Source organism: Seriola dumerili, unplaced genomic scaffold (assembly GCF_002260705.1).
Source record: "Seriola dumerili isolate Sdu_G_001 unplaced genomic scaffold, Sdu_1.0 BDQW01000138.1, whole genome shotgun sequence".
Lineage (NCBI taxonomy): Eukaryota > Metazoa > Chordata > Actinopteri > Carangiformes > Carangidae > Seriola > Seriola dumerili.
The window spans coordinates 3,802,932-3,931,232 of record NW_019174393.1 but is presented as its reverse complement, the minus strand read 5'-3'; the positions used below and the strand labels follow the sequence as shown (position 1 = coordinate 3,931,232).

The 128,301-nt window shown below is 41.9% G+C and overlaps 2 protein-coding genes across 3 annotated transcripts in view; both read left to right on the top strand.

Moving 5' to 3' along the window:
• Positions 1–8,118: 8,118 nt before the first annotated feature.
• Positions 8,119–70,313, top strand: pawr (pro-apoptotic WT1 regulator). Its single transcript, XM_022749097.1, is given in 7 exon segments — positions 8,119–8,238; positions 8,531–9,231; positions 50,439–50,564; positions 57,610–57,644; positions 62,770–62,881; positions 66,269–66,373; positions 70,083–70,313. Coding segments are annotated over 6 exon segments (1,176 nt in total). The 5' UTR covers positions 8,119–8,238; positions 8,531–8,664.
• A 26,280-nt stretch (positions 70,314–96,593) lies between these two features.
• Positions 96,594–128,301, top strand: part of syt1 (synaptotagmin 1) — a 161,051-nt gene continuing 129,343 nt past the window's right edge. For both annotated transcript variants that reach the window (XM_022749480.1, XM_022749477.1), the window contains exon 1: positions 96,594–96,656. The gene's annotated coding sequence lies outside the window, so the exon portion shown is untranslated. The remainder of the gene's footprint in view (positions 96,657–128,301) is intronic.

The following is a 128,301-nucleotide window of genomic DNA, read 5'->3' as shown; positions in this document are numbered from 1 at the left end:
GATTAATGACCATCTTCTCTGGTTAAGACTTTTTTGTTTTTTGTTTTGTTTTTTGTTTTTTTTTTCCTTTTTTGTTTTTTGTTTTTTTTTGTTTTTTCCCATCATCTTGTAAAATAGGTGTGTGGCTTAATACATGCAAGCTGTGCTGTGACTACCAACCACTGAAGAGTTCATTAAAAATAAACTTGTACATTGTAAAGTTCCAATTGTCTCATTATTTTTTTTTTCTTTCTTCTGTTTTTTTTTTTTTTTGTTTAGATGGTTGAAGTGGTTTTGACATAGACTGAAACGGCTGCCCCAGCTCCAACACTGGGTGAAAGAAAAATCACATTCACATCACATTTATTCTTTCCAGATATGATTGTTCCTGTTGATGGGAGAGACGTGTGCTGTTTTTAATGCTGTTTCTTACATAAGGTGCATCGGCCTGAGCACGAGGACCTGCCGTTGCTACACCCAGTCATACCAGTAGATGGTGCACAGCTTTGCAGACTGTCAGCCAGGTGCACTCAACATCATTTTTTTTTTTTACTGTGTTCAATACAAATGTGACGCACGACAGTGAAACACACGGATCCTAGAGATGTAGAGATACTGGAGGAGTCTTCATTTTATTCTGTTTATCAGTTGCAAAATACAGTGTTGAATCTCTTGCCCTTAAAGCATAGACTGTATATAAAAACCAGTTGGACTGTGTCTTGACATAAAGATTTAAAGTTCTACATCGGTAGCAAAAAAGCCGACTGTCCTCCCTTTGTCTTCTCCTCAGGCTCCTGAATCTGCACTGCCTCACTTCTTCTTTATTCTAATTCCAGACGGCTGTGGATTTGCAGCAAATCAAGCGCAGCCAAGAGTTGGATAACATGTACACACAATCATAAAGGGAGTGAGACGGATTCCTCTCTGTGTGATTTATAGGACGGAGATAGTTTGACTACCTTCCCTGCGTTGTGTTGTCAATAACAGCCACGCTGGGTGTGACGTGCTTTCTTTCTCTTAAGATGAAGAGCTCCAATCTTGAGATAAAGCTTTAGGGATAAGCTGTGGTATCTGCTGTAATTGCCCAGAGTCATGCGAAAGTGTCTGGCTTTTCTAGTTTCCATTGCCTAAGCGTGTGGTTAAGAAAGTCTGGTTTGTGTCTTCGCTGTGACATGGACATGCTTCCTCAACCATCGCAGGCAGAATGTCTTCATCAGGACGCTGACACCGGGGGAGGGGGGTTGTTTTAGACAGATTCCTGGCCTTTAAAAGTGACCCCATGTAATTATAGTGACAAATGGTTTGAATTAATGCTGCTTTTTCACGTGGTTTCCCCATCTCTGGGGCAGTGAAGGCAACATGAGGCTGTATAGGTTCTGTTATTATTATATAAGTTTCACCTCAGTGCATGTATCCTGATGGTTAACCTGCATGTTTATTACACATCTGTTGTAGATAATAAACGCTCCTCAGAGGCCTCACTCGCCCGCTGGCATGTGTGAGGACTAAACTTAATAACTTGCAGGATTTTTTTTTTTTTTTTTAATGCATAGCTGTGATTGTACAGACATGCTAGCACCTCTCTGAGCATTAGGCAGAGTGGATGGTCCTTTGATCTGCTGAAGTGCTAGCATCAGTATGCTAACATGCTCGTCATGACTGATAATTATGCCAATGTTTAACAGATCTATACCATCCTAGTTTAGTGTGTTGGCATGCTAACGTGCTAGCGCTCAAGTGCAACTGAAAATATTGAAAGGATGATGGCGCTGGATAATAATTAAGGGGAGGGTGGCGATCCATGCAACGATTGTGGGACAAAAGAAATGACATTTCCCCCCGCCATTTTTTATTTATTTATTTATTTATTTGTATGTTGCAGTGTTTTTGTTTTTTTTTTTACTACAAATTATATGATGTCACACAATGACTTTGTGATTCTCCCGCCTTGTAGTTTAAATACCTTTTTCTTTACGTTATGATCATCAAACAGCAAAGAGCTGAAAAGCTTTGGAGAACGGTGGATCATCACATATCTGTTTCCCATCACAGTGGATCATCACGTCTTATTGTAGCAATGCAATGGACTGTTTTAATAAAAAAAGGGGGGTTACCACACAATGAAACCATGCAACTATATGGCCAAAAGTATGCAGACACATCTCTCCACATGCATGCTTTTGGTCTGAGGCAGTTTTTCATGGTTGAGTTTGGCCTCTTTATTCATTCTAGACGAGCATGTGCTTCCAACTTTGTGGCAACAGTTGCACAAAAGCCAGGTCCAGTAACAAATGGTTTTCTCCAGCTTCTTCCCATGTGGAAGAACTTGACTGGCCTGCGCAAGAGCTCTGACCTCCACACCTTTTAGGATGATTGTTACCGTTACCTGTGACCCCTGACCTCATCACTCGTGTTCTCGAAAGCCCTGCAGGCAGGTTGCAAAATCAGATGTAAGAGTGGAGGCAGCAGATTAATGCCCAGAAATGTGAAGTAAACATGAATTTGAGTAAAAGAAATATTTGAAAAGAAAAGTGCCGGTGTGCTCCTCTAAGTGCTGCGGTCAGAGCTTGTTAGCAGCTCGCTGAGGAACAAGAAATGTGACCAATAATAATTCTCAGCAGGAGCTTCGGAGACCTAAAAAATTCTCATGATTGCTGCCTGCTCTCTTTGATTCCTGACAGCAGCTCCACCAGTGGATGACATGCTGTGCTTTTCTAGGTTGGAAATCATCCATAAAGAAGGAATTAGATCTTGGCAACTGCTGTCACACCCAGAGACACTCACACTCATCCTCTCCACTCATTTTTTATTTCCTCCATGGCCTAATCTCCCTGTCTCTTCTCTACCGTAAAGTGCAGCAACCCAAACAAACCTCCTCCCAACTGCAATTTTAAAACCCCCAGCACACACTAGACTTAGACACACTAGATGAGCAAAAAAAAAAAGAAAAAACCCCCTTCAGTGCCGAGGACAAACAGCAGCGGGGGTTTCTCTCCGATGACAAACAATGACAAATCGAGGTGTCTCGATGAAGTGACAGCTCGAGTCTGTCTCTGAAACGAAAGCAAACACACTCACTTAGAAAAATGTGAGGTGGCTGCTTCTAGAAAAGAGCGTATAGAGACGTCTCTCGCCATTATACCGCATTTGTTCTTTACAGCTGCACTGTCAGGAGAATTGGAAGGCGTCAGCGTGGGCTCTGGGAACCTACAAGGGGTCTTTTTCATTGGGTTTTGTAATGTAATTGACTAATCAACCAAATAATCAGTAATGAAAATAATTGTTAGTTGCAAAAACTCCATTAGGAGAAGACCCCAGAGTCAAGGAAAGTGTTTTTAAAAACTGAAAATTACAGTGGAGACAACAAGCGACTTGATTTATTTAATTGATTAATATAAAAGAATAGCTGGATGAGAACGTTTAAAGCTGTGTCTAATTACCCTCATGATTAATGAACTATTGTCCGACGGATGAACTATTTGTTCTTTATTTCTATCTGGTGTTTTTACTGCAAGAAAAGAGAAGAGCTCAGGACATAAACCTCATACACCAGACGTCACATGAATCTGTCTTGAATTCTGTCTTTAATTATTGCACCATAAGTTTACATAAGTGATTTTTCTAAACACAGAAGTTAAACAGCTTTATATTCTCAACTATAATGAGTTGAGTAGCACAGAAATGCTACAGTATAAGTTATATGTCAAATACTACAATTAGCTAAAATAAGGAATGGGCCTTTAATGAGTTTGAATTCAGATGATGTGAAGTGGCTACAGCCGACTCAGCAACACAGAACGGAGGAAGAAGAGGTCGGCACGTCGACCCACCCAGTCACCCACCATCACCCCCATCATCATCAGCAGCAGCAGCAGCAGCAGATGGCACCCTGCAGATGGCACCGGGAGCCATTAACCGGCACATAGGGGACGTTTGGGGGGGGGGGGGGCATCGGTTGGGCATCGGTTGGGCTTTTTTGTGCAAGTAATGTGTCAGCTCAGCAAATCCACATACTGAGAGTGTGGAATCAGTGAAAGCTTCACGGCAGCATTTTCCCAATGATCTCAGACCCTGAGAACCTTCCGACGACCTCGCGCCGACACTCACTCTCTCCGTATTTTACAGGAAGTGTGTCACCGAAAAACTTTCTGTTGTCCCTCTCTTTCACTTCCTTCCTGCTGTTGACCATGTAGTTTTCTGCAGAGCTCCACAAACGGAGGGTTACACCACAGCGGGCCAGTGACGGGAAGATCAGCAGTTCAAATCCAGGATCATCTGGGAAGAAGCAGGACAGGGGAAGCGAACAAAGTAAACGCACCTACACATCCATGAGCAAGGCACTTAAACCTACATTCCTTTTAAAAGTGAGCTGCTCCCAGAGAGTGATGTGAACGTACAGGTGGTTTCAGAGGATGATAACAGTGATTTTAGCCTGAGAATCACATACTGTATAATTTACAGTTTGGCCAGTGTTTCTGCAAACCACATCCTCTCTATTCATTTCCATATAAAAAAATTGATTGGCAGACTCACGGTGATCAATCTTGATATTTGTGGACCTCTACGAGCAGGGGCCGGCTTCACAAAGATATTTTAGACTGGTCTGCTGTGTTAATTTGGCCTAACTGACTCATTCTAAACCAAAAACATTAGGTTCCTTACCCCCAGGGCTAACTCAGGCCTAAGACCAATGTTACCATGGTAACAATCAATGACACCTGCGTTGACCAGCGGCAGCCAACAACAAAAAAACAGGAAAACCCGGCTCGTAGTCTGTGATTTGCTATGTGGAGAGAGTGATGAGAGGAGAAAGAGTTTTTAGAGATTTTTTGTTTTTGGTTGTTTCACTCTTTGCTGAATTTCCTGTTGTTTTTCTTTTTGTAAGTGTTGAATTCTTCCAAGAGACAAACATTTTCCTGCTGCTGGGGTAAACAGAGCTGAGAGGTTGGGTGCGGTTCCTCAGGCGGCCCTAAGTTTTGTACCATTTAAGACGGACAAGGATGAATCTGCTCTGTGCAACGGATGAATTTATACGTCTGACTGTTTGTTTCATCTAATCCTCAGTCAAACCGGCTCCTGTAAAAGTGGCAGTGTACTTTTCGAACCAAATGGTCACATAAACTGCCTTGCTGTGTCACAATAATAGTTTGCAGAGGTAAACATGAAAAATTAAGGTGATAAAATTAATCAATTAACAAAATGCTTTGCTGCTCGGAGTCCCTCCCCTTCATAGATAAAAGGCAAAAGTAAATTAAGAGGCGACACCCGTGAAGAAAGATAATCATGTTATCTACCTGCATAAATTCAGACTGACTAACAGTTAAAACATCATACGCCAGTCTGTCCCTGTCTCTGTCTCTGTCTCTCTCTCTCTCTCTCTCTGTTGCAGAACTTGACTCCATGTCTGTGCGTAAGCTCAACATCTGGGAGGCTCGGGAGAAACATTTCTTGAATACTTACTTACTCTTGGATAAACAATTTCATGGGGGAGTGAGCTCGGTGTGGGCTCTCCCGCTACAAAAAATTACCCACCTAATAGCTTCTGACTGAAACATTACTGTCAAATAAATGAAAACGTGTGAACGCAAGAGTGGCCATTACACAGTGTTATGTTTAATATGAATTTCAGGTTACGAGCGATGCTCATTTTACAGCTGTGCAAGCAATGCATTTATACTCTTTACCACAAACGTGTTCTGGGTTACAAAGCGCCTTATTCATTAAACTATAAAGCTTTCAGAGAGGGTGCAGGAAACTTTGAACACATCTAAACACTCAACTGGGAGTCTAAGCACATTTGTTTTGGGAGTAAATCACTGGATATATTCAAAAGGAGCGCAGCAGCATTTGTGTTGGCATGGAAGGAAACACTCAGCGACAACCCTTGTGCCCCCTCATTCTTTTTTCTTTTTCTTCCTCCTCAAGACCAGACAGAAATATGCTAAATATGCAGCACTGCGACCTGAGTCCATAGTTCAGGGTTTATTTTTAGGAGAGGCGCCTCACTCTCTTGCTCCACCCCAAGTTTTCTCATTATCTGTAACAGGACTGGCACATGCAGCGATAATGACTGAAAGCCTGGTGTCCCATTAACCAACCGGATGTGGATGGCATTTTTTTTATTTTTATTTTTTTGCCCTTTATGGCAAAAAAATAAAAGAGTAGATTCATGTGGCGAAATTTACATATCACGCAACTATGATTTCAATCTGTTATTTGTCTGCACCACGTGTGTTGAGGAGGGAACACTATATTATAATCTTCTTTAAATTTGTGCATTTAAAGAAGAACCCAACCGTTTTTAAGAATTCACATTTCTTATTCTGGTGCCCCAGAAAACTTTGGTCAACATGAACATGAAGCACTCTCCCCCAAAGTGCAATGTCACCTTAGTTTACTCTGCAACAACGAATAATTGTAATTTCTTATACCAAAATCTTACTTTTTTTTTCCGGAAGTCGGGTGAGCAGGAAACGGGGTGTGGAGGGAAGAACCGGAGCAGAACACAGATACGGGGATTGGGCAGAAAACGCGCCATTTCTTCTTTAAATACGGACGACAACAGACAACAACATGATGGCGGCAGTGAGCAGTGAGCAGTCAGCGGTCAGTATGTAAATACACTCGGATCTCCAAACACAACCAGACCTCAGCAAAGGGGTGTCAACCACATCCTGAAAGGCCCGGGCTGCAAAGGTTTCATGAATGAATAAAAAAAGGTATCAATGTGTGCAGGAGGTGTCAATATTCTGTGACTGTTCGCATTTCTCTTCAACCACGGCATGATGACGGGAAGGAAATAAACTTGTCAATCTTCTTTAGATTGTTCTCGACCTGCCCTTCAGCCGGAATGAAGCGACTGCATCAGCATGGAGAGACGAACAAGGAGGCGGTCCTCTGATCAGAGATGGTTGGATGAGTCATCCAGCGCCTTAGGGAGTCGGTCTGTGGGATCTGCGTGGGAGAGCTCAGTCGCCAATGAACGCGCTCCTGCAGAAATGTTGCACTCAAACAGTGCAATTATCAAAGGCCTCTTGAAGTCTAGAAACAAGTGACATTGTGCCGTCAGTGTAAGTCAGAGTCGTGGATGTGAACAGAGGCTCTTGTAGACACTCACCTGTGGCTGATCTGATGGAATAAATTTACTGCTGAAATGCTGCTTTCAAGGTCCTCAACTTTTCTACCATTCAGTTACAAAACTTAGGAGGTAGAAAACAGTCAATTTCAATGTCATTCTGAACATTTTTTTTTAAAGGATTCAATCTGGAGAAAGATGATATATTTCACCTTCCCAAAAGAAAGATTACTACCACTAATGTACATTTTAAAAAGGCACCTCTTCAATTTACCATTATTTTCATAATCTATATGGTATTTTATTACTTGGTTATTCATGTATAGCCTAAATAAAATAACAAACAAATTTTGACCCACTCACACTCACTGATAATTCATTACAAGTAAATGTTCTGTATCCCAAATGTCACTTAACTATACTTAAAAGATCAAATGTAAAAGTATTAATCACACTCCTTTCTGAATGTTATATTATTAATAATACAGTGTAGTTTAGGACATTGTTCATTAATGTATTTTATATTTTTATACCAATTATAGGTACTTTATATATTACTGGTTAGAGTAAGAGTAAAGCACTGCATCATGTTTTATAAGCTCCTTATACGTTTTGCATTTAAAATCTTAATCTGGAAAGTAATTAGTAACTAAAGCTGTCAAAGAAATGTAATGGAGTAAAAATGAAACAATTTCTCTTTGAAAATGAAAATGCTAAAGTAAAGTAAATGTATCTCAGAATATTCTAATGTTCACAAATATTATTAAATAATATTCTAATATTTTATACTATGACACCATGGAATAAATTAATTCGTTCTATAAGATATATATACTATGAAATCGCAGAATATGTTATATATTATGATGAAAACAAAAGTATGATAATAATTGTTGCCATAAAATAACGTGAATACCTTTAAAGAGTAACATAATTCACCTGACACGAACCGCAAACCCCCCTGTAGGAACATTAAAGCACTATAATGTTTGGACTGAGCGCCATCTTTTGCTTCGGCTTCACTCGGAAGTAGTCGTGTGTTGTCGGACCAAGCCGGTGTGCCAGAGGGCAGTGCGAGCGCAGCGGCTCTCAGCGCTCGAGACAAGCACCATTCATCTGACCGCGGGCACACACCTGGTCGGGACCGAGGAGAACAGTTTAACCACGGAAACAGCTCCGCACAGGTGAGTTTCCACCTGAATTTAAACTTCTACTTTCCTCTCGTCAACTTTTGCAAACCCTGAGTTTCTTGTATTGGAGAAAAAGTCCCCAGACGTTACCAGAAAGTTGCAAGTTTTGCGCATTGAAGTAACAAACATTAAGGACCCGGTACTTTTTATTTATTGACGTCATGTACGTAAACAACTACGACATGAAAAAAGTCTCTAGGTTTTGAAAAAAAAAAGAGCAAGAAAAGACAGTTTAAAGTTTTATTTGTCGTGAGGCTGACTTTATTTTCCTCATACCTGTCAACAGCACCCGGGTTAATCACTTAAGGAATGTGGTGCCATTAGGACGGGAGCCGAGAGCTGAAAGTTCATATCAACTTCAACTTTTAACTTAATTTTCACCAACTTGGCGTGAAAGGAGGGACTTATCAAGAAGGGATCATGGCCACAGGCGGATTTAAGTCAAACGCTACGACAGACTTTCTGGAGGAATGGAAGGCAAAACGGGAGAAAATGAGAGCCAAAATGCTGGGGGACATTGCCGCAGCGACCGGTGCTCCCTTGGGCTCCAGTAACACAAACAGCAGCAGCCGCCACGCCGCTCCGCCGGGCACCGAGCTCACCAACAACGGAAACCCGGAGCGAAGCGCCTCCTCTGGGAACTGCCTCCCCTCCTCCTACTCGGTGGCTCGGTCCTCCTCCGGCACGGTTCTAAAGAGACCCGAGGAGGAAACGCACCACCCTGCCGCTCACCCTCCTGCACCCACTTCCACCCCGGTGAGCAACCTGAAGAAGGCCCCGCCTCAGACGGAGAAGGCTCAGTGCGCTTCCCCGGACTCCAGCCCCATGGCTTGCAATGACAGCGACAAGGAAAGTCCATCACCCAGCAAGGGCAAGGAGAAGAAGAGCACCGGCCCCAGCGCCAGGAAGGGGAAAGGACAGATAGAGAAGAGGAAGTTGAGGGAAAAGAGGAGATCAACAGGTGTTGTCAGCATACCATCCAATGAGGTGAGTGAGTCCATGCTTTATGTTTAACGCGATGTGATGGCATGTTAAGTGAATCCCCTGCAGGGAAAGCGCTTCTTCTCTTAGCTGTCACCTCCACGGGGGAAGTCAGAGGTCACTTTAGATACAGAACCGGATTCACCTCATGAGGGAAAGTGGCTGTTTATGCTGCTTAGGGGTTTGGAGTCGGGGCTCGTTCATCCTGCTGCTACAAAGTGGGACAATATGGAGGTCCATGCTGGGATGGAGGAGGCTGTCAAAGCTTGTGTAAAGAGCAAGAGTTTTCTACCTTTGCTGCTTGTAAAGTCTCAACACACCTCAGAGGCTGCAACCAGAACATGGCCAGACCGATTCTGAGTTTTTCAGGCCAATATTGATACTGATATTTGAGATTTCAACCAACAGTCATTTTCATTATCAACCTTTCTATAGTTTTTTTTAATTAATAATTAAGTTGTTTAGTCTGTATATTGTCACAGGAATGGGACAAAGGTTTGTGATAAACTTCCAGATCCCATTGTGACGTCTTCAAGCTGCTTGTTTTGTCCAACCAACAGTCCATAATCCAAATGTTTTAACTTTAAAACAGTTTAAAACGTAGAAAAACACATTTAGGAAGCTGAAACTAGTGAGTCTTTGAATTTTTTAACTTAATAAATGACTTAAATTACTAATCGAATCAAATATCAAAACTGTAAACACCAAATGTAACACCAACAAAAGCTATAATAGTTACAGTTGGAACGAGAAGAATCCAAAATAAACAAAACTGAACTAGGGAAAACATTAAAAGAAGTAGTATGTGGTTTGGACGAGCCTGTATTAAGAACAATGAATTTGTTTGTTTGTTTGTTTGTTTTTTTAGTTAAAATAGTCAAATAGTCTCCTGGCATGTCTGTCCTGCAACTTCCTGTTCCTTATCAGCTGACGTTTACATATCAGCAATACATTTTGTGATAAGCTGACTTCAGCTTATAAAGCTGGTCAGAACAGAATTAGTTGGCATGCTGCTGAATAGTTGTGGTCGCAGAAAACTATGATCCACATTCAGCAGGGTTATAAAACCACAGCCAGTGTGCATTCATTTAAAACAAAGTGAAGTAAACTTTTATCGTGTCGCCCCCCCCCCCCCCCCCCCCCAGTGGACCAGTTTTCTATTAAATACCAAATCCAGAAGGAGTTGAAGAGGTTAGGTCAGTTGTTATTGTGCAAAGTGACAGGTTATTTGTACAGGGCTTCCTTGAATTAGTTATTGTTGTACTTCAGTGTCATATCTGATATGAATGTCTGTTTACTGATGTCATTTGGAAGTTTTTCTCCTTTTTATATTTTACATTTTCCCTGGTTTTATTGCTTTTTAACATCTTTTGTCCATGTTCTCACTTTAACACATTGTCTCTTGGTTTCCGTGTGTGTGTGTGTGTGTGTGTTGTAGGTCCATAAAGTGTTGTGGGTCCATGAATAATTCAAATCAAACAACAGCACTTGTTTTCCAAAAGTCTCCAAATTCCTCCCATACATGTGTCTGGTTTAATCGACCCTCTGGAGCGATAGAAATGAAAGCAGCTCTCAGATGTTGGAGAGAAAAAGGGAAGGGGGGGGGGGGGGGGGGGTGGTAGCGGCTGGTGGTGGAGAGTGTGTGTGTGTGTGTGTGTGTGTGTGTGTGTGTATTGGACAGCGGTGTTGGGGCATTCATTGTTATTGAATTTAAATCATGTCAGACTCTTGCCTAATTCCTGTGGTGCAGACACATGCAGGAACTCTGATACGAAGCCGTGCCAGCCGAGTGCTGTGAGTGTGTGCACTCACTTACACACTTTCAAAACCACACGATTTATCCAAAAATACTTGGAATACGTGTTCTTTTCATTAAGGTGATAGTGTAAGTGGTAGTGAGATATGCCTTTAGTAGTGGTCCATAACCACCCTGTTTCCCGTACACACACACACACACACACACACACACACACACACACACACACACACACACACACACACACCACATTTGAGCTCTGTGCCCTCGGGGCAGCACAACTTGGAGTTTGACCAGTTTGTCAGTTGGTGCTCCACATCCTGTTATTAGGTGCTCAGCAGTGCTGAGCAAAGCCGTTTGAAAACTGGTCACAAGCCAGGCGGTAATGCGGGGCTTCAGCACTCTGGGCTGTGCCAGATATGTTAGATCGAGCCCATAGGCGGCTGATTGTGTTGTAAAGTGGGCGAACGCACTATTACTGGGGGGGAGGGGGGTTAGGGTGGGAGGTGGATGTGAATGAGGTGTAAGCTGAGGCCAGACAGAAGAACTGGAGGTCTCTGATCCCAACTGGAGTTAGTACAGTTTGTAGAAAACCACCCCCCCCACCCCCCCGCAGTCAGAGTGTTATCTGTGAGACACACTGAGTATGTTTACATGCCCACCAGTTTCCTGAGCTCATTTGTCTCTCAGTCGTGTGTTTGTTCCTGTAAACATTTCAGCAACTAAACCTGGTTTTAAGAAACCTGAATCTGCCAGTTAAGAGTCTCCTGAGAGGTAGCTGTCCTACATTATTGACAATCGGAGGCACAAGCTTGATCCTGAAAGCCAGAAACTAAATCAAGTTTATCTTCAGCTACAGATGTTACTCAGTTGCTACAGATGTGACAGAACTCACATAATAATAACGACCAGGTTTCTTCATGTTTTTATTTATCAAAACCAGGACAAGACTGTGAACATAGTCGGGGACAGAATTCATAAATAACATCTTGGAGTTTGCTGTCTGAACACTTTGACGCTTTGATAGTTCCCTGGGTGTCATGCTTGATGTCAGCGAGGTCATACAGTTACTAGCTAATGCGGTCTTTCATGACCTCCGTTTGGCAGCGTCATCACAATTATGCAAATGCCTCAATGGAAAAGTGAAAGTTTTTAGTATTTTGGCCACGACTTCTGTTGGAAGAAGACGTGGTATTTTATGTCACTCGCTCTCCTTTACAGCCTGTTTTATTTGCAGTTGTATTTTATGATGTACATCATTTTTTTCTCTTTTTGTTTGTTGAAATTCAGCGCTAACAAAAGCTCATTTACAGCTCCATTAAATCAATGTGAAGCCGCGGCCAGTAAAATGTCAGAAATGGTGGAAAGTGGCCATCACTTTCCAGCCCATATTATTTTCAAATAGTTTGTTTTGCCTGACCGACAACAGCACCCCCAGACATCATGATTCACTGATCGTGTCATGATATCCTTTTGTGATATTTTCAGAATGAAGCTGTTTCTCAGAAGGACTTTGAACTTTCCCCTTTGACAAGAAATGTTAATCACTCTATCACAGCCGAGGCTCTGGCGGCTCAATGGCCACTCGACCCCTGTGGTTGTTGGGCCTGCGCCCAGTTTGTTCATGGTAAATTACATATATTTAATATACAGCGATTTTAAATCTGACCTAAAATAGATAATAAATATTTCAGTTGTTGTATTGATGCACTATTCCCCCCATAGACAAAATTTAGAGCTATGAAAAACAGTTTCATGCTTTTACTGAATTAATGTGATATTTATTCTTCCTCCCTTTTCTGACACATGCTATCTGTAACTGCTGATGTGTCCAAGCCTCAAGATACTTTATTGTTTTTACACCTCACACTTGAACATTTAAAACTAGCCACCAGCAGCAACTAACACTAAATAACATCTCACGGTTTCTAATCCGACTTTAATGATGGAGGCTTTATCTCTCAGATCTCATGGGCCCGGAGATCCTGCAAGGAATCAAAGAGAGACATAAAAATCCCAGAACTGGCAACGCAGCAGATATACTCATATATTCCTTTTTTGTCAGATGTTTCCCTTTCTCCTCCTGGTGCATATATATAAAGGCCCAAACTATGCAAATGAAGACTCGCTCACACAAGCTCCCTTTGTGACGTGAATATGAGTGGACAGGTGTGAATAGAGATGCCTGGGATTATCTCCCCGCTCGTTCTGTGCAGAATAATAGCTGCTGAGCGGGATTTCAGAGCATCTGGGGAACCCAATCTTCTGCCTGTTGAGGTTATAATGGCCTGATAAAAGCTCCCTGCTTTACTGGAGAAAAGACACTTTTTTTTTGCGCAGCATCAATCAGTGTGACCTCCTGCGTTCCAGGAAGGTGTCTCCTTTCTCTCGCCCTGCTCGCCGCCTCAGACTGGAGGGCATTGTTGTTGATGCTGACCTTTGACCTGCTCACGACATGCTTATGCAACAGAGGAATGTGGAAACTAGTGTGTGTGTGTGTGTGTGTGTGTGTGTGTGTGTGTTGAGCATCTCTGTGAGGGTCATTTTCTCTCAAAGGTTTCAGGGTTGTGATGTAAGTGTGTTTCCTGTTGGTCACGCCGCACGCGGTCCGATGGTGATTCATGTCGTTCATTGTGTAGCTTTTTATGACCTCAGTGAGTTATGAGGCTGTAGCCAGACACTCACACTGCCAGGGGAGTGTGAACTTTGTTTCATGTGGATGGCTGGATCTACCCCACAGAGGCTGCTGCTGCTGCTGAGTGTGGACCCAACCAGCACCCCCTACCCCCACCCCCACCCCACCCCGCAACAGCTATTTGCCCGCAGCGTCACCGAAGAGGTCAACGGGTTCAACCTGTGATACTGTGCCGAGCGCTAACACGCCGTTGACAGGAGAACATGGCAGACAAGAGGGTCCTTGTTTAACCCGATCCTTTGTGAATCCAGGTGGTTGTTAATGTGTTTTATGTTTTATACAAACACATCTCAACCTCTTAAACACCACTGTCCCCACTGGTAAAGCACTTGGCACAAACTCTTGTTTTACAGCCAGACTTTGCTCAAACCCACAGAACTTTATTTTGAAAATTGTAGTTAAGATCACAGAGTTTCCAAAGTGCGTCAGCAATATAAAACTGTATGAAATTATTTATTGGACTGGTGTCGCCATGAAGAAGCTTGAAAGAGTCTTGCATTTAGATATTTCACTTAGTTTAAAATTCATGTACTGTAGCTTCAAAGAAGAGCTGGAACAAGCTGATAAAGTTAAATGTCAGAAAGTGTGAAAAATGATTATTTTAACAACTTTTGAGGGAGCAAAACAAGGGGAAACAAGTTGTTTTTTTCATCTTGCACTTAAATTTCACACTTTTTCTGCCTTTATTTGTTACATGAGGACAAAAATGTTTATTTATTTTTTTATGCTCTGCTACATTAAAGCTTAATTTTCATTTTGGACATTTCACATACACATTGCCCTTTTCCAGGGGCAAAGGATGTACTGTAAATGTGTGTGTAGTGCAATCTGTCTCATATCAAATGAGACTATGCATCATTGAGTTGTGGAGTCAACTCTTTCATCTGAACGACATTAATCAGCAAATGCCTTAAATTCAAACGCCCCTGCCTTGTTTATGCCCCAGATTTGTTTCTGCTCCATTTTATTCCGTGCTGAAGTTCAGTGGAGGGTGAAGTTGTATGTTTGGATGCTGAGAGCAGCTGGAGAGAGAGATGGCACGGTATGATACTGGTTTTAATGAAATTGAGACTAATGTGTCTTTTTGTTGCTTCTCCAACACTGAGACATTGGGTTGATATTACAGCAGTCCTTCAAGGCCATTCTTGAATATGCAGTAGATTAGTGGCGTATTTATTATCTTTTGCGTCTTCAGTTCTCATAATATCTGGAGTTGATGTGTTTTTTCTGTCAATTGTCTTAAGGTGGATGCCGCTTTTACTGTTTTCTTAGCTTATTTAAGGTATCCATTTGCTGATGCTACATAGCTAACATTAGCATTGACAGCTGTTTATTTACCAGTCTAGAAGAAACGTTGCGAGTTCAGCACTAAACGTCATTCCTTTACTCGCCAAGAGCTGTCTCCAGCGGTGGAAAGCAACCCTTTTGTTTTTCTTTTATTTCTATCACTTCTTTTCTTCTGCTGAAGTTCGCATGCTAACCAGCTAGCCCCGGCTCATCTGGGACCATATTGTCACTTTCCGATACCGAGTCACTGTAGCCTCCAGGCTGCCCTGAAGAAGTGGCGCCGTTCAGACGACGTAGTCTAACCTCTTGTCTTGTAAATACAACGATGGCTGAAGCTCTTGCCAAGACTGATAAGTAAAACAGCTGTTAATGATAACTCTGGCGTCGTAGCGATAGCAAAACTTATAAATAGCTCTTTTTAAAAAATTGTATGAAACCAGCTGGGAACCCTCTAAATTGTGAATTTTATGAATCACTACACTTAGAAATCCTACAGTAGTTTGATTGTCATAGACGCTCAATTCACAGCTGTGCACAAGAATGCAAGAATGTTAATTTGCATGGGGTGGAGCGTGTTTCACTTTCTGTTGAAACCTTCTCCAAACAAGGTCACATCATCACAGTAAATACCACAGGGGTTTTATCATGGACTTAGGTAAGAAAGGAGCTATTTAGGCAGGGTGTTTTGTTACCTTCTTTTCACTTGTTGGTTGAACAACAGGAATGCTAAACTCTTTAATTAAAACATGTGTTTCTCCAAGTGAAGTTTCCCAAGCCAGAAGTACCAGCAGTGTTCCCAAGAACATTTTTGTTTGGGTGACTTATTGGAATGAACTCTGGATTGTTTACGAGGGCCGCTGTCACTGGAAATGTTTCAGAGGGGTGACTAATAGAAAAAAGAAAAGAAAAAAGTCCCAGAAGAGCTGTTCTGTGAGATTTAAGGGAATTCCAAAGGAGGAGGAAGAGGAGGGAAAGAAAGAGGAAGTGTTGCTTGTCTGCTTCTGCGATGAAGTCGTTACCAGCCTGACCCCCCCCCTCCACTGGGGCACCTGGGGGGTCTCTCGGCACCTCATAAAATACACAGCACACTCGTAATGGGCCGTGGCACGTGGTTTTGTTCAGTTTGTAGGATTGTTACGTAAACTTTGGTTCTCATTAAAGTGACCTCTGACGAGCTGAGCGTCCATTATGCTGTCAGACGGCATCAGATCACCTGATTAGAGCTGAAGAGGCTGTGAGAGGGTGTTGTCAAGGGCTGGGTGTCGAACCTCCGCACCTTTATTTTTTTTTGTATGAATTAAAATGTGTCCATGACATCGAGTGTCAAGACATGTCACAATGTGGAACTGATCAGATTTCGTTGACAGCGTTGTTGTTGGAGTTAAACCAAGAAAAACTGTCAAGAGCAAACTGTCACTAAAAATGTCGACAGTCACAGACACTAAAACATTTGTGGAAAAGTTATTCTGATGTTTGTTTGATTTGGTATCGTAGTACTACTGAATGCTTAGGTATTAGAGTTTCTGTATTGCGGCACCACTTGTTCTGTTTGACATTTACTGTGGGGATTCTTCAAAGTTCAAAGTCTTTTCTGGGTCACTGCTCTTTAGTTATGTCTGTTCAGGAGCAGACTGTAGATTATTACTGAAGAACGACACACAGCAGAACGCAACGTTGTGCAAAACCTGCGCTGTCCCCCGAGCGCCGGCGCTGGATGAACACATCTCGTGAACATGTGAGGCCTGCAGGCTGAACTTGCTCCGTCCGCTCTCCTGCCTCAACAGTTAGGAGCTAGGTTAGCTAGTTAGTTAGGAGTAATATAGTCAACAGCCACTGAAAACTCAACTGTTTGTAGAGGCGGTTTCCTGACAGAGAAGCATCTGTCCTTCACCTGAGACATTACTCACTTCCCTGCTACTGCCTGAGTGACACAATTGCTGTCATCGTGGCTAATCTTTAACTCCTGAGTGTGTGCAGACCCAAGTTTGGCATCAGTAAACTCTCATTGTATGGATGTCAACTTAAAATTAAAAAGAAAAAAAAAGGGTCCTAAGTAGAGCAGAAAGGATCGATCATGGGGAATTTGCAGCAGTCACACATTGTGAGGCCTCGTTGAATAAACTGGTTAAACCCAGTGTGCAACGTAACCCATGTAAATATTTAACTAAATCCACTTTGACTGTTTTCTCTGCAGGCGCAAAACAATGTCAGAGTGAATAGCCTCGTCCTTGTCTGACCCTGGACTCAGGCTATTGTTTTGCCCTGAAAATCCACGTCAAATTTTACACCTTTTTTTTGTTTTGTTTTTTAATTTAAGTTCATTTACACATTTTCTGTCATAATTCCCTCTCTGGTTATTACCTTCCTCATTAACAGCATTCACACTGAGAACATTAACACGCTCTTGTGTGTGTGTTGTGATAACTGACGTGCAGTAGATATAAATTTACAGTTTGAGATTTTAATCCTTATAGTTTACAGAGCCACTCAGAGATAAGTGATGATCGGTTTCGTGGAAATAAATCTCCCACAGTTGTGTGGTTTTTTGTTTTTTTTTTGGGGGAGACTTTCTGTGCCCAGCCGCTGGGCGTCCTGCGAGTGTGACAGCACACAGACGTACACAAACACACTCAGCAGGGAGGGTGTTAAGTAAGAGAGTTGTGGATTAGACGGGTGGGCGAGTGTGTGTTGCGATTTTGTGCGTCTCTAACGTGTAACCTATTTGTCGGACATTCCTGTGTGTTTGCTGACGACCGAGGGGGAATTTGTGAGTCAGCCCTAATCAGGCCACTCTGCATGATTAGGCATTTGGGAGCCTGTCTGTTTGTATTCATTAAAGCAGAATTACTGAGAGACCCCAGCCTCCCTTCTCCCATTCTATTTTAGATTCTGGTACACATTTGGTTTGCCTGTTTCTGGCGTCTCTGCTCTGCATCCGGTGCGAGAATTCAGATCTTGTAGAAACTTTAAAGAATAAGAAATAACAAAAATCTTCCTCGTACAAATGAAAAGTTGAATTCTCAGGCAACAAAATCCACTCTTTCTCAATTCTTTTTTTTTTTTGCGAGGTCCGGTATGGTCGCTAATGTTAGCTAATGTCAAGTTTTGTGCTACTGTTACACCACTTTTCAAGTATGTCACAAATAAACATGAAGAGGTCTTTGAAGTGACTGACTCAAAGGAATCTTGGGAAATAAAGTCAAGTTTACCAGATATCGTCACAGTGGCCGTTGCTCAGTCAAAGTTACGTCATCTGGTTTTAAGAAGAAAGTCAAAGGATGAGTCAAGTATAACCCCTGCATTATAAAGTATATAAGTATATAAGTATTAGCACTAAAATATACTTCAAAAAACTTTATTTATAGACTCTTTTTCAAAAGATTGTTCCATAGTGCTGCACATCGGAAAACATTCAACAAAACAAATCATAAAAATGAAGTAGATAAAGTATGAAAATGAAAGATGGCTCCATTCAGAGTTAAGATATTGATTAATGACTGGGTGCTTTAATGCCAGGTGGTCTAGCCGGTGCCTTAATCTAAAGCAATAAATCCTAATTTATGAGGTTACCTTATTTGTAAGTTTTTTTTTTGTAAAGTTACTAGTCACCACATCTGCTGCATCTGCAAATTCCCATCAGCAAACTTAATCATAAATGTCATATCAGGAATTCAGTAACAAGATCTACTAACTTCAAAGGTTCCATAAAAAGAGCTGCTGATGTTGCTTTAAAAGGTTTGAAAATATGACCTTTGATAAAAGTGTCCAGACTGAGCCAGAAGGTATATATCAATTCAGTTCAATGTTGATTTTTCCCAGCTGGGAATTCAGGTGTGCAGGCAGGTTTATAAAAAAAACAAAACAAAAAAGCACAGACACATAATAAAAACAAAGAGCCACATAAAACATCAAATGTCCAACATGCTAAATTGTTACACGTTTAATAAACGAGTAAACTGGACGATGCACCAGAGTGACACAAGATCAAATGTAAGGATATAGTAGCACCTCCAGCAGGCAAGCTGTTTTTCAATGCCAGGACACAGAAAAATAAGGCATCAACTCTGTAGGTTTAGTCGAAATCTGACAACTGTGCCTCAAATATCAATTTACATTTAAACCATTTTGAGCATTTGATCCAAATCGGACTCGTTCTGTCTGAGATACAACCTGATATTTCATGTCTGATGCAGTTTGCCGTCGCAGCTCTGCTCACTCTGCCGTTTTATTGCGTGAGGGACAATAAGCCTCAGTTATATTTGTATGAGTGAATGCACACTAACAGACTGATTTTTGTCTGCAGTCTAACAGGTTTCACGCACCCGCTTCTGTGTGTTATGTCACCGGGGATCGGGCTCAGGACTATATTCTCTCCGATAAGCATCGCTGCTATCGGGCGAGCTGGGTTTACACATGTAGCCCGACCTGCACTTGAGGAATGATGAACAAACACAATTTCCTCCTGTTTCAGTCGGGAGGGAAAGGGAAAGACTCAGACGGAGGAATGTTGGCTTCACAGGATGATGTTTTTGAGTCTCGCCAGTGTTTTGTTTGGCGATTTCACTTCTCATTTCTTACTTAATTTTCACAAACACAAACTAAACTTATAAAAAATTTCAATACTTACTCTTGGCACGTGTGTTGCCCCTTAACAAAAACAAATAGGGTTTATTAGAACAAGGTATATCAGGATTTATGTGGTAATTTAGGTTGAAGTGAAAGTATTTTCAACACCAGCGGATTGATTTAATTTTCCACTTTAGACAGACTCTCCTGAATATTTGATAGATACGGAGGATTTTTTTTTTTTTTTTTTCCCCATGGCTGTTTGAAAAATTGTACATGGGCCACAAAAAAAAAGTCGTACATCAAAAGGACACAGTATTGAAAACACAGCTCAGTGAAACAGCCCAGGAATGCAGCTGAACCCCTGAAATCGAATAAATATGTGGCTCTGAACTGCCAAACGCACAAAGCCTTGATCTTTAAGCCTTTCTCCCCAACAAAGGAGAAAGGAGAAACCTGCTTCGGTCGTGAGAAGGGCCTACCTGTTTGAAAGCTCATTCCTTGAAGCTCGAGTGTCTTTCTGTTTGTGCATGTACTCGTATACGTGTGTGTGTGTGTGTGTGTGTGTGTGTGTGTGTGTTGTCTTTACCACTTGTGCCACTTTTACACCACAACACTGGAGGGAGTGATCTTACACTGTGCCACCCACAAAGTCCCTTGTTTTCTCATTCCAGCTCCGTCTTGCTGGACTTTGCTGGAAATTACATCTGGCGCTTTGTTTTGAGGCGCTGTTGTGTAATACAAGTGTGTGTCGTACATGTGTGCGTTAATTTCCATTCTGCGATACCATCTCCGCAGTTTTCAGTACATCTTTATTTATCCCTATGAGGGCAAATGTGCGTGGCAGATGGCAGTAAACAACGGAACAAAACAAAAATACAACCAAATAAGACATTTAAAAAGTGTATTTGGTTTTTCCAGTGAGTACTGTTGAGATGCTTCTCTGTTTTCCCACAGCGGAACACGTCACCTGAAGTAAACACGCCTCCGCTAACCTTCAGGAAACGTATAACAAACCTTTCTGAACTTTCTGAATAAGTGAGGCTCCTGTTTACACCATCATCTCATTTAATTAAATTGATCAGAAAAATGAAATGTCATTATAATCTGTCATACTCAGGAGATAGCAGTAATTGACCGCTCACGTCGAACCTTTGCTTTAGCGGTAATTAATCAAAACAGCACATCAGGAAATGTCAGGAAAAACAGAACCACAAACTTACTTCATTTTACATGACTCACCACTTCTGCTAATTAATGTCTTGGGTGAAACCTGCATGTATAAAAAAATAAAATAATAAATAAGGGTTTTTAAAGGCATTAAAAACTGTGAAATAAAAGCTTTGAATTTACATTTACTTTTATATAAAATTAAATACTGGCAATTTCTAGAAACACCTGCATTTTATAGTATTACATCATTTATATGGAGAAAACCTGACAACTGCTAATTGTTCGGGGAAGTCCAAGTATAGTTATAAATAGTTTTAGTATAGTTTCTGCCAAAGCATTTCCTTTGCCAGCTGGTGGTTAGAAACACATGTGGTAGAACCTGTTGCACCTGTCGCTCCTTCCAGTTCTTCTCATCATGATTGAGACTGACACATCGTCACTGTTTTATCGATTTATTTTGGATAGATGAACTGAACACAGCTCCACTGACACGGGTTTGATCACTATCAGGCAGCCCGTGTCAATGTGGATGTTGTCTTAAAACAGCGGCCTGTAACTTGGTGAATTACTACATTTAAACCAACCTTCACATGAGTTTCCAGACTTTTTTTGCCAGCATATAATTATCACTCAAAAAGTTGATTTCTTGCATCGTATTTGGATTAAAAACCAAGCTGTATAAAAATCTGAAACGCCACAGATTGACGAACTGAAATGTCTTGAACACGTTTGTTGGCAAAAGCTGCACAAAAGCAATTAAAAGGTCAAATCTTTTACATATACCAGTGTTTCTGGGCAGGATTTAAAGTGAGATAGAGTCATTTTTATCTCCGTCTAATTGTTAAATAATATGAACTTTATAGTTTCCTCAAAAAATACCACAGTGCAGTGAAGCATTTAAGATGTATTGGCCACAGATTGGAAACTTGATTGTGACCCTTGAGCTCTGCCCTCATCACACCTGTTAGCTCTGATGCTAAATGACGAGTCATAAGTGTCTGAAATCTTAATTAACTTGGACCGGTGCAGTGTGTGATTTCAGACCCAGCTTATCAGTGAACTATAGCCACAGGAGTGAGACTGACGTGTCACATGGAGATATGAACATGTAGAGCAAACACTGTTCTTTAGCAACATGTACACAAATACAACAATAACCGGAGCCAAGATGTCAAGTCATGATGTTGTTGACAGGCACACCCTGTTAGTGGACACCTGCACTGTACAGTGCAAACAGTATCAGGACAATGGTTTGGTTTCGCTTGTATGCTCCTATACATCAGCACGCTGGAATTCAAACAACACAATAATAGTTGCAGGGCGGTTCACATCCATGTTAGGTCGACAGTGACCTTTAGTCGCTAAATTTAGACCTTTTAGTCACAAAATTTTAGGACATTATCTCTCAGTCAGGTTTTCATTTTCATTTTTTTGGGACAAACAGCTGAATCTCGTTGACCTTCCACATCCGTCACCTGACCGAAATCCAATTAATTATGTGTTTTCCCTGCAAAAAAACAACCAAAATGATAAAGAAGTGAATTTTGCTGCAGTGTTTTCATGGCAGAGCGGCAGCAGGGAGGCTGCAGAGTGTCTGCTGAAGTCTGTGGGTCAGACTCTTCAGCCAGATGTTGACATCAAATACAAAATCGGCTTTATTCAAGTTCATGTCAACATGACACATGTAGACTGTCAGATTCATTAACCTCTGTTGTGTTTTTCTTTTCGTTTTGCTGCACATGTTGTTGTGAATAACGTCTCTGATCTGATGGGTGTTAACCCAGCATCACCTTCACAATGAGGTCATCGGAGGTTATTGTCCCAGAACGCCTTTCATGTTGTCGGCAACTCGCAGTTTCAAACAAACTTGTGGTGTTTAGGAATGCAGACAGACAGACTGAGAATAAATAATAAATCCTGTTTGTTTGTTTTTCTTTTTTTTGAAAGTGGAACGTGTTTCAAATCGCATGGCTGAAAACATCTATCGCCACTACATCGCACGAGCTCGCGCTCCGCCCTCCGCGCTGATGGCTTCTGACGCCAGTAGATTCATTTAAGATGCTTCTCGTGATCAGAGGAGGAAGGTCAAGGCACCGAGCAGAAACTAGACGCTGATTTGTGTTTACTCTGATCTCTGACCTTCACACCTTCACCTTCGCACAGCCGTGACCAATTCTTTTGCTCTGACTAATTGTCGTGATGATTTGAAGACTTCGGCTTTTCTGGTACTTTCTTGGAGATGACACGAGCATGAGGAGCTCTCAGGGTTTGCATGTTTGTCTCCTCGGGGTCTCATCACTCCACACTATAAACTGTAGCTCCTCACAGCAATATGGGGTTTTATATACTTTTTATTTATTCTCTGTGTGTGCTGTTTTTCTTTTTTTCTTTCTACCTGTTGCCGTCTGGCCACAAAACTGTGTCCAAACCAGCGAGAGAGAGAGTTGAACAGACAGATGTAGAGGAGTTTCAGTCATGCCTTCGTGTTCAGAGAAAGAGAAGCCGAGCGGTAATTTTTAGCGTAGCCCTCTCTCCTCAGCGGGTATTAACCTTTGCCTGTGGCGCTGACGGCCTCCTAAAAGATTCATAGCTACCGAAACTTCTCAGTTCAGCGTGACAGATTGGATTTTCATCACAAGCCACCCTTGGTTGATTGTATGCTTTGCTTTCTGCCGTACGTCATGAATCCCTCTCTTCCACCTCCAGCTCCTTGTTTGTATTTTTGTCTGGTTCCTTTCTTTCTGAATTTCATCTTTCATCTGGTATTTGGCCTGTGGCCTGTGGAGGCATGTAGTTTATTTTCCCTTTTTCCATTTGTTCTCTCCTTCCCCAGATATCTGCTCAAACAGCTCATTAGTAAATCAGTCCTCAAGCCTGCATGCATGCATGGTCGTTTGTTTGCATCCTGAGATTCCAGGCTGCAAACTCATAAGTAAACATGAGGTATAGCTGTGTGTGTGTGTGTGTGTGTGTGTGTGTGTGTGTGTGTGTGTGTGTGTGTGTGTGTGTGTGTGTGTGTGTGTGTGTGTGTGTGTGGCCTTTGTGCCCTCTCCTCTCTTCTTTCCTCTCATCTCTGTTTTTCCTCCATCCTCCCCTTTTCACCGTCGGTCCAGTAGCCAAATGTGGAGCTGTCCAGGGCACGATGAATGGGCCGGTGTCACCGGCTCTATCTGTCCACGGGGCTGGATTTATCTTCCTGGTGTCAGCCCGAAAGGTCACACAATCAAGTGCAAACAGTCGTCGCCACACCATTATCTAGAGGACGGAGAGGGAGTGTTGCGCGTCCTCCAGGGATTTCCTTTTTTTTTTTTTTTTGAGATGTTACCGAGCGAAAACGGGGTGCTGCCGTCACAGTGGACAACAGGCATGACGGCTCCGCTAGGCGCCGTGTCTACATCCATATTCACCTGCCTTTATCATAAAGTGGAGCTGCAGTGGAGAGAATCACGTAGCGGAGGCACTACAGACTGGGCTCAGTCTATTCATGATATTTCTGTGATTACTGTGACTCAAACACAACTTTTTTTTTTTGTTGGACAAATCTGTTCTAACTGCAGCTTGGCACATGAAATATTTCAGTCCCTGTCTGCCATGTGGATTGTATTTATTTTTATGTTTATTATGAATATCATTATTATTATTATAACAGGTTTGCTTGTACTGGTATTACTTGTTACTACTACTTATTGCTTGTTTGTGCGTATGCATGAAAGAAGTATGGCTTCGTCCTCACGGCCAGCGGCCCCTTGCAGTGACATGAGCAACTCTTCGCTTTAAACTTTCCTGTCTCTCTCTCTCTCACTGTCACTGTAATAAAGACAAAATGTCCAAAAAATAACTAATAATAAAAAAAAAAAAAAAGAAATGGTGGCTTGGTCAGAGCGATTTGAGAGTTTCATCAGAGTTTTGTCTATGGTGAGAGAGAGAGTGTGTGTGTGTGTGTGTGTGTATAGTCCCTGTAAGATATTGCCTTTTTAAAGAGCGAGTACGTCACCGAGAGAAATCTGGACTTAAAAGCATATGATCTGTTCTCTCTTATTTCTTTGGTGTCATTTTGTATAAAACATCAAACACAGAGGCTCTTTGTGCGTCTCTGGCTCAGGGTAACATTTTCAGCTGACACTTTATTCCATTTAAAGTTTCTACTGTGCAAAATTGCCCAGTACAGCATTAAATAATGCCTTTCTGTGGATGACTGTCATATGACTAACACACTAGGTTCTTATTGAAAAGGACAAAAGGGCAGGAGGTGGTTATACTGGAAGAAATAACCTCGGGTTTCTGTTGACTGGATCCATCTGATGTAGCCGGTGCAACATGTGAAATTGAATTTCTTATATTCAGCGCTGTTTTTCTCACAGTTGCGTGATCGTGGCAGGAATAGTTTTTACATACTGCACGCTGTTGTACTCTAAAACCGGTCTTTCATTTCCAGACTCGTGTACTTGTGTCGTGTCTCGTCTGCGTCTTCGGTGACGCCGGTCAGGTGTAGAGCTGAACCAGGCTTTGACTTTTGAGACGAAACAAAGTGTTGTGTGGTGAACACAGGCTGTAATGTTTCCCAGCCTGTGCTGTTCGCTGCCGGTGGGGGACTTCAGGCTGAGCTTAGCTTGACTCATGGTCTGGTTTGGTGTCTGCCAGCAGTCCAACACAATGGCCTCTGTACACAATAGTCCTGCCTCTGTCCTGCTGGAATGCAAAACATGCTTTAACAGTTTCCGATACTGTATATGTGAGTATTGTGTTACGCGACAGGCAGGCAAGGTGCACTCGACAACACGACCTCCAGCGTACAAACAAACACGGAGCCGGTATGACCCCGTCATGGCACAGAATTCAAGATTATAGTGATTAATCTGGAAATTATGGACGGTATCAGTCAGCTGATGTTCACGTTTGGTTGTTAAGTTGTTTTGTTTAGTAGTTAAGTCATTTTTGCACAGTTTCATATATTTATAAATAGGTCTCACATGCTAATGAGGCCCTCTTTATTAATGACTTTATTAGTGGTTAATAAATCATTTACGACCAGCATGACGGCATGTTCTGCAGCTGGTGTTTATCGTCTTTGTAGCTCTTCAGTTCATCAGGTAGACTCCTCCAATCCACCATTTGACCTCTGACCCCACTGGACCAAATTCCATGTATCCAACAGACTTTTGATATTAACGATGTGTGTTTTTATTATTCACGTCTTGTCAACATGCTGGTTGCTCATTACAAAGTGAGAAACCTATGGTCCTTATTGTTAATGACATAACATTTATAAATTCAAAGCTCTTTCCAGAACCTGGCAACCTAAAAGTCTTATTAACAACTCGTCTATAAATGATATAATAACCACAAGAGTAAATGAATTAGTTACAACTTATAATCCCTTTATAACAGGTTATTAGTAGTAGCATAATAGGACCGTAACATGTTGTAAATGTTCCTGATTTGTATCATTGAATATTGATTAAGCCAGTTCTTGATATTCGCTTCCTCTGTAGGTTTGTAATAAATGGTATTAATAAGGCTGGGTAATTAGTCTGATCAGTTATGGCCCAAGGCTGAACAAGAAGAGAAGAGTGCTAAAAAAGTTACAGAAAGGCCAAAGCAATTAGCATCAAGAACGAACTAAAAATTAATGAATCAAAGAAGTAGAATGTCCCTTACAACTTTTTCTGTAAGAGACCTTATTAAAATATCAGTTTTCATTAGTTTTAGGTCGAAAGGGGGAAAAAAAAAAAAAAAAGTCTTTAAACAGGAAGTGTTATCATGAGCGAGCAGTGCCTCTAAACTCGGTGCCTGGAAGCGGAGCTCCTCCGGGACCTGTGGCACATTCATGAACATTATAGAGTGATTACTGCAGTGGTCCTGAGAAACGACCACTCACATGCTGACTCTCAGGCTTATCCCCAGACTGTCTGTTCTCTCCATCTCTCCCAGAGGAAGAAAAAGGGAGGATCTGAAGTTGAGTATTGCTGCTGCTGAGTAACAAGCTCCTCTGAAATACCACGAGAACTAATCAGTTGTCACATGGCGGTCAGTTTCCTTAGCCGTCTTTGTCACCTGTCCACCCTCCTCCCATTCACTCAGGGTTAATGAGAGGCCTGTCGTCGCTCAGAGAAGTGTCCACCCTCCGCTTTGATGTTTCTCCTCCCTCCTCAAAGCGCCGTTTTCAGCGGGGATCCAGCATGTTCTTGCACGCAGGAGGGAGGAGGATGAAACTGCGAGGGAGGTTACGCAGCGGCATGCATCCCCGTCGTGTATCTGTGACGCTGCTGCCTGCCTCGAAATCCTGGAGAATGATTTATAATGCCCTCAAGATCAGTTACATAATGTTACAGTGCTTGTGCTGTTGTGCAACTTCTTCCTTGCACAGTAGCCGTTTTTGATACACCTCTGCCAGTCTTGCATCAGAGGGACGATTTATGGTTTTCACGCAGAAGTGTGAGTCACTGTCTGGATTATTATTTCCAGCAGGAATCAGAAATGTTGATGGACGTGTCTCGAGCGTTCGTCCAGGACCTGCTGTGTGCTTTTCTGGAGCGAGGGGCTTTCCATTAATCTGGCCGTGTTTTCCAGCCGGCTTCCTCATTTGCATGCAAAGCTCTGCCACTCTCTCTCCCTCTCTCTCTCTCTCTCTCTCTCTCTCTCTCTCTTCAAGCTCACAGCTCTCTTCTCAAGTGACGCTTCAAAGAACAGATAAAGAGCTTTACTGTTGAAAAATTAAGAGGGTACAATCAGCTGTCTGTGGTTGTATGTTACGTGGCAGGCGTCGTAACCGAATATCTCTGTTGTGTCACCAAGAAGGAGTCGCCTGTCACTGTTCAGACTGCAGTGAGAAAGTTCTGTGATAATGCAGCAGCTCTGTAACGTCACGAGCAACGGCTCAGTGTATATGAAGGGAAATATAGTTCTTTCAGGATCTGTTTTTGCAATTAAGTTTAGGCTCAACCAGCTTGGGTTTGGCCTCAGGACATGCCTGAATGCACATTCTTTTGCTTTGCACTCTTTGTCTTCATCCCTTTCTCTTCCTCCCGGCACACCCCCCCCCTCCCCCCTCCCCCTCCGTGCCCTGATGAGCGGTTGGGCTTCTTCCAAGGATATCCATTATCGAAATACTGAACTAATTCCCCCACTCAATCTCTTGTTTTCCCTCTTTTTTCCCCTCTCTCTCTCTATCTCTCTCTCTCTCTCCTCTCACATACTCACCAAATCCAACCCTGTTCTTTTTTCTCTCTCTCTCTCTCTCTCTCTCTCTCTCTCTCTCTCTCTCTCTCTCTTTACTCTGCTGAGCAAGATAAGCCTCAGAGGGGCGCAGGGTCGTGGAAGACTGTGGATTGACGGCGGTCGTTTCTGTCCAGTGCTGGAGAGAAACAGTTCATTTGTCCAGACCTGCGGTATAATTTTCCCAGAGTCTCACGAGGAGAGTCCGCGTTCTCATGAGTAAGGAACAGAGCTTTGCTCAGGGGAGGGGAGTTCACACTGACTCTCTCCCTCTCTGTTTTCTCACCTTAGACCTCCGGGCTGCTCCTGAAAGCCCCACAGAGTTTATTGCAAATTTCTGGGGTGATCCCCTCTGTGGGCTAGACTTAAGCAAAAGGAGCAGCGGGGAGGGGGGAACGTGCAGCTACAATAGAGCAACAAACACAACAGAGATGGGGGATTTTTGCTAAGGGGCTGTGTAGATCAGTCCAGATTTATGATAAGCCGATGTAGCATATACAAACCTTTATTTACAAGACTGTTATCCCCCTGCTGCTGTCATCACACACCTGTATGCTCCAGAGCAGTCGTTCGTTTCCTCCTTGTGCTCCTTTCCTCCAGATTAAAGGAGGATCCAGAGCTTGAATAGCTCTTGGCGAACCCGGTAGCTTCTCTAATCTCACACCCACGCTGCTGGGTTTTTTTTTTTTTTTTTTTCTAAGGAAAAGGGGAAAAACCTGGCAAATAACCACAGACACGCAGACACACAGAGGGGGGCAGGCAGTGATAACCATCCACATCCTCTCTCTTATTTGAATGTAAATACGGCGATGCAGCGATGCGTTGAAATGGCTATTTAGAGAGAGCTGGATGGGAATGGAAAAGGGAAATTTTATTGTTGCTCCAGGCTTGTCCACTGACTTTGTCTGTGCTGTTGCACCGGGTGGGGTGGAGTGGTGAGGAATGCACTAATCATGCAACTGTGCTGCCCTGCCCTGCCTTTGCCAGCTGCCCTGCCCTTTTGTCTGCACTTGGAAACCAAAACAAAAAAGGAAAAAAACTTACCAGGGTTTTGACCATTTCTCTCTTTCTATATACACAGTCGCACAGTGACATAAAGGTGGAAAAGAGGCTGTGGGAGTGGGAAATGCTTATTGTCTTGGTCTTCCAGGAAGAGCTGAAGCGCGCCCCCCCCCCCCAACTTCCCATTCCTGTCTTCTTCTCTCACTATGACGGGAATGTTGTGACACAATCAGTAATCCAGGCCGAGCTGTACCCCAGAGAACAATAGCTTGTATTCACAGTGTCCCTCAAACGCATCACCTGTCCTAAATTTTGTAGAACATCCTCAGATATCAGCATTGTTTAGTTTTGGCTGAGCTATGACATAAAGCTTTTCCTCCTGCATTATGCAAACAGAAGCTGGGTGTTTTGTAAGTCCTCTGTGTTTACTTAAAAAAGGTATTTTAAGAGACAATAAATTCTACAGTTAAACTGTCTGCACAGGAGCTGCGTGCTTCACATAGCAGCAGAGATTTATTCTGAGCTGAAGCATTAAAACTTATTGTTTCCTAGAGCATGCTGTGCTCTACTTTCCTGCAGTAAAACTATACTGCTGCTCTGCTGTTCTGATGTAATATAGAAACCAGTCGCATTTTATAAGAAGAAAAAATAAATCTTGGACTGCACACGGTTTGATGATTTGGCCCGAAGCTCAGTACATTTTTCATTAGGCTTATGTTATTTCCCTCCAGTGTATTTTTCAGATTATTTTCCATTTGGAAATCAGTGATTGACAGCAAAAAGGCAGACAGCAGAGTTTTGAGACAATTTCTGAATTTCTTGCTCAAGGCACTGTCATCAAAATGAATTTGGCTTTTATTCATTTAATTGATTTCTTGCAATAAGTTAATTATGTTTACTTTGTTTTGCGTATTTTTTTCATTAAGAAGTGATGAATTTTACATATTCATTCTCATCACTGCGTCTGGCTCAACTTCGAATTCTCCAACCTGTCGTAGAGTTTCTGGGTCTGATGAAAATAGACTTTAAAGGCACAATTCATCTTTTCTGATTAGTTATTCCGAAATGAACGTACGTTGTGATCCATCAATCAGTTGCCTGCTGAGCTGATGCATTTAATCTTGTTATAATTGTAGCTTAGACAGTTCCTTTTTAATGTGTGATGCAGCGCCTCTGCTTGTGTCAGGCAGTGTGGGGCCACAACTTGTAATTTATATGATTAAAACGTCAAAGATTGGCCCTTACACTGGATCTGGAGATGAAGCAGAAAGTGAAATTCAAAATTCACATCTGTTGTGTTTTCATAAGAGCTGTTCTTTAGTAAGCTAACAACTCATGTGGGTCAAACAACCAATCATCCCTGTCATCAAAGACTTAGAGAAGAAGAAACACCATTGAGTCAGTGTGTCAACTGGATAAGGAGATGTCATGTTTGGAGAAAACACCAGTCAAAACACAAAAGCCCCTCAGATTGTTCCAGATGTCAAAGCAAACTGACAGCAGCCTCTGCATGACGATCAAAGCTCGGTGCGTCACATGCTGCGCCGGGTCCAGTTCCCCGTCCTCCCTTTCAACACAACGTTACCAGCGTGTGTTGTGTTACAGCTCGGAAAGCGTCGGGTAACTGAGACCTCACTTCTGCCTCGGCCCCCGACTTGATGCACTGAGGTGATTAAAAGATCCGCAGCCCTCGAGATGATTAAGATCATTCCACAGTTTTTGGAGTGAAACTGCGTTTAGCGTCTGTATCTCGACCGTTTTGAAGGTTCTGGAGTTGAAGACATAATTTGAATAATCTATTGGCTGCACAAATGTTCTAGTTATTATGATTTTATAGTTGTTCTGGTGTGTAATCAGCAGCTCATTTGTTTTCTCTCTCTAAATTTATCTCTTTTTCTATTAGTGGAATATTTTCTCAAGTGTCTTTGGCACAAAAACGACCTGATTTATTATTGTGTTTTTTACTTTTGTTGCACTGGGAAAAATCCATGTTAAAGACATTTTGAATGCATCCTTGCTTGAAATTTGATCAGCACTATACCTGTTTTTAAGTTTCGTTTTAAGACAACCACTCAGCTCAAAGTCACTAAACTTTACAATGCAGTAAATACGTCATTAAAGTGCTTCATCCAATAGGGCGAGCTCTCTTTAAAAAGAAAGTATGTCTACCTCTGATGTTTCCATATAGTCTATAATGTATTTAATGAAACAGCTGGCTTCCCAGTGCTGTGTTCACAGGGGTGTTGGCTGCATGTAGTGCAACATGTCCTGACAGGATGTGTGTGTGTGTGTGTGTGTGTGTGTGTTTGTTTTATAAGCAATAAAACACATCTAAACCGTCTTGCACTCCTTTTGTGTCTTAAACAAAAGGCCTCCACTAACTCCACAGCGGCAAACACCATAAAAGTATCAAATAACGTCTGATAACTCTGAGATGAGTTTAGTTTTAAAGTGCACTGAGGATCTAAGCTGCCTGTGTCTCACCTTCAAATTAAATCAGTAGGTTTAAGCAGCAACTTCATTTCAAGCTTCAAATCAAAGCACTTACTTTAATTTCAGGTTAATGTGAGTTAAGTGGCTGGTGGTGCTAAAAGACAACAAATCACGACATGATAAGCATGGTTTCAAATTAAGAGGAATTACTTAACATATCAGGCGGTAGATGTCTTATTATTGTGTCTCTCTCACCAACAAATGTCACTTCTTTTTGTTTCAACCTTCGCTAGAGAGCAACCGCAGGAAAGTAACCGGGAAGTGCATGTTGAAGCAACACAAACTTCTCTGCACCGCCGTTATGTTGATTGCTACAGAAGTAAGTGACCAAAGCACAAAATATCAAACAGAAAGTAAAGTAAAGGTTATTAAATGCAATTTTTGGCAATTGTGATCATTTTCAAAGTACAAAGTGTACAATTCAAATCTTTAAAAAATATGGTGCGTTCCTGCCGTCAACGCAGTTGGGTAGTCCAACAATGTAGGATTTAAAAAGTTCATCCCAAGGGTCTAATTATCAAAAAAATAATCAATTTCTTTTATTATTTTTGGTTTTATTTTGGTTTTATTAGGCAGCCAGTTTACAGCAGTGGCTCCGCTCCCAGCAGCGGACAGGAGAGGGTTAACAGGTATTTAGAAGGAGGTCTACAACATTCATATGTTAGTGCAAATGTTTGTCTTTCCTCTTCCCTGCAGAGCTTACCATTATGGCCAGTTACAGGACCAATTTCATCTGTTTTATTTTTTTTACAGCCTCTATAAATACATGAAGCCGGTCTCAGAGCATAATTATGTAATACAGAATGCAACCACATAAAACACAAAGGAACGGAGTACAAGACGCAGAAACAGCATGTTAGAGGAACAAAACCCAATGTTACCTACCAAACTTTGCCCAGTTTATTCAGCACCATAAACTTTAGACCATCAGTCCACAAATCTGACTCCAAAGACAAACTCATTAGGAAAGAAAAGGTGAAAAGTTGTGGCAGGACAACTGCAACTGGGATCTCGCTGCTGCAGTAAAAGAATTAAAAGGACAGTAAATATACGATGCAGAGAGAGAAACAGTGCGGTGGTTTTATGTAACACCAGTAACTGACTTTGCATGACTATTCTAATTATAGTTTTTACTTGTACTTACTTGTCATTCATTAATCTTTATAATCTCTGTGACGAAATCGAAATCGAATCCGAATCGCTCACCTGGAAAAGATCAAAGCCTCTTGAATGAGTGACCCTCTCTTCCGTGAATATTTATTACTAAAGACACATGAACATAAAGAGCAACTACCTTTTCCGGCACACGATGGTCGACTCACAGCAAGTCGGCGGGATTCTGGGAAAGTCCTACGTGCTTTGCTGCATGTGAACACACATTATCAGATCGCTTTATTGTGCAACAAATTCATTTTGGAGTTTTGATTAGAAAGTAATTCATTTGAAATTACTGTAGCAAGTTATTATTTCCACATTCACCGATTCATTTGCTTGTTTTTGCACCGATCGCGCCGGGATATGCAGTCGACTTAAACCGAGACCCGAGGCTCGTTTTCAGTTTTTACAGTCCGGATTCCATTTTGTCCGCAGGGAAATCCATTTAACCACTGTTTTATGGTTGAAATTGCAGTGTTGATTGCTCCGGAGAGTTTGCCCTGAGGAGAGCAGATGGCAGCTTGTAGTTTCCTCAGTGTGCTCTTGCCCTTGAGGGGGTGAGGAAAGAGGGCATGTGCGGAGTCACCCTGCATGGAAAAATAGACCTCTGCCCCAAAAAGATAAGGGTCTGTTTTGACCCCATTAATGCCTGGAAGGATGTAATCGGTGTGGAAAGAGCGAAAGAGCCGCTGGCACGCAGCAGTAAGAGGCAAACCTTTGTTACCTCAAGTGGAAATTACATAACATAATCACAGGCTGCAGCCACACACACACACACACACACACACACACACACACACATAACGTAGGCTTCCCCATCTTGCTTCTTCTGCCTTTATCAAATCCCCCCACTCATTGTTGAAGAGCTTCCAGTAAAGCTGTGCCACATGTTTATTTTGGGCAGGAAGCTTTCTCTCTGTCCCAGTTTCCAGACTACACACGAATCCTAAGCAGGTTTCAGTCGACAAAATTAAATTTACTCTAAGATTACAAGATGTCAGTGCTCGTACTGAAGTCACTACATTTTTCTGCAACAGGAGGAGCTACTGCTGGACAAACAAATTGTGGGGAATGGTGAGAAGCTTCAGGAACATTTCAGGGAGTAAAAAATAAATAACAAAATCTTTGGAATAACATTTAGCCTTCTCCCTTTTGTGTTTAATTGGATGTTGCTTTCCAAAGTCACCAATAAATCAATCTGGCACATGTTGAAAACTGGAAAATGCACAAACCCCTTCATACTTTTTTTTCAAAACCTTTATTTTAGTTTCTCAGTTAAAATAAATAAAAACAGAAATGTGCTCAGGTGTCGAATAATGAATCGATGTAAAAACAAGATTATAGCAATGAGTGAAAGGTTGTGGTCTGAAGCTGTAGCCTGACCCTCACACAATACCAATGTGATTATTAAACCCAAATCCTTATAAAGGTCTTTATTGAATCTTTTCCCACAGTTTGAACCAAACATTTCAGAACTAAAGCTCAACATTGACGGTCTAAGCAGATGACCAGTTGAATGTTCTGTTGCTCATAACAAACTGAGAGAGGAGGTTATGAAATTTAACATTAGTCTTAGTGCTTAATGAATCACTATCAGTCTGCAATCAATCTGCTGTCAAGTCGGTTTTATTCATATATCCTCAAACTACAAACCACAAGTCTGTGAAGAAGGACTTTACAATCTGCACAGCACATACGATCCTTTTTCCTCAGACAGATCAATAGAGGGTTTCCTCTTCCCGGACAGACACACATGTAATAGATAGATAGTCGTACGTATGGAGTAGACAGAACAGCACTGAGAAACAGAATAACAATATCGGCTACATAAAGTGCAAACCTATGAGAGGGACGTGGAATCAGAGAAGACGAAGAGCACCTCCCAGGTAGGACCTGGACTACAAAACCACCTCTGTACCACAAAACCCCTTGGAACCCAGTCCTAAAAAAACCCAGTCAAACCTAGTCAAATCTACTGTACCTACTTTATTAGTATGAGTCCGCTTGGAATTTAGACAGATTCTTTATAGACCCCATCTGCGCCACTTCAGGGCCATTTTTTATCATCCATTTTATCACCCGTAAATACCAAGAGAGCATCAAAACACAGCGAGCGGACAACAGGAGGAGAAGAGGAGGAAGAAGAGGAGGTTGTTTCTTGCGCTTATATCTGGAGCTGCTGGAACGGCAGTCTTTGGCTGAAGCCATCCTGTGTTTGTCCTCAGCCTGAGGGTATGGCACCACCACCAGAGCACAAGCAAAGCAGCTCACTTTCATCAGCTCTGCTGTGTCCCTGTTGTCTCGTGTTTTGATATGTTGCCTGTTGAAGTGAGATAAGACTGTACCTGCCAGTGGAAGGAGGCTGGTGTCTGAGTCTGTTTATTGTGAGGCCTTAGATAATATCTCTTCACTTATTGAACACCGGTTGTGTTCAGGGACCGGCAGCCTGTCTTGTCGTATTAATCTCACCCCGTGCGTTCCTCTTCAAAGTCAACACTACAGTATCTCCTCAGTTTGGATCTCTTGGCCCTGGAAGCAGCCCCCCCCCCCCTTTTTTTTTTTTTCACTCTACTGCACACACCGACATCTGCAATGGGATAGCAAGTCTGCGTTGGCCGGAGTGGTCAATGGCCACACAGGTTTAATCGTCCCACCAGATGTAATTTCCATGTTCGGCAGCTGCGCAGGAGGGAAGAGAGGTTATTTTCCTAAGTGTCTACTACTCATCTCTGCTGGCGAGAGGAGCCGGCTCTGGAGAGAATGTGGCGTAACTCGCCAAAGCAAACCCACAGAAACTTGATGAGTGTCCCACTGCCACGGCTCTGGGGATCAACTCGCAGTTGATTGAAATTCCTCCGATACTGGAACCTTGCTAACTGCTCGGCCTTTTTCCAGACTGATTACTCTTTCTCGTACTCGCATATGCACTGTCGCTACCGTGGCTCCGATTTCATATTGATTCGTATAGGAAAAAAAACAAACTTCTGCCATCCTCCTTGGTACTTACTTCATTTCTTCTTCCTTTTTTTCTCCTGCAAACTCTTCACTCGCAGAAATACTCAGCCCTGTGGCTCTGAGTGCTGGTTATTGAGCTGTCAAGGCTTATTCTACTGCCTCACTAAGACTTGAACTCTAGTGACCTTGTTTTTCTCAGCTCTCTGCACTAATCTTTCTGATGTAAATGAGGATGAGGTTCTTTCTTTATCAGGTAGGAGAAGGGAGGGGGGGGGTAGTTGTCAGAGAAACCTGATCTCTTGACCAAGTGGGGGCATAACTGGGTTTGGAAAAGGGTTTTTTTTTTTTTTTTGATCAGAGCTCATAAGCTCGACAAAGACCGAGGACAAGGGGAAGTTTCCAGAGTTCTGTTCCAACGTTTTATCAAGTTTAAGTAGAGAAGTATCTGCGGCAAAATGTGCTTGTACGTATAAAAAGTAAAAGGTCAGGCTGTAACTTTTACTGTCAGCCGGCATTTGTTTGGAAGCTCATCCAGTGAAGTGGGGTACTGGGGTGGTGTGTATTATAACAGCACTTACATCAGCCTGTTTGCAGAACATGTTTTTACAGGCTGTTACTCTGTTTAGTCTGAATACAGACACAAAAAACAAAAAAAAATGCATGTTTTTTTTGACACAGTTTACACTAAGTACAACATTCCACTGTGCACTCGTTAAATTCTTTACTTTTATATATTTCACTATCAATGTTGAACCAGGTGAAGCTATTTCATTTTCCCAGTATGCTTGAGTCAGACACCTGGCACCTGCCTGCAGCCCATGTTGACACCTCACTTTTACAAACAGGGTAAATTAGCCAAGTCTTTGTGAAGACTCTGTAATTGGTCTTGGTTTACAAAGCGAAGACAGACAAGCACAAGAGCAAACAGTGCATACTTTTGGTTTTAAATGTTACCAAATGGCCGGGTAATGTGTTGACAAAGTGACGTTATTGCCGGTCTTGTGAGCTCACAACATGTGTGCAGCTATCCAACATGGACGCTGACGTCCCTCTTTAACATTCACCACCATTCATGAATAAGAAACTCTTTTTTTATTTTGATTGTAAATGATTTTTGTTTAGTTTTTTTTGTTTTTTTTGGTGTATCCATCATCCAGCTTCCCTCTCTTTTATCTGGAACGGTGCCTCTCTCAACAGGAGTCATCATGAATAGAGATGAAAACGGGTGGAAATGGTACTGCATGGAGAACAGGCTGGCAGAAGTGGGCTTTAAATAGAAGAGTTCCCTGTGTTTTCCACTCATTGTTTTTCTTTCTAAGCTGCGTCAATCATAGCTACAGTTGTCCCAGAGGCCGCTCTCCTACTGTGCCGTGCTGTGCGGTAGGTAGATGGCACTCAGTCTGATGCTGTTTGTTTGGAGGAGCGGCTCCTACGGGCTACAGCTGGGCTCAGCTGTGAGTTCCACATATGGGTTCAAGCAGGAAGGTTGTCATGCAATAGGAGGCACAAATACGAGCTGGTAGAGAGACCTGATATTAAGATCCACTTAAAATTTGGCCTCATTTTTATTCCACATTTTTCACGTGATTTGATAGCAAGAAATCTTTGGGTTTCATTATCAGTGTATGAGGGTTTATGGCGTGAGGACAGGGTGACAGTTCTCTTACCACAGTTAGTGATGAAGTAATGGCGTGTACATACCTCAAGAAACAGATGAGATACCTGCGTCGAAGCGCCAGCAAAACAATGCAAGTACAGCTGACAAGAAAGTTCAACCTGGCTGGTCAAACAAGATAGAAACAAAACAATCATGTTGTTAACCTCTCCATTGTCGAGACAGCAGATTAAGGTGTTGTTGGTGTGTTTTGGCATCTGATAAGCCGGTAAACTCCCTGATAAATTTCCTTCTGGTTTTGTTTTTCATCTCACAACCTGTACATGTAGCAACACAACAAATCCAGCAGGGGCCCCCTTTGTTTTTGGGTTTTTTTTTTGTCTGTTGTTTTATGCAGAATCTCTTTTCAGTTCGAACACCTGCTGATTGGCAACAGTCTTTCAACAGGTTAAAAAGCCGAATCATCTGTGCATTTGTCTCTGCATTTGCTCGTGTGCAATTAGAACATCTTTTTGTACTTGATCTTCAAATTGTGAGACGTGGACGTATTCACTCTTACTGTAAAATAATATCATCAAATAGTAATGAGTAAATGCCATATCCTGTGATCGATTGGGTTTTGTCTGCGCTGAGATTTTCCTCCCACAATAAAAGATCTATAAACGAACAATAGGAAGTACGTTAAGAAGTAGAACAGATGGATTCAGTTGTTTAATACTGTGGGTCGTAGGGTTGTTTTGCAGATGTTGTTAATTATAAAGAGCTTGCAAAATCATAGACTATATTTTAGAGTGTGTGAGGTCTTTGCAAACTCTTGGCGTACTTCAGTCAAAATTATTAGTCCACTTTTTGACAACAGGGGAATTTGTGAGCTTTCCCTTTTTGCCTTTTTTTAAAAAATAAAGGAAAACCTAAAATGAGCCAGACCTAAGAAGACAAAGAAGACAATTTATTTCCTACAAAGCAGGCTAATCCCATTGGTAGATTTGATTTTTAAGAGACAGTCGTTGCCTAGCGAGACGCTGCGCCTCAAATAATTGAATTGTGACCTGCTCGGAGGCTGCGGGGTGTGCTGCTTGCCAGAGGTATTTGTTTTGTTTCTACAAGACATTATCTCCTTAATTAGGCTGTGATTTAGGTTTATAAAATTCCTCTCCAACAGGCCAGACCCTTTAAAATGACAAAGAAGAAATAATCTCAGGAGGAAATCTTTGCTTCCCGAGCCATTCTTCACTAATGACTGGACCAAGGCTACGAGAGGCCTCCAATACCCAAGTGCTCTGGCATCTTGAGCGGACCACAGTGTTTTTTAATGTGGTATTTGATCTGAATGCTAAATTTGTCCGGCCTCTGTTTTGACAATATTCCCCTGTGGCCCAAGTATGTACCTCTATAGGAATGTTTTTACCAGCAAATTTGTTCTAAATTGGTGCCAGACATTTCCTGGACATGAGAATTAAATTAAAAATAACAGAAACAACACTGGAAATGATCAGTTTAATGTTCGGGAGAATAAAAGTCCGAACTCAAAGAGACTTATCCCATTATTGTTCATTTAACTGCCTCATAAATTTAGTCATGAAAGTTAATTTCGGGTTGATCCTGTACAGCTACACCATCAAATCTTGTATTAACACTCAGGATTGAGCCTGCTAGGAGAAGGGTGCACAGGTGACTGTATTTTTCATATTGTTTTGCTAAAGTAGGCTAGGCTAAATTTATCTCATTAGCTAGCTGAAACAGCAAAAATGAAGGCTCTTACTATGTGGGAGGGGACGATGACTTTTATAAAATAAAAGAGCAAGAAATAAAATTACAAATAAGATCATCCGAGTTAATTTTGGCACAGAAATCATACGATGACACAGGCATAACTGCACACACTGACCACACGTCCACGCCAAGTTTTTTTCCAGGGCAGTTGTTGATCTTTCTCCTGTGAGACACCGTGATGGCAGCAGCTGTGTTTGCCAGGAGACGTGACCCAGCCACAAAACCTTTTATTGCCAGGTGTGTTGTTCAGGTGCAGGGTTGTTCAGACAGCATGGTTGAGCACTGCCATCAGGTGCCCTCAGGCTGCTACTGCTCTCCAGCTGCCCAGCAGTCACTCAGCAAACGCACACGTGCACATGACACACACACACACACACACACACTGAGGGGTGATGCTGACTTTTTGTTCTTTCATCAGCTGTCGTCATAATCAATCACTCAGCAGGTACAGGCCGTCTCTGTTACAGCCTTTTGTGCTGTGCAGAAGAGTCTGTTATTAATCCACACAAACATTGTTTTATTATGATTTTATTGATTCTGCTTCTGTCTCTTGATTGCAGTTCTTATTCAAATCCCTGTTTCAGTTCTTGGCAAATTATTGAGTATGAATACATTAAGAAAATCTAGTCTCTATCTTGTCTCGCACACATTGTTTGCTCCAGTTTTTTCCATAGTATTTATACACTGGTATTTACTGGAGTTGGATTCAGTACCATCAACTGATTCTTTGGCTTTGTGACTTTAACTCGGGTCATCAAAGTCACAGCATGAATGTTGTATATCCATTATTGGTAATACTTGATTCTGTTAGATGTCCTCTCTGCATGAAATTGTTTTTCCATAGTTTAGCTTATTAATAAGAAAAGAAGAAATTAAATCACATAAAACCTCAAAAATGTAAAGATAGCAAATGTGCAACAGTCCATGTGACTGGGCGACATTATTCTACAAACAAAACCAACGCAGAAAGTTGTTCTACAAAAATTGTTGAGTGCACATTGGACACATTCATAACCAGCGAGGGAAACAGAAGAGTTCAAACCTCAGTGTCTGTGAATTGTGAAATGAAAATGAAATCCTTAACAATTCTGGGAACTGAGTCCAACTAAGAATATGATACCCAACATGGCGAGACACGTATCTAGAATTTAGAAGGACCCAATTTCTTTAGACAACGACATTTAAATCACTGACAAACACTTTCTTCAGTCTGGTTAACCTTGCTGCTCTTGTTGGGGGGGGGGGACACAGACATCTCCTACTCCTAAGACTCCACCTCTGTAAATGAGAGTGATGCTGTCATATTAACTTCCTCCATCAGAAATGCAAAACCAATTCTCCGTGGAATGAAAATAAAAGACTAAAATAGTACCGCAGACATAAACATCACTGAATAACCCACCACAAGACTAAGAATAATAAAACAGATACAGAAACTTCATCAAACCTTGGCTGAAAAACAAGAAAGTGCAGTTACAGAATCTGCAGCAGAGAGATCTACAGCGGGACACAACATCCTTGCTTTGGATACAAATGCAGAAAATCAGGAAGCAATTACTCTGCCTGCTGGAATTCACCCCTGTTCAGACATTAATGTGCAAAAGTGCAACACAAATTAAACTGACTGGAATTGGTCTAACATAGTAAATGTTTGTTTTGTCTGTCTGTCTGTTTGTTTGTTTGTTTGTCTGTTTGTTTGTTTGTCTGTTTGTTTGTGAGGGTGAGTCACTTGTTTATAGTGAAATCTATTTCATACAAACCTGTTCGTGTGAGAGCAAACCGTCGAAACGTGTGCACTTAACAAAAAATGGGACACTTTAATCCAGTCTTGATAAAATGTTTTGAATACTGGTGTAATTACACAGGACCATTATCGCTCCGGGTCTTAATCCACGCTCTTGATTGTGGACTGGACTGTACTGCACCGGAGAGATTATTTGTTGGTTTGCTGGTAAAAAAAAATCTATTATTAGGTCACTTTCTGCATTTTGGTGGGTGTGGGGCGGTGACATCATCGAGCAGTCCGACGATGTGTGAATGCCATTTTCTCTGTGGTTGCCGCTGCCACTTTTGTAGCTTCCTGGATGCTGTGGACCTGGCTTTGCTCCTGCCCAGCATGTCTGTGGTTCTTTTGATAGGTCTATGAAACCTGAATAGCCCCAGAGTTGTTGAGGCTCTGAATGAGCAGCGAGCCCGCCGCCAAGAAAACCAAGCGCCGGCAGCCAAAAAACACGCCGGCCTAGCAGAGAGGCAGCGAGGACCGAATGGCACTTGGCTCTCTCTGGGCGCTTCGTTCTCATTAGATAAACCCGGTCAACACGGAGGCGGGACACATTTCTGCTCCTCCGGTGTCAGAGGTCCACAATGGCCCAAGACATCTCTCCTCTCTGTGAGGTGTGCACATCGTGAGAAGGGTCTGCTTGACACAATGCCTCTCTGTCCGAACGCCGGGTTTGTTTCTCCCCTCGCCAAAATGGACGAGCTCAGTCCACGCCAGGATGCAAGATAGACCGGGGCCAACGTGCTCAAGAGGTGTAGTGGGGTAAAACAGAAGAAATGCCCTGGGATACCAGATGTTAAACAACCCATTTGCCATCACGCTGTGGGGCCTGGGGCGGATGATCGGTCGTACACGTGAGGAGATACCAGACATTCCAAGGAAGGCGTTTTGTGGAGAAGCGGAGGCTGTCGGCCACAGCTCGGGGTCAGGGATCACGTCGTAGCCTGCTGATGAAATGCTCAGGAGATAAGCCGTTATTAACTCTTAAGTTAGGGACAAGATATCCCTCCTATCCATCCATGACACAGCTGTCATGACCGTCTGCACATGCATACAGTCAGATTACAGTCCATGCACGCAGGTGCATCCTGACCGGCTGTTCAGACAGAATTTAAAATGATGACTGAGGCTTTTCATGAATCCAAACATTTCTCAATTTTCATATGAATCTTTTGTCCCTGTGTGCCCCCAAAAAGTATTATGTTTCCTGGTGCGAGAAGAATCTGAACACTTTAGCTCCCAGTACATCCTCTCCTCTGGTGAAATGTTTTTCAGAAGGTGGTTTTGCATCAGTAGGTGAGACTTCAACCTTCCTCAGATTTATACATGAAACCAAAATAAATGCCATATTTCCGTTTTACATTTTTATTAGTATGAGGTTTGGCTGACTCCTTTCATGACGTCTTCTCATTGCTCCCTCTTACTCTGTGATGTTTTAATAGCATTAGCCTGATAATGTTTACACTTGTATAACAGTAGTGTAGGGAAACAGACATTATTTTGCATTTCTTTTGCTGATTTTCTGGAAATTCATTAAAGTTTATCTGCTTTTAAGGACTGAGAGATGTGATTGAAAGCTCCACAAAAAGCTAAAACAGTATGTGGACCATGTGGAGCTAAGATTTCTTTTGTCTGTCTCTTGTAATACTTTTTAAGATGGACAGCATGTGGAAGAGAAAAAGAGGAAGAAGTATAAAATTTAAAAGCAGCAGGATGTTGGATGCTCCCTCTGTGCCCTTTTGTCTCCTGCCTTCTCTGTTCTTCCTTTGTATGATTTTTAGCTGTTTGTGTGGTTTTTCTAAATCCTTCCCGCTTTTGGACGACGTGGATGTGAGATGGAAAACAACAGGGTAACTCAGCGGTTTTCGTGCTGCTAGAAAACACACGTACAGTAAAAGTGGTGGACCACCGCTGTCACGCTGCAGCTTGGTACGACACGGTGGGTTTGAAAAACAAACAAAAAAAACAAAAAACACCCGGACAGGAAGGAAGAAGAAGAGCGCATGCCAGCACTGGGGTGAAAACAAGATTAGGGGTTAGACAAAACACAGAACTACTCCCCTCTCCTGCACGGCCTCCGTACGGCACGCAGCAGGCACCCCGTTATTACTGCTGGTTTGCAGGAACAGGATTCATTAATAAGACGCAGGAAATAGAAGAGGCTGCCGGGATAAACGCTCTAGCAGCCATCACCACCAGCCTGTCGTCTCTCTGCGGCTTGAATTACAGTCGTACTGGTCTGTGGTCGGGACACACAGATGTTAAAACTATAACATACCTCTCTCTCTCAAGACGGCCCAAAGCTCCTGTCCTCGCTGAGCGGAGAAGGCAGTTATTACTCAATGTCATGTATTAAGAGGATGAGTGTCAGTATGGGCACATCAGGGTAGCTGCTCAGTGGATAAACTTATAGCTGCTGATTTAACTTCAGTAATCATTTAATTTGTTTTAAGTGATGTAAACTATTGGTTGTATTTATTAACACCATGTAAATGATGAGTATCCCTGTTATTCCAGGCAGCCATTGATTGATTTTCATTTATATCTGTACAGTATGATATTAAATTAGCAGACTCAGACTGATCCCTCACAGTTGACTAAAATAAAATGGCTCCTTGCGTGCATTTTCATTTGTTAACTGTGTCTCAGAAAGCTGCGCCTCGTGTCTTTCACCCTGGTCAAACACGAGAGCAAACAAACAGCTGACTTGCTAATGGGGGCTGAAACTACAAACAGGATCTCCTACATTCAGTCGCAGGTCAGCAGTGAGTGTTTATGAGCACGAGGCTCGAGCAAATACACACAGAAAGATAAAAACCTCCTGCGCAACACGCCACAAGAGTTCAGCTTTCAGTTTATTTCCTGGGAAGACAATGTTTATACCTGGAGGAAACACAATGGAAAACACAAAAACAGACATTGGTCAGATTTTATGAACCAAAAGGAAATGTGTTTGACTTGCATGACTCGCGCGCAGGTAAACAGCCCTTTACTTTGTATGTTTCTGCCTCAGTTGCATGTCATGGATGCATAACTAAGATTTAGTCACATGAAGCTCTTGATAACATGTTTTAAAATCTCTCCTTCTGGCAGCATTGGAGGTGACGAGAGGCATAAATGGCGCACAACAGATTTGGCATTTTCTCTGCAGTTATGTAAAAACCAATCTGTTATGCATAAATTCAACCAATGGTTAATTATTTATCAGAGATCTCAGACAAAAACCATGTAATTACACAATTTTCCATGATCTTGAATAATTTCCTGGCATTAAACATAATCAGGTAATGTCATCCATTAGCAGTGTTTTACAGTTTGCCTGTTGCGTAACCCTTCGTTTTTCTGTTTGACTCGCTAAGTGTTGCTTACCTGCAACTCTTAATTTCACCTGCCTCTTGATTGTAATGTTTTCAATGAGCACACATCATCCACCGCTGGATTCTGGTTGGAATTGATAATGATTGTTTTTGCAGCTGAGGTTGACAGGCAAAAAAAATCTTTTAAAAAACCCGCTGCTTTTCAGATTGATGCGCTGGGTTCGTATTCAGCTTCAGAGCTCGTAGTGTGGGGGTGGTGTCGATAAAAGCTTGGTAGTTACTCTGTCGGTTCGTGCATGCAAGAGGGGTCACGGCTGTGAGACTTGCTATGGTCCGCTGAGGGTCAGAGGCACGGCACGGTGCTGCAGTAAGCCTATTTAATGCTGAAGAAGAGGGATATTTAAGGTCTTCCACTGCTCTCTTACACACTTCACTGTGTTGTAATCCATTTTCAAGAGCTCTCCTAGCTATACAGCAAGCTGTTTGAAGGTATTGAAAGAAAGGCGGCTACTGATGTTCCTTCTCTAAGCATGTAGCCGCCATAGCTAAACTGTAGCGGGTGTACACCTCCTCGAAAATGCAGCTACATGTCGGGGATACAGCGGCTAGAGAGATACCACCTGGAGACCAGAATAAACATGATTGGTCAGCTGCTACTACCTGTGTTTTCTCCTTCAAGTCTCTGATACCAGTGGAGATAAAAGGCAGGAGTAATCTGCAGTAACACACGTCTAACAGAGGCATGTCCCCTGTAAACTGTTGCTCTCCGTCACAGTAAATTAAAGACTTGTTACCTGTGCACCGGCGGTGCTGCCGGTCGGTGATAACCAGCTGCAAACTATGAATTAAAACTTCCACTACAGGCATCAAGTGTACACTCAGTTGTAGAGGTGAACCAACACAGGATCTTAGAGGCCAATAACAATATCAGTACATGAGAATATTAAAAATTAGAGCCAGACTCTGGAACACTATCCTGTGGGAAACCCTGATATTTTATACTTGAAATGAGAACAAGTCAAACATTTGTTGCTTTGAAACTTCTTCTTACACATCTGCCAACATACATGCGGACTCCGACGTCTCTGTGATAGCCTGATATCGGCCCGGCTGATATATCGGCCGGCTCTAGTTTCAGACTTCTTGCCGAGTCTGACATCTCCGAGCAAAGGGCTGAACGGGGGCCATGTGGTTTTCTGTGGAGGTCTGTGGTGTTGGAGTGTAAAGTCCCATTTATACAGAGTGAACCCCCCCGAAGCTCCAAATACTCTGCTGTCCCTCTCAACCCTGCACACACACAAAAACACACACACACACACACACACACACACACACACACACACACACACACACACACACAGCCAGACTCTTTACAAGTCCGGTCAAAACCACCGCTCCGTTCCAACCCACTGTGGCAGCTGAAGACCAGAGAACAAGTTTGGCAAACTCAAAATACGCTCGGTGCTGTTTCCCACAGATGTGTTAAAGCTGTAGCAGACGGTCAAAGATCTCTGCCCAGCCCTGCTGAGCCCGACTGGCCTGCCCTCAGGCCTCAGCTCCGTCTGACACATCCAGAGGAATGCTGATGCTGCTATCTCTGGGTCAACAATCACAGCCAGACCCCCGTTGTTTGTTAGCTGAAAGTTTTTTTGCTCCCCCCCCCCCCCCTCCCTCGTGTAAAGAGAACTCATTTTGAGGTCTGGCTGAGTGCTGATTAAAACATTATAGTCTCACTTGGGGTGAAAATGAGAGTCAAGTTGACTTTTAAGTTGAAAGCCAAAAAGTGAAAGGCTTTCACTTGATAAACACTCGATTTTAAAGAAAGCAACTTTGTGCTTTGTGGCCAATACAAGCTGCGATTCTTGAGAATGTCTTGTACGCTGTTTGACTCAACTCTGTCCCCAAACAACCCTCTCACAAAAAAAAAAAAAAACCCTGTTGTGCAATTTCAGGACTTAAATTAAATGAAAAGGCATCAGATTTTGGGAGTATGATTATAAGCGGACTGGGTTTTGCCAGTTGTGATAAATCTAAAAATGCACAGCTGTAGTTTCTGCTGAGAAAATTGTGTTTCTGTAACTCTTCTTCCGCCTGTGAATGTCGGTCTGTGTAACATAATTATGCTGCCATTTTGGCCTCATTGTGAAGAAGAGAATTTGCTCTCGGTGGTTAAATAAAGGTCAAGTAAAATTCAAAGATTCAAACAGCAGAGCGCACACTGGTTTTCCCTCGCAGGATTAAATGTAATATTGTTGCCACAGGTCAGTGAAGGTCCAGTCACACCTTTTTGATGCTGTCAAATGATGTCTCACTCCTGCTCTTGAGCGGGCGCACCTCTCCTGGACCTAACACTGACCTTGGCAGTCTGTGGTGTCAAATTAATCAGCCAGCAGCTCCGGGGCCGATGTCCCCTCTTTGATCTCTGCCATACCTGAGCGCTGCGCTGCGCCTGTCCGAGCTGTCGTCCGAGCCGACTGGCACTCCTGATGAAAAGACAGTGGGCATCAGCGTGCCACCGTCCCTCTCCTCTAATAGATCATCTTAATGAAGTCACTGTGCTGCAGCGAGTGGCAGGTGATTAATACACACAAGTCATTAAGCGTGCTGTAAAAGAGTGCGCCTCCGGCGGAGGTGCCCTTTGCTTGTTTAGAAATAAATCTGAGGACTAAGTGGACAGGGCACTGGCAGGGTGACAAGACAGCATGTCTGTTTGTGTTGGATCTCAGAGAGGAGGAAGGTGTTAATTATGATCAGTTTTTAGAGGGGTAATATTGAATATATTTGCAGCCAATAATCAGTCTGTAGTGGAGCTGACGTTCATATTATCATCTTCCATAGACTTTACCTTGAATCAGATCCTGTTTAAACGATCATGTTGTTTTACTCTTGTAGATATTTTTTTTTTCAGAAATTACTCGCACTGTCGTAGATAATAAACCATGTGATTTTTGGTTAGAAGCTTAATGATACTCTCGCTGTATTTGTTTGCATCGCTGCACCGCTGGTTGCCACGGATACCACTGTAGCTATAGCTGCTTCTCTCGCATCAGTGCTGCTGAACCACTCTGTGTATTATTGCTCAGAGAGAAAAAACTCCCAAGAAGGACGCAGTCGTGTGTCTAGCTTAATAAAATGTGTCGAAAGATATTTATGTTTTACGTAAGACCACTATGACTTTGTGTTCTTTAAAGATATTTGACCTCTACCTCGTTATCAAGAACTCTGTGTTCTCTGTTCACCTTGTCAGAGCTTATGTTATAGTCATAAAAACCACATTGAACATCACCTCTTACTTAATACTTTATTTTTTTATAGCTCAGTTATTATCTCATTTGTCTTTGTCAAATATTAAGTACACCATCTGCGGTATCCTTCAGAGTGTTCCTGGTGCTCAGCTCCTTTACTTTTGCCAAATGTATTCTGTGTAATGCTGCAGGTTTACTGCCACTACAAAATGTACTCGGCTCAGTCAAGTTAACCATCGGGCAGCGTCACTTTGACAGCCATTTAAAAAGGTAAATGTCACAGCCCGCTGTTGTGCAGACAAAGAGTCAGATGCGTTCAGATCCTCGCAGCCGTGGAACGGAGCTTTAGAATAGATGACTGATGGTTTTCCTCCCCGTGCAGAGAGTTTCCAACCACAACAGACATTCCAATAGAGCGTGAAGCTCTGCTCCAGATGTGGCGTCTTTAATTCTTTATGTGCAGAGTGACAGACACGGGGTATCGAGGCCGGAGCGGACCAGGATACGTGTTGTACTTGTTTGAGTTAAGTAAACAGTCTTGTGAGGCCCTGACACTCGGGCGCTGCTGTAAACAGGAAACAGAGAGGATTCTGGAAATCTGGCTGCTTCTTTTCAGCTCACACTCAAGTCTTTAATCTCTTTGACTCCACATGTGTTATCAACAGGGGAATTAATGCCGGTGTAGTTATGTGCATTGACTTTTGGCTGCATTTTGCTGCATTACCTAAATTGTGGCTCAGTTGGAGACTTACTATAATGATCCTATATCAGGAGTTATTAGTCACATACTTTAACAAATTTGAAATGTTTACTACATTGTTGATTAATCTGAAATTCCTGGTGTTTCCATCATACATTCTGTAATCAGTTGCATCTGGGCAGCGTGCACCCACCGGGCCAAAACAGAAGTAAGATTGAGAACAGGAGACTTTCAAATGACCATTTTGGGAAGAAAAGCTACATGTGTCTGCACCTGTTTTTCAACTAAAAACATGAGCCAACTTCAGCCCAGTCAACCTGGTACAAAATATCCCTGCAAAATATTAAATAAACATCAGAGAACATCTGTTTTGTTTTGTTTTCAATAAAACAATGTGAAGTGTCCAGTCAGAATATATCAGTACAAGTTGTGCTTTCATTTGCAAACTTTAGGAGCATGATATTTTAAGTGATATTAAAGATGGTACTTTGTTTCTTTGGCAGCATTTCTGCTAAATTTGAGTCCCATTTTTAGTAATTCTCAGTTCTGGATCCTTCCCAGTGATGAAATGTGAGCACGTAGCTCATAGAAATCTAAGTCACACCATCAGTCAAACCCTCGGCCGTTCATCCTTCCACACATTATCCGCTTGTCTCCGCGGTCCAAGGTAATAATGGGCCAAAAAAATACACAGACTCATATTGATGATGTCAGGAGCAAAAACTCCCCTTATATGGTTGCACAGAGATCCCCCTTTCCCTTTATTTGGAATAGAAGAAAATGCACAGCAATCTGGAATACTAGAGGGCAAAAAGGGCTGCATCTCAATCCAAAATAAACTCTGAGATCCCCAATTCCACATTTCAGGCAAGTTTGTGCATAGCAGAGTGGTTAGTCACAGCACAATACACTGTGTGTTAGCACAGACGGGACTTCTGTTTAATATCTTTTCTTTTTTTTTTTGTAACTCAAAACTTCTACTCTTTATTTCCCACATATTGTTTTGTCCACATCCTGAAATGCTGCCCTGTCAAGCTGGCACTCATAAATCGCTGCAGGAAAACATTTCATGCGCACACATAGATGGAGACAATTAAAGTACAACACGGTGCATATCAGCGCAGGAACACCACAAACTGTGGAGAATCAAAACCTCTCTGACATAAATAAAGTCGTGATTTTTGCAGGGTTTGTTCCTGTTATTGTCTCCACTGCCTGTACATGCACATTAGGAGATGAAGACAGGACTCCGAGTTACACAAGGAGGCAGAGGAGAGAGCGCTCGCATGAGGCACCGAGCGAGAGTCGAAAAAGAAAAAGGAGCTGGTGTTTTCCCAAAGGACGACTGATAAACCGTTTGGCAGGAAAGGCTTTGCAAATGACTGCATTCCTTGTTAACCTTGCAAGGCTATTTTTACCACTAAAGGGCCTTTTGAGTGGGCACCTTTTGTTCGGCCTGTAGCGTGAAGCAGGAAAGACTGGTTCGCATTGTGCCCCCTCTGGGAGTTTGGCCCTGATCTCTGTCTCTTGTCACAATCCAACCATCCATCCTAATGTCGAGCTCTGTTTACGCAATGCGTCTTCACCGCTCCCGACAGCCGAACCCCGGCAACTCCGCAGCAGCTCTGTTCACTGTAATGTAATGCCAATAGGAAGCCGAGGCCGCGCACATATTTCATGATAAAGCTAAGAATCCAGATTGCGAGGAGTAAAGTTGGAGGTTTTCCCAGGCAATGTGCAAGATCTCTGCCTAAATAATGAAAGCAAACTCCCACCACTCCTCTGTCAAAAGGGATGTTTGCTCTCTGTATGTTTGTACATGTCTTTTATTGTGTTTTCAAGGGACATTCCACTGGTCAAAAAAAAAAAATCCCCTCTGACTGTCCTCAGGAGGTGAAAAGGGCCTCCAACAGGACGTTATCTTGTTGCCTGACTGAATCTGTCTGGTGTTTTGGGTTTTTGTGTTTGAGCTGCAGCTCCTCGGGGATTCCTGGAAGTGAATGTGATCATGTCTTGAGAGGATTAACAGGAGACCCTGGCTGTGTTGAGGCAGAGGTCAACATCGCAGTTATGGTGGGAAATGACCTCGCTTGTCACCGTGCATCTGTCATCTGAGTGTTAACATGCACCGAAGTGACTGAGCTACTCTTGGTTTTCTGCAGGGACCTGATTTCTTAAACTTTGAAAACTTTAAAATCAGAATAATGGATAAGAGAAACAGCTAGATTTAAGTGGAAACAGTGTGGTAGTAGCATGAAAGGGAATATCAATAGTTTTCAGTACAATTGCACGGCAAGGGAAAGAGCAGCTGTTTAGAATGAGAGGAAAAAAGCAGCAAGCCACAGGTGCATGTTGCGAATTTAGTAAAACTGACCCCAGGTTGTTTCTGTGCATAATAACTAGATTTCTTTCCTTAATGTGGTTTCCTCGCCCTGCTTTCTTTGTGTTCATGCAAACATAGTCTCACCAAGCTCTTCTCCTCTCAGAGCCTGGATGAGCTGGACGATGACGACGCAGGGGAGAAGGACAGGAGGGAGGAGGAGGAGCTGGTGCAAGCCAACACTTTCCAGAACGAGTCCATGACAGCCGACCCTTCCACCGGCCACCTAATGGTAAGAAGTGACACCACATGACAGTTAGCGCCTGTGTTTTTCCAATCTATACCGTCTGCCACGGGATCGTATGACGCTCTACTCTTCCTCCACACTTTACCTGAGCAGCGCAGATTGATACATACATCCATGCTGCCAAACAGAGGCACTGTTGCTCAGGGAGACACCAGGACGGCTCAGGAGTGAGAAAGGTGTGAAAAGCTGCGGTGATGCAGAAACTCAGAGGTGTCTCTGAGTTTCATCATCACCGTGAAATAAGTTTAAGAGCAACAAGAAAAACACTGAAATGATGTTAAAGCTACTTGATGATATTGAGCCTCACAAGTCTGATGTAATTTACTTATTGCTTAAAAAAAAAAAATTGTATTCCAATGCCGTAGTAGCAGTTTGTTTTTTCCATATATGGAAAATTCAATATCTTTATGTTTTGACTGTTGATCAGGCAAAATAAGCGATTTAATGGCATCACCTTGGGTTCTGGGAACTTGTGAGGGGCGTCTGTCACTATTTTATAGGCTGAGCAATTTACTGCTTATTTAAAAAATAATCAAAACATAACTCATAATGTTGAGAATCATCAGTTGAACTCCCAAACATGAGTAGCACCACGGCAGTATCATCCTCATCACATGCACAGCGTAGCCGTGTGTAGAGCTGCATTCATCAAACTTCATTTGAAAGCCAGTGTCAGGATCTGCTTTGTGTATAAGGCGTCTGGTTCTTAACAATGTGAATTATATGCTGTTGGCTCCTTTAATTCTGGCAGGTAATATTGTGTTTACTTAATAAAAGTGAAGCCATGCAGACACGGGCCGCTTCCTTCCTCCTCATACATCCAGGAGGAGTTCTGTAGAAAGAGAGAGAGAGAGAGAGAGAGAGAGAGAGAGAGAGNATAAGGCGTCTGGTTCTTAACAATGTGAATTATATGCTGTTGGCTCCTTTAATTCTGGCAGGTAATATTGTGTTTACTTAATAAAAGTGAAGCCATGCAGACACGGGCCGCTTCCTTCCTCCTCATACGTCCAGGAGGAGTTCTGTAGAGAGAGAGAGAGAGAGAGAGAGAGAGAGGCTGTAAATGAGCAAGTGAAAATGAAACCGAACCAGAAACGACACGCTTTTATTTTTGGGATAGAAGTTCATATATTCAGTAATGAAGCGTTTGTAATTTAAAACTCACTTCAAACACACACAGGGATTTTCAATAAGCATTTGAGGATATGAAAAGCATCCAGCTGTGTAACAACGACTGACACCGCTGCTCTGTTTGTACTTCTGTACCAAAAAAAAAAAAAACATCCAACTGATATGAAAACTGCCATTTGAAAGAAGAAAACGTATAAATCAAGTGGCTCTGCTGCTGAGTGACAACTCTTGCGGATGCAGCTAGGGGTTCCAGGTGGATCGGCTGTTATGCATCAGCAGGTTTATTTTGTTTTGGGCTGGAACAGTCTGAGGCTGTTTACACAAACCGAAGCTTTGTGTATGAAACAGGTACACAAACACCTCACCAACAGGAAGACTGTGACAGCACCTGCTGAGATGTTTGCCCAGAGAAAAAAAACAAAAAGCGCTCGACTATTTACACAAAGTATTCTTCGCATAAACAAACAACAAGCGGTTCAGCGGAGTCAGGTCTCTGCAGCTTGACCACACGTCCGAGATCCTCAGTCCATCGTTTGAAACGGAATATGTCCATTCACGCCATCGCTACATGAGGCTTAACGCAGACCAGATGTAGCTTCGCAGAAACTACCCATTAAATGTCTCACTGTCACTCACATAGGACTGACATTCATATTCATAGCTGGAGGTCCTGTGCCAGCTCGCTCATAAGGAGGCAGACTGGGAGGAATAAAGAAAAATAAAGAGCGCGGTCAGTGGATTTACTACAGAGATGTCAGTTTGACATCTGTAAAGACGCAGCATCCAAAAAATGTGCCGTCTCTCACGGGGCCCATTTATCACCGGGGAGACGAGCAATTGCCATGTCAGGCCTGATGTGATATAGAGCATCCAGTCGGGCTTTTTAGCTGGTACTAAGATATGTGAGCAAAAAAAAAAAAAAAAGTTTTTCAAAAGAAGCTCAACTGTTTCTTTTCAGAGCTGCACGACTGCTAACTGTGTCCCCAGGTCTCAGAGCAGCTCACAACCAAAACAGGCTGTAACTCTTCTTGTGTTCACTGCTGAAGACATAATGGAAACTCCAGACAGGGTTTTGAATATGAAACATTTCATCAGATGTTTTAAATTCTGTAGCGATGTCCTTTTTCCATCTCTTCCTGGGGACCCGGGATACATGAACATTTGTGCTTGAGCACACTTCTCCTCTCCATGTGACAGGACACATGTATCTGATATGTGTGGCCCGTCAGAGAGGCCCTCTGCCCGCATGTGGTCCTGGTTATCAGGCCTTACCTCCCTCTGGTGTGTGAGTCCTACATGCGAACCTGTTTCAGGGATCCAGCAGCCAGAACCATATGGAACATTCCTCGCGATCATCTGCTTTTAATGCGGCGCCAGGTCCACAGCAGAGAGGCTCAGGTCTCTCTCTCTCTCTCTCTCTCTCTCTCTCTCTGTGGAAAACACATACTGCTGACAATCCCCATCCAGCACTTTTTTAACAAGCCTCATTTGCATTTGTAATTAGCACCTTTCAGTCCCAAAAAAAAAATGGTGCTGATGCAGAGCGTGTTGTCTGAACAGCAGGGAAATGTTCACTACCCATCACACGACATTTCTAACCAGGAGCAGCAGCAGCTCCTCTGCACTAGCGGCAAACTGAACTTCAGTTTGCTGCCTGAAACAATATTTGATCACATTCACGCCTCTGTTGATTCAACATTTTAAGGATTACTAATATATAAGCCAACTGAACCACACCAATATTTATCTTAGACAGGATAGCTACCAGCAAAAATACTTAAGGCTTTTCACAGCAAACCAGGAGCACTGCTGCATAAATAAAGAAGGTACAGATGGAAATGAAGCAGCCTGGATTTTATCTAGCTCAGGCACTGCATGGGTGCAAGAAAAGTTCATTTATGAATCTTAATACAGGGAAAAAATACCTTTGATTAAAGACCCCCACTGATGAAAATCAAGTGTTTAACCTTGTTAACATCTCCATATGGGTTTTTTTTATAGAGGACATATAATAAGTAAAATAAGCATTCAGCGCCACGACTGATGGAACTGGAGTGAACCAATGGCTGATTCAGAAAGTCAGATTTAAATGGTGCAAACCCTAAAGAACCAATCCCGTCATACTGCGGGGACAGGAAACCTGAAACCTCGCGAGTACAGAGAGCGAGAGTCTGCATTAACACAACACTGTGTCAGCCACTTCCAGTTACAAGCTCACAAACAACAAAAACAAGTAAAAGATGCTAACTGTGCTAATCGTTCTGATAATTCATTTTTATCTGACTGAGGCTCAAACATGTGGCTGAGTCTCTCCGATGTTTCCTCGTCCTCATTCCTTCATCCATTTTTATTGTGTGAAGCAAAATATTAATCATAGCAGAGTGTTTTTACATCATCTGAAACATGTCTGGAGAGGAACTTTAACACACATGCAGTAGGTGCACCTGTCACAAAAAGGCCAAGAGGTCAACACAACTTCCTGCAGCTGTTTGCAGTGTAGTTTGCAGGTTAGGACATCTATTCCCTCAGCCGGCAGTAAAGACTCAGACAGCTAGGTGCGATTAAAATGGTTGTGTGGGAGAAATGTAAAGCATCTTGTCTTAAACAATAGAGCAGTGGAAAGTGCAGCAGGTACAAATTCAGCCTGTAATTATCATGACAAAGAAGTAGACGTCATAAATAGATCGCAGCCATAAGAGTTCTCACGTGAATATATACAGAACTTGGCAGTGATTGTGGGACTCTTCAGTAACCTGGTTTTGCTGGTTTAGTCCTTCACCTTCCTGCTTCCTCTAAATGCCAATCAGGATTTCTGATCTGAAGAGCATCTCTCTTTCTCTCTTGATTTTACCGAATGCCTCCAGTTAAATTGTGATCTCTATCAGATTTGTGCTGTTTTGCCAGAGATCCCCTTTTTACTGACTGAGTTGACATTTAAAAGCTGTAAATGCCCAACCAAGACATTTGAGTGCTTTATCACACTTTCAGATTGGTGCGTGGAGAGTCGTAGAAAGTTACAGGCACACAAACACACAGAAATGCACACTGTGTAGTAATCATCTGAGATTTAACAATAAAATACCTGTTTATGCTGTTGATATTTGTCTCTGTGTATTCTTAGTGGCTCTGAGCTCTGCAGTGGGGCTTATGGGAGCTGTCAGTGCAGCTCAAGCATGATAAATAAAGTTGCACAGGTTCGTATTGTGTGCAGTGAAGTAGACGTACATGAATTGCACTGACCTTGTCTCACAGATTCATTTCCCAGACAGGAGGTGCACACTGTGAAACAATGCCAAAAGGTGCAGGAGTAATGTGGCAAATGAGCTCTGGGATGTTTTCTGCAAACAAGATATGATTTCATGACAGACTCGAAGAAAATTCATAGGAAGATATTGTGAAGGCAGAACGCAGTTTGACACATAAACAGCATTTTCTATTTATTTATCCGAGTGAGGGTGGACATGCTGCCTCTGTTAACTGACTCAAACTGTCTGCAGTACTTAAGACTGATGCAAGATTATGAATTAGCACAAGATCCTGCCAAAGTGCAAGTAATTAAAAACAGATCAAACATAATAACTTTAGTTGTATAGTTCCTTTCATGCAGCGATGCTTTCACTCAAAAAGCTTTAAAAAAAAAACAGGATTAAAAACAATTTTTCACCAAAAAGAGAAATAACAATTGAATGACAGTAACTAAACTGCTCGATAACACAATTAAACAAAGACAAGGTTTGACAAATGAAATTAAAACACGATCCTTTAATTCAAGGCGAATGCTTCTGAAAGCTAAAGTGTCAGACAGTGATGATCCTGGTCAGTCTGTGATGACTTTTGGAGACATTTTGCATTTCACTCTTTGTTCTGAAGTTTTGATTTTGTCACTTCCTGTGGATGTGGAGAAGCGCTCATACCTAACGTCAAGAGTTTTATTTGATACATTCATTAACTATCAAAGAGGTTAGACATCCCCACTTTGGCATTGGTGTATCAAAGCGATGCAGCTCTTCTGCTTTACAGACTATACTCCGCATCATATCATCTTTCTTGATCTTTTCTTTTCACTGCACATATCATAATGTGCAAATGATGACTGGCAGAGCCTCACAGCATCTCCTGGCCGCTGCAACCTTCTCCTATATTGTTGTTTTGACTCATATTTCAACCCTTTTACACCTCAGAAAATAATCAATGCAGTGCACTGACCCTCCTCTGTCAGCCAATGGCCTTGGAGTATGAAACTTAGGCTCATGCAGCATCTTACAAAATAGATGTATTGAATTTTCTGCAGAAACGAGAAAGCAAATAATTATTTTCTACATAGTCAGGTTCCCGCTGGACGCCGTCATATTCAAAGAATCCTGTTGGTTTCACAGTCTAGTGTAACTAAACAAACCAAGACAGTAAACACACATTTACATTTAGATAGCGTTTTTATTCCTATACTTTGATCTATATTGACTGTATGTGCTGGTTTTACAGCAGCTTTGAAAACAATCTGCGCCATATCTCAACTAAAACTGGTTTCTATGAGGCCTCACACTGACTCTGTCTTCTCTCACAGGTTTAATAGCCACTTACTACATCTAAGTGTTCACTCTGGGATGGAGATGTGAGTAATATTGAAAAGCCTGGTCGACAGATTTTTATTTTTTATATATATAAATGAGTCATTTTGATTCCAGCTTCTCAAATCAGACAAAACAAACAGCTTGAAAAAACCCATTTTTTCACCATTTTGCAACATTTTACTAAAAAGTTTATTCAGAAATAGCATCACTCCATAGAACCGGGTTGTGCATATATAAACTCAATGTGCACAACCCGGTTCTTATTTTCTAAAAGTCTCTTAGAAACAACTCAGCAGTTTAAAATCCTGCTGTTTTTTAAGTTTAATAGTTTCAGGCCCAGTTTGAAAAGGGCGTACAGTCCTTTTTAAGTAGCACCATCTATCTGCCTTAGATTCCAGATGAGACAGTTCGTGGAGAAAGTTTGAACTGCAAAACCTGCCAAACCTGCACTTGAAAAGGCAGGTGCAGGATTATACAAAATCCTAGAAAATATCACTTTCTAAAACAAGATTCATCAGATTGCTCTTAAATCCAAGTGCTGCTTGAACCGGGGGCCTCATGCGCAGACGCAGACTGCCTCCTCACTGTCCCCCATCTCAGTAAATCTATCCAGGCCTGAGCCACGGAGAGATGAGGGTCAGGATTTCATCCACAGGTAATGGATGATGTGTCACAGAGAGAGAGCGGCCGGTGCATGCTAAGAGTCGGGCACTGGCTGCTTCCCTTCACCCGCCAAAGCCGAGTTCTGACTGATGGATCGTGGCTCGGCCGAGGCTCCTCAATCAAACCCGGGACCCCTCAGTGCACAAGACCTTAGGAGAGGAGATGTGTATTCCTTTCACGGCCTCTGTGACACACACCTCATTTTTTTCGAGGAAAGCGTTATTTTACCGAAGGCATCACTGCAGTATACATCTAAACAACCTTTACATCATACAGTAATGGGAAAAGAAGATAAATATGCACCTCCATGTTGCAAAACAAGATTGCCCTCCACAACTTGGGGCTACACGGATCCTGCTGAACTATTAAATGCAACAAAGCTCATTTATACAGCTGCGATTCACAAATGCTCATACACAACCTGAGGTCTTTCTATAAATGATGCTCCCGATAAATTTCTCTTATCCTGTAGATGGAATTTTGTGTTTGTTTTCCCTCTTTGGTGAACCGACACAACACAGGGCGCATGAACACAGCAGATGATATTTAACCTCTCCGTGGTATCTGCTGTTTTTAGTGAAATGAAGATTTAACAGCACCACTCTCTCACAAAGCATTGGAGATGCACCTTGGACCCTTAAGTTATTGTTTTGTTTTTTTTCTTGCAGGATACTCCGAGATGTGGGAGCAGCCGGCACAAGAGGTGAGACTCTTTCTTTTCTTTTCTTTTCTTTTTTTTAAAAATCCTGGCACTGAGTGGACTTTATCTGCCTCAGCATCACAAGCAGTGTGTCAAGAGGAGAAACAGGCGGCGATGAGAAATCGCAGTTTGAGTCGTTGGTTTCCAGAGCAGATTTTCTCCTGAAATGCGTCACAGTTGATGATTTTTTTATTTTTTTTGTTCTCCCCGCTTCTCTTTTCATGCTTTTATGGAAGAAAAAGGGAATGACGGTTGATGACCCTTTTGAAGAGTAGTTGACAGGACGCCATCTGGAGCCTGGACACTTTGTTCAGACCGTCACTTCACTGCAGTAGCTGGCAGGGAGTGTTGAGAGTGAAATCATTTGCTTTGAAAGGCTTGCAGTCTGAAATGTGTGCCTCAGCTCGGTCAAAATTGCTTTGGCATTTGATAAGGGGCTTTCAAAATTTAAAAAAAAAAAAAACAGACTGATGTTTTTACCAACACTTTTGTCTCGGGAGAATTTTTTTTTTTTCTTTTTGTTTCATACAATTTACTTTTATCTGTTTGCAATTTGCACCGACAATGTGTAAAAACAGTAATCGGAATTATTATTTTACATTGTTCATCCCCCCTTTTGTGCGTTTAATTTTACATGATAAAGAATTATATCAGAGAAAATCACTCGGTTATTGAAATCACTCTGGAAATGCGGCCTGCGACGCATGATTGACACGACATGTGGTGAAGGCCTTTGAGAACCTCTCTGTGTGTCCGGCGTGTATTCATTTTGCATTATTTGCAACCAAATTGGGAAGTTGCGGCCAACGCCAGCAGCCAAGTTCACCAGCTGACATTCAATCTGGCCATGTAATCATGGCTGCAGCTCTCCTCAGCTGGCCTGTCCACACTTGGACGCTCCACGGTTCTGCGACGGACAACCCGCCAGGTGGGCCGGGAAGCGCAAGATGGCCGAAAGAGCAACTTTAACACATAAGCGTCCCTCTGATTTTCTCCCTCTCTGTCAACCCTCTAGATTCAAGCCATTCCTCTGCACAGTTTGTCCCTGATGTTCCATCTTACATGGGAACATCAAACCAAAGTCCAGTCCAATATCTATCGTTTTCATAGTGTCTGGCTTTTAGACGGTTGAACGTGCTCAACAGAACTTAACTCAAGACATTTTACACTTTGTGTGTGTCCTCTGATAAATGCAGCATGCAAATGATTTGTCAAGCAGCACTTTATCTCAATGATATCTCACCCGCTAAGTGGTTCACACTACTTACTACTGCCCTGCACTCCACTGTGTATTTTGGCCTGAATTAACTGTGGGAATTCAACACAAAGCTGTTTCTAAAAGTAGAAAATAGAAGTGATTCTACCGTGCTAAAAGCAGTGGCATTCAGCTTTTTGTCTTAAAGCATACAGTATATTTTCAGTCCCAGCCTGCCACCCCTCAGTCTGCCAAGTTCTAATTGTAGCACTTGTCTGTCATTATGATGAGCGGCCCACTTGTAACTGGCATGTGTAACGCCAACACTGTGTAAGCTTAAAAAAAAAGGTAAAAGCTGGTATTTTTGTCTGTATGAGTTATGGTCTGTTTGTCTCTCATCTTCCCTCCTGTAGTTTCCTCTTTGCTCTGACTTTACAGCCACAGACGCAGCTGAAGAGCCACATTAAAACAATAAGGAAGATTTAGACAAAAACACAGTGTGAAACAGTGGAGGAGTGTTGTCTAGCAGCATATCTTGGAAATTACAAAAACTCTAGTGCACTTGTGTCTTCCTCCACAATCCTCAACATGTTTTTATGGAGCAAATTCAGTATTATTTTTATCACGTATGTTCTCCAGTGAGAAGACCTGAGGCTACACATCGTAACAATGTTTACATTATGTACCACATTACTACATCTTTCACTAGGAACTCTCCACACCTACAACATGTGAGCGTCCTGCATATCCCACTATCGTGACACGTCTCAAACATTGTCTGAAGTCAAACCAGATGTGATCACTTTCAGCTTGTTAAAACATAAACACATCCTGCAGGCTGAGGCCCGCACACCTGGTGTTAATGCTGGATGGATAGTTCAGGTTCAGGTAGGTTATAGCACCTCTACCTGTTTGGAAATCGTGTGACCTGCATTGATCAGCTCCACCTGAAAGCCCCCACCCATAAATCATAGTCATTTTGTGCAAAGGGACAGAGATTTCACTGATCAAATCTTTAAACCACCGGCTCAAAATGCCAGTGAATGGAGTGTGTCTTGATGTTTTCTTTGTTCGGAGGAATGGCATGTGTCAGAGCTTGGCGGGGTGGTAATCAGATGGATGAGTACTGTGTGTTATTGTTCCCAGTGTAGTTTTGGCTTATTCCACATTGACACTCCAGTTTGTGAGAGATGTTGTTAAACCTGCGCCTGCTGCTGTTATTGGCTCTTCTGTCTGTGCTCTCTCCTTCCCACCTGCTGCGGCTCCCAAGTGTGTGTGATTGGCTCAGCCTCTCTCTCCCCCAGACCTCATCCTGCGGGGTGCTAATGGGCCGCGGTGTGATATTTAGTATCCAGGCCATGGATGTTTAGGCTTGGCTTCGTCACCTGCTGAGCACCCCAGAGTACCTGTGTGTGTGTGTGTGTGTGTGTGTGTGTGTGTGTGGGTGCAACAATGGAGATATCTCTCAAAACAAGATGGCATGCGTGGATGCAGACACACACAGCACACAGGGCGTGTCATTGATTTTTTTCTGGCTCTTTTTACAGCAACATCATGGAAGGATGTATTAGGTGTCACATTTTGTAATGTATATGTGTATGTGTGTGTGTGTGTGTGTGTGTGTGTGCATGCACAACCATTTTGCATGTGTGCTTGTGTGTGTGCTGACAAAGTGAGAGTAGCCTTGAAGAGTCACAACGAGGGAGACAAATGAAACGCACTTTATCTCGGTGTAGGCGAGCACCAAGGAGAGCGCTTCAAGGACTCCCTCTTGATCAAAAGCGATGTCCGCTGCCGCGTTCGGCTCTCTGTAAGAATGAGAGAAAATAAGCTGTTGGTTCTGTAAATGTCAAGGTACAGAAAAACACTGCCTCTGCATGTGTATGAGAAATGGCACAGTCGCGTCAATAGAGAAAAGAGGCTGGATTGAGTTAAAAAGATAGAGATGTAACGACTTTAATCATGTGTTTACATCAGTTTGTCCTCATTCCTGAATCCTTGCACTGCTTAAGGTCAGGCTAATTAGAGTTGAGTGAAAATGAAAAAGCAGATTTTAATAAATTTGGTATTTGAAAAACATAAATGAGGAGTCACAGGGAATACTGAACAAAACCACCCACCCAATACTAACTAAGATTTACTTTGCATGTACAGTTTAGGAAATTTCCCACTTTAGTTGTGCTTCAAATTCTCCTTCACCAGTTTCATTCTGTGGAGTTTTAACTGGAGTGTGATAATATCTATGTATTATCTTAGACTGCTTAAACTTTCTTTGCTCCCTTCACATATTTATTTACAACATTCTTCCAAGTTCTTCAACCATTTACCATGTTCAAATTGATTTTCCAGATCTCTCTAACACACTACTTCACATTAGATTTATTACGTAACGAAGTTGTGTGGAGTTTCTGCAGCAGCTCCATGTTGTCTGCAGCAGTGCTGAACATAGATGTTGCACAATTTAGTGTTTTTAAATATTTCCAGAAATATTCCTCCCCCTTAAAACCAAATTGTTCAATAAAATCTCCAAAGGGCATAAATAGTTTTTTCCCTTTAAAACACCTGAAAACCAGTGAGATGAGCACAGAGAAGCAATGTCTCAGTCAGAATTACTAAAGCTGTTTTACCTTTGACAGAAAATAGCGTGTTCATGTAGGATGTGATCTGTCACAGTAAGAAGTTAATTGCAAAAATACATTTTCAGAGCCTGAGAAATTAAAAATCAACAGTCATTTGATGAAGAGTCTTTATTTTCTAGCTATTAAAATTAACTATTTTAGCCAAGAAAGACATTCTCATCTGGTTATTTAATCAGACTGTCCTAGCAGTTAGGAAGGACACATACTGTCCTCGTGTTCAGCTGGGGACCTTTGTTGCATCGCCTCTCTTTCCCCCTGTTTCCTGTCACTCTACACTTTCAGCTATCCAATAAAAGCTATAAGAACGCCAAAATAAAGCAATTTTCTGTGTTGTGACAGCTCATATTCATATTGCCCACTACTGCCTCTCCAATCACAGAGTTAAAAGTACTTTGTAAAGTGGTCTAATAATGGGAACATCATATTTGGCAGATCCTGAAAGGAGTGCAGATGGTACAAAGGAGAGTTATATTTGTCCTTTGTCTCGCCAGCAGCTCTCCTGTCTGTTTCAGATGCATAAAAATGCTGACAGCCTCCTTCAGACAATTCAGTGAAGCCTGCAGCCTCTTCCTCCCCCCCAAAAAAAAAAAATTGATTCCCTTGGAGATTTCATAAACCTGGCACACTCTGTTCCGTTGTAGTCGCAGTGGTACAGAGCCAGCAGCTCATTCCAAGTTTCCACATCAATAATTATTGAAATAAGATCAGTAAGAAAATAAACTGCACATGAATATTCCTTCCCAGCTGCCCCAGAATCCGTCTCTAAGCAGCGACGAAGTGAAAAGGAGATAAGGTTAGTGTTCTGCTCGAGCTGCGTACAAAAACCTTTAAAACCATTTTCCCCACCAGCCTGAGAACAGTGACACACAAGTAGCCGCTGCCATCCCAGAGCCTGTTTGAAGTTGTACAGTGTAAATGGTTTCTTAATCACAATCTTTTATTTTTTATTTTTTATTTTTCTGGTACCAAACTCTCTCTGGCCTTTTCTCGGTTAATGGAATAAAAGGCAGAGGGCTGTTAATAATGCATGCCTAATTGAAAGGTAAAGCATGCCGACAATATTCCCACCTGTTCTTTTGATGATGGATGTGTCTCTCCCCCGCCCCCACCCACTCACCCACCCACCCATTGAAGTTTTAATAATGTCTCTATGATTTGTACCTTCAAACAGCCTCAGAGTGAACACAGCACAGGACACACAGGAAATCGAATGTCACCGCAACTCCGAGAAGTAAGTAAGTAAAGTAAGTTTCCTGGTTGTAAAAAGTGGTGCGTTTGTGTGTGTTTGTTACAGCTCTGCAGGACCGGGGGGGTCCGAGGAGGAGGTGGGTGGGAACAGCAGGCAACGACACAACCGCCACGGCAGAGATGGAGGTCTGGAGAAAAGGATGGAGGAGCTGGAGAAGGTAACGGCTACTTCTAGTCATTGTTAATGAATACAGTGTGAACCTGCTCCACAGACACAAGCCAGTTACATTATGTTTTAAAGGAATAGTTAGACATTTTTTGGAAATACAGTTGTTTACTTTCTTGCCAAGAGTTTAACAAGAAGATCGATACAGTGCTCATGTCAGGAACCAGAAGGCAGTTAGCTTAGCATACCGTCACCTTTAAGGCTCATGTGTTTGTGTATCTTGCTTGTTTAATTCATGCTCAAAGAAAAATGTAAAAACAACAAGATGAGCTTTAACCAGTAGTGAGATATAATGTTTTACTCTCTGATCATTAGAGGTGCTAGTGGACGTATATTTATTTATTCTGAGCCGGGCTAACTGTTTCCCCTAGCGCCCTGTATTTCTGCTAAGCTAAGTTAATTGCCTCTTGGTTACAGCTCCATACTTCACACAAAGGCACCAGTATTGATCTTCTCCTCTAACTCTCAGCAAGACAGTGGGGGATTTCCCCGAAATGTCAAACTATAAGGTTAAGGTTCAGCTTTAAAACATACATACATTTCCATTGTTGCTGATATAAAAAAAAAAAAAGGTGAGTAGACACAGACATCTGCTCTGAGACTGGAGAGGTTCCTGTCGGTGTCCAGATGAGTCAGAATACACATGTTGGCAGGTTTCATCACCTCCCTGCTGTGGAAAGGTCAGAGCCTGTTGTTGTTGAAAGTGCGACAGCATACGGAGCGAGACTCTCGAGTCTTAATGGAACATCTTGCCGACTGCGTCACTCTGGCCAATGGAGTTTAGTTATTTATATCAGCGGTTATTCTTCCTGCTGCTTCTTTAAATCAGATTTGTAACTACAATGAAAACAGGACCAAGTTGAGTCTAATTCAAACTTTAAAAATTTAAGGATGTAGACTAAATATCAGTCAGCCTTAAGAAACAATAGTGACAATATCCCCTCAGCGTCCTCAGTGGTAGCTGCTGCCCACACTTGAACCAAAACACAGGGGATTTCTTCTTCTATCTTGTGGCTTTTACTCATCTTCCAGCTACACCCTGGAAACAGGAAGTGAATTCTGATGAAGCATCAGTCAGAAGGAGCAAATCCCAAACTGTTGTTTTTTTTCTTCTTCTACTTCCCTCAGTGTAACTGAAGTTAAATTGACCTCCCTGTGAAATGTAAAAGTCACAGAGGAAAGATCATCTTTTGGATTGAAATCTGCTATCACTACCAAATCCTATCAACTTTTCAATACACTCTGAGCTCTTCAAGGGTCCATATAAAACTCCTTTAGCCAACTATAAGGCACTTTGTTCAGGCGATCTTCCACTTTTAGTCCCTTGAGCGGCAGCGCGGGCTCTGATTTTTCTGGCTGGAAACCGCGGCTCAGCACTGGCAGAAATTCTCCTGTGTTGTTGAAGAGATGACCTTTTACAGTGCAGATATGTCTTTTCCTCCTACACCAACCCCCATCAGACACCGAGCCACTCACTGCTGCCACTGCACAAACTCAACTCGGAATCAAATGTCACACAGGTGGCTTTGGGGGGGGGGGAGGCTTTTTAAAGTAAGTGCCGCTGTGACCTCGATGACTTCAGTGAGAGGTTGTTTGTCTGGGTCAAATGACCAGAAACACTTAAGAAATCATATTTCACACAACTTATTTTTGTCCACATTGTTCACTTCACTTCCATACAGGGGGAGGTGTGTACGACAGGTCAGGCAGGTAAAATTCTTGAGACTCCAGGCAGCAACTTTAGGTCCCCAGAATACAAAACTGACATGTATATGTTTGATCATGCTGCGTGTCGACCCCTCTCTCTCCCCCCTAACCTTCCTGTCTCTCTCTCACTTTCCCTATCGTAATAAAGGCAAAAAAAAAGCCAAGTGATATCTCAAACAAGAAAAAGAGAAACGCTTATGGAGATTTAACCTGTATTGATGTATTGGTTTTCACTGTGTTTGTTCAGGTGTCTTTGGGATGAGATTCTATAAGACTTCAAAGAGGCACTTTTTAAAAAAAAAAAAAAAAAAAAACCCCATTATGAATAGTGGTGTAACACTGGTGAACATATCTTTGTTGGCTACATCATGCTTTGTGCCTTCGACTGTACCTGCCCAGTTGGTTTCTATGGAAACAATTTCATGTTTATCAGCTACAGAAAGAAGAAATCTGAAGTCTGATCTTCATTCATCAGAAACAAACAGCAGCATTTCTGTCTCTCACAGGTGGGAACAACATTCATTTGTTTCAGTGTAGTTTTATAGGAGGCAGGAACTTTTTGGCCTTTAACCAAGTGCCATTGAAAAGAAATACAAAAGCACTATATAAAAACAACTATTAATACATTGTTGACTGACAGTCTGTATGCATTTGTTATTGCAGAATTGAGTTGAGTTTTGGAAATAGAAAATCACAAACTCAATTTAAACTGTCACGTCACAAAAAGTGATTGTTTTTTTTATTGACTGAGGCGGTTAAAAGCAGATGTTTGTGAAAGGAAAATGTGTTTTCAATAAAGTCGTCTCTTTCAAGCTGCAACTGTTGAATTCGGCTGTTTGCTGTTGTAGTTTTGGCTGCACAACAGTTAAGATGAATTCACTTAAAATTCACCTGAAACAGGCCGTTAGCATATGAAATGTTTAGAGCTTTTCTTCTTTTAGCTTCTCTTTCTTTTCTTCTTCTTTTTCCATTTCGGCCACTTGTCAGAGGGGAGTATACTGTCTAATCCTTCCGGCATAGTCTATTCTTCCTGGTGGGATGTACCTCCATGGTCAGGTGTTGAATTTGAGGAGAGACTCCTTTTGTAGAATTCGTTCCTCTCTGTGACAGCCGGCTTTTTGTGCCGCCTTTGAGTCTGGCCTTTCAGAAAACATGTATAACACTTACCTTCAGATGATGTCAGGTGATGCTTTGTAGAGAGCTAGCCTTTACCCCGTCATCGAGGGTGAACAGCAGCTGTGAAGAGAACGGCTTGTATCTGTGATTCTTTCAGTCACTCTCCAGAGCTCAGGACCAAACCAGGTGTAGGGTTTGAACAGGTAAATCAGGAGCTTCGTTTTCATGCTCTGCTTCCTCTTCACCACAACAGTCTGACGCCCAAGGTGCATGAACTTTGCTGCAACCCCCAAAACGTATTTCATCTTTTCCAAAAGTTAATTTTGAGTTTTCGTTTCAGGCAGAAATGCTCCAGTGCACGTGTTTTGGATCCGACAATTATCATTTCTCACAAACTTGAAGTTATTACAGGGCAGTTTTTAGTCCCACTGCAACATGTATGAACCTAAATACAAATTTCATGCCCTATTTTCATCTGGTAAAACAATCTACTGTGTTGTTCATGTAATCGTGTCGGTAATTTTGTGTGTGTGTGTGTGTGTGTGTGTGGTTGTAGGTTTTGGCCAGAGAGCGTCAGGAGAACGCCAGGTTGCTGAAGGCCCATCAGGACAAAGACGACCTCATCGGGAAGCTGAAGGAGGAAATTGACTTGCTGAACAGAGTGAGTCCAGCCTACGTAACGTTCTGCTCTGATGTCTGATATTTTGAGCGATCCTTTGTGTTTTCATGTGTGGGCGGCTCGTGGGGGCTGGAAATCATCATTTGGCATTTTACTGGAGTTGTGTATAATAGCTCTGTGTTTCTCTACAGTGTTTTTTTGTTTTTTTTTCTTGCGGTCCATTAGGATTTGGGCATCAACAAACCTTTATTTTTGGATCTACACACATATTAATGATATATGTTTTGCTCACAGGCACAGTAAGTGCAGTTTGCGTTTTAAACACTACACAAAAACGCACCAGAGGTTTGGTGACATTTGAGCCTCAAAAGTTAGCGGTCAGTGTAGAAGGTGACATTTATTTCTTATTGATTTACCCACCAAAAACAAATTTGCTGCCTGGTGGATAAGAACGTGATTGTATGTCTCAAGCAAAGCGAGAAAGATTAGTTCTGAGTTTTTGTCAGCTTAAATTTCAGGGTATTTTCAGAACTGCACTCCTGTTGTGCTCCTCATCCGAGAGGGTTTGGACAAATAGTTTTATACAATAAAGCAAAAAACAAACAGCCCAGTAAGAGAAATGAATTGTGCTGTGGCAGCTGAAAGCACCAGACGTACTGTAGTCTTCAACTTTTAAACACCAAGTTTCTTCCTTTTTAGATATTCGGAGCATCTCAGAAAGGTTAGACCTCTCACTCCGTGTTCTGATTTAAAGAAGGAAGAACGGAGACTGAGCTCAAGTTAACGCTCGGAGTTCAAAATACCTCCAATTAAAACTTTTCAAATTGAATTTTAACATTATATAATTACTGTGTCATTTCACATTCAGTAAAGCAGAGCCACAGGTCAAAGTAAACGATCACCACATTACAACCCTGCCATCCTCAGCCAATCAGTGTGGTATTGTCAGTCCACCTCTGGTGTCATGGTGACGGGCTTTAGTTCACTCTACACCCCTGGACGGAGTTTGTTGATTACAGCTTGATCTTTTATAATTGAATTAATCCACAATCAGCTGACATTTTTCTCCAGCTGTGGACTGATGTGTTTCACCACTGTACTCCAAAGGTCGTACTCGAATGTTTCCTCTGTTTCCACACTCCCATTGTTATTATACAGTTATTTATTATGACTGAGTTTTCAGTCTGTAGGCTGTAACATGATTGGTGGAGTTCCCCCTCGTGTAAATGGGCAGAACAGTTGATGCAGTGTTGATCATAAGTCTTGTGCTGCTGCTAAAGGTCATGTTTGTTCTCTCCCTGGTTTCTCCTCACTTGCCTCTAACAGTTTACCAGTGATTTATTCACTTTCTATCTATTTAACTGTTTCAATCCAGGTATTTACAGTCTGAACTTGTGATGCAAGTACGTCTCATAAATTTTCCTGTTCAAATGACAAATCCCCATGAACTTTTCCAGTGAGAAAACGCTCCAAACTCAAAACCAGCTGAGAATAGAATGTAGTGAGGAACTGTGACAGAAATATTGTTATTTTTGCTGCTTCCTGTGCTTCTCTGCTTGTGGACACTTGTCATGAAGCGCTTGCAGGGTCAAAGTTCACTTTAGTCAAACTACACGAGTGATGAGAAGCTGCCTCTCTTTATAATTATCATCAGAGTGTTTTACACTGACATGAACCCACTGGCAGGGGTCGTGTGTGTTTTTAAGTTTGGTTTGGCCTCACTGCTCTGGGTCCTGTTTCCTCCTCACACTGCGGTCAGGGTTGAGGGGTCAGGGGACTCTCAGGTTAGTTGATGTCTCTTTATGCTGAGCAGCTGGAGTGAAACCTTCCTGAACCCTCTGAACCCTCATCTCCCTTTCACCCCGGACTGTCAACAATCCCTCAACTCGCAGCCATCGCCTGTGTTTTCTGGGTCACCGAGACTAGTGGTAAAATACATCTCTCTCTGCTTTTTTGGCATCTCTGAGCGCGGCGGGTGGGAGTAGCTCTGAAAGACTCTGATGTCTCAAATATTCAGACTGAGAAAACAAATCTTAGCTCTCCCGTGCAGAGCCAATCAAATCTAAACAAGCGCTCAGGCTCTGCGGTCAGTGATGTGTACATTTTCAGCTAAAAGTCAAATGAATGTTGCTTGTTTATTATCTGGACCCTTTTGTCATTATGATACACGCTCCACGACCCATCTGCAAACACCAAGAGTGCAATATTGCAGCGGGCTCCCTGCTGATAGCATCACATGGACAGGAAGCTGGTCATAAGAGAACGGCTCTGTGTCAGGACGGTCGACATGCTGATAGCCATCTGAAATGTCCCTGAGAGAGGCTTCCACGAGGCCTGATGGGAAAGCGGGAGATAACAGCTGATCCAGTCTGGCGTCGCTGCAGAGGATGATTGAACCCTCAGTAACTGTAGAAGTTTATTTGCTAGAGAAAGAAAAGATAAAGCTCAACTCCTGGACCTGAATCTCCCTCTTCTCTTTGAAGAGAGGAATCCTAAAGAGGTCAGATCCACGACGATGAGGTCTTCCAGCTAATGATACAGCAAGTTGTAGATTTTGCATTTTGAAAGGTTAAATTAGTTTTTTTTAATGTTGATATAGTGAATTCATTAGCAAGCACAACATTAAGTTGCCACCAGGCAAATATAAGGCCAGTATTCACTTTCTTTGAGCTCTGGTCGTGGTCTCCACCTACTCCTGAGGGAAATATGTGACTCTGTGGCTGCTACACACTCCGCCATGTTCACCAGACACTAACTGTGTCCGTCTGCAGACCCCAACAAAGCAAATGTGGCACAAAGAGTATGTTTGTGTGGGACAGTGTGGGACACATCACCAATGCTGAGCTGCACGGTGTGGTGAACAATAGTTATTCTAGCTGCTGTTAGCCTTTCTGTCTGGAAATAATCTTTGGGTTACAATAGGAACGCAGCCAGAGATCGGCACATCTCTACAGCTGTATTTTCCCTCCATCATAACCTGCTGAAATCTGCATAGCTGGGGACTTTGCAGTGACTCGCAATTTTCCCCCTTTGGGTGCAGCATAAGCAGCAAAGACGGCGACACGTTAACCTTGACCCACGTGTGCGCAGCGTGACATCACAGCCCCAGAGTGACAGTGGTGACTCTGTTTTCTTCACAGCCATTCGATGGAAGCCAGATTTGTCCTGCAGTGTTGACTTTTGAAAACTAAAGCCAATCAAAATGCAGGACATCGGGATAAAAATGCTGCACAGTCCCACATAAAGCGGGACACCTGGTCACTGAAGCTTCATCAGCTTAGAGCGACCCCTTTCACATTATATATGTTATTGTAAAAATATTGAGTATACAGAGGAGTCCATTTGTCCATAAGGTCAGTCTGTGTGATCTGAAACAGTCATTCTTATCAATCCTAGAAACTTGTCACCTCTTTAGTTTGACTCTCCTCAGTGCGATGAGGTTTATTCCCAACACTCATGCGATCATGACCAGTGATGGAAGAAACCGAAAAATGAGGGGAACAACTTGGATGAGACGGCGCCGTGGCAACTAAGAGCCTCTCTCATTTGCAACTAATTGAAGCTGTTAATGCCTAATTTGTTGCTATCAAAGCAGCCTGGCTAGAGGAGGAAACCTGGCAGCAAGTAATGCACACTTTACAACCCGACCAGACCTCTCGAAGTTATAGAAGTACTGTCATGAATATTCATGTGGATCAGTGTGTCCAGAGAGTGATAACCACCCAGATGTGTGTGTGTGTGTGTTTTTCAGGACCTGGATGACATTGAAGACGAGAATGAGCAACTCAAACAGGAGAACAAGACTCTGCTGAAGGTGGTGGGTCAGCTGACAAGGTAGAACCGCTCTGCACAGCCCGGACCCGCCGCAAACAACCCAGCACCCCCCCCCGTTCTCTCACCTCCTCCTGCCCTGGGTCAAGTCCACCATCGCGGCCTTTTCTTCTGTTTGATTCTGTCTGTTAGAGCTGAAACTGTAAAGTAGTCGTTCTCCGAGCCTCACAGCCTTAAAATACATCCCCGAGGTGAAAGCTGAGTGAACAAGGGGCTAACGTTGTCCTGTCCTGACAGTCGCCTGTCATCGTATACATATTTAATGTAAATGTATTGTATATAGGCCATTTAGATCTGTTCATTATATTGATTTTTAATAAGGTCTTAAAAAGCAAAACTAAAATGAATGTATGTGCTGCAAAAACAAGTGCACACAAAGTCTTTTCACACTTGTTTAGAGGCTAAAAAACAAAAAAAACAAAACAAAAAAAAAAAAGTGCACACACCCAGTCATCCAGGTCGAATTAATGACATCTCCAGTGTTGCAGTGTTTGAGTTGTATCTGATGCCAGTGCAGAGCTGCTGTTTAGTAACACTTGGACCAAATTCAACAGAATTACTGCTGCAGTACCATCAGCCAAAGTGAGCACAGTGCCTTGCAATGCATGTGAGATTTTTAAGCTAGGTGCTTTTTTTTTTTTTCTTCTTCTTTTTTTTAAATTAGTGCCAGATTTACCTTCTTCCCATAATTCCTTGGTACATTTGAATCCCACTGGGGCGTCAACAAACCTGAATAAAGAAAATCATATTTGAAATATTTCCAATTTAAATGATAAAGTTGGCACAAGCAAGACTTTATATCACTTATACGCTTTATGCATCTTAATGTTAGCATCTGAATATTATACCCGTCAGTGATGAAATGTTTTAGGGTGAAACCCATGTCTAGTTTATATGTGGATTCTTTAAAAAAAAAATTAAAAAAAAAAAGCGATTTTGCTCTTGTTTACAGGTTATGGCAATATTTGATAGTTTAGCTGCTCTGTTTATGGCATCTAAGATGTGTGGAGTGAGCTACAGTGCATTTTCTTTTTTTGTATGATAACCAAATGAACTGAAGGAACATACTATTTGAAATGCATCTCTTTTGTTTACTCAAGGGAACAGGTTTGGCTGGTAGAGGCATTTTACTTCCTGTATTTAGATGATTTTATTCCAGCTGTTCAGCGAGCTGCTGCACCGCGGCAAATAATCTGTAGGTTTTTAGACCGTCGATAGAGAGCTCGGCTTCCACATACACTCACATGTTTTGGGGGGTAAAGATCATCGCCCTTTGCAGACGGAACATCACAGACCCATCTCTCTTCCCATTACATTATGCATGTACAGAGGATTAAGTCATTTAATAAAAGTTTGATTATCTCTCTCCTCAGTCGACTCGCTTGTGTTCATTAAGACTAATTTGATGTGATGATACCATGCCACTGAGTCAGTAATGCAATGTGACGGAGGCGGGGGGTTCGGTTCCTCCGCCTATCTCGCAACACACACACACGCACACACACACACACATTCATGATGATTCAACGTGCCAATCACCAACCTGCCTGCGACTGGGACATGAAACCTCCCTTCACCTTACAGAACCTCTATTATTCTATTGAAACGCATTAATTCCCTCACCTAGAGACGGAGTGAGCAGGGAAGCATCTACGTAAGAACCATATCACGACTAATGTCAACTAAATTTCCAGATAATGGCCTGTTTCAGTTGATCGAAGTGCCGGAGGCTCCCTCCATAATCCCTATTAGCATTTTTATGGAGAGTTGTAGGGTTTGTCATTTGGAATAGTCACAGAGGGCGAGGACAATTCAAACCTGCCTCTACTAAAGGGCAGAAAATAATAGAATCCTTTTAGGCTCATCGTCACTCAGTGAATTATAGGTCGGACCGCATGTGAATATTACAACAGTCTTTGTAAAGGTTTTAGTTTTCAAGCTTTGCAACAAATTTTCATTACGTCCGCAACCTTTCGAGACAAATGCCAGGCCGTGTTGTTGTCCTGTTCTGTGGCGTTAACAGTATTAAATGTCACGTTAGGTGGTTGTATCATCATTAAACAGACATACGAGAGGTTAACGACCCAAAAGAGGGATATCTACTTTCTATAATTACAAGAAAGTTAACACTAAAGTTGCGACCTGGAGCGAGGGATTTACATTCTGCACAACAGTCTCTTTGAAGCTGACTAGTTTCGAGGGCTGTACAAATAAACAGATGAATTATTTAGTAATCCTCCACCAGAGTTTGTTGCTTTGAAATGCTCTTTCAAATTTGAGCCGTGAAAATAAAATGAATGTTTTATTTTACGGCGATATAATTTCATATTAATTTCCCAAGAGCTTTCCTGAAAAGAACTATTTAATCTAGTAGCACAGTAATTAGTTTTTCTTTAGTTTTTAGGTTTAGTTAGATGAGTTAAATACAGTCCTAATAATTCAAACATTTCAGAGACTTTTCTGCTCTGTGTTTTGGGTAATGGTGGAACCTCAGTACTCTTAAATCATGGCTACAAATTGTTGAATATTACAACTTTATGAGAACCAAATGCTGCTTTCATGAATCCTTCTTAGTTGTTTATTGCTGCCTGAGCACATCCAGGCTCCTGATTAGTATCATATCCTGTAGAGAGGATGTGTTGATGTCACTTTTTGATGCAGCACAGCCTCTGTTATGGCTACAGTGTATGATGAGAACAGCAATACTGGATGCAATAAATTGTTATAAACCAGTAAGATTAAAAATTCATATACTGCATGAGAAAGCAGCTGGATTATGTGTGTCATGACAAATCGCAATGATAAATTTGCTGCTTTAGTCTGTGTCAGTCTTTCTAAATCTATTTTCTGCTGTTTGTTACACATTTTTCTCCATGTGAAAACACCCAGACAGTTATTCCGATGCTTATCTTTAAAAGAGAATAAGTTTATTAGCTGCGATCAGCCTGCGTGAGAGCTGTCACCATCTTCTTGCATTCACTTTCAAATAAAAACAGTAATTGCTGTATCATAGCTTACAGCGATGTGCATGTGTCCAGGCTGGTTTGTTTGTGTGTGTGTAGCTGTGTATAGACGTAACCCCTTCCACAAAGCGCCTCAGATCCTGAGAGGCTGATAGTCAGCACAGAGATGAGAAGCCGGCCTTATCTTGTTTCTTGAGGAAAAACCGGCCATATTTCATTATCGGTTTGGTTTCATGCTCTTGGTTCTGGAGTTCTCCTCAATCTCCGGGGTCCCTGGTGCGAGGAAGCACTCATCCACACAGAGGGATGGCAGGGGTCAGGATGCCAGAAAGAGTGAGAACGGATCGGGGGAGAATGATACTGGACATATTTGTGCAATTTCCTCTGCCTATTCCTTCTGGTCTCCTTTATCACAGCGGCCCATTCTCTCAACCAGCAGTCTGAAAACGACTAGTGCCAACCCGTGCACCCTCGTTATCTCAAAGCTAAGTGATATCTGAGGTGAGACTTTAAAGCCAGTATTCAAATTGAGGTGTCCTTGATGATGGGAAATTATTGCATTCAGACCTTCCGGCCTAACCTAATGTCACACTGTTCTTCCAGCAGAAAGCGCAATCTCTCTTTCAAGCCGGTGAGACTTCTCCGTGGCGCCGCCATGAAAGTGCTTTGTGAAGGCACGCTGCGTGGCCAGTCATTCTCTGAAGACAAGCTGGAGCTGGACAAACTGCAACAAAGAAAAAAAAAACGACTTCACACGCCTCGCATGCACTTCCCTCAACACCTGGACCACATGTGGAGCTGCCCTTTGTTGAAAAGCCACGTAAAAGCCAATTGGACACTAACACCGTGCACAAACAGCGAGGAATCAACTAATGATAGTCCAAAAGCGTGACATTTACCAAATGGCATGATTTAACTCATTTGGCTCAGAGTCATGGCAAAGGTTCCGATGGAAATATTAAAATGAAGGTTTTTTTTTCGTTTTTTCTTTTGTATTATTAAAAAGATGCAGAGCAAGATAATGAAACAGCATTATCGAAACGTCCAAAAATTCTAAATAATTGATCATAATAATGCCAATAAATGTTAAATTATAATAACATGCTAATAATCGCTATATTATTAACCAGGAGCTAATAGATTAAAAGGCTATAGAGGAGCTTTTATACATTTTGACAAGTAATCATTACTTTGTCCAGCAGCCATTACATTATCAGCTGCTATAAAGCATATCCGCACATTTTCTACCCATTACATCTGGCCCATTCTATCACCACAGCTGTCACCTAAATCACTCTCCCACCAAAAATGACTCCTGTCTGGCCGTCCACCACCACTCATAACCCATTATCCTAAAAAAAGAGATCTATTAGAGATGGCATTCTGCTCTGTCCTTTGGCCTGTTGGTTTTTGTCTCAACTGTTTTCACTTCATGTAACTTTTTTTCCTCTCTGGACTCAGTCCGGCCCATTGTGTGGAGTGGATTTCTGTCCATTTGGCTTCAATAATGTGGTTTAATCATTTTAGAGTAGAATAAATTAGAACCTCACTTTCTAAGTCACAGTCAGAAATATTCTGAATGTAATTAGAGTGAGGCTGACTTTGATTTGGACTTCAGTATTCATCAGGATGCTCTGCAGGCTGGAGAATAAACACAGAGCACTCCCAGCTAACAGACTAAGCGGGGGGGTGGGGGGGGGGCTTGACTTTCCTCTGCATTTGGAATTAACAAAAGACAAACATTTTCTCTTCTAACTTCACCTGAAAGTCTGTCTGAGTGCTGAGGGATGGGGAATAGTATAGTGTTTGCTGGTTAAATCTTATAGGCTGTATGTTGGTGTTAGTTAGTGCAGTATGGTGGATCTCCCTTCCAGACTCAAGTTAATAATCATAGCCAAATTAACTCACTATGGGGATCCAATTAATTTTGATTTAACATCATTTATTAGGAGTTTTATTTTGAAGCATTAATCACATCACCACAAACCAAACCCTACAATGAATGAAGGCTTTTCAGGGCCCCTGAAGGCCTGGGGCAGCTGCCCAGTTTGCCGTGTTGGTAATCCACACCTGGCAGAAGTCTGCAAACTTATTTCCTGTCTACATTTTACATGTATTTGCAGATACTAGTTTTGTTATAATGTATCCAAGTTTCCTCTTGCCGCCTCAAAGAGACAAGAGGAGACTCGCTGCAAGCAGAGAAATCATGCAACAAATTGCTGTGGCGAGCTAGCATGTAGCTAGCTTTTTTAGCAAACGTCACACAAACCGGCAAACTTTGTTGATCGCAAAGAATTCATGTGACTTTGTGCCATTTGTAGCCGAGATTTCCACCTGTAGCATACAGTATATATCCACAGGTGTAGTCATAGTTCCTCCACCCTCTCTCAGTGGGTGAGTGCTGCCGGTAGCTGTGTGACTCTGCCTGTTCATAAGCAATATGCTGGAGGTTGGTTAAGTTCAGCAGTCTGCAAAAAAGTAGTTAATTCATATGGACATGTCCTCTGAATCAGAATGTCAGTGTTGTGACTCATTGAAATGCGATAAAGACGTGAAACAAGTGAATGTCATGCATTTCTCCGCTGTCACTGCAGAGTCATTAAGCCAATTTATTTGCATAAAGCTGAAGATTTTCAACTTCTGCTCTTGTGTTGTGAAAATGAAATATGGAGAACTTCACGTCTTCACTGGGTCCTCGTGGTAAAGAGATATAAATTAATTTACTCTGGGTTTCAGTGGAGGGATTTAGTCTTGTATTACGAGCAAAAACAGGATTCTGTTCTAAGCGTATATAATATATATATATAATATAATAATTTGACCTTTACATATAATGTGCAAAGAAAAATCTACAGCTTTTTTTTCTAATCAGGGCCCAGTCCGTGAGTCCATGAGGCCCTGAGGCAAGCTGTGTACAATTTGCATGAGTTAAGTTTTTCACCTCATTTCCAAAATCTCTCCTGCGAGGGAAATGAAATGCTGCAGAAATCACATCGTCACCTTGAGACTCCGTCCAGCCGAGGCGAACAACAAAACTCTACATGCACGGCTATCTATCTGATTAGCATGGCCTTCATCACATGGACATTTTATTCAGTTAGGGCAAAGTAAACCAAGTACAGCAGCACAGCAGACTTGTTCAATATGTTGTGCGCACACACACACACACACACACACACACACACACACACACACACACACACACACACACACACACACACACACACCACACACTCATACTCACTTACACACACCATACAGAACAGCAGAGGCAGAGGATGACAGACTTGAGTGGCTTGTTTCTCCACTGGGAATTAAGTCATCTGCTCCTGGCCCTGGGGGTTGCCACGGCAACGGGATACAACGTGTGTATCCCAATCAATCTTTAAAAAAAAGAAAAAAAGAAATTGTGTCCTTGTTGTCCACTCACAACCATCTAACCCCCCCCCCCCCTCTCTCTCCTGCACCCACCCCACCCTATGACAACCACCGACACACATATAGGATACATATGAAGCCATCACACTGTGCACAAAATGCCAATGTACTTACTGCCAGATAGATGACTAAGCCTTATACTATAAATGTGATGACAAATTGCTGCTCTACATTAACCACCCACGGGCTCCTAATGGCTGCTGGAAACATTATCGGTGCCTTATCTGTAAAATGCACCGGCGTCATTTATTTGAGCTGCACAGTGAGAAACACAAGCGTTGATGTGCTCCGCAAACCAACTCATCCTGAGGAGGATTCCTCCACCATGCCTCACTTCCTGTTCTCCTCCAGTTGGTGGCAGTGTGGAACCCATCAGTGTGACACCGAGAGGCAGCCTATCATGGCTCTGATGTGCTTTTTTTTCTTTCTTTTTTTCCCAGGCTTATGTGTTCACTGATCCTTGGTGAGTAGCTCTCCAGGTGGAACACCCGTGTCATATAGGCAGAGGTTAGCATGGAAATCCTGCACCAAATCCCTGTGATGGAAGGTGTTATTTCCAATTCTACATGTGGTTTGATGTCATTTATTTTTTATTTGTCACTGTTGATGCATTTCCTGTAAAAAAAAAAAAAGAAGTCAATACTGTTACATAACCTGTACCCTCATGCTACTGTATGTAAATACTGATAGATTAATGGGGGAACATAACATCCTTTGATCCCGAATGTGCTATTATCCTAATCTCATTTCTGACTGATCTTGTTTATGATAGATTTGTTATTGACTATGCTAATCAGGTTGCTCAAAATGCTGTCAACTCAGTTCAGTTGTTGCTATTTCCATCATTTTTCCCCATTTGCTCATCCATTTTAATAAGCCCAAACCTCCAGAGAGGGAGCATGTGAATTTGAATGTTGTTGATGACTCACAAAGTCCATGCCAAGCAGAATAGGAGGCAGCTCTGGGGAGCATCAGCAACCTCTGAAGGTCACTCTACGCTGTTACCATGACAGCGCCGGCCTCGCTCGGAGAAGTTGTTGCCGTTGTGTTCGTGTTGTTGTTGCGTAGCGCAGTTGAAGAGGAGGGGTACCTGTCTTGGGATGCGTGCGAAAACAACAACTCCTGCTTGGCACCTATGCGCGCGCGCACACACACACACACACACACACACACACACACACACACACACACACACACACACACACAAACATGTCCGTCTGCCTCCCTCACTCCCTCATCAGCACTACCAAGTCAGCAGGGGAGAGGCAGAGGTGCATGTTCAGCCCTGAGCAGAGTCTCATTGTGAGCTTTCCCCTGGGAAGGAAACACAAACACGCACAAGCATCATCAAGCGGCCTGTCAGAGAATCAAAAAAGAATCCCTCTGTTGCATCCTGGGTGTGTGGAAGCCAAAGTGGCCGGAGTTTCACCTCTCCGGGCCATCCTGCAATATGTAAACAGAGTGTGAAAAGACTCTGTGCAGATGGTTTAGACAGACACATGCACTAATCATCCATCTGTCATCTACACTTACTCTGAAAAATGGCTGTCAACTGCTAAATGTACCCGTCTCCGTCCTCTTTGTCCTTCCATTCATCCGTCAGCCATCACCACCCACAGCTACCTGCCCTATATCTATGGAATACGTGCATTGCCAGACGGCTCGCAGGTGGTTGTGAGCTGAGTGGGAGGAGTGCAGAGTTCATCCATATATGCATGGCCATTCCCATGGCAGCTCACCAGGGAGCTGACTTCATAGGAAGCCCTAACAAGGCAATTATCCTTATTAGGTTTCATTCTACTCCAGCACAAGGTGTGCGGCGGTCCTGGAGGGTTTGGACCTTGAATGCCCAGAAACCTCCCCTCAAGACTTGTTGCTCAAAGACTGAACAAGATTAATGTTCATGTGTAAAAGGCCACGTGGGTGGTTGGAGGTGTTATAGCCCATTAACTGCAAATTGCCTGCATTTTACATTACTGCTTGGCATTTTCCAAATTTTTTTTATAATGGTTTTCTACCTGCCAGGCAGCCTCTGGCTTCAGTTCATTTTCCTATGCTGTGAAAATCAACATGGAGAGGCTGGCTTGAGGGAGGTAATCCATCACAATGAAGATTTTGACTCTTCTGAGTTTCCTACCTTCACATGGGAGAGCAGTTTTGAGAAGCCCTGCTTCGGAAAATCATATTTGGTGTCCAAAATTTGACAATCGCCAGCAGTTAACAGTCACTAAAAAGTTCTTGGACACTGGATTAAGTATTATATGCTTCAGAACAAAAACCCTGATGGATTTGAATTAGAAACAAAAGTCAAATAGGGTCAAAAAACAAAAAAATTTACCCTGCAAAAAAAACAATTTCATCCACACAAACTTGATTCAGAACAGTTTGCGGTCTCTATCAGATTTGACAAAAACAATCTCACCACAAGGTCCATGTAGTAGTTGTACTGCATCATCTTCCTATATCAAATCCATTTTTCAACCTGCGACATGTAGGCCTTTTGTGGTTTTCAAATTTTAAATCTAAGCTCTCTGTGAGTCTGCGATGGATAGCACCTACTTGGAACTGAGGGTGGACGCTTCTCACTTCACATGAACTCCAACTCTTAAAAACAAAATAAGCAACAGCAGAAAGACTATTCTTTCGACATTAAACTGAATGTAACAGTGTTTGTGCTTGACTCCAGTGCTTTGCTGTGATCCTCTTTCCTTTTTCTTATTTTCTGAGTTCTAGTTGCTTCACTGGAGCATTACAACAATGATATTCATGCACACTATGCTGAAAGGGCCACACAGAGCACCATGGGCAGGTGACACATGGCTGAAAAGGTCATTCTCCACGTGGTGCAACCCGTGATCCCACACTAACAGGAGTCATCCACTGGGCGCATGAATGTATAGATCCAGTAAAAGCTGAACCGTACCTGCTTGGTATGAAGAGGCCTTCAGGAAGACATGTGAATATTGACCTTTAACACAAAGAAAAACAAGACAGTCAGCTTAGTACCTCCACCAAACGTCATTATCCTCCTATTATCTGCCTTTCTTTATGACATTCGGCACATTAAGATTGTTTTTCTCAGATATGTGGGTCACCTTGACAGGCTTGTGATGTGCTCTGAATAACCTAGAAATCTGACTGTCACATCAGATGTTAAAATCACTGCCAGTCCACAGGAGATCACTGTAACTTTGGCATCCATCACCAGAAAAAGGTCATCTTGACTGTGGCTTATGGAGGGAAAGAGACATGGGAAGGAGCAAGAACAGACTGGAACAGCATATTTTGTACTCTAGTTTACATAATGGCTGGCTGTAAGGCGGGTATTGCGGGAAACATTGTGAAACAGCAGTGTTGATGGTTTTGAAACTCCTCTCCAAAGCCATTAGTGATTAGATAAAGAGTGTAGATGGACTTGTAATGATGCTCTCTCGCATGTCCTCTCTCTTTATCTCTTGCCTCAGCCAGATGAAAGACTTGTGAGAGCCCCACAGGCACCTCATAGCCACTCCGCCACCTGCAATTGCACCTGCCGGCTTTGATCACAGTTTATTGGTAAGAAATATGAACTTGAATGATGTTCATGCTGAAACAGAGTGAAGCCTGATCTAATTCAGGCACTTGTCAGGTTTGAATGACATCCAATCAGAGTCCGACACCCACCCCATCATCATATAAATGGCACAAAACTTTATATTGGATATCTAATGAGGTTTTCCATTTTGTCATCTGAACATGAGTTCCTGGACATGTCCCTGGTCTTTTGTTTTATTAGCTAATTGGGTGTTGTTAAACAGAAAAAGTCTTCACTTCATGCAGATGTGATCTTTAACAAGACATTTTTCACAGAGCTAAATAAATAATATTTTGGAGTAAAAATAGTTTCAGTTTGGGATAAACCGGGCATATACTGGGCCAGAAAAAAACAAACGTGCCCCAAATATGGGACGGATTTATTTTTGGTCTCTGGGTTTCTAACTGGAAAAGAGGAGGGATATTACTTGTGGACGATACCGCCCAAATAGTTCAAAGAGTACGCCGAATTGCGTTTTCATCTCCCCAATCGAATACAAAGAAAACCCGGAAGCACTGCAGCATATATCGAACGCACCCTCCTAATTGGTCAGGCTCGAGCCGTCCGTGTCCCAGCGGCGCGACCGTTGACTTGCAAACTTATGCCGGAAACATTTGTTTAATAAGAAACTACTGTCGCTTATTTTCTGTATAATAAGCGAATTTGACTCGACATGCGGCCTCAGGAGGACTTTCGGGAGGAACCATATTTTTTTTGCTCTCCCTGGTGTTGCTAATGGTTAGCTTCGCCGCTACACTTGTTAGCTGCACCTGTTAGCTGTCTAACAAGCTAACTATACTGTTAGTCAGCCATATTTAGCTGGCAACAGTGCACTTCAACCCGGAAGCTGGAGTTGTTCTGGTCTGCTGCTGTAAAGGATTTACAAAGATGCCAACTGCTTCACAGCACCAAGGTAAGATGACAATTTTCTGCTTGTGATAACAGAGTTAACTTGAATAGAGTGACTTAATATATTTTCACTCTGTGCTTGGTTGGGTTAATGATATTAAGCATGAGGTTGGCTAAAGTTAGCTTCTGGCTGTGTTTTTGCTCAGGTCCAGTGTGGCTGTCTAAACACAGTATTTGCATTGAGAAATTACTATTGTGAATGACTTTCTTGTAGTGGCTGAGCTCACATTTCTTCGGCTCCTGATTGATATGTGCATAATGCTTTGTTGATTTTATTAAGTGGTGAAATATGGACACTGTTGCATTAATATTACTTATCAAAGTTTGGGAGACTGCATTGATTTTGATTGTGAAGGTTATAGACTGCCCAGCATGGATTTTTAGCAATAAGTGTTCTAAATTGGTCTCCAGTAGAGGGTAATATTGGTTATTGTCCATGTGTAAAATGTCCAAAATAAATTATGACAACTAGGGAACCATCACGCATCACGGTTCCTCCTACCATAGAGACTCTATGTGAGCCATTTTCTCACTAATAATAATTTTCTTTTGGATAAAAAAGTATTGAATTTGTGTGAATAATAAACTTAAAAAAACATAAGATTTTTATGGGTTTATAGCGATCTGGCTATTAATTAAAGGGTCACAGACCCCAATATTGCACACACTTTTACTGTCCTTAAGGATGTAAAAATGACTGGTCTTGCATTTACGTCATGCAATATGCATTTACTTATTATGGCTTCATTGGAAACTCAACATGAATTTAATTTACATTTCACCGCTACATCTACATTTCCTCCACACTCTTCATATGTGGTTGTGCATTAGAGAAATGAGTCATCTCAAAGTAATGGATTTATGTGAAAGCTTGCTTCACCATTTTTCCCATAATTGCATTTGAATTGCTCAATTCCTGTAGTGCTGTTTACCCTGCTGCCACACTGAAAACCTTAGGCTTTAGTGATGGTCATCCACTTGTCAATGTACATAACGTTTCATAAGAGGAGATCTAAGCTCCAATCCATGCATGTGCTGCATTGTTGATAGTTTGCTGTGCTCCCTCTTCTATCTGCTGTGCTCCTGTTGTTGTGCTCGTTTTAGTAACATGGCAGCCAGCACTCACTGCCACAACTGCTATCATATAGCATTTTATAAGCCCCATCTCCACCCTAGCATCCACAAGTAGGCTGTTTATTCCCCTGAGTGAAAGTTGATTATTGTCACATCCAAACTGTGTTGTGCAGAGTTTAGTTTTGCTCCTTGTGATTTAGGGTGACTGAGATGTAAGCTTTTTAGTTTGCTTATCTAAAACCCTCTCAGGGTGAATCACTGCAGTGATTACGTTAGACCCTAGAGGAACAAACAGCAACAATCGTAATGATTGTTTTCACACTGGTTTTTTTTCTTTCAGACACTACATCATCTTTTTTTTTTTTTTTTCAAATAGCATCCACAAACACAGATGACCTGGCCTCGCCTGTGTGCTTTCACTGTCATTTCTTCAATTTTCTTTCCAGTATCATTCTGGTAAATCTCAGTGACCACCTGTCACAGCTAACTGCATTGTCATTTTTGAAATCACTGTTTTTCAAAAATGCACTTAAAATGTTGGACTTTTGTATGGACTTCTTTTGGAAGATTGTCTGCTTGAATGCAGTTCTCTCAGGAAGTAAGAGAAGAAAAAACATGTGGAATTGATGTGCATCTGTGCGTTCTCAAAACACATTTACTGCCCCTAATTAAAAAGTCTGTAATTGAGAGGTATAATGTGTTATTTGATGCTAATATGGTGCTTTATTTGCAACTAGAGCAATTGATGTGCGAAAATGATATTCTAGCTCTTTAGCAAATTGCCCTGGGAGCCCCAAAAATAAAAGAGCGTGTGTTTGCCAGTTGTTGGAAATGTAGAACAGTGAATACTATGAGGCATATTACTGAAATGAGAAAACCACCCCTGGCCTCTGGACACAGGCGTTCTTGGCACCTTTTTCAAATGTGCATTGTACACAGAGTAGCATTTTATTTGTGAGCTGTTTCATGTTACTAATGGATGGTTTCAAGGCTTGGCAGTTCTTCAAGTGTACTCCCCCATGTAATGTCTATTCTTTACAGCTTGTGCAGCCTGTATCAGTCACTTTATGGGAGTTTTCAGATGGATGTTCATTTAGCAAACAGCTAAAGTGTAACGGTGGGCTTTACTTTCAAACTGTTTAGAAGGAGGCTGTGGATTCACATGGGAACTTCCATTACTTTTAATCGTGTTAGGCAGCTAGAGGATTGCAGTGCATGCTGGGAGATAGGTCTATAGGATCCAAGGGCTGCACAGAAGTGAAATCTGTGGGATAAGCTCATCTTGGAGTGTAAAGGGAAGAGGACTCGGCTATAATGGCACTGCACAATGGCACCCAGCTGGAGGTGCAGGATAGCTGGAGCAGTTGGTCACATGCTGTTGCCACAGTGGGTCCACATATATCACAATCGCCTCAGTGGGTCTTCATCTGCTTTTCAAATGATAAGCCTCTCTCAGCCTCTCTTCTTACGTGTGAATGGAGGCTATAAACAGGTCCGAGACGTGCAGTATAATCCACCTTCTCTCATCTTTTCCACAATTTCACTGATCTTAGGACTAAAACAACAGCCGTTTAATTTGCAGTCAAGTGAGGAGAATGTGGAAGCGGAGAAAGTCACTTTAACATGGGCTCTGTACAGCATGCACTTCCAGCTGACAGGCGGACGAGCTGCAATCAGCCCTCCTGCTCTGACTGGTCCATGCTGTGGCAATGATTGGTGAGTTTTGGTTGAGGAATGGTCAGAATGGGCAGCTTAGAGCTAAAGATGAGACTGTAAGTTTTTTGGAGTGCATTTAAAACACTGGTTCATACAGTGGAAACTATGGGAATGTGTTTGTGGAGGGATTATTGTAGAACTGCTCATGGAACAAGATTTGTAGTAGCACATTTAGTTTCTGGCTTGAGTAAACCGACATTTACTGTCAAAATCCTATTCTCTGATACAAAAGGTCACAAATGTCACAGACCTTTGCTTGTAGCACTATAAAACAGAGCAACAGGTAATGGTCAGGAATGGTTGCTAATGTCTTATCCTTCAGTATTTCCATTTAGTATTGAAATCTAACATTGTGTCTGAGGATAGCCATGTCTTTGTGTTGATAAAGGCCCAGAACATGACAGCTTAATACACTTCCTGAGGCTCAGGAGTTTATATACAGTTAAGATATACTTGGATGGCACCACTTATTTAAATGGTTGTCTAAATAACAAATCCCTGTTTCCATTGGCTGCAAACTGTTAATGACATTTCATAACCTGAGAGCTTCAGTGTTTGTTTTACAACAGGTTGCTGTTCACTCTGTGGTGTAGTAAATTCTAATTTTCTTTTTGTATTACTGTAATTTTTTCAAATAAGGGTTGAGGGCCTCTGGTGGAAAATGGGCTGAAATGAGACATGCCTGTTATTTCAGTAGTAAATGACCGCCAGAGCTGTGGCTGTTGTTCTACTAAAAGGCTGACACACATAATGTCTAAACTAAAAATGCTCTGGTAATGTCCCTTCTAATCTAAAGCAGAAGGACCTGAAGACTGTTTATAGTTAACAGAAAACTGAGTTTAATGTTTTTTGTAGTATGTGTGTGTGTGTTTATGTTTGTATATCATGAGAGTTAAGAATAAGGTACTTCAAATACTTACATACCACATTTAACCTTTGATGCTATGCATATAGGTAGTGGACAGAATGCAAGTGATACCCATACAGTGCACTTCCATTGGCCTTTCGTCTTGTTACTTGAAATATAGACAGAGAGTGCAATCAAACTTGATATACACATTTCTGCTATTACTAATTCGCTGAATATTGCCTCCAGTCTCTCAGTAGTTCAAAGATGGCTGTTTCACTACTTCATGTTCCCTGGGGAGAGTAAACACTGTAGTAACAAATCACAAATCCCACAACACCATCAGATCTCCTGAAACTATCTTGTCAAATCTTTCCTTAACACTGACCTCAAAGACTCAAGACCACAGCCGAACCAACTGGCCAATCAGAGATAAATTTGTCCGGATGCCCACTGAAGTTGCACAGCCCACTTCAGTCAACAAGCTCACAATTTTTCCTGAAATATCAGAGAAAATCAGGGACCCTGGTTAAGGCTTTCATGGCCAGGGTTTTTCCTGGCTCAAAATGAGGCGGAGGTGGTTCTGTCCTCATCATATGCACATATGTGCATGTGTACCAGGCCTTCGACTGGCTCAAGCAAACACCTTTTACAAGCATTGTATTTTAGGAGTTCTTTAGTTAATCATGAGGAATTTACAGCAATTATAAACAATAACAGTTTAACTAATATAATTTAATTCATTTAAAAAGTAATCAACAATTGATCAATTAAGAGTGAAAATCTTCTCCTTTCTTAACCCCTACAACAAACCATTGCTGCCTTTGAGTCACATTTACAAATTCACTGTTAGTGTCTCTATAAATTTTGAAATCTGTACCAGTTGAATATTTTTCCAGCTGATTTTTGGCTGTTTCTTTTGCTTGGATGCAAAAGAAACTATATTCACATGTTTGAAATGGATGCTGCCACCTGACCCAAGTCCAACGCTTGTTAGAAAGTAGAGTTTTGTCGAGAGCTGTAGGTGGCATGAAATTTGACAGTCTTGTAATTCTCTATGCAGGAGAAACCCTGATAGCTGCTCTTGAGGATGAACTGATGTCACAGATTCACAGATTTGAGTGTGAACCTCCAGGCTGCAGTATTATAAGATGCTGAAGCCAGTATTGTCAACAATTTGTGGAATCTTAATGCTGTCATGACACCCTACCTCCCATTTTCTTTGCTCCCGCTGTTGTACCACTGACAAAAAGTTTTCAATTACAGCCTTTTGGCAGAATGATGGCACTTTCTCTCCATCTAACTTTTGTTCGAGGGTACACCTTCTTTTATCTCCCTCCGCTCTCTGAATCCATCAAGCCAGACTATTTTCTCCGAGGTGGGAGAGTTGGGACGAGAGAGTCTTTTGACCATGACTGATAACCATGGATGATCTGAGATGAAAATTACAGTTCACAACCACCAGCCGTATCAAGCACGATGGCATGACGAAACCATCCCTTCAGAAAATGCAGGGAAAAAAAGTACCTAAATAAGTACATTTCAGCAATGATAGAAGTCTCTTTGTGTTATGTAATGAGCTAAATTATAGATAATACTGCCAAGGAAAATTATAGGGTGTCAGTCACTCCTGTCATCACCGCTTAACTATCCTTTTGATTAATTGTCCTGGCCTTGAGATGGGCTCTGATCCCTACAGGTGTGGATGGATTTGCTTTGTTGTAAAGCTCTTTATTCTTTATGAGAACTTCACTGTTTTGCTTCAGTTTATTTAGAACACAGGTGGTAATCAAACATTAATTGCAGAGTGATACTTCATAATTACACCATCTCCTCCGGAGTCATGGTTTGGCTCCAAATGTTCAAAAAATAGCATTTCTTTGTTTTGTTAGTAGTTGTTTAACTGTCTGAATAAATTAAAAGTAAAAGAAGTTATTCCAGCCACGCTAGTGGGAATAATTCCCGTTAAATGAGAACTATTCAAATTTCAGTTCACCCTTCATCTGCCTCTCTGTGGCTTTCGCATACATTTAGTACTTAAACAGCATAACGTATGAATGAATTATTTAAAAACCTCCAAGTGATCCACGTTCACGCAATATATAAAGTGTTCATAACTAATAAATTATAGAAGGTCTAATAGTTTTGAACCAGAAAATTTCCTCTACTCTCTGAGAATCAGTAATTACATTAACCTTTTTTCTTTGTCATTGTTTCCGAATGACTCTCAATCAAGCATGTGGGCTGCTCCCACGTTGTAAATTACAAGGCAGGACAATCAGGGGAATGTGGTGATTTATTTTTGTTGTTTTTTTTCCCAGATTGAACCGTATTAAGGCAAAAAATAATCAAATCTTATAGTAAATGGTGTTTTTGGCATTTGACACAGTGTAATTACATGTTTAAAAAGACTGCTGGCTAACAATATGACTGAATGCTTCATTGTCTGAGAGCAATTGTGTGTTGTTTTTTTTCCACGGATAACTGTGAAAAGGAAGTCAGTATCTGCTGGAAAAATGAAAATGAATTTTTGTTTTCTTCACCATTCATGCACCTCGGTTGTAGACCGTAGTAAAGTGCATGTAGATAAATCTGTATGAATTATTAAGGCGATGTTACTCGTCGTCATTTGTTCCAGACTGGAAGCTCTGTAACATGTCGCACCAGTAGCCTACAGCTGTGAGACTCCACTAGCACTGATATCACGTGATGGCCTGGCTAAAAATAACTCTCTCTCCAACACATGATGAGGATGATACCCACACTAAGAATAGGCCCACTGGAGGGAAAGCGACATGATAGTAAATCATCAGTGAAGCAGTGGCTGCAGCGCAACAGAGAAGGGATTTAATAATTTGGCCTTGAAACAAAGCGATATCAGCAATGCAGGTGACAGAATCATTTGCTTGGTGCAGCTTTTGTTTGGTGTCTGTCAGGTACATACATGGCGCTGAATCTGGTCCTACCTGCACACATCTCTGCTAATGGACTTGAGGAGAGAGAATGAATCTTGCTGTAACCTTAGAGGACTGACTGAACAAAGGTGGATTGCACAGTTGGTTTTGGTATTTTGTGCGTTTCCCTGCTGCCTTTATCTGAATTTATGTGGTGACTTACAATAAGTACAGCAGTACAATAAGATCCTACTAAAGTTTTCACTTTAACGTTCAGCAAAAACAAGACTCAACCAATAGTATAGAGATCAATAAGTCTAGAAGAGTAGATTCAGGATATTTCTCTGGACCATCTGCAGTTGGTGTGGGAACAGAAACAACCTAAAAGCTAAGCAGACAGCAGGATCTTTGGTAGAAATTGATTATAATATAAGAGATAGAACATACTTAGATATGTAGGACAGGACCTTGACTTGGAGGTAAATAGCTGGTTGTCTTTTTGCAGCCTCTGCTATAACCAACAGTCCTGTGAATTTATTGCTAACTTCCAGTAGAGGGAGTGTGGGAGTGCACTGACCTGGAAGAATGAGGGGAGGTATGAATTGTGGCCATCTGGATGTTAGAGTAGGAGGAGAAGGGAGAGGTTTATGTGGCGTTTTAAGGGTTGACTGGATGAACATGAGGTCTCGGTAATAATAAGGAATCAGATCTTGGCTCGATGAGTGTATCTACTAAACTATATGTTGTAGTATTCTTCTCACACTTTTCTCTTTTTCTCTTCTGCAGCTTAGATCATAGAGTCATTGATACTGAGTTTGTTATTTGTAGATGAGGCGTAACGGAGAAAATATATCGGTCATAATTAGGGATGGGTACAGAAACCTGGTATTAAACGGGCCTTGGGGCCAAATTTTTAAAGACCGGAGTATCGATAGGCTCTGACGTTATCGGTTCTGCTTTCGGTACATGAAAAATTTAGAAAATTATTGCGACATAAAAGTTCTCTTGAACATTTTCTCTCATCAGCTCTGTTTCTTATTAAGACATTTGTCTATGAATGATGGCATTTTTGTTGTTCCCAATCCAGGTGTGCAAGGGGCAGGGGTCAGTTCTGTCACGCTGGAGCACCGTGCAGCACAGGCACATGGGCCCCATTCAGACATCCGTCTCGGGTGATCCCTTCACAAGTGGTCAGCTGTAAGTTCGTCAGTTCACACCTGACTTTAAAATGTGTCTCCACATGCGTCTCGCGTGACCACTTGTGATTGGATGTCACTTCCATGCTTCCCTGCGTCACAGTCTGATTAGTCCCAATGCAGTTACATCATGAACGGAAAATATTTTACTATTTCAAATAAAACTTTATTTCACTGTAAGACCTATAATTCGCTCAACCCCTCTGTGCCCCTCTCTCTCTCTCTCTCTCTCTCTCTCTCACTCACTCACTCACTCACTCACTCACACACACATATATACACAAGCATATTCACCTGTCTGTCGGTTGGCTAAAAACAACAGTATCTGTTTATATGCATATAAAACGAGGAAGTGAGAGCCGATCACAAGTGGTCAATCGCGACACATTATTTTTGTGGCGACAAACAATACAGTAGACAGGGATGGGGGGAGGGAAAGATAGTGGTTGGAGACTTGTGAAGGAGCTGCGGTGCACGGCAGCCTCATTCACCTATTGTCTTATAGTGGCCACTTTGATCGTGGATGCAAAGAAAACAGGCAGAAGTCTACTGGGGGATGCAGCTAAGCCACATCTGGTTGCTTTCAAATGCAGAGCCTAATTTACTGGGAAGTGAGTAACTGATGACCTCTGACGGTAATCATTTGCAAGAGAGGAAGTGAATAGTGGTGAAGACCCATTAAGGAGCATCAGTTGACTGGCTAAAAACAACAATGCATACCTGTTTATTTGCATATAAAGCAGGGAAGTGAGATCCGATCACAAGTGGTCAATCGAGATGCATGTGGATGCATGTTAATACCAGGTCTGAACATGGCCTCAGTGTCTGCGGTGGAGGGAGCTAAATGTTTTGAAGTGAGGTTCAGTCTTTTGCATGTAAGAGCAGAAACACCAGCGATCTCTGGAAATATCCAGTGAAAGTCCGTCGCATACAGGCAGAGAAATGTACAGTTTTCGGGAAGACTAGCTTATAGTTCATCTGTCGTTGCATCAGGTGTGTTTTGTATGCTGCAGCCTGGTGCTCACACACAGAGTTAACTACATTATACGAACATGGGTTGATGATAAAAAGTAACCATTAGCCAGTGGTCAGCAAGTGGTATTGATAAAAGTAGTAGTACTGTTAAAATCTTCCCTAGTAATAATGCTGAGGGTTTTATAAAACCAAAAAAATATAGATAAGAACTAAAGAACCACAAGCACCTGACTAATTAATGTACCAAAGATGGTAATCTTTATGCATGGACCATAACCTTGCATGAGATATGAGACTGCATCTTTGTAAGATTTGAACACCATCCTTTTTCTTCAAAATCTTGTTGTATGATATCCACACCATGTGCATTGATGTATTTCATGTGTGGCCATGATTTGTTGCCCTTGGGTGAGCAGTGGAAAGATCTCTCGTGTCAAGGGTCATTTAATAGGGGATTGAACCACAGTACATCATATCAGTATATCCAACAGCCAGGTTATATATTACCTTTAAGGCACTATATGTGGATTTGGCAGCACTGTCACTGGAAGGCAGACAGGCAGCCATCTTGGTTCCTATAAGAAGATGATGTGCCCTCAGGCAGACATGCTAACCCCATTTATCAAGCACCTGAAAATGACTGGGCTGACAGACGGGTCGATGTATGATCATACAACCACGGGTGTTATCGTGTGTTGATGTGGAGGTGTCGGCACATGGCTGGCCCAAACATCTCCCCAGGCAGGTGGGGCGATAAGGCTGGCTGGAGGTCTGGATGGACTGATAAGAGGAAGTGGCTCACCTTCTACTTGGATGACCCCTGAGAGGATCAGGGTTGCTGCAGTGAAGTGAAGGACATTTCATCCAGTTGATTTCATTCTAGTTCAGTTGTATTTTTTTGTCAGTTCTAGGATCTGATGAGTTTAAATTCTGCAGATTGATACATCACCTCAGGGTGTTGATCTTTAAAAATAAATCAAAATTCCTCGATGACCTCAGCAAGCACGACTGCATGTCATAAAAGACAAACTCCTCTAAGGACACCTGCTGCCTTGTTTATGTGACAGATTAGATATTATCACAGCTTCCCATTTAGTCAGTGATGTGCTCAGTGTATTTAGAGAATTAGCTTACCATGTCTCTGCCTTAAACTAATCTCCTGAACTCAATTTTACCATAACAATAGAAACCATTAGCAGGCTCAGTGGTGGGAAAACATTACAGGATCCCCCCCTCGGGTTTCTTGGATTAGTTAAGTGTCAAAACTGTTGTCTTACTCACTTTATGAACAGTATATAACTTCATATTTTTATCATTACCTAAATTTGGGAAGTTTTTGCCATAATTGGATCTGACGATTATAGTTTTTAATCCTTTACCATTTAAGTCAACATTTATAATTCTTAAAAAAATGAGTGACAATCTTGCATTTCCTTTGAGGCGTTCTCCTTTTCTGTCTGTCAAAATGAAATTCCCAGTGTGGCAACAAACAATACAGTAGACAGGGATGGGGGGAGGAAAAGACAGTGGTTGAAGACTTGTGAAGGAGCTGCAGTGCACAGCAGCCTCATTGACTGAATGCTTTATAGTGGCCACTTCGATCGTGGATGCAAGGAAAACAGGCAGAAGTCTACTGGGGGATGCTGCCAAGCCACATCTGGTTGCTTTCAAATGCAGAGCCTAATTTACTGGGAAGTGAGTAACTGATGACCTCTGACGGTAATCATTTGCAAGAGAGGAAGTGAATAGTGGTGAAGACCCATTAAGGAGCATCTGTCAATTTCATCATTTGTTATTCCTCAAAACTACTTCACAAAAATGAAAGTCCTGAATGTGAATCTTCAGGCCACAAACAGGCTTGTTTCTACAAATGTAAAAGTCTGAAATTGAATAATAACTTCACAAAGTAGCAGCTTCCACGTCATGGAGTGTCCTGTTATTGATCTCCCTCGCTGCTGTGATTGAGAATCACAGAGGGTGTGATTGAAAATGTTACATAAGAAATTCTTGTCATTCAGTGTTGAATCTGAGCCCAGTGCTCCTCTAATTGCCATCTTTTCCTGTGAATATGTGGTTAAGAGTTGGAGGGTTTAAGTGACGGCAGGGTAGGTAAAATCAATATAAGAAGATTAGTCCATCCAACGGCATACAAAACATTACTTAGAGCTGTTTACTCGCTTTACAGATCTGGGAAATTGGCAGACATGTCCGAGAGAGTTTAAGGTCTTAATTTGAATTTCAACAGGCCTATTACCCAGAATGCCCCATCAAAAAGGACATTGATTATGTCCTGTTCTAGCCATGTCACTCAATCACAAAAGCAAAATTCTAATTATGTATTGATTGTAACATGGCAAAGAAATATATATTTTTAGGTTTGTATGTGTAATTCTTTAGATAAGGAAAAATTTCCCTGTGAGTCATCCTGCTGATTGTTGATGTGGCTTACGAGTCGATGACCGTTATTTATGCATGACATTTTCTCCAAAGTATGACTCCAGCCTGTCATCTCCCAGACATTCCATTTGCTAACTGCGGTGGTAGTTTTCTCCAGCCCTGATGGGCAACTGCCTCTTTTCTTTGCAGTGACATCTCAAGATGTGTAATTTTTCAGTGAGCTTGCTCATTTCTATGCAGATTCATTTGGCACTATGGTCTCCATTCACCTTCACTTGTCACCCGTCTCATCTGCTCTTCCATGCTCCTGAGCCTTATCATCTGCAGCGGGTATAGCCCTGTCATCTGGCTGCGAACAAGCAGGCAGGCTGACAGCCGCCCACCATTTACCCATCAGGCTTTTCTCTGCATACACATGCATGCTTTGGAAGAAAGGTGCTTGATTTAAATGTATGACCACGTGTACTCCTCCATCCGCCCCTGAGGTGGCGAGTGTGAGAGGGTGAGGGCAGAGTCGGGGACGCCGATGCAGAGATGACACAGTGGTGCACAAGTGTCACATCATCCATCAGTCTGTCACAGGCTGTTGGCCGTCTTCTCCAAGCGATGCTGTCGATCTGTAAACAAGAGAGAGAAACACCAGGCTTCCCGGGGCGCTGTGCGTGCAGACAGTCGGGGCAGGGCAAACCACTGCCTCTATGAATCACACCAGCAGACAGCTGATTTGACCAAAGCGGGGGTTTGATCCACACAGCCATGTCAGAAGCATGAAAACAATCAATGGCCCTGTGACATTTTCTAATGAGGGAATAACGTCAACTGGGAGAAACTAACAACCGTAGTTTTTCCACTTCAGCACCTTGAAAAGAGCAGTCTGATTGGTTTGATGGACTGAATAATTAGGATGGATATCCCTAGATGTTTTTTAGTGCTCTGCTTATTAGCATTGGTTCTTAAAAATGCTCATTATATAGCCTTTTGAATGATACTATTAATGTTAAAGTGAGACACTAGTGAGATGGATTTTATTGATTGACACCTCGGTTGTAAGTGCAGCCAGATCTCAGGTGTCTGTGATGTATTTGGCTGCTGATGGACATATTCAAAACCAGTCCAGCACCCTTTCATCACTCACTGAGCCAAGCAGTAATCGGTAATCTGACGTATGTTGGAAGATGGGTGAGGGAACTCACTTGGTCCTGTATCGCCCCTCTAATTATTTTCCCCACCACATGATTAATATTGTCACTTTGATTTTGTTCTGAGCTCATTAGATGAGAGACGCTGTGGCAGAGGACACAGCTCATACAGCAAGGGGTCGGCGATGTTTGCTGCCCTGTCGTTTCCAGGCCTCAGAGACACCTCTGTCCTCCAGGATTTGAGGACTCTGAGCCAGGCCAGTGGAGCAGGATCGCTCGCTGCCTGCCTGCCTGCCTGCCTGGTGGGGTCTGCTGACTGGGACAGGGCCAGGGACATGACTGGGGCCAAGCTATTTCTGAACAGGACCAGGGAGAATGCAGCTGGTGCTCCTGCTGTTGACAGTGCCAGAGTGCCAGTGGAGCCCCTCCAAAACCAATGAGCTCTTTCATATCAAGACAAACCACCATTAAGGCCAGTGATCCCTGTCCAGCCCACGGCCAGAGCGTTGGCTGAGGACACACAAGGCCAAGAGGTGTAAATTTGGAAGGATTTTTTTATGCAGGGGAGACTGATACACTGAGCCAATATCTGTCTTTAAATAAAAGTAAGCATTGCTGTGTCAGTACCAGCAACCACTGAACTACTGATGAGGTAAAGTTGAGCGTATGACTTTCCTAAACCACTTCAGTGCTACTGTCACTCTGCCTGAAGCAGCTGCTAAACAACCTGATAATTAAGCCACCATTGGTGTTAATACAAACCCTTAATAGCGTATGGTTTAAATGCTGTTTCAGTGGGTTTTCTGTCGAGATAAAAGTATATGCAAAACTCTCTTAATTTGTCAAATTTTCTGACATAAAATAGATCCAAAAATAAACAAGAATAGAACATGAAAACATTTGAAGCCAGTTTAAGTCTGTGTCGGTGTTTGTATCGACTTTAATAGACATCAGTCAACTGAGGGTCAAGTTCATTCTTGACCTTGGAAACAGCGGTTGAGAAAACAGTCTTGCCACTAGGTCCATTTAGAGGCTGCTTTGAAGCTTTCACTCATGTCACATGATCTTCATCTGCAAACATATGGCATTGTTGATTTTTTCCTCATCCATAGTGACTTAGTCTCACTCCTAATTATGAAAAGCTCCAGAGCAGCCACTGAATGTTGTTCACATTGTTGTGAATGAAAATGTTTTGTTACTATAAATGGTATATCATCTATTATATTCTTATAATAAAAACCAAAACTATGCTGGAGGGGAGGATGACCTTTAATGCTGGATAAAGAAAGATCACCACAGGGTGCTACAGTATGTGACTCACCAGTGGAAAACGGACGGTCTTTCCTCGGTTTTTGAGGAGGCTTTGACTAATTGCGTAAAAACACTGACATGACACGAAAGGAGCAGATCAGGCAGCTTATATAGAGATTTTTAACTCTTAGTCATTAGTCACTTTCCATCACAGCAACTACAGGTACGCTGAAGTGATATTCTGACCCCAAACAAATATCAAAACAGTATTTTTGACTCTATTTTATGTCAATATGTTCATATTCATATATGGATAGATTACCATATATTATCTAGATGATAAAAATACCTTTAAATAACATACTTGAATCACGTAAACTTAAGATTTTCTTGACATCTGGGTCATTTTGAATTTTATTTTAATAAAATGATATGCACTTCAATCCATCCATTCATCCACTGGAGCCCAACCCAGCTGACATTGGGTGAGGTGCGGGGTAACCATGGACATGTTGCCAGCCAATCACAGGGCTTCACAAACAGTATAGACTGACAAACAACCCTTAAAACTTTTACAGGGACAGGAAAACCAATAAATTGATCATTCATGCCTCTAATCTCCAGAATGCCTAATAACAAGCTTAATGTCAAGCTCAAGATCAACAAGTTTGATAATCAATTAACTCTAGTTATTACAATATATTATGAGCATGAGCATCCTTATAGCTCATCCTGAGCAACACCTCACATGTTATGGGACAGGCAGAGAGCTCTATTCACTCATCTGCCTGGGTTTCTGTCTGACCTTTGAGTGCAGCTGGGCTCCACTTTTATTCATGCCATGCAGCCAATAGAAAACCTCATCTGCTACCTGAGGCAGCTAAAAATGGAGTTATCAGCCACTTTCCATATTCATGAATCCTGCGTCTCATGATCACTTTACTGCCATGTCTCAGCCGCTTCATTTCCTCCCTTAAATTTGAAGTATCTTAATAAGCTAGACGATTTATTTAAAATGTAAGATAATAATATTTAACCAATTCCAATATTTTTTTATTATAATTTACATAATAATTAGATAAATCGACCCAGATGTTCAATTGAGGCACATTAGTATTAAATTGGATTTTATTTCATAGAATTTCAAAATAACTGAGGTCAAAATATTAGTTATGGTCACTTCAAATTTTTTAAAAATTGCTTATACTCAGTATATATAACCTCTTCATTGGGTTTACGACGGTGTGACAACATATTCAATCACTGAAAGATTGTCCTTGCAGGTGTTTGTGTGGCTTTTCTATTGACGGGCTCAGCCCTCCCCTGGGGAAATCATCTTCCCTTCATGGGCAAGTTCTTGGTGGATGCTGTGTGTGTACACACATGCATGCATGTGTGTGTTTTGGTATTTGTTCATGTACAAGGGCAGGCCATGGCTTACTATGAACTGACACACACAGGCATCCTCCCAAGGTCCCCAGGATCCTAGGGGACGGGATTTTTTTCAAGTGTCCTTGAAGGTGACGGGTGCCTGGAGGGGCTGGGAGGCACAGAGGGGGCATGTTAATATGTGTTGAAAGGGTCATCTTAGGTTACACAGCGTTGCCCACCATCCTTGGCGTCTCCCCATTACCCAGCCAATCACAGCCAAGGACTCAGTGATGCAGTGCCCCTCTTACTGGAGGGATTCCTAGGAACCGCTGCGTGACGATGCTGGCTTTGGGTGTCTCTCTCACACCTCCTCCTACTCTTCCTCCTGTTCTCTGCCCCCGGGTTTCTTTCTCCTAGCCTTGCAAGAGGTGTATCCGCCGCTTGTGTTTGAACAGGAGATGATCTAGCGCCATTCACACTGCTCCCACAAGACTGGCTATATAGACAGCAGACAGAGTCATCATCCAGCCCTCTTTCTCTCCTCCGAAACCAGGCTCCACCTCTCTCTCTCTCTCATTCCCTCCCTGTCTCTCCCTCTCTCTCTCTTTCTCTTTCTCTGTCAGCCTCACACTCACACACATAACACACACACACTCTGTGTTCCCACGACTCCCTTCTCCTACTCCAGATGAGCGTGCCTCCTCATCAGGGCAAGCAGATTTGGAGCTGAAGGTGTGCTGCTGTTGCCAGGTAAGAGCGCACATTTCCTCTTTGGGCCACCCAGAAGTTACAAAGAAATAGGGTGTATCTTGTTTGTGGGTGTGTTTTTGTGGCAGAGTGGTTGTGTGTTGATGTATCGGTGTCTAGGTGACACAATCAGGAAGGGTGGATCAGGAAGGGTGGGTGCTTTGAGGGTGCCACAGGGGGGAACTACACTTTGCTACAACTCCCAGCCCCTCTCTGTGACACCTTTTTTGGCGCCCATTTTCACTGTGCCTTTCATTGCCATGTGCACCAAACAGCTTTTTGTGTGCTTGCTTGATTGCTAGGAAACTGCTGTAGGTACAGGGTGGAGCGCAGCTGGCGACAGCAGATCGGCAGCAACATATAGAGCATGCCTCTCATGGTTGCGAGGGGAGACCACGGTGTGGATGTGTGGGCGGATAGAGAGACAAGGGGAGGGGAATAGAGACGGAAGACGAGGAGCTGCTTTCATCCCATGGAAGCTAATCCCTCTGTTTGTTCACCTCTCTCCATCAGATAAAATGGGCTGTGGCTGTGGTGCCCTGTCTTTTTTTTTTTTTTTTTTTCCTCCACTCTCCTCCATCCTTCAATTGTGATGGGTTTATCTTGGGCAGGGAGGAAAGAGGCAAGCTATTGATCTGGAAATGAGCTGTAATGCCATTTGAAAAGGAAACAAGACATCCCTCTCTGTCTGTGACTTTTCTCCTGCATGCTTTTGTTCCTGACTGTACCATGTGCTGATAAGCTATTATACAAGCTGACTAGTGATAATGAATTCCTGCTCATAGTCACAATCTTCTAGGCTTAGGAGTCTATACAGTGAGTAGATGCAATTGAAAAGCGACTTGAGCTCCATATGGTACCCAATATCTCTGCTATTGTTGTGATTGGTGGGAACCCCCCTTGCTGTAAAGGAGGCTTATCACCTTCCACAGGTTAACTGATAGAGCACCGATTGGCTCCTGCACAGTGCACATGCAATGGATGGCTCTTGGCTCTCGGCAAACATGTCAAGCATATCCATGGCGATTGTAGCACGCCTTCGCTGACAAATAAATCGTTGTTAAAAGACGGGTGGCCTGTCGCCTCTCGCCTGCTCCAGGATTACCTAATATCTCAGGAGTTGGGATCAGCCAATGCAGCGGGAGGGGAGGGGAGAGGAGGGGAGGGGAGGGGAGGGGAGGGGGGTCGGGGTTGCTCAGGTGTTGCTGCTTAGCCTAGCGCTTGGAATACATTAGCCAGGAAGCTCCCGTGTGTCAAACTGTTACCAGGTGACAGGGAGAGTGAGAGCGAGGCAGCACTCCATGCTTCCCCCACCCAAATCTAAATGACCCCTCAGCTCATTTCCCAAGGCAGAGCTTATGTTTACATACTCTCTGGGAGCTTCTGCAGATGCTCCATTTCATAAGCACTAACTGAATCAGACAAGCTGAGGCTGCGCCTGCACTGATGGATTCAGTGTGGACTGTTGGCTGGCAATAGCTTTTTGAAAAACACCTGGAGGGTATTTTTCATGTTCTGGTGTTTCAGGGAACCCAGACTGAATGTAATCATCAGCCAGGTGATTTTTTTAAATGTGTTTATCAGATTGGGTCATGATGAAGGTCTACAGATATTATGAATTCTTCCTTTTGGCTGTAAAAGCTCAACACATTATCTCCTGATGTTGTTTACACCAAGCTGGAGAGGGCGGGGGCAGATGTTGACTCACAAACTAATCAAGTGGCAACTCAACTGTCGCCAGAGGTGTCGTCATGTTTTATCAGGCTTGTTAAAGAGCTATTAATGAAAAGTACAGGCCCAAAGTCACGGGCCTGATGTCCGAGCACTTCTAACCTTTTGTGTGGGCTGAGTTATCTTGAGTGAACTTTTCACAAAGCCAAAGGCCTCCGAATAAAAGGGCATCTGCCAAGATTACTTTGCATTTAGCTGAAGCTTCTCACTTACGATCAGTTTATTTGAAGATGGAGGGAAGTGAAGGGATAGGAAGTGCAGGTGGGACAGTGAAGAGAATAAGGTGGGTGTTTGTTTTTGCTCTGGATAGTGAACAAAATAGTGGACATAAATAGAATCTATGATCTATGATTTGACCTTGTGTGTCCATTTGGTAGTGGGCGCCTGTGAGGAGAGATGTGCACACTGTCACCACATAGACCAGCTCATGCTGGTGGAGATGGAGATTCAGGGCTGGTTGTCCTGCTCATCCTTCTATCATCATCATTGGTTGAATAGATAAATACAATGGATAATAGTTGCTGATGGATTACAGGAGCAACATTTTTAAGCAGCTCAGTTGCTGTATAATATTTAGGTCATTTGCTGTTGATTATTGATTGAGTATTAATTACAGTCCAGTACCACCATCACTTTGCCACAGCTGCAGTAGGTCAAATACAGTGATAGAAGACTGTAAATAAATAAAAAGACTGGCTCTAACTTACAGTATCAAGCTGATGTAGTGTGCATAATGAGAACGAGCAAAGAATTACAGTGGATCACCGATCAATCAATCGTTAAAATTTTAAAATGCATATGTTCAGCTGCAGGAAGAGAAGCAGTTGTCTGTATAAACAATAACACAAAAAGTTAATATGCGTCACTCCTCAAGTATACTCCATTAAATATGAAATCCAGTTAAATAAACTTGCACAGTGTTTTGATTCCTCCAAATAAACATAACTGCACAGTTGTCTATTTACTGTGTTTGTTTTCTTCATGGAAATGAAATATTGAACACCGCCTGTTAGCAAACCAGCATGGCATCACTGAGTGAGACCATTTTCTGCAATGTTTTTTAGCAAATTAATCGTGCCCCCAGTGCATGTACGTTGGATATGGACATTTTTTTTCTCATGCTTTCAGCTTGTATGTAAATCTGCTTGTATGCGATCTTTTACATTGAAGGACATGGTTTAAAACGTGAATGCTGAGCCATTAGTTTGTTCACATAGATTAAATTTCAGAGTCAAACCCAGTGAGATTGTTGTGACTATTCCATTCTCAGACTCATCGATCTAACACAAATAAACATAAAAAGAAAACAAAATAATTCACCTGAATTGATTTTCCTAACAATGAAAGCATATCATTTTCATCTTGGACTCATACTGATCATTTCTGGCCAAAATTTTCTTAACTGCTTCATGAGGAAGCCACTTGCTTTTCAGCTCTCAACCACACATCAGGGAGAATTTTTTATTTTCTGAAGTGGGACACAGGAGAATTGCAAACAAGCAACATTTAAATCACTACGGCCGAGCAGTACTGTGGTCCAAATTTAAGTCTAAAATGGCTTTTGAGTTATCAGAAAGTTGTTTTGCAAAGACCACACAAAATTCTGTCATGTGTAAAGTAATGATGCACTAATTGGAGAAGTCCTCCTCATAGTTTTTGTTGCTTGGCTAACTGGTTTCAGCGTTGTCTTAAAGGCCAGACTCTGATAGGCTAATTAGCGTGGTCTAAGTCCTGATTTGAATCTGGGTGTTTGACAGGGTGTATAGAACTCAGGACTGCTTGATCTCCGTAGACCCACCGAGATAAGACTCAGATTACATGATCAATCCGCACACAAGCTCTCACAAATACACACACAGATACTTGTACACATCCTATTGACAAGGCTGAACAGAAAGTAGGTAGTTTTATAGTATTTTGCTTCATGAGGGTGGGCAGAAAAAACTTTAATACTGTGCGACAAGCTGTACAATCATAATTTGAGTGATTTTCATATAAATAATTATGTTTGCTAAAAAAGGGCCATTGGCATTCGCACTGACAGTAACCAGAGATAAACCACCTCAGTTCCCAGCGAACTCCATCCTGCACCTTATTTGACAGTGTAATGTCACATGGTGTAAAGTGGCTGATTGTAACAGCATGAGTGGGTCCCTTCCTCACAATACAACAAAGCTTAAAGGGTGTTTTCATTTGTGCAGAAGAACCAAAGCATTGTTCGGTTTGCGATAAAAGCCCATTCTTCCAGCTGCGTGCGACTGCATTTAAATTCCTATTTATCAGCTGCAACACGGTAAAAACAATTGGCGTTAAATTGCAGTCAGTTGGAAAGGATCAACGGCACCGCTTGAACAATGTGTAATGAAGCCAGGAAAAAAAAAACAAGTCTGTGATGGATACGTCTGCCTTGGTTTGCAGATTCAACAGCAGCAAGTGAAGTGAATTCATGTTACAATGCCTTCTTTCAGGTTTCTTTCAGGTTTCTTTGAGGTTTCTTCTTAAGGAAAATCTTTAAAGAAATAACACAACAGCATGTCGTTCATTTTGAGAATCCATGTACAAAGTGTATTCAAGGAGGTTTTTATTTCATGGCTTTGTCATGACTGTCTGTCAGAGAGATTTTCATTTACAGAAGTTATCTTAGGTGGACATGTATATAACCATGGTAGCGGACGGGAGGTGTTTCATTGTCATAGGTAAGAACGAGAAAATTATTTTATGGCAAAACTTCCTCCCAGTCTGAGAGCTGTAATTTTAAAATCCCCTTTAGGAGGAAATTGCTTTTGCCCTCCTACAATTTTTTAATATCCTGAATCATACTTAGTTCTGGTGAAATGCATCAGCTACCCGTAGCATTTCTCCTGCCGCTGCCCGAAGGTGCTTTGTGGGGAAGTTATTAGAGATTAATACCATCTGGGTGTGTGGTACAGCTGAGGGACACAGGCCTTGCCCTGTGTGCTCCATGTCTGTCCTCCTGCCCCCCCCCCGCCCACCCTCGCCTGTACATAGTGGGTGAAACATCCCCTTTGCCAAATGAAAGAGTAGATTAATTATTGCTGAAGGGCACGCGGCATAAAAAAAGATGCCCTGGAGGATATTTTAAATGTTTCATGAATGTAATAAAGCATTCCAAAAAAGAAAAAAACATCGTTCTCTTTCCAAAGACAAATGGGGGCATCCCATGATGCACCTGTTGATATCAAGCCACCTTACTTCAAAGGTTATGTTACTAATAACCTAATAAACTGCTGTTCTTTGTGTAATTATCTTTTCTTTTTGGCTAACATTGTCTGAAATGATTAGAATAGAGGTGCTCCACTATGCTCCCCTGTTGATTCAGCCACTCTGTATTGACAGTTTCAGTGTCAGCATGGAGATGAGCCCAGAATTCAAATGACTAGTGTCCATTTTTGAGTCTATCTCCCATTCATGAGTTTAGAGGGAAACAGCTGCCATTTTTTTGGGGGGGTATTATGATGAATACACAGGAAATGTAGATCGAGTATCACAAAGGCAAATGCATCAATTTTGAACAAAATGACACATTTCATCATGCTGAGTCTTATCTAAGGCAGCAAAGGATAATTGTGTGGTTTTTTTTTTTTTTTACAGATTGTATAAACTCACAGTTCTCCAGAGCTGCTGTCAGTGTCCCCAGCATGACAAGGGGAAAGCGGAACAAACTATGTCCAACTAAGTTGCCTACTGGCTCTGCTACAGTTCACTTGCTGCTTCGGGGCGCCCTTGGAGGATGCATGAGTCATAAAGCAACACGACACCCAGTAGTGTGTGCAAGATACAGTGGCATGATGGGATAAAAAAAAAAGCAATTAAAATCAGTGTCACCCTGCACCGCCCTGCCCATGACACAAACGACCTTGGTGGATTTAAAATGTGTCACAATAATTTCAACATGTGCTGGGAAGCATGAGTGGTTGTCCAGATATGCAACTTATTGCCTCTTTCTTTTTTCATCCCCGTCAGCTGAGTGCATTATTCGACTCAAAGAGAGCATCTCGCTCAAGTGAGTCACATTGCTGGATTGTTTTGCTACCAATCAAGGTCATTGCACGCTCATTAAATTCACTGTGGATGGATTAAACAGGATAAATGCACAGGCACATAATCAGCATTCCAGCCTTAATATTTTCAAGTGACCCTACTGTGAAGATGATTTCATTCTTTTCTCTAATACAGCAAAGCAAGAGGGTTCATTAGCTGTTTGAACCAGTAAGTCCCTGATTCCCAGTTACACAGGAACCCCCCTCCCCGCCACAGTGTGTCTGAGCCGTGCTGTAGAGAAGAGATTGGGAGGGAAGATGAGATAAAGGCATTGCTCCATTTCACCCCACCTTTTCTCGTCTCTGGCCCCGACGATTCTCCGCTACTGTTAGTGGAACAGCATGAGTGCCCCTCCGCTGCCAACCGCTGAGATTCGCCTGTGATACAAACATCCTTGTATGTCGCCATGGCAACCAAGTCTCCTGTCTGCTGTAGGTTGTCATGCCAGCCAGCCAGCCGCCTCCCCCATGCTCTTCCTCACCCATTAGCGCTGTACTGTAGCTGACACGTGCGAGCGCTGTACACCTCTCTGCGTGAACCGTCTAGTTTATCTTCATAAGCCGCTCTCATTACTTCGCGTTGCCGTCCCTGCTCCTTGTTGAGGCGATCCCCCTTTTTTTAACAGCTGCTCAGAAACCTGCATACTATTACACCCTCCGCTACAGGAATGTTTTCACTTGAGAAAACTGCCAACCAGCACAGCCAGAGTCAGTTGCTGGAATAATAGCACCACCAGCAAAAGAAAGATATAACAGCAAGTGGCCTCAATTTCCACTGCTCTTGTTTACTGTGCCATCTATCAACGCTGTCATCCCTGAAAAAATGGAGCGGTCTGACATGTTTGGGACTCCCATGAAGGATGATGCAAATGTGGAGGCATATAGCTCCATGCTGTGTGGAGTTCATCCTCAGAGCCAAGCTTCTTGGGGGGGCAGACAGAGGCCTTTCTTCCAAAACATGTCCACCCAGTCGGACGAAAAAACACTCATTACCACAGCGCCATGGGGCCAACCCGGCCCACTTGGGGATAATAACTAGGCATCTGCTTAAATTTGATATAATGCTGGCGTACTGGGTAGTCTGGGGTCTGCGATAGTGGCAGAAATTATTGTGCTCTCTTAAGCTGTTTGACTCTTGCACTTTGCTGCTTAAGCTGAAGCATTTTGAAGCAATCCCACTCTGTTATTCACACCAGAGGGTTTAATGGGATCTTTACAATGTCGCCTCAGGGTATGCTTTACCATATTTTGCGAGGATGATTACCTTTTATTTACAGCTCTGTAGAGAATCCAGACCTAAAACTATCACGATAATGAGTGACTTTTTTCTCCCCTTCTGCTTGATAGGATGGGCTTGAGGCTTGAGGAGCTATTTTGCTGCTGGTGAAATTTCAGAGATTACATTTGCTGTTCCTTATCTCCCAAATTAACTCATTACCTTGACATCCTGCTTTGCCTCCCTGGGAACAGATTGGCCTTGAATTTATAATGAAACATGGCGGTCCCCTCATGTCCCATATGCACGGCACAGGATTCAGCGCAAGCCTTTAACCCTCAGCCCTGCTCTTGCCATTGATTTTGACTCCATGGCCAGATGAATAACCTTGAGGAGGAGTGCTGTTGAAAAAATGAGAAAGAAAGGAAGATGAGAGCTGGGGGCAGAGATAGAACACTTCCTATGTCTGGCTCCTCTGAAATGAAATTCTATCAACCAGGCAGCATGATTTATTTTTTTTGTTTGTTTCTTAGCTTGATGGCAAAATCTTCAAAGCTGTCCAAAAGAACAGGCCTGGTGCCAAACAATTGATGAGTTGTCAGATTGTGTATTTGTTGGCGCCGTGTGCAACAGAAAAGTGGAAGGAGTGTCTCAAGGTAATACAATGCTGTTGTCTCCTGGACATACTTGCTACAGTAGAGTCCTGGAGGTCGAGCTGTCCAACAGTATTGTGGTCCTTTTATCTGCTGTGGTATCTCAAAATGGTTTGGGAGATATAATGTACAAAACACTTCCCATAAAGTCGGCCATGGTTACTGTCTAAATTGGGTTCAATCAGACCAACTAGGCAAAACATTTCAGCCCTGTCAATCACGTCCTTTCCTTGAAGCTTACACTAATTGCATATGCAAATTGCCTAAGATTATGAGTTTGCACCCGCTGTAGGGTTTGGTGATTGCGAACAGCGATAATGATGGATTTCCTCACATTCATTTCTTAAATGTTGTTAATGAAGAGGCAGCCACTTACAAATATGGATTATGCATGCATTGTGCATTGCAAAACAAACTCTGTAAAGCTGCCGCCATTAACGACAAGTATTCCAATTAAAAGTGGAATCAGTGGAGGTTTTTTTTTTTGTTTTTCTCTCGGGCCAGATGTGGGGTAGATGACACACAAGTACCCTGGATGAATATTATTCAACCTAAATGCTGCCGCAAATCGGATAGATGGAATGAAGCCTGTTCACATCAACATCTGTTGATTATCTCAAGTGATTTGCACAACAAATCACATTTCATTCACGTGTATTGTATAAGATTAGCAGCAGATCTAGTTACCACAAAGGGTCAGTGATACTATGTAATTTTCTCTGTGATTCAGGTGAACTGAGCCGGCAGAAAACTTCTCAACCCTCTGCTTTTTGCTCTTGGACAACTTCTGCCACCATGATGTGTTTGGATTTTTCACAGTTTGGTGTCCAGTCCTCTTGTTTTGGAGGACTGGGCACTAACTGTTGAAGCTGGTGGAAACCTTTTTAGGTTATGCTCAATACATTGTCAGGTATACTGAGAGGGGCGGTGTTCTGATGAGTTCTGCAAAATCTTCTCCTGGAGGCAACTAATCAACCAATCATTTGATATTTTACCACCAACACAAACAATTACTCATTGAGCCAGCAACAACATTCACACCACAGTTCAAAATCAATGAAACGCTGTTTGTTTTCCCCCACATTTATGCAAGTTGTAGTAACACTACACATCACCAAAGGGAGATTACCCACTGTTTATTTGATCACAGATGATGGTAAATGGACAGACTGTTTCTTGTCTCCTCAACCACTCAAAGTGCGTTACACTACAAGCCACATTCACCCATTCACTTACACAATTGTGCAGTACACACACACACACACACACATTCACACAGACCGATTACACAATTGGGGGCGCTTTGGGGTTCAGTATCTAGCTCAAGGACACTTTTACATGTGGACTCAAGGAGCTGGGGATCGAACCACCGACCTTTCGATTAGTGGATGATGTTCCCCTTTTTTGTTGCACTCCATGCCAGATCAAGCTATAGTGTAATCAATATTATATCTGTAATTTTTTAAGGCATATCATTTGCAGTTTGAACAGTAAATTAGACTGTCATTTACAAACTGCATATGTACGCAACATTTTTGTGTAATTTCTAAGGGGGGGGGTGTTGTCATTGGCGACAAACTTTCAAACCTGATACGTTGCTTTTTCACAGCATTAAGAAAAAGTCCCACCTTGGCTCTTCATGGTTCTGAACCTATTCAGTAGCAGCAGAAAGACCAACTTCAATGTCAGAGCGTTACACTGGCACACACAAACATCCTTGCTGCGCTCAGCCCTGTGGCACCTGTGGACCTGCTCACAAATTATGAAAAGCTTCAATCAATAACTGGAGCCCAACCTCCCACTCTGGCTGACCAACCCTGCTAAGAGTCCCCGTGGGGCTCAAGCACCAGACAAGTATCTCTGCACTGGCTGTGGACCTGTTACTTCCACATGTCCTTGTTTTTAAATTGATGGAAAACTTTCATAGAACCATAAACACAACATCTTCTGTCGTGGTGAGATGTGAGCTGCTGGCGTCATTACGGTCAACCAGGGGACAGTGTGCAACACAGACTCAGGAGGGTTGGTGCAATGAGGCATCACAGCCACTAGATATTGCTGCAACCTGAAATCTGAAAAGCTTCTCAATTTGTTTTTAAAGAAAGAAAACGTTGATGTGTAGATTATCAGTGCTAATTACACATCCAACAATTTAGTTTTTGAGTAACATGCGAAACGTCCAAAAAAAGGCATCAGCGTTAACACAATAATTTCTGAAGACCTGTTCCCCTCTTTTAATTGGCCTCAGTTCCACATTGGTGCACATGGATTTCAATTTTGCCAACACAATTTGCATTATAATTTAAAAAGGCAAAATCAAGATACTGTACTTAGATCGGCAATTCACCCCTGACCAGTCAACCAGTGAAAAATTAATTAGAAAGAATCTTATTTGGGGAGGTTTAACATCCCAGAAACGTTTTCTGTCAGGCCGTTGCTTGCTGTTTGGCTTAATTGTCTGCATCTTCACAGTAGCTTTATGTTTGCAGCTTATATGTGACTGTGTGAAGCTGTTTGCTCTGCTCCCAGGAAAATACATCCTCTGTGGACAGAAACACCTTCTTTACTGCATCCTCACTGCAAATCACCGGTCGTGTATCTCAGAGGTGTGTCAGTAAATGATATTGTCCCTCTGTGTTGTCTTGCTGTCTGTCTCTGTGTACAGTAAACACAGTCAGTGACTCACGACTCCATCTCAAGCTTTGGGGTCATTACATACTAACTGTTCTCTCTGTTTACCCTCTGTCTTCCTCCTACCTCCTCTTTGTTACCTCTTCTTCTCTTTCTCCGTTCATCAGTCTCTCTCTCTCTGGGTTGTAATCCATTCACTGGATGCATACGTAAAGAGATTGGGTGGAAAACACATAGCCACAGGGCAGTGCCTGCTTCATTTAGTTTGCAGGATGTGCTCCAAATGAATGTGTTTACAACAGGAAAAGAATGAAGAGCACCATCCCTTTTCCCCAGAGTACAATTTCATTCATTTCATGTCTTTTTAAAATTGTTCCACAAGGGCTAAATTATTGTGTTATGCATCGACAGGTTTCACCAACCTTACTTTGATTTTATTGGACATGCTCGTGAGCTCGACATTGTGCCTCGGAGGCATCATTGCAGACTCCTTTGAATGACTGCAACACAGGCCAGACATATGTAAACAAAGGAGACATAATATTTATTGAATGTGACCCAGATTCTTTAACAGTATTCGGATAATCAGCGGGTCTGCACAATTACTGAAGAGCCGGTGAAACACGGGTTTCAAATCCTTCACATTAACCAAATACTTAAGCCCAGTTCCTCCTGTAATCGTATTTAAAAATGGATTTGGTGTTGCTCTCAGGCTTAAAGGGGCAGTGGCTCCTGTAATCTGATACAGCCAGTGAACTAGTCTTTTAAATGTTGAATCAATATGTAGCTAAATACGCCGGGTCTTGGATCTTGGTGGTGTGCCAGTGTGGGGATCAGAATGACTCCTTGCCTGTTGATAAAAATAACTTGATGCTCAGTCACTCCATGTGTAGCTGTGTTTTGTTCTATTTCAGCCTTGCAGGAAGTGCACTACTTTCTCACTTGCTTTGAAGCCGATCTCCGCAGGCTTGGAGATGCCGTCTGTCACTGGGAGGAGGTGTGTTTGTGTAGCAAATATGTGGTTTGTTGTTTGTTGATGACGTGGTGGGATGATATTAATAGGGATAACCAGCCTCACTTCGAAATGATAATTCGGGATTGACTCAAGTGTTTGGATCATATTACCTCTATATAATATATGCATACAGATGGATCACAAATAAATGAAAATACTGAATAAATGAGATGCGTTACCCAATGAGTAACAAAGTGAAATCAAATGTTTCTCATAATGGAAGGTTTTCTAATCTGTGCTCGCCACAAGAGGACAGTGTTTACTGTTAACTACAGTAGAGCTGAAATGATTAGTTGATGAGATTATTATTCAATACCCAGTAGATTAATCAATCCTGATGCTGTAAATTCATCAGCATTTTCTGACAAACTTGTACAGATCTAAAATCTACAGTGTGCGTAAAATTGGTTTAAATCCATAGGTTCCAGCTGAAACGAGACTAGATCAAATCCTGGTATTTGGCTGGACTGCGTTGTAGGTTATTTGCATTCTGCTTAGTGTCAACCGGTTTCAGCCCTTTATTGTTTGCCTCTCTCCTACACACTGTGCTCTCACATACAGTATTTTGATACAGCCAAATTCCCAATGAAGCTGTTCTCATTTACATGTTTTTCTGTTTCTGTTGTCAGACAACAGAACAAGTATTAAATGGTGACAAAAACATGGTCCATGAAGACAACATGTTAACTAGCAGTCGCTTCCCAGCCATCTCCAAGCTGCTGCTCTGCAGCTAAAATACGGATATTACTTGTGCCTGCAGAAGAAAATCCCCTTATCGCACTGTTGGGGTAATACTGGTGACTGTCTTCCACAGAAAGTAGCTAAGGTGTGATAAATGTGATGAATGTGATAGTGATAAATGTACTAACCAATAGTGTAACCTTATCCCTCTGTCATGCGGCTTTTTGTTGACCAATGGTGTAATGTAATCACTCAGTCATTCAATCAGTCATTCACATTTATAGGGCTGGCCCCTCTGTTGTAGACCAGCCAAAAATTAGGTGTATTTCCTTCAAAATAGGTTAAAAAAAACCAAACAAACAAACATACACGCTGTGAGTGGCTCGTTGTGAGAGACGTTTGTACCCTATAGCAAACAAGACACAGATCCTCTTTCATGCTCCTTCAGTGCAAGTCACTAAATGTCTGAATAACCACAGTGGTAGGAGCAGAGTCAGATTCAGCACCACAGTCTCCTCCCTCATCCAGAGCAGCAGTCAAGGCCGAGCCTTGCGCAGCCGCCGACTTCACAGAAACTTTCTCATTAAATTGTGTAATGAGTTGAGTGAATGGATGTAGTGAGTCCCAGACCCCTCCATCCCCAAGGTGGCTCCTTCTGTCCCGCCATCAGTCAGGGAGTCACTGTGTCAGATGTTTTATTCAACACAGCTGCGTGTATTTTTGGCACCTGGCTGCTTCATCAGAAAGGTAGGAGGAGGGGGTTGAGTGCGTCGTGGGCCGCCAGAATGGGGTCACGATTGCTTCATGTTCTCAAACCTGCCGGACCACCGCAGGCTAACATCAAACAACCAGAACACCTGTTTTCAGACAGCGTTCCTCATTCAGCCTCAGCTCAGATGAAAGGACGAGAAAGTTTTAGACCGAGGGGGAAATTGCAACAAGATCAAAGACGTGGCGTTGTTTAAATGGCGGAACCGAATGGTTTTCAATTGATGAATGTTTTTGGGTCTCTGTGTGATGCTAAGTTTATTTCAAAGTAGTCCATCTTGGTTTGTGATGTTGGGGACTTGTGGCGCTCATGTGACATCAAAAGCACATTATAGTCATGATTAGTGTTGTAACTAAAACAAAACACTGCATGCACTGTGAATATTATAAGGCTGCATTATGCTCGATGACTGGATGTTGCATAGACTGACTTATCTTTTTAATGGCTCTCTGATGATGCAAAGTCTCAGTTTTAGTGTGAGTTATTCTTTATTGAACAAATAAATTTTAATTTCAACTTTAATCTCAATTTAAAGATTGAGGCGTCTGTATGAAAAACCTGAAACCGTTCTTCTAATATCATCAACAGCTCAACAGAGCCTGATTTACACCAGAAAATTATATATCATTATATCATGATATCGTTTTATCATGAACAGACATTAGCAGACAGTAGCTGATAGTTTGAGTCAGAAGAGAAGACACACTTGATACCGATTTTCTCTTCAATAGCCATCATATTATGTGCTGAGACTGCTGGGTAACAGTTTAACAGCTAATATTGTCACCAAATCAAATGCTTGATGTACGAATTCTTATCATCAAGGTCCCTTTGTGTGCTTTTGCATCTTTTTGGTCTTGTAGGCACAAGAGAAAAGGTAAAGTTTTCATGTATTTCATTCTTTTAAGTAACATCATAGTGAAACAAAACTAATACACTGTTCCCTTCCCTACATTACAGTTTGACAAGTTTAGAGCCGAAAGGGGAATTAAGCACAACACACACTAGCGTAGCATTGCATTGTTAATCCTTGATTTACTATTATAAAAGTCCTGCTTTTCTGAAGAGTTGATGAGTGTTGATGCTGAGCAGAGGCCCACCATCAGGAGAGGCAAACCAGGCTAATGTTTGTGGCCCCAAGGGGTACAGGGGCCCCCTATGAGCCCTGATATTGGCACGTTTTGCAATGACAATTACAATCCCCCTTAAACCTCCCATAAAGACACTATGCAGTGCATTGGTGTTGCCACAAAACCACCCTAAGGGTTAGGGTTATATGGCCCTTAAGAGTAAATGTTTTGTTGTCATTCTTTTTGCTTTTTTCACTTGGCTTTTTATGCTTGATTTCCTTAAACTTTCTTGATACCCACATGAAAAAGTTGATTCTCAAACAACGCTCAGGCCCGAGTATAAATCTCAATTATAAAGTCAGAATAATATAGTAGTTGTGACCATGCTGATCATTTTTAGAATAATTATAATGAATTCAAAATATTTTCAGTCTTTTGACTCCCTTCCATAGAGATTCGGTCTCAAAGCTCCATAGCCCAACGTTGAATTCTAAAGCCATAGAAATGTCAAAATTTCCATGTTGTCACAGAAAGACAGACAGATATTGGATGAATTTCAGGGGCATGTGTTTGAAGTGTATCCCCCCAGAGAAAAATGGCCCTCACACTGTCTTTCATTTCCTTTTTTTTCACTGTGTGAAGATATCAGCAGAGTGAAGAAAAGCCACTGAACCAAAGACAATATGCATGTTTGATTACCACACCACGAGTGGATATCTCCAGCCTGCACTCATCACAGAAAAATGAAGCGACTGCTAAATTTTGCATTGTATCCTCCCGAATGAAAAATAAATGGAAAAACAAACACAAATAATTGAGCTTGTGTGCACAGAAGTGTGTGTGTACTTCCTGTGTTTCCACATTATCAGTATCCATGCGCCTCCCCACGCTTAACCATAAATAAATGGTTGCTAAGGGCATGCTTTCAGAGGGTATTTAGGAAGCCAGTACATGTAGATTAATGTGACTTGCTCTAACCACAAAGGATGAATTACACCTTTCAATAAAATGACGCCCTGCTGTTTGAAAATTAATTAAATTTCCAAAGCAGAATGCAATGAAGAGACCAAAGAGAGGGCTGATCAGTAAAAACACCTTTGGTTCCTTTTCAATGAATCGTGGTGGAGTATTTCCATAACATGTCCACAGATAAAACTCGTGACATCTCAGAAAAACAGAAGATCAGGAGCCTTGCTGAACCAATGATGAGCTCTTTGGGGAGCGTCGGTGGATTTGAAAATTGAGCAAAGACAACACACCGTGAAATGCCGTCACATCAGGCAACCACTCTGCAGTGGCCAAAACATAAAGTGTCCCGTCTTCCTTTAATTCACCATAAAATGATTTTCCTCCCCCCTCGGTTTAGAGTCTCCACTGAGGTTAGCAGCTAAGGCTCGGCACATATTCATTAGGCATAAATACAAAATCAGAGCGATTCTCTGGCATCAGCCACCTTTCGCCCTGTCAATTTGAATGCATGGCATATCCGTAATTCATTCAGCTGCAATAATGGGATTGCACCACTGTTGTAGTGGCAACCTTCAATAACTGCAACTGCAATAATGGACTGGGCCCCTTTTATCCTCAGCATGCCCTGCGCCTACATCAATGGTAATGATTTCTCCATCATCAAAGTGTGGAAATACTGTATCTAGGCTGTGCAGTTTTCACTTCACATTCATTAAGTCCACCTTTAACCAACTGAAAGTCCTCTTTGTGTTCTTGCGTCACATTTTTCTGAAGATTAGAAAGGGCGTGTTGTGTGAGATGCATCTAGATAGAGCTGAGCATGATGCAAGGCTGTAATTTATTGCTCCTTAGCATCCAGCACACGTCATTATATTTAATAAGGGTCTATCAGCCGATGCTGATTTATTGGCATGGCTCAAGTATTATGTGCGCTCACTTCTCCTCAATGTGCCTTGTCTATTTCCCACTCAATAATTTTTGTTTTTTTTCCAAACATTATGGTGGCATTTTCTTAGAGTTTCCGATTCATATTTTGTAACTGTCTTCTTCCTTGTGTTGGAATATTCCAGTTTCATAAAATATGTAGTTCCTCGAACATTTTCAAAGCATAGCATGGTTATGCTAACATATTAGGGAAACTAACATACTAGTGAATTGACACGAAATACGTGCCAGTATACCAGTGTATATATACAGTAAAAAGTAACAAAGAATTTAATTATAGAAATGCCAACGTTGAGGTAGCTTACACTGTGTTGCTGCTATTCAGTTTGTCCATTCGACTTTTGACAAGTGTATTTCTCAACTGTAAAATGTTTGGCTTTAAAAACCAAATGTTAGGGATCCTTGTCAAAAATGCTTGTTCATTTCATGTGTTTATGTTTAAAAAAATGACTACTGATTGATATTATTAAATTTAGAAAATTCTCAAATATTGGTATCGACCTCAAAAATCTGGTTTTAGCGGAATCAAGGCTTGGCCTGATATTCGGCCGTGATAATATCGCCCAAGCCTTGTGGAATTCCAATAAAATGTAAGACAAATCTACTGTTAGTCAGTCAGCTGTTACTCACACTTTGATAATCACAAGATATAAACTCAATCATATATAAACTTCAAGCCTACTAATCTTTTCCAAAGTGAAGTCTTTACACTCACCAGTGCTTTTGTAATCCTTGAGAGATTCTCCAGAAAAAGGTGGACGAGACGTCCAGTATGTATCTGAAGAAAGACAAATTTGGCAGGTTGTTGACAGACTCGCTGAAGTGGGACAGTAGCTCACAAGGGAGCGAGTGATTTTTGTCATTCTTGTCTCACTGCACTTCCTCCTCCCTGAATAGAGGAGGAACTGTGGCTCTGGGAATTTGGGCCCAACAAAATAGTGACACACAAAAACCCAAAATGACACCATGAAAACTGTAGCCGTGAGAGTGGCAGCGATGACTTAAAAATCATAAACATAAAAATCAGTAATGCGTATGATCTTCTAGCATCAAAATATTCAATAAACATCTAATAATACGATCAAATATCAATATTTTAATGGGGCCAGTAATGACTGCAGAGAGATGCTTTTGATTTGTTAGCTTGTCAGCACCATTACGCCTCGGTTGTCAGAGAAATGGAGGTGCTGCCAAAAGGGGCAAAGGGAAGGAATGGAAGATAGAGTGTTCATGAGCAGCCAGTGATGAATTACATGGCAGAGGGTTTGATTAGCTTTTTATCTGCTCACGGGACTCATGGGGATGAACGGAGATTGATGGGCTGCAGAGAGCTGACATGGTGTTGTTTATTTGGCTGGAGTGCAGTGTGCCACAGAAAAGATGAGCAGCAAAGGCTACCGTCTCAACACACACCTAACATCCCCTCTCCTCTCTCACTTGTTCTTTGAATTAGGAGTTATTTTAAGGAGGCTTTTACACCAGAAAATGTCAACATAGCAGGCACAGTTCTCTTTTCTTTGAAATGAAATCTGTCTGTGAGTATCACCTTCTGCTCTATAAATGTGTCCTGAGATAATTCCAGTTTGCTGACCTGGAGAGGGCATGGGAGTGGGAGTGACGTCTTAGTGGTGTACACTTGTGATGTAATAATCCAAAATCGATGGGCGAGAACGATATTGATCTTCTGCATTTAGTCCCACCATGTACAAGTATTATCTTTGCTGCCATGGAGCAAAGCACTCAAACTATCGCATAGATTTTATTTAAGGTTCAAGGTCACCTTGAGGAATAGTGTCTCCATGGGGAAAAAAAACTAGCTAATGTGGAATGAGGTGACAACAGAAAACAGGTTAAATTATACACGTGGCATGCAGATATATACTGTAGGGAGAATAAGCATCTTGGAACACCTAAAGCTTCTTTACAGTGTGCCAGAAATACCTCAAAGATAATCACACATGAATAACAAGCTTAGAGAGAGAATCTTGGCTAAGAAGTCCCTTTGGAATTTGAAACACAGTGTTGATTAATAATGAATAAATCTTATATTATTATTCTGATAGAAGTTAGAACTCTCTGGAATTTTAATCTTAGACGCTGCCAGTGTTAAAGGATTTATATAAATGACTCCACAAAAAGTACATAAATATCATCTAATCAATATTGTGCCCTTGAAATCATATTTAATCATGTCATCAACATAAGTGATGTGGTTCACACAGACCAAACTGTTTGTAATAAGGAATGAAACATGGGAAATACACATACATTTAATTAATTTGGTAGCATTTTAGAGTCACTGATCACTGACTCGACTCTCAGCCCACTTGGAAGCACCTTAAGACAATATTTGAGGGATCACCTTCTTTTGATCACTGAAAAGAAACTGTTTTGCTTACTTTAAAGGAGCTATTTGTAAGTTTTGCTATTGCTATATAGCTAGCATTAACAGCTTTATACTTACCGGCCTAGAAGAAACATTGCGAGTTCAACATCAAACTTCATTCCTTTACTCACCAAGAGCTGTCTCCACAGGTGGAAAGCAATGCCAATTTTAACGCTAGTCTTCTCTCCTGCTGAAGTTAGCATGCTAACCAGCTGGAAATGGGCCGTCTCTTCACTTTCCATATGCGACTCACTGTAGCCTCCAATCTGCTCTGAAGATGTAGCGCTGCTCAGAGGGCAACCTCCTGTCTTGTAAATGCAACAATGGCAGAAGCTCTTGTCAAGCGCCAATCACCACCGCCTGCTCTCGGCAAGAGACCATGTTCGGCGGCAGAGAAAACTTTCAAATCGCCCCTTAAAGATTTGTTGTGAAAGACAACTCTTTCAGAAACTCCTCATTGTTTTGCAATAGATAGTCGTCATGTTCCTTTAGAGATTTTTCTCAGAGATAACAACAGTTTTCAAAAGATTCATTATACAACTTGCACACTCAAATCACTCTAGTAAGTTGAACTGTAGTTTTTCCTTTTTCCTGTTTAATGTATTTCAACTAAATTCTGAGTGGACTGTGGCAGCAGGAGGAGGGGTGAGGTGTCTGCCGGTGTCTGCTGTAGGTGATGCCCAAATATTTGTACGTTTGTCGCCCTGTTTGTCTGACTCTAAAGAGCTAAAATCACAAAGGAGAATGAAACGGCGTGGTTTTGAATTTTAGCAATATGGCAGAACCACATTCCACCCTGTGTGTGTGTGTGTGTGTGTGTGTGTGTGTGTGTGTGTGTGTGTGTGTGTGTGTGTGTGTGTGTGGGTGTGTGTTGTGTGTGTGTGTGTGTGTGTGTGTTGGTCTGTCAACATCCATTTCCTTCACTTACAGCTAATGCACTGTATTGAGCAACAAGCAGGCGTGCTCCAAACAGAAGCCAGAGCTAAATAACCATGCCTAATATAGCCTAGTATTTCCAAAATGGGAATCAGTGCATCCAGAGTGTCTGAAACTGTTGGGCTAATCGGCCTTGATGAAAGTCAGTGTGCAGACCGCATCTCTCCTTATAGATTTATGGGATGGGAAACCACAGGGCTCATATGCTGCTAAAGTGGATATGGATTGATACTATTTACAAAGCCTAAAGCACACACACACACACACACACACACACACACACACACACACACACACACACACAGGAGGAGGCAGTATTAACCTCTGATCACTTTAACAATGAACAAACATTTTAAATTAAGTTTACAGGAGATTTGTATGAATCTGATAACGTGCATCCATCCTATTCTGCTTTTATGAAAACAGTGAAGTATTCATGACCAATATTCCTTCTGACACCTGATGTGATGACCATGATTGTAATTCCTGCCCCAACCACCAATTCTTTTGCTTAGAGGCATATAAACTGTGCAAGTGGTTTACTCCAGCTATGTCGGCAGCAACAGCAGTGTCCTCCTCAGAATCTGTTGCCTATGGGTGTGATTAAGCAAATCTCTACACTGGCATTTATTGAAGCAGTGAATTTGGGCTGCTGCTGGTTCGTGGTCAGACCAGTCATGTTTATCGTGCCTTTATTGTGGGTTTCTCTCATGCTGACAAAGCCTGTGGCTTCTTCACATATGAGTTTCAGCCTTGTTGGAGTCCTGTGCCTGCCTGACTGATGGATGGTCGAACTGGTAATCATGCCGATTGAAAAACCCGCTTCTGAATTGGATAAAAAGGATTTCTGGGCTTATCTTACTTATTCAAAAATTTCCTCCAAGCTCACTGGGCTCTACAACTGGAGCCTGTATGTTTTACAGGAACTGCTGAAAGTCTATTTGGAAACATAGAATTGGCATTATCTAACTTCTTTCCCAAAGGACTCCTGGTTTGTCACATCCTCTGCATTTTCCAGCTGGTGCATTTACTTTTAGTCCCTTCAGAAAATGGCTCCCATCATGCATTCAGACTACTGTAGAGCAGTTGACAGTATTTACCTTCTTAGTCTAGCCAGCATCTGTGTGTGGTCAGCTGAAGTCAATGGCTAACATCTAAGTTACTGGATCTACTGCAGAGACAGACATCCTATCAACAAAAGTCTTCTTGAAACTCTTTCCTAACTTTACCCATCACTACCTTGTATTTATATGCAAATTAGATTTTTAGTTAAGTGTCAGTCTTAAATTAGACTTTCTCATCTCAACTTCATCACATCTGTATCTGTTAAATTAAACATTGTTTTTTGGTTTCTATCTTTCCCACACGTAAAAGTGTGCTTTGGCTGTTCTTAATCAAGAAGAAGAATCTGCAGCTTTTTACTTTTAAAATGACTTCTTTTTCATTATGTTGAAAGCTTCCCAAAAGAAGAAATTTATGCTTCAACATTTGCCTCCGATTGCATTGAATTGCTGCAGCTCACTTTGCAGTACCAAGCTAATTTGTCTAAATGTGGCCGCAAATCTATTGAGAAAAACCTCAGATAAGAAAACTGTGTAGTCTTAACCTTTTTTTTTTTTTTTTTTTTAAATCACGATTCTTCTAGTTTTCAAGTCTATTTGATGAGTGTGCTACCACAATGAGCACCAAAGAGAGCCTTTTTGTAACCCACTTTCGATTTCCTGAGGTACTTTCTATTACAGAATACCACAATATATATAAAGGAGGTTAGTGTGAGCCCACCCTCAAAATCCTAAGTGGTGGGATTTGATGTTGACCACAGCCCATTTTGAAATCTAATCGGCAAAAGCTGCTTTTGTGGTTTGTTTATTGTGCTACAACTGGACCCCTTGACACATAATGTGATAACATACTATAATATTCATCAGACGGCATGCTGTTGACAAACTCTTGGATAACCATGCCATTAATAATTGAAAAGGGCACAGGCTTCAATGCAAACATAAGGGCAGGGATTGGATACATGGTCTAGTTATGGGTCAGATTATGGTGTTGTCACTGCTGCTAACTGTAGGACTGTAGAGAGAATGAAATGGTTTTTTTGTTGGTCGTATGAAAACACAATACAGAAAAAACTGTTTATCATGTAAATCATCATCTTCTAGCCTTTGATCAGATCTCTAAGGGAGAAAAAATGGTGTCAGAAGAATAAATTAATCTGCCCAAGCAGGTTGTTCGACACTTCCCCGTACAAATGGTAGTCAGACACTTAAGCAGTCCCTGGTAATTGTCATGACGGCTGCCCACACCTGTCAGCAGCTATAACCCTTAAAGTCTTCCGTGATGTCCGTCGGACCGCTGGGAGTAGGCGGAGGTTTGGCACGAGGGGCGGAGATGCCAAAGATCTGAGGTGCTTCCACTTCACCACAGGCAAGAGCTTCCTCCACCCAGCCCCCTGCCATTTTTTTGGCTCCAAAACGAGCAGTAAAAAGGTCAAAGCATCCTCTGCTGGCTGCCACGTTATCTGCCCTTTCTGCTCGCCAAGATCCCCCTCTGACCTCCAGTTAGATTCCCTCCCCTCTCTGCTGGACTTGGTGGCACTCCTACAAATGAGATTTAAACTGTGTCTCTGTGTTATTCACTACCATAAAAACAACTATGGACGCCCTAGTTTGTTTTTTTCCCCATTTCAAACAGCCAGTAAGTCCCTCTGGCTACTATTGAGATTGTATCTATTGCTGGACCACAGAAAATAGACAAATTACCTCTGATGGAGTACTCTTATTGTGTTCCTGTTTTCATTAGCCATTTCACCTTGCAGTCTTTATTCTCTATCTTCCCTCCATTATTATGCATTGTAGTCTCCACAGTACGATATTGTATTTATACAGGGACCTTGACAATGAATGAATGCACCCATTGCTATCGAAAGCTAAGAAAAACGAGCCCTGTTTTCAGCTTTGTGACAGTGATTCTTAATAATGATAATCCATGTGCTTTTTAGGTTTGGAAGTTGGATTTCCATTACAGGAACATTTATCATTCAGTTTTAAAAATCATTAAATTTAGAGATAACATAGTTTTCACTGGTCAAGGATGAAACATTTGACATAATTAGTCTTGCACGGTAATGAGGTGAATCCTGTCAAAACCCATTGTTCCTTCCTTATTTCCATTTTTTGTATGTATATGGGGGAAAAAAACAGGAATAGAAGCACATAGAAGAGGTAAGAGAAAGATTTTGAAGCTTTAAACCAGTCGTACTTAAACTTTTTCTCCCCAAGGACTCCTAAACTGACACAAACACCCATCTGATTTTTTCTTTTTTTTTTTCGTACAGAAAGTATTTGAAACCAATGACCAATATAGTCATACATTCTGTCATTGTGTTACTGATGGATGGAATTTTAGTGAAAATAAATGATTACCCATTTTGTTGGGAGCCACCTGGAATCCCATCAACCCCACTTTGTGAACCATTTCTTTAAACAACAGAGATTCTGCCAAAGATCTTACAACCTAACAATAAAAATGGTGTATGTTGGTACATTGTGTGTATATACTGTGCTGATATCCAGTAACCCAAAAGCTGTGATAAGGTTACATCCTCCTAATAAGAAAGCAGTATGAGATATCTGTGATTGATGATGTTTACAGTAGAGTTCTGTCCATGGTAATATTGGAAATTTTCAGTTTCAACATAGAAGACAGGAGACAGCTTTTTGCTAGCTATCAGCCCTAACCTAAATTAGGAGAGTATTATCTAGTACCCTCAAGCTCCCAGCATTCATAGCTCAACATGTGTTGAATGAGGACCAAGATACTGTAGCCCCACCTGCTGTACAGGAGCATACAATGTCCAAGCTATGTTCAAGAGAAATGGGAAGGAGAGAGAGGGAACACACGATGACTTACTAATTTTAGAGCTCCTGCTTCTGCCTCTTTGCTCTGTAATTATGCATGCAACTGGCACACGGCAAGTTATTTATACAGTGGAGTGTGTTGCCCAACTGCCACGAATCTTCTGATTGGTGCAACAAGCTTTTCTAGGTCAGACAGTGTGATCACATGCATCTACACACGAAGTCAAATATCCTCTTTCTCTCTCACACAGCCAAATGCTTCCACCGGGTAAGGTGATGTGCATTATTCGCCTGGTTGCTCCTCTTCCTCCCCAATCTAAATATAAACATGACTCACAGCAAAGCGATGGCACTTGCACTGACTCAAGATGGCGGCATACCTTCAGTGGTTCTTCACTAAGTCTGACAGGTCCTCTTCCTGCTATCGGCAGGATGGTTTTTGTCGTTTACTTATTCGTCTACTCATTCCTGAGAGACACACCCGAGCTGTACAGTATGTTTTTACCGCCAGTCAATGAAAGACTGATAATTGCTATTGCTTGTGAATAATCTATAGGTAATAAACGTGGCACTGCCAGCTGTTGTGTGCTGCTCAGTGGCTCCCAGGGGTGGTGATCAGGTGGGTGCTCATCTGGCGGCTGCAGAGGAAGGATGAGACTTGGCTCTGCCCCATCGCCTCTCTCTGTCTCTCTCTCTTTCTCTCAGTCCCCCGGGTGTCCTGAACCTGGTGTGTCTGTGCCCTCAGACAGGAGTTGGTATAAAGGTAGCAGAGGAGAAATACATCAATACATCATTTTGTCTCTCAGCATCCTTCAACATTTTTGCTGCAAGTGAGGATAAACAAAATGGATATTGGAGGCTTTTAGCTGTGCACGGTGGGGAAGCGCAGTTGAGTAAGAGTCATAACAAACAGGTGTTCAAGTAGTGTTAAGTTTAAAAAAAAAAAAATATATTAAACTATGAGGTATAGGGTTAAATGATCTGAGGATCAGTTTGCATTTCTGACCAATATTACAGTGTTGATTGAAATGACCATTGCACTGTGTTAAACATGATACAAGTATAGTATGGGTGCACAATCTGGCACAATCTGAATCGTGAGTATCCCCACAGATTTAGTTTAACTCATGTGATCACATGATTAGTTGTGCACATGGTTGCCTGGACACAAAGCCTGTCACTTCAACTCAAAGTTAAAGGCCCAACTCACAAAAGTCTACATCCTCTTTCCGTTTTAATTTTATTGTGAAAGTCCTGACTGGAAGTTGTCATTTGTATCTTCTGTTTTGGATGTTTGTCCATTCGCCGCTACTCTTCGCTCAAAAGGCTGTCTTCTGTTTAGAAATTGTGTCACACCCGATCACAGTTAGTTCATATGGAGTGTCTGTTTGGACAGTGTTGTTACCTATTTATGAGGTACTATATTTAAGCATTTTAATTAGTAAGTCCAGTCGTTGCTAACAGGCTAGCCATGGCTCGCCCTGCCTCGGCTTGTCTTGCCTTACCTGCGGGCAGGTCTCTCGTCCCACGGACAGACCTCGTCATCTTGGACTGCAGCTGGTGATGCTACTTCTTGTTCTGCTCCGGTGGAGAACTCGAGGCTGCAGAGCAGAACAAGGACTTCCATCACCAGCTCCATGTAGGGGGCTAGCTGTTGAACAGTTAATAATGGGCTGGTTAGCAGGGATTGAACTTTTATAACTACATATCTCAATATAGCACCTTTTAATGACACAGTCTTTACAATCATCTGAAAAGTAGATCAGCTCACCCACCCCTAAAGCATAGTAAGAAAAATAAATTGGCTCACATTCAGTAAGATTACATTTATTGCTATAATGATTTGACATTAATGGTAAGTCAATTCTTAACAATGTCTGGATACCTGACTGATGACATCTCATGATACTGTTGGCAGCTCTGCACTGTCCTCAAAAGTCCAACTTGAAGTTTTAAACTCCCATTTTCTATCTGCCAGCCCACTCAACACGTAGCTAACGCCTAATAACACACCTGAAAATTAAATGAGTCAACCAGGTTGAGTAGTTAATGCAGTGAACGACTCACCAGTCCACTCTGTTTCATCAGGAAAAAGTCACAGCCCTGCACAGCCAATTAATTTGCTGACACCAACATCCCAGCATATAAAGAGCACATTAACCAGACAACATGAATTATGTCCATTTTGTTGTTTGGTCAGTCAATGAAATTAAAATTAATTAGCTGCAGCCGTGTTGGCCACAGTTGTGACAGTCGATGGAAAAGTTGATGGTCACACACTAAACTTTTATCAAACATTTGTACAGCTTGTTAAAATATAGTTAATAATATATGCTCTAATTAAAACTATGGCTCTTGTGGTTTGAGAATTGACCTTTGTCAAACTGAGATTTTGATATATAAAAATAATGAATCCTTCAGCCTTAGCAGCCTATATTTTAATTTTCCAGAAAATTATTATTCCTATTCACTGTGGTTCTTTTTATGCAGAAAAGCACCTTATGTTTGCTCAAAGTATATTACGTATCCTGTTACTCCACCTATGAAAATGTTCTTCTTGCAATCACCATGCTCTTTTCCCTTATGTAAATTATTTGTATTGATACAGTACTTTATTGTTGTGACTGGAGTCCATGCAAGCCACCCAGTCTGACCTGATTTCAGTCTGACCCATTGGTCTGACTGCCAGGTTTGTCACTGTATCGATCATCTCAACTCCACCAGCAATGCCTCATTGGTCATTGTTTCAACCTTGGATGCTTTTTTTTTCATTATTTTCAGCTCCTTTATCACAGCCATCCATCACACTTCAATGCAAACCCCCCCTATCTCACAAAGTACAAAAAGGTTAGACAAAGAGCAAGTTTGTGATGACTTTTATTTCATTTTGTCATTTTGTCCATCTGCATTTTTCATTTTCATGACCGGCTGAAGTCTGTCAGATCAGTATCGATGTTGATACCATTGTCAGAATTTCCCAGAATACAAAGGGAAATCAGGCTTTTTGTCTTACTCTTAAAGAAGCTCTGGGTCTCATTGCACTCGCCCGCGGCCTCTGTGGGTGAGGCCTGGTTGTTTGCCAATTCAAGCAGACTCGACTCTGAAAGCCAGCCGCCCGAAGGAACAAAACCTTTAAAGTGCTCTCTGTCACTTTACATTTCCAGCCTTATATTAACATTGCAGGCTGCAGAGCAAGGGACACGAGAGAACATTAACTGCTACTTAAAGCAGACAGCCCTCAGGCTACAGTTGGGGTTCAGAGTGTTGACCACTAACGTCACAACCTTGAAGAGTTTTGCTCAATAAAAGTCTTGCTGCATGTTTTATTTGAGCCTGATGCCACATGCATAACGGCATGATTTATTATCTAAGTCTTATGTTTATTTTCCTGCTCTTGAAAAACATGGTCTGTTTTTGTCTCGAGAAGGGCCAGATTTCCTCTGCTACTGTTTGTGACGTGGTACGTGATTAAGTAGTTTCTTCTTTTAAGGCCAATTTTATGCTTGGTGAGACTTGCCCTTTGATTTCTTTGCATCCAATCAATGAGACTTGGGTCAAACTGTTGACATGGACCGTGTCTTGATCCATTCAATGAGCAGTCACTGTAAAGCAGGGGAGGGTGAAAAGGTGAGTGACATCACAAAGTCTGAAATGGAAATGTACGAGTCAAGAACCGCAGTCTGCTGTGAGTCAGACATGTCTACGTCTACAGTGAACACGAGTGTTAGATGAGTGTACAAAATAACAACCAAACCTGCATTTGCATTTGTTTGTAAAAAAAAAAAAAAAAAGACATTATGTAGACATAACAAGGTACAAGACCACACTATTCTATAGCATATACATCAGTGTGACGTTCATGGGCTGAAGTACTCTGCACTCTAGCTGCATTTCTGGTGTCCCGTGAGCTTTCCAGACCAAACTGATGAATATGAATTTTTTTTGGGTACATCTCTCTCCTTCACGGTCTCACCCCTCCTAACAGTGCCATCCTCGCATCTCCTTCCTCCTCCTTCTCACTGGTGTAGCGGTGCAATCTTCACATGCAAATATCCTGGGAGGTGGGTGGGCAGCTGATGTGGCCAACTTGGTGACATAAATTACATTTGCATGTGATTTGAGGGGGAACAGGGGCTCAGTGGGAGCTGCTCTGAAGGAACAAACAGCCAGAAGAGGGGCTTGATTGCACTCCTTTTCTCGACTCTTCAAAATACTTGGTTTGTCCTCAAGAGGACTGATTTTTGAGGTTTCCGTTATTGCTATTGTTCCGTGGTTTGAACTTAAATAGTCACTTATGGGCCATGAAGTTAAACAATAAGATTCATTTGAGTGTTCTGTATGTTATTTGTTCACTTAGTTACACTCAGTTGCCTGGCTAGCTCAAACTAACAGTCCTGCAACAAATCCTACATTTATGAAGGTTATGATGTTCAGTTTTTGTTGTTGTTTTTGGAGGCTGTAGTTTGTGGTGTTTTTGAACTGTGCTTTGTTAAGAGGCAGGGTTACTGGGTTGCCTGGTGTAAGCATCAGGTTATTTGGGGGTGGCTTGGCTGGAAACCCAAATATGATTGGAAAACTCACCAGAGAGAGCTGTTGTTTAAAATGCAGACGAGTTACTGTCCTCTGCGACGCCATTCAAACAAGAACAGCCACAGTTGGAATGGCCATCAGAGATAACAGGACAAATCCTGGTGGGCCGCTGCATCAGTCAAGATATACATAAAGTTTTACCTGCTTTGTTATTCGGTGGTCCAGTCCCAGACTATAAGTCCAGCTGCCGGGCCTAACAACTTTTCTGGTGGAAAGTTTCTAATATTTAGTCTACCTTTATTTGAACATTAGAAACTTCATGGAAGAGGGTTTATCGCAGGACTGTTGTAATGGAACAGTACCTAATTTAGCAGCAACTGATTTTGATTTTAAGTAGTGGTTCTTATTATCACTAAAGGGAGACCCTTAAGTGCCTCAAATTAATTAAGATATCAATGTGTCATATTTACCGTATTCCAGAAATCAAATCCTGAGGCATATTTGAGTGAGCTCCTGTCCTGAATTGCTTAGTATCAACCGAATTCATGGAGATTTATGGATTGTGTATGTCAACATCAGGAAAATCTCCCAAACGTCTCTTACATTCAGTGTAAACACGACCTCATTTATGAATGTCTGCCTAATTATGAATTCATGCAATTTATGTCATATACACGAACACACATGCCGCAGCGAGGAGCAGCAGCTCAGTCTAGCACGGACTAGTTCGCATGACGCAACAGGCCACCTTATGTAACACACATCACTGCTGGAACTGGAGCAGAAAGCCACTCGAGCCAATCGTAGGACTCCCTCCGCCCACTCGCTGAGAGCTCATCACCTTTTTAAAATAAGATTGTCTATATACATATCCAGAATGAATAATCAGAGTAGTAATTTAACTTTCTGAACAATGACTCGTTTTGCATTTTCATTAGGCAGAAATTAGTAATCAATATATGATTTTCCTAGAGAGGGGTCTGTTATAGAGGTGGTAATTGCTTCTTGCAATGTGCTGAAATGCAAATGGAATAGGATCAGTTCTGAAGTTGTGGGCTGAGACTGAGCAAGGCAACAATGGAGGCCTTTGTTTACCAAGCATTGATAATGAATGTAGTGGCACTGGGAAATTACAGTCCTCATTTTGGCATTTCCTATGGACATTAAGTTCCAATTAAAAGGGGAAATTGAGCATCCTGAAATGAAAGGATTGACTGACATTGATTATACAAACGATGTAAAGCCAAAGCTGAACCAGTACAATATCCAACTTCCAAATTGCCATCCAAATATGCGAGCCATGATAATCAAAATTGACCAGTTTTGCATACTAATCCCATAAGAAAGATCTGTCATTGTTTATGCATGTATATCTGTTTATCTTGGCTAAATCCACAGCAAGCTGTTGATTTATTTCCATCACGTGCAGGCTCTTTAAACACTACATTTATCTCTCATCTACAGCACAGTGGGCTGAGTTCTATTTCCTTTTACTGTAGTGAACAGAGCCATAACTCAGCAGGGCAGTCACTCAGTTACTTTTCTAATGCATTTTATCATATAAAAGGCCAAATATAAAAGGGAGACAGAGGCTGGAATTATGGAGCCGCTGCTGTTCGGAACAACGCTGATCAGAAACAGGAGCTCTAAGTGGCACTACGGGAGAAAAAACAAAAAAAAAAATCTGAATAGAGTGATTTGGTTTGAGTAGTTGCTCAGAAAATGATTGATAGAAAAACAGAAACAGACACGAAACCAAAGAGGGTGGCAAAGAGCGGAGAGGAAATATAATCATTGAATCAGATGAAATGCATACATAAATAACAGCAAATGATATTTGTTGCATCCTTCAATGAAAATTACTTAAAGTAATACTGCAACATTTTGGGAAATGACTTTATTTACTTTATTTGCTTTTTTAGCAAGATGTTCCCATTCTCACAGATAGACTGTTGAAAATAATGCATTAATCCTGCTGTTGATGTTTCTTCTTAGTTACAACTACGGCAATTGTCTGACCAATGAGAAATTGGTTGGACGAGCACATATCAACCAACTAATCGACCACTCGACTGTGAGGCTACAATCCTATAGGCGCATCCCTTTCAGGAGATATGTTATAATCAACAGATTTTTCCAGAGTCTGTCTTTAACAAATACATCATTCTCTGATGTGGCTCTGCTGGTACATGAAGGTCAAAGTTTCATTGATGCCTGAAACCTTTTGTAGGATCGTAATAAAAAATATGTTGGAGTCCACACTCTTTAGTGAAACGTGTTTGAGCGAGTCACCTTGAAAGTGGGAATGAAAGCACCGATTTAACTCTGTCCTCAGGCCTCACCGTCCAGGGCGCCGAGGAGTATAGACACTACTGTAGGTTCTGCCTAACGGTACTTTTCACCATTGAATAGGTGGCAGATTAGAGTGACAACAGAGGCTGCACTTAACTATGTTATCTAAGTTAACTAAGTTCTGATTCATTTGGCGCTGTGATGTGAAGATAAATTCGATAGGTAGATTAGTCAAAAAGTCAAATTAACATGTAATTTTCTGCTGCAAAAAAAACAACAAAAAAAGAAAAGCTCATTATTTTCAAACTTTCTTGTAAGTGTTGCTGGTTATTCAAATCTGCTCTAACGATGACGGAGCAGCTCCGCCATTGCAGCCCACACTTCTCTGCACACTGAGCCTCTCTGCCTCATCTGGAGCCCTCTGCTCTGTTAATTATGGATAATGGACATGAGCCGGAGAGGTAGAGTCCCTTCTGCCAGAACAACAACAACTGATTAGGCAGAGCGAGCTGCGTCACAAAGAGAACGAGGACGGTTTGGTCATCAATCAGGCTGACTTCACTTTTCTTCTTGCATCATTACTCCAGTGGATCAGATGTCACCTCTGAACTTCCTTCAGATTCTTTCCAGTCATCCTGAGCCCCTAAAGGAACCTGTATCCATTACTGTAGGTGGTAATGTGCCATTTCAATCAGTCACAGTCAGGCTGGTGGCTTGCAGGCTCACGGACTTGTCCTTTAAATACATCAAAACATATTCATAGAGACTATGCTAATTTTGATTGCATCCCATTAACCTATTATTGCCACTACCCACTGCCTCATTATGTCAAAGCTCTATTCTTTTCAAAGAGAAGTTTCAAAAGAAATAGATGTTTGACAAATAATGGTCACAGCTGTCCGGGACCTTAGCCTTTTTTTTCAGTTTGACATCCTGGACACTGCTCTGACTTCATAATGAAACATAAAAGGTCATAAAAGGTTCAAATAACTCTACTGAATACTGAATATGCCATTGTGACGAGCCACAGCCAGATCCCACATGCACCCTGCTGGCCTCTATGCCATTTTAAAATGGAGGTGGAAACAGACTTGTCATTTGAAACCGCTGCCGATCTGTACTGTAAAGAATTGGGAATATAATCGCATCAAAGTGAATGATTGCCTTTTTCACAGTTTCAACATCCATGCTGTGAAAATGAGCATCTCCACACCTCTCACATTGTGTTAATTATGGTCATCTTTCCAGTACTACACAAACTCTGACATGAGGACATGTTCATAGACTCATTTTGCCCTATAATATATTTAGAACTCATTGTGTTGGGGTTTTATTTAAAACTAAAGAACATTGATGGGTGGATTAAATCCTGGTGAGAAATACCAGCTGCATTATAACCACTCTTTAACAATTTATTGTTTATTTTTACTTACCTAGACAGGTTTTGCTGCCTTATCAAAAGGTCAGTTGTGTTTTCTCACAATTTTCTTTCTTTCTTTTTTATTTTGGAAGAAATTTCAGAGCTGTGCTTGTCCCACGAGGGCCTCTCTTAGTGAAAACTAACTTCCTGAGACTCTTTATGCAGAAAATACAACTTTTGCTTGTGTGGGGACAAAAATTTGAGCAACTAATGTGCTCATTTTAAGAAATATGTATATTTATTTGGTGAAAACAAACACAATTAGCTTTATGCTGCCCATGACATTCCCACTAATCCTCATCTGCAATTGGTTAGTTTCTTCTTAATATTATGGAAAATGGTCAGTGCTCACTGTCAGGAACAAATCTCCACAGAGGTTTACTGTATTGTCTACAGCGGGACTAATTCAATTCTTACGTCCTTTGCTGCCAGCAGCATGTCCCAGTCAAACCATGCTCTCATCAAACAAACTTGATTAAA